The sequence below is a fragment of the Haemorhous mexicanus genome, chromosome 5 (genome assembly GCF_027477595.1).
Source record: "Haemorhous mexicanus isolate bHaeMex1 chromosome 5, bHaeMex1.pri, whole genome shotgun sequence".
In the NCBI taxonomy this organism is placed as follows: Eukaryota; Metazoa; Chordata; class Aves; order Passeriformes; family Fringillidae; genus Haemorhous; species Haemorhous mexicanus.
In genome coordinates, this window is record NC_082345.1 from 15,280,883 (window position 1) to 15,395,953 (window position 115,071).

Genomic DNA, 115,071 nt, shown 5'->3' on the forward strand with positions numbered 1-115,071 from the left:
CCGGGCACGGCTCGGGGGGCTCCCCTCAAGCGAGGCTGCAGCGCCTGAGCCTGCGGCGGCGGCGGCTCCCGCTGTCGGGCTCCGGGGGCTCCACTGAGGCGAGGCTGCAGCGCCTGAGCCTGCGGAGGCGGCTCCCGGTGCCGGGCACGGCTCCGGGGGCTCCACTCAGGCGAGGCTGCAGCGCCGCCGCCTCCCGAGGCTGCCGGGCCGGGGCCGGAGCCGGAGCGGCGGGGGCGGCTGCGGCTTTAAGAGCTCCCACAATGCCGTGCTGGCGCCCCAGTTCCGTTACATGTCTCCCCTGGTGAAGGGGAGCGAGGCAGCGGCAGGAAGGAGGCGGAGGCCCCCCCGTCCCTCCCCGCACTGCCGCCCGCCCAGCCCCGCGGCGGGGAGGAGCGGGGCAGCAGCGGGGCAGGGCCGCGCCGAGCCCCGGGCGCTGCTCCGGCCGCGCCGCCCCCCGCGGGCAGCGAGGCGGGGCCGGCGGCCGCTGGCGCTGCCCCGGAGCCGCCGCGGGACGGGCGCCCGGAGCCGCTGCCGGCGCGGCGAGCGAGGGGACGGGCGGTAAGTCCTGCTCCCCTGCCTCGCTCGCTCTCCCGGCTCCGCGTCCCCTCTCCGGCAGCTCCCGGCTCGTCCCCGCTGGGGGTTTGTGACCCTTCCCTGCCTCGTCCTCTCTCGCCAACTTTCCCGTCCCTCTCGCCCGTTTCCCATCTCCCCTCGGATTTTCTTGGTGTTTTTTTGTTGTTGTTGTTGTTTTTGGTTTTTTGGGTTTTTTTGTTTCTTTTCCTGTTGTTTCTGGGTTTTTTTTTTGGCGTTTTGGGCTCTGCCGTTCCCCCTCTCGCCTCTTCCAAGCCCTCTCGCACTCGCTTCTGTCCTTTGGCTTCTTCCTTCGCGACTTCCCCGGCTTCCTCCGGCTTTTCCTCTCTCCTGGCATCCGTTGGGCATCGCGTGGAAAAGTAAGGGATATTTTTCGGTGTCCTTGAGGAAGGGAATTCAAAACCTACTTTTCTTACACAGGGAAATCTTTGTAGTAGTTTTCTTTCTCCTTCTCTTCCTGGCACCGGAAAGAAAATTAAACCTATTTTTCTCCTTTTCATTTTCCCCCCTCTTTTGCTACGTGGACTGTTTTGGATTTTTTTTTTTTTTTTCTTCTCCCCCTTCATCGGGCAGTGCCGGTTTATTTCACGATTAATCTCTTTTATTCCTGCCCCAACCCCTCCCTCTCTTTTTCTTCCCCTGTAAGAAGAAAGATTAGAAGAAAATGTGTTTTGCCGCCAGAGAATGCATGAGACTTTTGGTTTGGTTTTTTTTCTCGTGGGGTAGTATTGATGAGAAAAGCTTAAGCAAATACAGTGCGGTAGGACAGTACAGAGGCATGAACTTTAAAGGGTAAGGATTCTGCTGCTTGCTTTCTCCAGCTCTGAAGTAGTGTTGGGGAGGTCTGCTCCAGGGTCCGGTTTGGGGCTGTGCTAGTTCGGTGTGTGCCAGCCTGTTTTCTGTCCAGCAGAATGGTGATTTGAACGCAGTCCTAATCTGCATTTCAGTGTTGCTTGTGAGTTTCGTCAGTGTGGGAAATCAGGAGGCGGGGGAAGGTTACAGATTCCGGTGACCCCTTTGGAATTACACCTGTCACGCCCCCCATCCCCAGGCTGCAGGTGTGTCGGAGGTTGACACATTTAACAGAACCGCTGGAAACTGCTCGCATCCGTGGCAAAAAAGTGCTGTCGGCGGTTTAGGAAGTCTGGTTCGGACCTGTGAGTTTGTGCCTCAGCTCTGGTCAGTATCACACGTTGAAATTGAGAATTTGCCGGGCTGTGGAGAGCGAGCAAATCAATTGCCTAATGATTTCTGCAAGACACCTGTTTAAGGGCTTTCAGGCTCCCTGCTAATTGTGTGGGCGCGGTGCGGTTGTGTTAAGTGCTGTGAAAGTAAAGGGCTCTGTCTTTTTCAGTAGAGAATATGTAGCTTGTGAATGAACTGTCGACTCTTTTGATTGGGGGTGGTTCTTCCTTTTGTTACATTGCCTCTTCTGATAGATACTGTTCCAAAAGTCCAAAACACCACGTGGCTGAACTGCAAATAAAATCAGCCTTACTTTTCCCCCGCTTTTTTTAAAGAAGAGAGAAAATTTAATTTCGGATTAACTTTTTGTTTGATGATATCTCATTGGAAAGTAGGCTTGACGTGAAATTGGAAGTACTTCTCTGAGTCTCAGAGCAAAAAAATTTTTTGATACGGAATGAATTGCTGAGGGAACTGAAATGACTGCTTGGGATTCATTGTACTTAGTTGTGTGCCCTTTACGACAACTGAGAGATAAAGGTGATTCACTTCTTACTGTTAAGTAATCTCTCCATCCTTTCCACTTTTGGGAGTCCAGTAGAATTTGATCCATTGTTTGAATTGATCTTGTTTTTAATCTTTCCTGGAGATGGAAAAAGTTTGGCATAGTGAGAAAGAGGAGGAGAAAAATACCAAGTCATATTTAGCAAGAAGTTTAAGTCTTTCAAAACTACTTCGAACCATTACTGGAAACACCAGCAATAATTCTGAAGAGCCAAATTAACTTGATTGATATAACTTCTTACAATTGTTTGAGGGAAACTCTGAAAAGGAATGAAGAAGACTGAGTTGCTGAAAGTGCGGAGCTGAGCACCGAGGCTGGTGGGTTCTGTTCCTGCTTCTGCCATCGCAGGGCAGTGTGACCTCCTGCCTAAGCTGCCTTCCTGCCTGCACCTCCCAGGATACTGAGATTGCCACCATTCTCTTAAGTGCTTTTTCATATGATTTGTGAGGATAATTGCATGTAAATGGTCAGTTGTTGTTCTGATTGCTGATCAGGTGGTAGTTTGTCTCGTGCTGATACTCATTCTTGGAAAGTTGTAGGGATCTTGAGCACTTTTTTGGAGCAACACTGGATTTTTACATTGGTGCAAAGGTTTTGAGACTGGGGCTTTTTTTATCCTCTGAATATCTGACAGTATCAGTGCGTGCTTTTTCTATGGTCCCTGAAGTCTGCCTCAAGCTGACTATGAAGGACAGCATTGACCTCTCCAGAAAGAAACTGTTAAAGTGAATTACAGGGTGGAAAACTCTGCTGTGGGGACTCAGCTGAGGACCCCCCTCGGTGTGATGCTTATTGTTCCTGGTAATTTTATTTTGCGAGGCCTGTAATTATGAACTTAGCTTAGTCCACCAGTGTGTTTGTTTTCTAATTTTAGGTTTTTTGCTTGGGTTTTTAAGTCTTTAAGACTTCTATCTTGACACTAAACGTAAATGTTTTTGGGTTTTCTGGGGCTTTTTTGAAATCCTCTGTTTTCCTGTAATTTTTTTCATGGTGGGGTTGGGACTTTAGAGTGTGATGAGATTTGTCATAATCTCAATGCCTGCCTTCCTGTAATATTTGAGACTGGGATACTTTGTAAATGTGACGCTCTGACCTGTTGCTTTTCTCCCGTGGAAATGATTCTCGGTTCTGTAGAAAGTTGTTATTGGGCAAGTATAGGTGTGTTTGTGTGTATGTACGTGTTGTTTGTTTATAACTTGCTGTCCTCTCGCACGTGCACATAGCCAGCTCTGTGCTGCTGAGTCTGGACAGCAAATCTAGTCCCAAATTCAGTTTCATAAATAACTAATTCTTGCTACCCTTCCCATTCCCCTTCAAAGCATGTGGTGATCTCATGCCTTTGACAGGAGTGGTTTTCCTGGCTGATAAGGGGATGGTCATGGTGTTTTCTTGCTTGGCTCTTCTGAGGGCTGTATGTTATCTCTCTCTATGCTGATAAAGTGTGGGGAGGGGGTTGAGTGGTCTGTGTGTGCTGAGCGGTGCCATCCTGCTCAGTCTCTCTCCAGTTTGTCACCTGTGACGTTGAGATCGCAGAACTTATCCTGCTTGGGAAAGGATGGTGGGTTCGAGCTGTAGATACAGGGGTTTGTCCCATCTGCCAGGGGAACTGCAGACCCCTCTGGGTTGTTACTTCTCTTGTATCTCTGCAAGCATCTGGTCATCTTTGTGATGACATAAATATGGGGAATGTTAATGTATCTGAGAGGACTCTAGGAGACAGGCACTGTGAGCTTTCAGCTGGCAAGCGCTTGAGAAATCTGTGTAATTCACCTTTCTGCTTTTGAGTCACTCCTTAAGGAGGGAGGAATCTGTTTATTTTCTTTTTGTGCTTGGAAGACAGGCTCACCCACACCAAAAGACCCTGTAATGCTTGCTGTAGTGCAGGATTATTGCACAAAAGCATCTTGCTGTGCAGTGCAGTGGCTGTGCTCAGTGTTGTATGATAACACATGTTTCTCAGCTGTTGTTGATTCCTCAGTGGCACAGACTTCAAAGGAATGCACTGAAAGAGAGCGGCAGCCAGGAAAAAATGGGGTTTGTTCCAGTGGCCTGTACCATCCATCTGTTTAAATACTCTGCTGAACTGTTCCAGAGTGGTCAGGCATCCAGTTAGGACTGATGAGCAATTACAGCTGGGAGTAGAGCCTGCTGCAGGAGACCACCCTAGGGGAGGCTTAAGTGCTACCTCCCTTCTGTGGGTCAGAGCCCCCCTGCCCTCCCAGCCAGCCAGGAGAGATAAGGCTCCTCATCTGGGGTATCTTTCAACATGACATTGTCTAATTCCTAATGCTGTTGAGGATTTATTTATTTTTACTCTCCATGCTATCTTTAGCACAAGAAGGGAGGAATGGTAATGAGGACAGACGGTCGTCTCTGTAGTCTCCTCTGTGTGAGTAGCAAGATAGATCTGTAATTTAAATGAGTAAATATTTATAAAAATATTTTTTTTTCCTATGTGTATGGGATAGTTCACAGAGAGTGATCTGTTGATCACTTGTGTCTCCAAAGGTGGTGATATACATTACTGGATTCATTTCAGCTCCAACACATGAGCAGTAAAGTTACATTGTAGCCAATTACGTTGTGCTCTTTCAAATTAAGTTTGGGGAAACACTTCACAACTTCATCCACAGTAACTGAAAAAACTCCAGTGTGCTGCATTATATTACAGGAGGATGCTGCCAATTCCAAGTATTATAAGTTACGTTTTTACTTAAATTCCAGTATTGGAGTCTGCTTTGCAAGACATGTCTACACTGGTCATTGCCAACTGAATCTTCAAATCATGTGGATGAAGATGTGTGTTCTATGTAGTTCCAGATAGTGGAACTCAGAGAAAATATTTGCAGAGAGGCTACAAGTAATCCATGGATAACCTGTGAAGATCCCTGAAGTTTCTCTGTCTGACATTAATTTTGAGGATTGGAATGAGCAAGTAGATAGAGCAATGTGTGTTTCAGCTAAGAGGGTTTAACCTTCTTTGTCAATGGAAAATGCTCATGCAGATGCACTAAGAGGATATTTGAGCTTGGAAAAGTTGTGAGGCATTCCAGGATTTGTTTTTGACCTGCAAGCAAGCAGCACAGCTTTAAAGGTGAGCTTGAATGTTGTCGTCTGCTGTGGTATTGCTCCCTCCTTAGTAGTGTGATGTGACATCTCTGCCTTTGAAAGGAGAGGTTTTTTCCCCCATGCTGGCAGTTGTGATGGTTTCATGGTATTTTGAGATGTCAGGTTTTAATGCCTTATTACCCCTTTGAGCAGAAAGGGGAGGGAAACTTCTAGAAATGTGTAATGCAGCTGACTTCCAGCTTCTGCCCTTGCTCCAGGCTTGACATTCTAGTTTGAATTTATTTACCTGCTTTGAAAGCTGTGCTCGGTGTAACCTTGAGTTTTACCTCCCTTCCTGCAACAGTACCTGACGTGTTTCCAGCCTGTACCTTGCTGTGCCTCTGCATGGTCCAGTTTTAAACTGGCCAGGCTCTCAGTGCTTTCTCTGTATTGTGTTCTCCCCAGGAATCTTCAGAGCTGGAACTTCCTTTTTCTTCAAGTGAACTGGAAGTATTTTGCTAAAATATTTTTGGACTCATGAAGTGTTTGTCAATGTTTCCAAGCTGTTGTTCAAAAGGAGTTTGGAGTTTCCAGAAGAACCTTTGGAAACTTAAGGTTTTACTCTCAGTCAGCAGTTTTGTGAGCATGGATAAAGAGAGGCTGTAATTCCACTGGGCAGCCAGATGTTTTATGTCTGTGCTGAACTGGGGAGACAGTGTGGCTTTAGGGGTTGAAGGGTGTGCTGTTCTTGTCACAGGGCTGTTTGGAGATCTTCAACAGATCTGATCTGCATTCTCTCCTTTCCCTTCCACTCCCTCCTGCCATGCCTGCGCTGATGGTGATTACCTCCTTCAGTGTAAAATGGGATTATTAAGAGCAGAGCGTAATTTCTTGCTTTCTAAAAGGTAGGTATTTGCTTGTCAGTCTGTGTTTCTTAAATACTAAGCTTGAAGCCATATAAAAGCTGCATGTATCTTGACAATTAGTGAATTAATAGCAATTCTCCAGTAGATTGACACTAACATTCATTCTGACTAGTGTGGCATTAAGTGAAATTTATAAAGAAATCAGTTTTCCTTGCAAACAGAGAAGAAGAGAGCACTCATTGATGCAAATCTCCCAGGTCCATATTAAATTGCACCATTTTTAGGCACTTAAACACTTGTAAAATCTGTGTCTGTCCTTGTCTTTCTTCTCCCTCTTCCATGTGACACATGAGGGAAAGTTAAAAGGAACTCATCAGTGGCTGCACGTGTCAGAGTCTTCCTGGAGAAGAAAGTAGGAAGATACCACAGTTGATAATATTTAGAAGTTGATATTGGGAATCAAGAGAGCAAATTTTTAAATGTGCCATTGCAGCTGTGTAGCTGGCAATATTAACTAGCAGTTGTATCTGGAATAATAATTCCTATCCGGAGAGAAACATACGGCAGTGGTTGAATGTCCTTGTCCTTGCCCACCAGGAAGTGATTGTGGTGGTTTTTCAGGTTTTTTTGTGTTTTTTTTTTTTTTTTTGTTTTTTTTTTTTTTTTAAGCAAGTTTGGCCTGAGCTTCATCCCTGCCTCTAAGTCAATCCAAGCATTTGCACTGTTTTCACAGGGGGCAAGGAGAGAAACTTCGAATAAGCTGAGTTGGAGACTCTGTATTTTGAGTAGTGGAAGTGGCACAGAGGAGCATGGGACTAACAAAGAACAGTCACACTGAATACAATGCAGTGTTTTCATGCAGCTAATGGGATTGGAATTGGTAACCTGATACTCCAAAGAGATAAGAAAGGTTATTTAGCATACAAGGGAACATAGTTTGGTTTTTTTTTTTTTCAAGGAGTTAGTAGAGTGTAGCAGAATCTTTTGTCAGAACTCATTCTAGTGAACAAGTTCTGGCAGAAAATGACAAAATACATAAGAGTTTATGAAATACTCTGAATAGAAATTGAATTTTCTTTTTTACTACCCATGTTCTTTCACTGCAGTTCATGCATTTGCTTAGCAGTTTACCTGCTTCCCTCATGTCCTGTGAACTTAGTCTTTGTTTCAAACTGAAATATACCATAAATTAAAAGTCATTAGGCTTTTCTTCCAAGAATGGAATGGGGAGCAAAACAAAATGAAATGTACAAAGTTGTTGTAAAAAATTGGATACCCTGCTGTTCCCTTATTTCCCAGAAACAGACCAGAAAGCAACCAGCTTGATACAGCCCACAGCAGTGCTACTTGGGGTTAAGCTGTCCTGTGTGAGACCACAGAGAACTGTCTTTATATGGCTTTTGATGTAGTGAGGATGGACATCTGTGATGGTGATCAGCTGTTAGACAACCCAGTCCAATCTCTTAACTCAAGAATTAAGATAATGTTCTACTTTAGGCCTGCTGCTTGCCTCCCTTGTGGTTTTGGTGAATCAAAGGAACTTGTGGTCCATGCGGGCAAGGCTGGACGGTAAGAGGCACCTACCTTTAGGAGGTGGTGTGTGCTACAGGAGGAGAGCTGGGTGTGAGTTTGCTGTTGGCAAGTTCTGTGTGGCATGGGTTGGTCACTTTTCTGAGGCAGAAATTAGGGGAAGAGGCTCACCTTCCTTAGGTAGGGTGCGAGAGAGCTGGGCTCCTGACAGCAGGCAGAAATTACAATTTAAAATGTTCTCTGGTGGGGAGTTTGGTTTTACTTAAACTCTTGGCAAGACAGAAGGGAGGCTGGGTGGTCTGTTAGGAGTTGCTGGTCTCCTGTTTGTAACTCATTGCAAAGCCTTGATCAGCAACCTGGACTGGTGGCAGGGGGTTGGAATGAGATGGTCTTCAGGCCCCTTCCAACCCAGAGCATTCTGTGATTCTGTGCTGGATTCCCAGTGTGCCTTTTGAAACTCGGGGCTTGTTCCCAACCCTTGCTGCTTTCCTGCTGCCATTCTTTTAGCACTTCCCATTAGTGACTTGTTCCTGTGCTCCCTGTGTGTGCCTGATGGCACTGCCACCCTTTTCTGCCCTGCCACCAGGCTTCCTAAACACTCCCTCATGACTTTATGGCTTTCCAGGTACCCCTCTCAGTTGCAGCCCAGCTTTTGGTTTTGGATGGGAGGGGAAGACACCGGCACTTTCCCTTCAGATCCCCCAGACACAGAGCATTCCTCCAATTCCTCTGCTGCTGAGCTATTTGGAGCAGAGCAGAGGGAGCACTTACTTTGCTGTTTTGTTGTCCAGGAGTTGGGTTTAACTTGCACCTGTCCTGTTGTGATCCTGACATCCTGTCAGTGCTTGTTTCCCCTGCTCCTTGAGAGACAGTGTTTTTGTTGCTGGCAGCTCTCTGCCTTAGCCTTCTAGGGAAGCCCAACCAGAAATATTCTAGAATTCTTCCACTCTCTCCCTCCCCTTGTCCTTCACTGACCTCTAACCACATTTTTATCTTTCTTGACAAGATGCTTAGTTTCATTTATCAGCTGCTTTTCCCTTCATTCTTCAGCTTTGATTATTTTTCCAGGAGCTGCTTAGAAACATTAACCACTACAGATGTGCAGAACAGTCAAATACAGTCACATTCCATAGTGGTTTGGTTTTTTATTGTACTCTAATACTAAAGTGCCTGTGGCAGGTAAATATTTTTTATGTACACTACTTGTCATGACAAAAATATCCATTCTTAGCACAGGGTAAGGAAATGCAGTTAGCTGTATTTTCATATTAGTATATACCAGTATTATCAGCTGCAAGAGCTCTTGTTTCCCTCCCTGAGCATAAACTAGTGTAGTAAATTCTGACCTTTTTTTTAAAGTCATTAACATCTTTTGAATTTGTATTTACACGCTATAAGATAAAAATGTGACATAAATAGAAAGAAATGGCAAATACACTTTCTTGTCTTAGTCTTTTGGCTTCCTAAGTGCTTGACAAATGCTGTGCCATTTCTAAAAAATATTATTTTGTTCTAAAAAGCTTAAATATTACCTCAACTTTTGTAAAAGTATGTTTGCTTTAACTGTGGATAGCAGATTTATTTAAATATATGCTGCAAGGCTATTTCTTTCCTATTTTACAGTGCCCTTCATGCTTGTCATTGTAAGTGTATATGCAAAAGCCTAAATAATTGGAAATCTATATGCTTCCTGAGTATGGTTTACTTTAATAGTCCACAATGATCTCTGGACAAACTATATTTTATTTCAAAAGATCTCCATTATTCTCAGCTTGACCAGTATGCATGAGAATAGGATTCAATGTATACGCCATTTTTAAGAATACCCTTCTTTTTCTTGCTGACATGGACATAAAGCATGTGGTAGGGTGAAGACAGTTCTATAATGGAGTAGAGAATTAAACAAGAGAGAAGAAGAGGGTATGGCTTCAAGTTTATAGAGAGGAAGTTTAGATTGGATATTAGGAAGAAATTCTTTCCTGTGAGGGTGGTGAGGCACTGGAAGAGGTTGCCCAGAGAAGCTCTGGATGCCCCATCCCTGTAAGTGTTCAAGGATCTTATATTAAAAAAAAAATTTAAATCCCATGTGGTGATGTCACAATTTGTAGCTGTAATTTTGAGCCTCTTCATGGCTGGGATTTCAAGTACAAGGCAGATGGGAATATCTGATCTGATTTTTAATATTGGCAGGGGGAGCCATCTGAGTTGCTTCATTCAGAGTTCAGACCTTAGTTTGAACCAGATTACAGGGTGAACTTCCTTTGGACATTCGACCACTACTTATCAGTGGCTTTTTTCCTGTAAAAATAAAAGTTATGGCTACTAGATGAATAATTGGACCTTAAATCAGCAGTTGGTAGGTGCATGTCCCATCCTCAGTGGGTGAGCCTGTTGGCCTTCCCAGGATAATGTCCCTGTAATGAAGTCCAGCTCTGGAACAAGTTCTTAATTAAGTTGTGTAGCAACTTGACAGCCTCTGTTGCACCCTGAAAGGCTCCTCAGCCAGGCTGGAGTGGCAAAGGCACAGATGTAGAGTGATGATGGCCAGGCAGTGCCACCTGTGAGCCACTCTGAGTCACTGAGGCCATGAGTGATGTGGCTGTCACATCACCGAGGGGAAATGCCTGGGAATGATGTTAAGCTGATTTACCTGGCACCCTGAGTGGGATAACAGGAGGCACGTAGCTGAGGTACAGCTGCTCTGCTAGCAAAAGCTCACGCAAAAGGAAATGGTAAACTGGGTGGGTTCCTTTGGAATACTGAACATTTTAAGGGACAAGTATCAAGGAAAGGCTCGTCTTTTTATGAGAAAAGCTGACTGGAAGAGTCAGATTTGTTACAAGGTAATTTGAGGCAGCCATGAATTGTTACTGTACCTTGTCAATTCTAGGAGCTGGGAAGGGTGTAAAGTGTAATCCAGCAGTTGCTACCCTGATACTGTGGGGCAAAGAAACCACTGGCTGTTCTTATATCTTCTCTTGCAACTTCTACTTCAGTTTTCTTGCAGGATAGTAGCTCTAGTGCCGGTCCTGTGTGAGCATACAGAGCTTTTGGGGAGGGTTTGTGTGTTCTTCTGATGGAAGTTCAAAATAATCCTGCTGTACAGACACTGTTTTCATTTTGCTCTGTGTTGTGTTCTTCTTCTCCCTGTCTTCCTGACTCCTGCAATGTTTTAATAAAGTCAGTCCTGTGCTTGTTGAACTAGGAAAAGGGAAATAACTATAATGCTCCAACATGGGTCCTTTCTACTACACCTGACATTCAAGTAAGGCATTAAAGCCAAGACAAATCTTGATTAGTTTGACTTTGTTAATTTTCATAGTCCTTTTCCAAAATATGTGTTTTTGTCATATGATTTCCTGCAGTGGATTTATTCCTGATGTTGAGAATTAATACAGCCCTTCAAAAGAGATCACAAAATAAAGAGTCAGTATTAGTTTAGAAGCTTTTACTGGTTTGTTTTTGTTCTTAATTAATACATCAGCAAATTGGTGTGAGTATCCTTTGAGAAATTCTTTATCATCAGTTCTATTAAAAAGAGTTCCAGGTTCTATTTTGCTGTGCTGAGCCCATCATCAGAGTTTCTGGTTACCTTGTATTCTTAACACTCTTGAGGTCAAATGGTGTCTGATCTGTTCTTCTGAACCCTGTGGATTTGTTGAGAGATGTTCTTTCTGTGCTTTGTTCATGTCACTTAATTTTATTAAAACAAAGGCCAAGCATGTCCTGAAATTTGTAACAATATTGTTTGCTCTCCTAGTACCTATTTGCTCATTGTCACCAATTTGACAATGTGTGAACCTGAGGCAGAGCTTGACTATGTGGGAATTGGTGATTTGTGCCTGCATTTGCCTCTTCTTAGAGAAATTTCAGGTTGGTTTTTTTTTTTTTCCATTAACATTTACCAGACCTGGGTTTTATTTGAAAAGGAAGAGGAAAAAAAACTTAAAGTATGGATTTATGTAGGCCTATAAAAATGTGTTGCTTTGTTAGGTTATATTAAAAATATACCATATATAGGATATAATCTGTTGGTCTTAATGTAAGATGATTTTACATTCATTTGATAAATGCCAAAGCTTATTTGAAGCATTGGAAATGTGTGTAGAGGGTGAGGTAAAGAGTGATCGGGCACAAGTCAATTTGAGCCAACATCTCCAAACTTGTGACACAAGTCACTTAAGTGTTTGCTTTCATGTGTTTGCTTGTTTGGATTTGTCTCTGGGAACTGATTTATTTGTGCTGTGTCTTGGATTGAGGGGACAGCAAAGCAGTTGTGATGGCTGGTATTAAAAACTAGTGTGCAAACTTACCTACATAAGTTATTTCTACAAAATTCAAATTGATTTATTCCACCTTGTCCCAGGCTGGGAGAAAACCAGCTGGTTTTCTTTCTGGTTTTTACTTGGAGTGTCAGCTCTCAGAACAATCAGTGTTCACTCCAGCTCTGCCTGCATTGATTTGTGAGCACAACTTGCTTAAAAATGTTTTCAGCATCACTAATAGGGGATAGTTTTTGCACTGTATTAAAAATTCTCAGATTGTGTTGGGAAACTGGAGTAATTCAGTGGCTCTGAACTTCATTGAGTGTACAGGTATTTAAAGCAAGTGATCTAAGATTTGTCACTGGCTTGGGGCTGCTGGGAGGTCTGTGATCTATGTCATTATTAATGACCATATGTAAAGAAGTCTTTAATTTTCTAGGGAAGAACCTTCATCCTTTGCGTCAGTGTTCAGACCCAGCTGGTGAAGGCAACCTGGTCTGAATGGAGCACTGGCCTTGCTTTGTGCAGGAGGCTGGGCTCCAGCAGCTCCTTCCAGCCTGAAGGGTTCTGGCTTTTGGTTTATTTTCTTTTTCTTTAAGAGGTGTTTGTACCACACAGCCACCATCAGCTGTAGTGGGATTGCCTTGCTGATACTGCCAGCAGTTAAGCCAGAGGGGTAAATAAATCCTTGCTTGTAAGTAATTTTAAGAAAAAACCTCTTTCTTTTTTTTGCTTATCTTTACAGTACTTCAGTTGGATAAATGCAGAACATGTAGGATTTTCTTTGCATCTTGTTTTCTGGCTGCTGCAGAATCTTGGTTTAAAGAGGTAGAGTAGGGCAAGTTATTATGACATTCCTCTAACTGAAGAGTAAGTTCTCAGCTTTCCAGGAGCTGGGTTTTTCTATGGAATCTAATGATTCTGTACTTGAATGCAGCAGACCAACTGTGTTCTAGGGAAACTTGTCACAAATGTATAATATATTGAAATTAGCAATGAATTGAGTTGGAAAAAGCTATAAACATAACAAATATTAGAGGTGGTAAAGAAGAGAAGGAAAAACTTTTATCCAAAGTACTTCTAACAGAATGCAGTGTATGCATTTATGTGGAAGACTTGTAACAAGGAGTTAAAAACGCAGATTTTTCTATTGGAATGTTCATGCACATACTTGAGTAAGGTGATATGGGAAAAATACATGCCTGGTAATGAATCCAGGATTTCAGAGCTGCTTGTTCATACACCAGTTTGCTTTGTGCAAGGGATAGCAGAGTGGGCATTCCTTTATGTGTCTGGACTTGTCACAGAGGAGCCTGTCACTTCCTGGTGATAACTGAGATTTAGAGAGTCATCCCACTCTAGACCCAACAGGACAAATCAGGCTTTCAGCTGGAAGCTTTGAAGTGGAAGCAGAAGAAGAAATTTTTAATGAAGTTGAAGGGGAATAAGTGATTAATATCATGTGCTTCACTAGGTGCTACATCACTGGAATTTTTTTCAGGAAATTAAATCCTTGATCAAACCATTCTGCTGTCTCTTTATTTGTTGAGTGAAAAGGTTCCCCTTTGGTTCAAGTCCTGTCATATAATTTTTATGTAGTTGATGTTGAGTAGGTGGCTTGATATACCTTTTTCATGGAAATCTGATTTTCTTCCTTTCAGTTGATTGATTTTTTTTTTTTTCCTTTTCTGGTAAAGCTATGTTTGAACATACTATGAAAAGGGGACAAATTAATTAATTCTTTACTATTTTTTACTTCTAGGTGAAGTAATCTTGATAAAGGCAATGATAGATGGAATAGAGATAAATCAAACTTTGCAGGTTAAGGACACAAAGGAAACTCACTGAGTGGTTACCTGTGCAAAATCAGTCAGCAACTTGCAGCATCAGTTCTTAGAAATTTTGGCAAATACCTGAATGTCACAACATGTGTTTAGTTATTTATGTAAAGGCACCTGAATTGCAAAATCATGAGTTTCTTAATTTAAAACCCAGTAAATTGAAAGTTCATTTGCTAGAACTTACACCATGAGTCAGGGGAGGTTAAAAGGGAAATGTCAGGACAGTGGTGTATTCTGGCATCATCTGCTGATTTTTTTTGATCATGTGCATCAATAGTAAGCTACCCTAATGATAACTTTGGTTTTCTAAATCAAGATTAGATAGAAATTTGGAGTCACTGCAGTATCTCAGGTGGTTTCCTGAGAATTATTTTGGTATCTCCTCCTTCCTGGTTTTGGTAAAATATAAGACTTGATTTAACTGCTGGCTTGTGTTGGAAGCTTATGGTTTAGCTCCTTAGTTTATTTACTAAAAAGTGATGATCTGCTGGAATTTGAGCATGGGGCTCTGAATATGCACATATTGCACTGATTCTGCAGCCAGTGGCCCTGTGCCAGCTGGGGTGGGCAGAGCTGGAACTGAGCCACTGCTAAACACCTCTGCAGTCACAATCATCTGTGCCATGGGAAGCTGCTGTGCAGTGAGCACAGAGGGTTGTCTGCAGGAGTAACACATAATTTGGATTGGATTTAAAATTTTTTTTGGAGAAGATAGATGGGAATAGGAGGATTATTTGCAGTAGAGGCTGGGTCTGTTGGGATGTGGAGCTGCAATACTTTAAGCTGAAATAAACCCTGTAGTGTTTGGGTGCTTCCAGCCTTACACCAAGGTGCGGGCTCACAGCCAGAGCTGTTGTAAAAGCAGTTGTAGCAGCTCTTGTAAGCAGGTCCTGGAGGTCACTGAAGTGGCAGTCTGGGACCTGTAAGCCCTAATTACTGACCATGTGTGAGAGTAGGACCTGCTGGATCATGGAGAGCCTCCTGCAGTGGATCAGATGCAAACCATGGTATTGATGATACTGCGTGGAAGTGCACTGGTATTACTGGAAGTTTTTTTTTAATATATAGATGGTGTTTGAAGATCTGGGAACTCTGAGCTTGTCATGTGTTTCTTTAGCATGCTTTTGCCAACTTTCAGCCACTTGTGTTGGTAGCCTGCTGAAATAAATGGTTTTTTGATGATGTGATTCTCTTAAAGGGATCAATTGATTAAAGTGTTTGTTTGTTAAAAGTTCACTGGTCAAGCAACACTTAAAAATCTGGTCTTCGTTTGATGGGACTTTAAATAGCAGAGCAACTGTGTACTTGCATCTATCATTTTGAAAGGGGAAAAAGAAGCTTCCCTATTTTCCCAGCAATACTTTAAAAATGCCTATTGTTGCCTAAGGAGCTTTTTCTAACTGTATATTTTCATGTGAGAATTTTGCATTTCCTTTGCAGTGACAATTTACAGTGGAACAGCATGTTTATTTTTGGCAATCTTCTCAAAAGAACCCAGATTAAGATCTTTGACCTACAGCTGTTGTAAATGCAAGTCTCTTTGTTCTAAAGCCTTGCAGAGTTGTTTCCTTTTTGTGTTAATTGATTAAAATGTGTGCTGGGTTGGCCCTAGTTCCTCTTGGTAATTAGGTAAAATGAAGCCCCAGAATAGATAGAAAAATCAACACTACAGCTTCCATTTGGGGAAAGTTGGTTATTATTTTGATGGGCTCTTTTTGCCTGCTGTGGGCATATATATATATATGTATGTAGGTATGTATGTATTTGTGTGTTTTAGCCCTGAAACCCCTTAGACTGACACTGCACTTCACCAGGTCTCTCTGTGTTACAGAACAGATGGTTAATTCAAAACCAAGAGTATTAAAGCTGAGTAGCTAAATCTGATCTCTTAAAAACGAGGTTGCCAAAACAAGCTGCTGTATTTGATGTAGCTGCTGAATTGGTCTTTTATTTCTACAAAGGCAAACTGAGTCAAATGCCTAAATGCAAAGAAGAAGTTGGTCATTTCCAAATTTTTTCAGCTTTCAGTTTCTCTCTAAGCCTGTAACTTGAAGTAGGAAGTTGCTTACGTATTATAGGGGTTCTGGAAGAGAAAAAGGCTCAAATCCATTGTTTTTTCTGGGCTTATCACCGCGGTCCTGGGTTTTTGAAGTAACAAAGACAAATTGCAGCAGTAGAATGAGGCTGATGCCTGTTTTTCACATGCTGTGATTTGCTTTTTTCTCCTATTTAGGCAGTCAGTGAAATTAGAAGAAAAGGGCAAATTGTTAGAAGAAAGAATTTGCCTGTAAACACAGTAATGCTTTCTCTGGTTGTCAGCAAAGAGGATAGATAATTTGAGACAGGTGTTGTGCTAGAAGAACCCTTTAGATGTTGAATCCAACCTGCACACCACAGATCCTGGTTATCTCTGGACAGGCCTAATAAATATGTACTGATACAAAAGAGATTAAGGCATTTATTTTCTGTATTTACCCCGTTGGAATAATATATTTTCAAATGAAACATGAGCAGGCTGATGCTCTTTATCTCAGTTCTTGTGGGTTTAAATACTTACAATTCTTATGTGAGCTGCTGACAGTCATAGTCACTTTTCAGGAATTTCTGACCTTGCAATCCATTTTCCTGTGGTAGATTCATTTTAAAAAGAATGCTATATGTGACTTTTGGGGGGTTATTTTTCACTTATATGATGCTGTGAGATGAGCTCTTACATTTTTAGGACTACTTTATCTTGAGTGATAAGGCATGGCATCAAGGTAGTGTGATCATTGTATAAAAGTTGGAGACAGCAGCCAAGTTACTTGTGTATGCTTCTGCCTTGATAAATGCCCTAAAGTTAAAAAAAAAAAAATCAGGCTTCCCAATCCCCAATCTTTATTTGCTTTTGCTGCTTCTTTTGATGTTTAACTCTAGGAAAGGTGTCAGGCAAATGGGTACAAACGAAATCCTTCCTTCTCTTTGATTTACACCACAAGTTTTGTGGGTAGAATTGCACTTGCTGCATAAGCATCTGAAATCTTGTATTTTTTTGGGGTAGGCCACTCTTTGCCATAGAGAGGATATTGCTTTACTTGCATATTTAAATGCTAGGGAAAATCTTGATTTCTATAGGACTTCTGGGCTTTTATTAAAATAATGAATTTGTTTAGGTCCTTTTAAAATTCTGCTTCTTCTCATTGGCCTGGACCCTTTTATTTCAGGTATTTTGATGCCATCTGCCACATCCTCCGGCTTCTGGAGGTGATGGTCTTAAGAGGAGGAGTTAATTTGAAATCTGTTTGCTGATCTGTGGGTTTGGGCATGGGATAGGTGTTCACATCTCAACTTAAAATGTCCTCTTCAAACATGGTAGAAGTGGTGCAGGAAGCAGAGAAGCCTTGGCAAAGCTTGGAGAAAGTACCACATTAGGGAAGAAGTTGGCAGAGGCACTGAAGTGTCTGAGAGCAGATGGAGTGTTGTCATCAGCTGCAAAATCAATGTAAATACTTCCAGAAAATTACTCTTCCTCTGCTCTTGCCAAACAGAAGGAACAGGAGCCATAAAAACCATTGGCAAATTGTTTTAGCTGCCAGTGAGCATGCTTGCAGTTGGAATTCTCCCTTGCAGCCCTAGGCAGCCACTGCTGCAGGAGTGTTGCATTAGTGGTGATGAAATACCCTTTTTTCTTTTTCTTTTTTTTTTGTTATTCTTGCCTGAAGATTTACAGTTGGAAAATCCCACAGTTCTGTGCAGTTCTGTTGGGTCACATCAAGACTAAAAATGAGAATTTTGTTACTGATTGTGCTGTATGGCACAACTTCCCTGTTCTGGGTGGTTCAGTGAGGGGCTGTAAAGCAGCTCTTTCATGCGTATTAGCATCACGTAACTGGGAGCCCAGTCCTCCCAGATGGACAGTTTTGGTATACTGTTGTGTTTATAAATGTGTCTGGCTGGCTGCTGCTGAATTGATGGCTCTGGTGCCTGGTTTAGAAGGGGCTGGCAACCTCTAAATGAAAATGGGGAACCACAAGGCAGGGTGAGTTACTGGATCACAAATGTGTGTGGCATTTGTGCCTCTCTCGACCCCTTATTACCCAGGAAAATGAATGCTGGAATAGAGTGTGGAAGATGGAGAGCACTGGGTTTTAAATTCTGAAATCCCTGTTTGTACCAATCCAAATTCCATTTCCATGGAAACTGGAAGTTCAGTACTCTCACTTGTCAGCTTCCGCTTCTGGCTGGCTTTGGGGAGACTAAAATTGTTCACTTACACTAAACCTTCCAGAACTGAGAGTCATGTCAGGATATTAGCGCCACGTATGTTGTGGAGACTGAGAAACTATCACTGTAATTACTTCATGCAATTATTTTCTGAGAGATGCTTAACTTAAGCTGCTTACAGATAAGAAATCTGAATGTTCAGAACCTGTGCCATGTTATCTAATAGTGGAATTGTCACATGCATAATGTCTAAGATCATAGTTTCTAGTGGGAATGGTTTCTTCATTGCTGGTGTGGTTTTGCAGGCCCTGAAGCAAGCCCAATTTATTTAATTAGCTGACTGCAGTAGTGCAGGTGTCCTCCCTTGCCGTGCACACACCATCTGCAGCAACAACTTTACCCTTAAAGACATCATCAATCCACACATCCCTGGGGCTCATCATGAAGAGTTTCTGAGTTCTGGTGCTGCCCTTGCTAGCAGAGCAGAGCTGCCAGGTCAGATCTGCCTGGAGTGTGTGCTGTCAGAAGGGCTGTGCCAGGCCTGGGTGGGAAGCAGTGCAAGGCTGAACTTTCGGGGAGAAGCCCTGAAGGAGCTGATGGCTCTTCCTGCCTCTGAGTGGAATGGAATTGGTGAAATTGTGGAGACTCTAAAGAATGTACCTCTATGATGTGGAGCTGAGAGCAGGAACCTGCAGTCCTTTGGTCAGTCAGTAAGTGTGGGAAGGTAACTTTTCTTCTCTTGGAGCTTGGCTGGTGAAGTGAAACACTTGCTAATGATTTAGACATACTTTTATCAGTGTTCTGCTTTCACTTAGAGCTGCTTTGGGAGCATTATAATCACTGCAACTGCTGTTTGAAAGCAAGTATTCTTTATGGATTGGCATTTCTGTGTTTCTGTAACTTTAATGTGCAAGAACATGCCACAGTAACAGTATATTGAGTGTGAGGGGAAGCAGTGTTATGTTAGAGACTTGCAACCTGAAATTTTTTCACTTTTTTCTTGGTGTAGGATAGTAGTGTAAAAGTAGTTTAGTAGTACCTTTGTGGGCTATTAATTCTGTATGTTTGGGTGCCAATCCTGCATGTAGCTTCACCAGAAACACTGATGCCAGCTTTCAACAGGTGCATTAAACTTCAAATTCTCTTCTCTGAGTCTTTAAATATTCAGCTGTCAGTCAGGGCAGGTGACCTTCCCCATGGGTGCTGTACTCTGTGAGCACAACTGGCCGTCCTGGATGTGTTTGAACGAAAACATTGGAGAAGAGAGCTCCTCTCACTTCTTTTGTGCCGTAGTAAGGCAGTTTGAAAGAAGATAATATCTTTTTGGTAGGTAAGTAGGGCCACTTTTAAAACAAAATTAAAAAAAAAAACCCTAAACTTTCAGCTTTGTAAATAAGTTACAGCAAGATGCCATTTTGATTTTGAAAAATGAGTAAGGTTCTGGAGCAGTGCCTGAGATCTTGGAAGAGATATCTTCCAAACACTTAAGGAAAAAACTGTTTACAATTGAGAACTTAGATGCAATTTTGTGCATTTTAGGGTTTCTTTTATCTGGCAGAATATTAAAAGAAAGGATCATTTGATTTTCACATACTCTGTCATGAGCTGGAATTTGCTGGAGATCCATCTTCCTGCCTGGATTTCTTAATTTCCAGGTGCTTTTTTAGGTGCAGTATTGCCCCCCTTGTTTAAGGAGAGGAACACATAGCATCACTGCTCTGATGGCCTTGTCTGTCTTCAGGTAGAAAGTTCCAGGTTCTTTCTAAAATGTGGGCAAATCTTCCCTGCTGTGATGGCTGGAATTTGATTGGAATTGGCCAGTATAAACCAGGAGCTGGGAAAAAGAGACTTTGATTTTTTTCTTACAGCAGGTACAGGGTTATGAGAGAAACAGCCAGAAATTAGCACAATCAAATCATTCTGATGCTACCTGTAAAGCCAAGAAATCTTATTTGTTTGTATTAGAAAATTTGCCTAATGTTTGAAAGGTGTTGCCATAATGATAATTTGGCAAAGGCTTCTGTTCTCTGTTCCAGCAATCAGTAAGTCTAAAAGCTAAAGACAAGTTCTAAAAAGGTACATGTGCAAGGTAATAAACCTTTACTTAGGGAGAACATTCCCAAACTACCTGCAGCTAAATGCAGGAGCATAGAGTAATCCAATGGAGCTTCTAATCTTCTTTGAAATGTTACTTGAGGAGGTGCTTTAACATGCAAAAATTCTTTTGTTGTGCTGGTGTTTCTGGTCTTGTACATGAATTTAAATAGAGAAATATGAAAATCTGAATGAAGCTTCAGCACAGATTCTCTTCCTGTGTCATGGGTGTTATTTAAAGGATCAACACTGGATATCTGTATGCCCAGCTGGGCAATTATTCAGCTGCTTGTTTTGTGCCTGGTGCTCAGTTCAACTCTGATTACTTGAGTTCTCACCACTCATACAGGTCACAGATTTAAAGAAAAAAAAATTTAAAATCAGTAATAATGGAAAAGATGAGTATTAGTGCATGAAAGCCTTGTGAAGCATGAAAGGAAGTGTGTCATTACTGACTAGCTCAAAATCCTGTGAGATTTCATTCTTTTCACAAGTGAGAGTTATCTTATCTTGTTCTCATTGAAAATGGTTTTCTGTCCATGCTGTTTAAGGCAGTTAAAGCATAAGAGGTTATGTTTACTAGGGATTTTGTTACCTAGGCTCTGTTCAGTGTAAGTAGAAAGCCAAGATGCAGGTAAATTACTTTAGAAATACAGAAAGGCTGAACTCTTGTCCACCTTCACATAATTTGTGTGAATAATAGACATAAAAATAATCACATATAAACAAATAAATAACCAAGTCTGTTTTCTGGTGGTGGTAGTCCATTGCTGATGGCTGCAAGAAGCTCCTTGTCCCACCCAGAATCTTAGAGCTGAGATTCTCATTCACGTCATTCTTGGACGCAGTTGGCTCACCAATGGTCACTCTCCTTCCATTATGCTTCTTATTTTTAGAAGGCTCAAGGAGTTATGTTGTAATTGAATTACTGTGAAGAGTGTTCTGATCCATTATCTAGCACACACTCAGTCCTGGTCAAGTGGCTTTTAATGGCATTAAGAAATAACCTCATTAGTACTCAGAATATACGTGTTTTCTCCAGAATCATTGTTTTAGGATGGAAAAAAACCCAGCAGCATGTCATAGTCTTGTGTTGTAACACAGCTGAGTGAAAAGGGAAGCACTCAGGATGTTCTGGGTCACAGACATTTGGCCATTCTATCCATAAAACAAGTATGGGCTTGTACTTGAGTGTAAGTACTGATTTTACTTTGTGTAAGGGTTTCATGTACCGTGCTGTGAGCGGCAGACAAAGCCACCTCTCTCGTGCCTCTCAAACCCACGGGGATGTTGGTGGGGGCAGATCTGTAGTTAGATTTGCTTCCAGAAGAAGATATGGTGACTTCTTGACTCTTGACTTGGAGGAGACGAGGAGCTCCCCTTGCTGATGACAGCAACACCTTGGATTAAAAAACTGGTTTTGCCTTGTGACTTAGCTCTAAATCTTACCTTTCTAGGGTTTATGTAGACCGTAAATCATGCTATAAAAATAGCTTTTGGCCTTTCAACTAATATGCATAAGAAGTCAATTCTGAAGTCCTTATAATAGTAATTATGCTTGGGTTATGGGCATATGTCTTAAACTGATGGTTTTTCCCTGCACCCCTTTATGACAGTGTACACTGTGCATAGTTCCAGGTTAATTTTAGGCAGTGTGTATTTAATTAATATGTCTGGCTGAACAGAATCAGCCTCTATGCTCCAAATGATAATTCCTTTCAGAGTCTAAACAGCTATTTGAGACATTGTGTCCTGCTTTGATTTTAATGTGAAACATTCTTAGAGCCTAACCCTGATGTCAAGCCATTGCTTAGTCTGTTGTTTTCCTTCATATGGTGTGTAAAAATGGGATTTTTCTCCTTCTGTAAGTGCATTGTAACTTGCCTTTTGGGGTGCTTGGTATCCGTTTTCGCATGGTGCAGCAGTGCTGGTTCTGTACTTGGATATGCATCTGTTGTAGCACTGAGCTGGATTGCATGTTATTTCTTTCTACTGCAAATAGAGATGAAAGATTTGATCTTCCCCTTCCTGCAGCAATAACAGCTAAAATAGTCTGAATGATAGTGAACAGATTTTAGGCAGAAATTGTTCCCTGTGAGGGGGCTGAGGCCCTGTCACAGACTGCCCAGAGAAGCTGTGGCTGCCCCATCCCTGGAAGTGTCCAAGGACAGGTTAGACAGGGCTTGGAGCAACCTGGGGAGTGGAATGGGTTGGAACAAGATGATTTTTGGGGTCTTTTCCAAGCCAAACCACTGTAATTACATGATGCAGTGTACCACAGGCTCTCCACTCATGTTTTTCAGGTTTTCAGGTTGGTTTTGGGTGAGGTTTTTTGTAGCTGTGCCTTATTGCTGTGACTTTAGAGCACCACCTGTTCTGCTTTATACTTATGAGGAACTTTCTGAACTCTCCATTTAGTCTAATTTTTGCTTCTTTTTGGATTAAAAAATGCACAAGAGGTTTATTTACCAAATACACAGCTTTGTTTTGATGAATGAACTTCCAGTTCAAAATGGTGCAGTGAAAGCCGTTATTTGTGTAGGGAAATCATGGTCTTGGTGTGTTTCACCCTTCAGGTTTCCCTGTGGGGCTTCCATCTACACCTCAGACTTCATCTATGGCAAAGCTGCTGCTTTGGGCAAGGGCTTTTCTAGGACATAGGGTGCTACAATGTTAAATATTATTAGATTAAAATTATGTTTTTGTGTCAGCTATGCAATAATATCCAATGTATGAGGCACTCTTACAGACAAGCGACAGGAGTCTTGCCTGTACTGCATTAGTCAAGTAATGTAAACCAATTTCACCTCATGTTGGGTAGGAAACAAGCTTGAAATAGAATAGCTTTTTAGTTGAATTGATACCAGCTTGCTACACTGGCAGAAATGAAATTATTTGTCTGTTAGTGGCAAACTGTCAAGAAAATGCTGATTCTGATTTTAATGTGTTTCCAAAACTTATTAAGAATTGCATAACAGCATTCTGGGATATTAACGTTGCAGCTTTGGTGGCTTTGGAGGCTTCACTCTAAAAACTGATTTTTAATTTTTTTTTAGATTGTGTTTCCAAGAATGAAACATAAAGAATATGGGGTTTGTGTTATATGGTGGGGTTTTTTAATTGTGGCTATGATAGCTTGGTGAAATGTCTTATCTGTATGCACTCTTTTATTATAATGAGTTCTTTTGGAGGTGACTGGACTCGTGTTTTTTGTCCTATCTTATATCCATCTTAAAAATATTTTGTATAGCAAAGAAATAATTTCATGATGCCAGGCCACTTTTAGTAAAATCTAGTAATTATTCTCAAATGGGGTATTATGTCCTATGCAAAGTATGTGCTTTTCTACATTAAATGAATCTCAAGGGCAAGAAGGACAAAAATGACTGGAATTAATAGTAGAGAAATATGATTTCTATTTTCAAATAATAATAAAAAAGTCTTTTCTAAAATGTAACTGAGAAAAATGAACAACAAGATTGTCTGGTTGTATTAATGTTGGTGGAGTTTGATAATTTTGTTCCTCAGCTACACATCAAATATAGATAGCTCTTGTTACTCCTAATCCTCATCACTGTTGGACATGGCTTTAAAAAATTTAGCTTCTTCCTCTGAAGATCTGGGCTAATTAAACTTTCATTCATCTTCTGAAACAAAAAAAGTAGTGTTTCACTCTGCTCTTGCCTTCTGCAGAGAAGGTACCATGAGCATTGGTGCACCCAGTGCCTGGCAATGTGGCACTCCTGGGCTGTTTTGCTGAACATCTGGATTTCCATAGCCTCTCTCCATCACTTGCAAAGTTGTACCAGATTGTATAATGCTTTTTTGTCCTGCTGAACTTCTGCTCTGGCCATCAGTGGCTCTCCCATTTTCCTTGTGAATGAATGCCTGAAGAACAGAGTTTTCTACCACCAGCACAGTGGAGTGTGGAGATCTTAATTCCTTAAGCAGCACGTTCTCCTCATGCTGTGTCAAATCTTCTTAAGGTTTGGTTCATGGTGTGGCTGTTTTGGATTTGTTTTTTGTGTATGTGGGTCAGCTATTAGATTTTTCTATCAGTTCTAGCAGGCTGTTACTTGTGGTCAGGGAAGGCTTGCTCCTGAAAATGCAGATAAGAGGCTGAGATAAGCAGTGAGTGAGTCCCATTTGATTCCTGTGTAGCACAGTGGTGGAAGTCTTAGATTGTTTTGTTTCATGTTGGTTTTTCCCCTTGAGTCTGGGTGCCTCCCATGGATGTTGGAAAAATCTAAAACCTGATGGAATGCTTTGCCAGCCACACTGTTGTAGTCCTTTTGCCAGAATTAGTAACTTTCCTCTGATATTCATGTACATACAGAATTATTTTAAAACTGCTTACCTGGCCTCTACATCTCTTCTTTTCCTTGGTGCCTCGCAGACCTGAACTAACCCAAAGAACAAGGAGCTACAGTGTTCCTGAAGGAAATTTTGGCAAAGCAAAGTAGTACTAACCCAAAACTGGTAGATTTTGGGAGCAAAAGAGATCTTTTTGGTGACAAGCTAAAAGTGCCTTTGCCTGGCACTGTCACCCCATTTCTCTGTGTTTTCTTTAGCACAGAGCATCCACGTGGCAAGTCAAGGATAGGCCCTCATAACCAATTTGTAGAATGTTGTTTTGTTTATAGGACTCCAGAAGTTACCTAAGCAGCAGTTTCAGTTGGAAACTCTGATATTAGAAATATGGAAGAGAAGTCTCAACACAGGGAGTTGGTGCTGTGACAGAGAACCAGTCTACAGTATAGAATGATTTAGCTGTAATCCATCAGGTGAAAAATGAATTATTTTTTGAGCTTCTGTCAGCAAACAGGATTCTCAATCACTGCAGCTGAATTTAATATTGTGAGCAACTGATGTTATAAAGAGTGCTGTAGGTTGATGCTTTCTATGAAGCTGAATAAAATTTTCATTGCTATAGATGTCTCTTCTAGCTGAAGAGATTGCCTGAACTCAGTTGCTGTCCAGTGATTATAAACAGCAGTGTCTAGTAAAAATGTTTGAATGTGGCTTTTAACTCAAAAAGTTAAGATGTTGATAATGTACTGAGAAGTGGCCCATTTTCTCACCATGAAGTGGGATTTGCACTTAGTGTTTGGCTAATCTTAGAAACTATGTAAACGTCCTTTAAAGCTTTTGATGGCTTTGATGCATAACTGTGCTAAGTCAACTGAGTTGGTGTGTTCTTAACATAATACTTGAGGATTATTATTAATAACTGAGTGTTCTTTGTGTTTTTTTCCACAAAGCATTAACTTAAAGAGTAAGCTGTGCAGATTGCACTTGATGGTGCAACGAGAAAGCACACAACAGAAGGAAAACAAATGCAGACTCTGGTGATATTTGTTTCTGCCCAGTGGAATTTTAGATGCTTGCATTGCATTCTATGAGGAAATATTTACCTGCTTAAGGGCATCATTGAGGCACATTGAGGTAATTACTGGTTTGTGCTGCTTTCTTTGGAGGTGGAATTGTCTTGTGTCATTGTAGGAATTAGCAAAGGGAGGAACGAGCCAAGCAAATTCCTGGTCTGTATGTGTCTCAGAAAACTTAGTGAGGATTTTCTTGTTCAGCTCCCAGCTATCCTGTCATGGGATAAGTACTCCCAAGATCTGAGCTGTTTGTTCAGGTGATCTCATCACTTGGTATCTTTTGAGCCTTTCACTAAGTGGTATGAAACATAAAGGAGAAAAACAGATGTTTTCCTGAAATAATTTCCAGAGAGGTAGTGCTGTCCTGTGCGTTTGTGATGGAATTTGGTCACTATGCAAGTTTTGTGTTTTCAGTTTGGTTGTTTCTGTGTCTCAGCTCTCTAGTGTTGTTGTGTCCCTACCTGCTGTTTGGATGTAGTAGCAAGAGAGTATTTTAAATGAGTCAGCATTAGACTTTTTATAGAAACAAGCTGTGCATCTCTTAGCCTCCAATAGCCTTTTAACATTGTTAGTCTTTGTCATTTTCAAAGAAGGTCAAAACATTCTATTCAGCCTCTTTGTTACATTTGCAGTTTCAGAAGCTGTTTCATCGATTGTGTTCGTTTCAGGCAATATTTACACTTCGCTGTTGACTGTTTTCTAAGTTTTGTGTGTAGGTGGATTCCACTTGCCCCCAGGGAAGAAGCTATCCTAACTAAGGCTTTAATTCGCTGTTTCTTGGTTTTCATTGAAATTCTGGAAATTGAAAGTGTGAGAGCTCATCAGAATTGGTGCAATTTGGATGGGATCTGAGTCAGTGTTAACTAAAATCATCTCCAGATCTCAGCACAGGAAGGACAGGGAGCTGCTGGAGAGAGTGCAGAGGAGAGGCACCAAGGGGATCAGAGGGATGGAGCAGCTCTGCTGGAAGGAAAGGCTGAGGGAATTGGGATTGTTCAGCCTGGAGAGGAGAAGGCTTTGGGGTAGCTTTATTGTGGCCTTGCAGTGCCTGCAGGGAGCCCACAGGAAAGATGGAGAGAGACTCTTGACAAGGGCCTGGAGTGACAGGACAGGGGACAATGGCTTCACACTGACAGAGAGTGGGTTTAGATTGGGTATGAGGACAGAATTGTTCCCTCTGAGGGTGGTGAGGCCCTGGCACAGGTTGCCCATAGTAGCTGTGGCTGCCCCATTCCTGGAAGTGTCCAAGGCCAGGATGGATGGGGCTCTGAGCCACCTGGGATAGTGGGAGGTGTCCCTGCCCATGGCAGGGGCCTGGGACAGGATGAGCCTTAGAGTCCTTTCTATTCCAGGCCATTCTGTGGTACTGTGAATTAGATTTGTAATGCCTTCAACAAAATGTTTGCAGTTTTGCAAACAACTATTTTTGGGGAGGAGGGGAACATATAAAATTATGTCTAGATGTGATTGAAAGAAGAACTTTGATAAAAACACAGAAAAAATGGCAAAATCATCAAAAGAACCAGACTTCGGCTGTCCTGTTCTGCTGATATATAACACTTTTTTTGGCCACTTGGCTTCAGGTCTGCCTTGACTGAGCAGGACTCTGAAAGGTATCAGTACATCTTTACAGTGTGTTGGTCTCATGTGTTTGCGGCTCTCTGGCTTTGAACTGCAGTTGGACCTCCCACGTGTTCTTACAGTGCTTGGGACCTTTTCCAAGGGAATTTGGGGGGTTTGCTGGCCACTGCTCTAAATCAGGAGAGACAGTTCCACAGAAGTCTGAAAACAGAGTAGCAGGCACAATGGGCTTTATTGCTGCTTTTCTCTATCTTGATTGTTTTCCTGTTTTTCCTGCTAATGGCAGCAGGATCGCAGTCCTGCTTTTGAACTCTGAAGAAGTCTTTCCATTTTATCTGGCTTGTGTTTAACACTTAATTTTAGGTAATGAGTCTGACAGTCCCCTACCAAAATCAAGCAAACAAAAAAGTAAATAAATAATTGGCTGTTAAACTGTAAGGAAGGGTCTTTGAATAAAAGTGTTGACTTCTGTCTTGGTCTTACTCTGGGGTTAATGTGAGGACTTGATTAGGAAAATTTAAAAAAGAAAGGATTCCCTGCTTTGAAGATCTTGTGAAGAAAAAGCTTTGTTGTGTATATGAAGATTTCTCTCATTTCACCTTTCCAGTGCTTGGAGAGTCTAGTTATCTAGACTCACAGACTGGTTTAGGTTGGAAGGGAGCTTAAAGATCATCTTGGTCTAAATCCCTGCCACAGGCAGGGATGCCACTAAGCTTTATACATTTCTTTTTACTTGGCTATACAAAGTATTTTTTAACCAGTTCATTATCTTCTTTGTTGTTAAAAACCTTTTTGTGGTTGGTTTCCTTTTTTTTATTTGAGCTAGTAGATTTGACCAGTCATCTATTACAGTAGCTTTTCCTTGTCTGCCATGCCATGCCTTGCATGTCACCCCCAAAAATACACCTTTTTCAGAGAATTCAAGTACTGACTGTTAGGAGTCATGTTTATATAAGAGAACTTGGTTTTAATGCTTACATTAAAATTAATTATTTACGTTTCCATTGGTTTAAGATGGGAGGAGGTGGATTTAACACTGACAGACCAGTCTTTGCCATAAGCTGAATAGCAGAACTGGACAGTAAAGTGTTGCTTTCTTCTTGATTATTAGTGACCTTTGAAGTGTTGAGTTGTGTTGCCAAAGACAAAGATTAAGTTTTGTAGTATATGAAGCAAGAACCTTTATATATACCTTTATACTATCAAAGAAATAAATAAATTTCAAAGACTTTAATGGCATTAATTGTATTTCCTGGTAGCTGATGATGAGTTGGCCCTTGTGTCTCCCAGCTAATTAACTACCAGACAGTGTCCAGCCAGAGATTGTAATTAGTTCTGAAACTGCTGTGCCTTGATCACTTTCTGCATGGTTTCTCCTAAGTTTAAGTCTCAAGAGAGACAAGTGCTGTGGCTTTACTTCCTGCTGTTTGGGAAGGAGGCAGTGGATTGCAATAGAGAAATTAACTTTTCTCTCTCTCACATTTGCCTTACACTTGCACCTGTGCAAGGTCCAAGAGTACCTGGAATCTGCTGCACAGAGGGTTGATTAAATTTCCTTGGACAGAATGTGGTAAATCCAGCAAAAATCAGCTCCGTGTTTGTCTTCCATTGACTCATGGGTAATGGCAAGGAAAGAAAAAGGAAGTTTGGCATCCCTTGACTACATAATGAAGTGAGAGATTAAAGCTCCGCATGAAAAGAAATCTGTGACTATGTAATAGCAGTAGCTGCTGTAAACTGTATTTCTTTTGTTAGTAACCAAGAAATGGGGTATTATAATCCAGATATGATTTCCTCACACACTCTGGGAGGGGAACAGGATGGCACAGGACAGGGACATTGGATGAAGGACTGATGGAGGGTACTCGTCTGCCCCAAGGACAAATGCTTGTGCAGCAAGCTGGAAATCTGCAAGCTTTCAGGCCTGGCTTTGCTCTCTGCAGGTGCCATCTGTGACTGTTTTTTACAGCCATGAAACATGTAACAGCTGCACACTGTAGTATTTTACCTCTTATTAGCCACTGTGTGCTTCCAGTTAAAGACATTTGAAGTTCATTAGAGGGGAGCAATCTGCAGACACAAGTTACCTGAAAGAAATTATTGCTTAACAAACTTACTGCTTTATTCTTATACTGAAATTGAGTTACTTTGAGGGTGTTTCAGCATAAACAAGAAAGCTACATGTTGTTGTCCATTTTTCCATATTTCACATACATCAATGAAGTTGTTTTCAAGACATAATCTCAAAAAAAGATCTCTTTAACATATTGATGATAATATGTCTGTTTGGCCTTTGAGCACTTTGCCTTGTGTACAAAGGCAGAACCAAGAGGTGGGCTTTTGATGGCTCTCATGAATGAAAATTGTTTGTCTTGGTGATGTCCTTTCCTTGTGGATGAGCATTGGCATGGCCAGGGAGGAATTCACAGGCTCCTTTTATCCTCTCAGCAGTGTACTTTTATTGGCTCATGCATATTGCTGGACTCTTTGTGAGCTTCTGGCTCTTACAAATATGGATTTGATTGCTGACCCAGTTCACTCAGAACTGAGGGGTGCCACATGGGCCAGACAGAAATGGAGCAGGCAGGGAGAATGGTACAGTTCAGAATTCTGCTTTCAAGTGTCAGTGGAGCTGTGTGCTTTGGAAACAGGGAAAAGATGAGTTTGTGGAATCAGATGGAAGGCTGCAGCAGTGCACTGCCTGCAAGGTGTCAGTCACAAAAGAGAGCACTGCAGGCCTTTGGGACAGGGACTGGCTTTCTCTGTCACCTGCCAGGTTTTGCTGCTGCTGAGAGCACTGTCTTAAATGCTTTGCTTTGTCCTGTGCAATTCTAAGAAGTCTGGAATTGGGGTTATTAGCAGTGGCTTGTGACTCTTTGCCAAGAAAAGGGTAATTGAAGTTAACCTTTAGACCTTCTGGAAAATCACTGTTTTGGGTGAGAGCTGTCTCGTATTGAAAGGGTTATTTGGAAATGCACAGTGATGTTGAATGTTCTGCTGATGTTACAGACAAAATTGACTTGACACTGGATGTTTTTGCTGGCTTGGGTTAACCCTAAACTGAACCAGTTTGAATTTACAAACAGTGACTGTTTAATCCTGATATCTTAATTATTTTATGCTACTGATGTGGGCTCTGCAAACTAAGCTACCTCGGTGCTCATACAAAACCAGGCTAAATCATCACACAAAGGGATGCTGTGTAAACAACCCAGAGAAGCAGAAAGGAGGGCTTGTACTTGCAAAGATAGCAGCAGTCTTTCATTATTTTCAAAAATAGAACAGACTCTCAAGAATTGCCTATAAATTGATATGATGTGGAAATGGAAATTGTCTGACAGTGCCTAGAAAGTGGAGCATTGTTTACTCAAGAATTGTGGTATTGACTCTGAACAAACTGGAGGGGCTGTTGGGTTCTGGCTGTACTGCAGATACAGGCTGCGTGGTGAGCCACTGCTTTGCCACCTGTGCAGTCATTGTGCTGGCAGGGACACCTGCTCAGTGGTAAAGGAATCATAAACTCTTTCAATAGCTTGGGTTGGAAGGGACTTTAAAGCCCATCCTGTTCCAATCCCCCTGCTGTGGTCAGGGGCACCTTCCACTATCCCAGGTTTTTCAGAGCCTGAAAAACCATCCAGCCTGGCCTTGGATAATTCCAGGGATGGGGCAGCCACAGCTCCTGAAAAAGGGAGATTTGGGTTTGTTTTTCATTAGTTCTATGTGGTTTTAACTACACAAATGGAAATAAACCAGAATCTTATTCCATTATTTTTTTCAGTTACTGTCAAATATCCTCAAGGAAAGAAGTGAAAACAAATGCCACGTCATTATACTTCTATTTTTGTGTGCTACCCCTTCTGTGTTGCCTAAATACCTGGATGACTTGCCCAACTGCACTTTTTCAGAGATGTGCATGATAATGAAATACATGTTTGAACTTGAATCACTCCTTTAAAATGCCTTCCTGTAGTTCTAACCACTAGGATTAATAACAAGAGCTAACCTCCAACCCAAACAGGTCAGTGGGTATGTGAGTACCCAGGTCTAAATCCGATTTCTGCTAAATGCTGCTTGACTGAATTACTCAGTCTCTTGCTCTTTTTCTTTAAATATGCTTTCTCATACATGCTTTTCTGAGAACCAGTTCAAAACACTTAGTCATAGGTAGGTATGGCGAGAGTTTGCTGTGTTTGAAGAATTAGTAGTCAAGTGTGAAATTGTGCAGGTAAGGCAGGAATGTGAAATGAGGGAGCTGCATTCTAAATCAAAGGGTGGACTTGGGTTTGACTGTGAGTGAAAAAGAAGCTTTCAACAACAAAGCAAATTATTGCCATGACTTTCTCTGTTGTTCTGTTGAACAATTACCTTGTGAAGTAAGCCTGGCTCTGTGGAACCACAGCGGTGTGGCCAGGGCAGTGTTTTGGGAGGGAATCCTCTGGTCAGCAGCTTGTTGGAAGCATCCTGCTTCCAGGGCTGCTGAAGGTAGCAGAGGAAAGCATTCCTTCTGCCAGTGAGTGTGACACCTCAGTGCCTCCTGTGTTGAAAAAAACAAAGTGGTCTTGCTGACAAGATGAGAAGCTCCTGGTTTTTGTTCAATTCCCTCGGTGTTTTCCAGGCACAGCTGCGGGGATGAGGGAGTAGAGTGGGACGTGCAGGTGAGTCTGTGGGTGAGCTCTGATGGTTCTCTGCTGTATCAGCACTCCCTTTTCATCCTGGAATAATGGTTCCATGGGCTTTTATCACAGGGGTTGCAAAATAAAGTGTACATTTGGAGGAAGAGAAAGCAACGTGCTCTACCTGTGGGTATTCTGCTCTGATGTCCTCTGAGCTCATGTGCCAGGGCTCTCTTGGCTGTGTTGTTTAAACAAAAAGAAAATAAATCACTTCAAATGATTTTTCTTCTCTTTTCTCAAAAACTGTAACTCTAAAGGCTTAGAAATGTATTAAATGAATTCAAACCTCTTGTTTCTGGAAAGCAGATGCCCTTCACATACTTGAAAGGAGACGAATGACAGGCAGAATTCCGGAGATCTCAGTCAAGACTTTTCTTTTACATCAAGCTGCTCTATAGTTTTAATTTCACTCTTCTTGGTTTATGTGTCACCATGTTTTTTTGTAGCCCTTGTTTTTGAACACCACAGTAGAGCTTAAAGAACTAGGATGCCGTGTTGTGGGCAAATGAGTAGTTTAGAGCTGAATTTGAAGATAGGCAGTTCTTTTCTCTTCCTGAGAAGAGCTAAACAGCAATAACAAAGAAGCACCTTCTATTCTGGGATGTAAATGGGGTTGCTTCTGCTAAGCCGTACAGGGTATGGGACTTAATGGTGCAGTAAAGTCTGGGCTGGACAAATCCTTTCTCAATTCTATTTGAGGTGTTAATTTGGGAGCACATGTTGTTTATCAATAGGGTCAGAAAGGGCAGAAGAGTGAGCTGGCAGGAAAGAGAACTGCCTTTTCCTCCCCACTGGTGTGCCCCTAAATTTTCTTGTCAGCATTACCTGTATTCTGTTTTCACACCTGATGTGAAGACACGGTCTTGCACCTGCAGAGCTTCATACCCCAGGCTTGTAAATGAGACTCCAAGACAGGATGCTGCCTGCACTGACTGACTTGTGACAGGCATGCTCTCTTCTTGCTGGAAGCCAAACATCAATCTCAGGTTTATTTTTACATAGGTTATTATATAGCTGGTGAAGGATGACTTCTGATTAGCAGTGATGAGAAGATAATTGGGACCATCTGCCCCAGATGTGGTAAAAGGCCTCCCTAGCTGGCGGCACCTGATCCTCCTTACCACCCTGTCCAAAACAAACACACCTTTCATCACAACCTCAAGGCATCCACAAATCCATCTGTACTTTGGTTATGATGTTGTATCTTTCTAGGCTGTGGCCTCAAGGCTAATAATTCATAGTGGTGTAGGCTCCAAGTGATATCTACAGTCTTTCAGAGTTGTCATTGCCTTGGTAGGAACAGAAGCTAACATCTTGTATCTCCCATCACCCACAAGAACTGACTGAAATGTTCTGACCTTGTTAACATTACAGATGTGTCTCCTTGGAGATAATGATTCAAACTTTCTAAGCTCTGTAATTTTTTTCTTCTTTGTGGCTAATTGTTACTTAATTTAACAAAGACAGAAAGGGATGTAATTTCAAATATTTCCTGCTTTTAATCAAGAATGCTCCTTTCCTGTATTTAAAAAAAAAAAGTAAACACCACCCTCCCCTGCCTCCCCCCTCCCAAAAAAAAAAAAAAAAAAACAAAAAAACAAAACCACCCGGCTCCAAGTTTCACACCTTTTTAAATGCTCTTTCTCTGTAAGGTCTTTGTCAGTGTCATAAGCTGCTTTGTGTTTCCTGAACTTCGTACAAACAGAGGGTTGCTTTTGCTCCCTCTGTTTAAATGAAGTTGTGGAACAGTTTTGGTCATCCAGTAAGCTGTAGACCAGCTGTGAAGAAAATAAAACATGATTTAAGGTAAAAAGATTTGTTACCATGCCAATCTTGTTTTCCTTCTATGTCAGTGGAAGGGTCACAGTTGCTCTCGAAATGTGTGACTGCAAGAGACCACCTGAGTTGGAGAGTAATTTCTTGTTCTTTCCAGTCCTCCTGCACTGAAGACTATTGACTAATAAAAGTTCAGTCAAAGAAATTTTGGGAAAAGCCTGCATGGGAACAGATCATCAAAACAGGAAGTTTGCATTTCCAGCAGTCCCTCAGGTGTATGTTTAGTTTGGTGAAAGAATGAGCCTGGTTAGGTTTGGGTTTAGTGTTCTTCTCCTTTCTTTCAGAGGAGTGGGAGATCTTTCCACCTGCAGGAAAGGGAGTTTCCCACCTACAAGAGGTAAAAATCTTGCTACTCTGTTTCCTCCCTCCCACTGAGATCCCTGAATGTGGGAAGTCCTTTTTTGTGGCATCTCTTAAGAGAAGCTCTTCCTTTGAGCTACTTGTGGCATTTGCATGTGTGCATCTCCTCAGAGCCATGTGGGAACAGACTTTTAATGCCTCTCTTATTTTACCTGCTTCAGTTAATTATATTTTCTTTGTAATTTTTGTTTTTTTGAGACAGTATGCCAGCAAACCTAGGTAGCAATTTATGCTGTATCCCTGCTAAGATTCAACTAGGCTGGACTCCTTTCTTGTTGGTTTGACTGACTTCTCTCTATGCCTGTATCTCTTTGCATTTTATGTGAGGATCTCCTTCTACAAATACGAACTGCAACTGGAGCTGCAGTGTTAAACAAAGACCACTTTAGTATTTTCCTTGGGACTTTCATAAAATAAAATACATAAAACATCTCCATGAAAATGTCTGGATTGATGAAGGGAAGAGGGGGGGAAAAAAGCCTTTTCCTCCAGAAGTGGCTTGATTAATGGATTTATTGTTTGTACAGATTCTGTCAGGAAGCCATATGGCTTGAGGAAAACAAAGAGGAAGTGGCTGATGTTGGGAATCTGATTTAATAGGGGTCCCTAAGGACAGAATGTGGCTCTTATCCTTACTCCTTCCCACTCAGTTTGCAGACTGGTCTGAGAGGAGCTTTAGGGTTTCAATAGAGCTGCAGATAATGCAGCTCTGTTGCAGTGGAAGTGTCAGTCCCTGCTGCTGGATAAGCATCATGGCCACTCCACTCTCAGGTTCAGAATACACTCTTCTTCTCTGTAAAAAGTGTCCTGGGGTAATTAACAAACAGCGGTAATTGCAGGAGATGGAGACAACTTTTAGCATCTCAAAGCTGAGTTTTCATAGTTTAGGGTGAGGTGATTATTTCTCTCTTGTCTCTCCCTCCCTCAGCAAAATTCAAGCATCTGTCCCTCTGGATTAACTAATTCACCATCTGTATCCTAAGACCAGATTTATTTTCTAATCTAACATGTGTAAGGGGGGATTGGTAAGTAACTGGGGCTCAAGCACCGGTGATTTAACCTGATGTGTTATGTTAGATAAATGTTCTGCATTTCCTATGACTGATTGACTCTACTTAGGACTATGTGGTGAATAAACCTGAGTAGAGAACTTAAAGGAGTGTTCTCTAATGGAACTGCAATCAAGTACATTAAGGAGACTTAATAAGCATATCTTCCTTCTGTTAAATTACAGCTTCTCAGCTGAGAGACATAAACTCACCAAAAATAATTCTGTTCATTTCAGAGCTAGAGTAAAAGGTTTGTGTGAACTGTTAGTAAATGTTAGTGGGTTTGCAGAGTGGAAAGCACAAAACATCACAAAAACATACTGTGGCAACCCAGAAATTTAATTAATATCAGTTTGTGAATCAAAACTGCATATTCAGTCAGTTATGGTGAAAATCATATGTGCCTGAGACTTTTGGAGCTCCTGAGTGTCCTGTTGTGGAGTTTTGGGCTATAATGAGAGATGCAATTACTTCTATAGAGCTTGGATGCATGGTGTACATGGTTTAGTATTTTAGAGACCTCCCTTCTTTCCAGATCTTTAAGAGGTTTTTGTTGTTTTCTGAACTCTTATAATGTTCTTATGCTGGAGTTGGTACTTACCACATCTTTCCATCAGATAGATATTAGGAGACAAAGATTCTATCTGGACAAAATTCAGTGTCTGACAATGGTGGTAAAGGAGATGCTGAAATACCAGTGGAAAGTTTTCCTGATTTAGAGCTGTTTTTCCATGCTGCACTCTATAAAGTTCTCATGTAGAGTTACACATAATAGATATGTTCCTTTCAAACATAACTCAGAAAATCTTTGGTTGTGAAAGCTTAAAAATAACCACATCTCACATGTTCTCCTTAGCTGTGCCGTAATATTAGGCAACATCTGTCACAATGATGCTGTTAAACATTGTTGTAGTAAGCATCCCTTCCAAGCTGATTATTAGTCTTAATCAGCAGTTTGGGATTTGTTACCTTTTGCCCAGTTTGTTTGGCTGTTTGTGCATGCATTGCTCGTGATTCACTGCTATGAGGGAGTCAGGGTGTGCAGCTCCAGAGCACTTGGAGGGTTATACACTGGAAGTGCTCCAGTCTGAGGATTATTTTCCTTAAAAAGAAAATTGGGAAAGAAGATTATTTCACAATCTCCTATATTTACAATTTACCAGTGGTAGATGCTCGTGACTACCTAATACAGTGCTTAGGGGGTTTTTTTGGGGTTTTTTTTCCCCCTAATGTTCTGGAAAGCTGTTGAAATGTTGTTTACCACACTTAGTTATTTATAGCAGGAACACGTCACACCAGGTATAAGAAGCAGCAAATAAAGAGCAGTATTCCAAGTTTCTTTAGAATTAACTTTTCAAAAATAAAATACTGCTTGTAGGTACCAGGCTGTTGTAGATCTATAGGTCCCAGGTGAACATGGTCTTTTTCCAAAACATTAAAGGAAAAAGGGGGAATAGAACTTCATCCTCAAGAAGTTTGTTTCACTAATGTATAACACTATTTCTTTTTTTCTTTCTAGGAACTGCTCTAGTCAGCAGAGTGAACACTGATGCCTGTAGTAGCAGATTGTGCATAAGCAGACATCTCTGTCTTTATCTGCAGGTAAGAAGTTAGCGCCAAAACCCTCCAAGAAAGAGTTTCCCTGCGCTCTTCTGAAAGTACTTGGACATAAAGCATTCCAAAAACTCAAAAACTTGGAGTCGCAGAATGACCTGGGTTGGAAGGGACCTTAAAGATCATCTTCTGTGAGCAAGGACACCTTCTACTAGACCAGGTTTCTTAGAGCCCCATCCAGCCTGGCCCTGAACACTTCCAGGGATGGGGCAGCTTCATAAGTTCATCACTCCCCCTTTTTTCCTGAGATGAGTAATTTGAGCAAGATCCCAGTTCCCCTGCTCTGTACAATGTTTTCTCTAACCAGTTGTGTTCTGGGCAGACTTGCTGTGTTTCTCTCTCCTGTGGTGGTATGATCTCCATGGATATGCACCTTCCTGCTGTATAAGAGGGAGGCCCACAGCTAACCTGTCACTGGGGAGTGTGGAATGAGAGGAGGCTTTTGTCCTTGGCTCCTCTGCTTGTCTGATGATCCTGGGCACCAGATCTTCACTTGAGAAAGAATTTCTTTACTGAAAGGCTTGTTAAGCATTGGAATGGGCTGCCCAGGGAGGAAGAGTCACCATCCTTGGAGGTGTTCAAGAAACAGCTGGTGTTTCTTCTTTGGTTTGGGTGACAAGGTGCTGTTTGGTCAAAGATTGGACTCCATGATATTGGAGGTCTTTTCCAGCCTTAATGATTCTGTGACTCACTGTAAGGAGTTGTCCCCAGCTTGACCACTCAGACATTGCCAAAAATCAAACAAAGTTGTGAGGAAAAGTAAACAGTAGCAGGTGATGTTTTTCCTGACAACATGATGAATCCTTGATACAGGAAAAATATCAGAACTTAGACTAAAATACATACTTTCAGATTATACATTGGTTTATTTTTCATGTTAGTTTGGTTTTTTTTTTTAGTCCCCTGTTTAATGATGTACATGAGGCTGGTGAAGAAAGTGAGAAAAACTGAGAATGCAGCTTCTTCTCTGGCTTGTCACCACTTACAGGCCTTGTTTAAAGCTGATTTGCCTTTTGTGCACACATCAGCTTCTCAGTGATAGACTTTCATAGCAGTCACACCACCTCTTCATTTCTGTGTGTATATTGCCATTTTACCACTCCCATTGCAAATACAGTATTTATAGCAGTATTTTGTTAATAACTGAAGCAGCTGAGGGACCAATAGAATGAAATAAATTAAAATGCCTTATTTGCTGCAATGACAGCTTGTCCCATGCTCTGTGTATCAGAGGTACAGATAAGGATAAAGGTACAACACCTTTATCTTACTACAGGAAAAGCTGAAGCAAAGCAGCATTGGATGGCTACTTTCATTATCCTTAATACAGGGTAGAACTAGTAGCAATATCAATGCACATATAGAAACTGCACTCTGTATGGTGAAGAGGAGCTTTGCTGAAGGGTGGTACAGGTATGTGGATGCATCTGTCCGTATGTACAGCACCCAAAATGCTCTGTGGGCTAGAGTCTGCCTTCAGACTTGTCTTAAGTTGCCTTATTTGAGAGGTGGTTTGGGTTATTCATTAAAGCACTTTCAGCCCTACATTCTAGGCATGCTACGTGTCTCTTTAACGCACATCAATGGATTGTTTCTAAAGCAAACATTTCCAGAGCATTAATTGCTGCCTTCAGCCAACAACATCTTCTTTCTAAAGGGGTGTGATGGTTTGTGTGGGGGTGGTACCAGCTGTGAGGACAGTCCTGCTGGCTCAACCAGCACACAGAATTAGACAGACACTGGTCTCTTATTTTTCTCAGGTGACACTTAGCCAGAGCACATACACATATGTATGTTAACCTGGAGCTCCAGGAAGCTTGGAATGTAGTGGTGTTGAGCCAGGTTTTCTTCTGCCAAGTTGAAATATTTAAGAATTTGTTGTTGACTCTATTTTGAATAAATTCCTTTCAGTGGAGTGAGTTTGTGGCTGGCTGCCAGGTGACTGCAGTGTCACTCCTTTATTTGTCACTTTGAAACAAGTCATGTGAGTTACTGTCTCTGAATGATTTTATTGTATGAGAGCAGAAGGTATTTGCCTGCTGGAAATATTTACCTTTGCTTGTTTTGAATAAACCAGTTTGGGCTTTTTGCCTTAAGCATCACTAATGTATTTTGTTACATGACTTTATTTTGCTGTCTGTTTTGGGGCACATGACAGAGTCAGCTTGTAGTATGTGTTTTAATAAAACTTTTTTTTTCCCAGCTGAAATCATGGAGTAATAATAGATTTTTGTACTTTTAAGAAAAAAAAAATTGATCCACTTTAATTCAGTGTTAATCAATAAATAAATAATGAAGAAAAGGAATAGAACTTACTCACTCTGGCAGCACAAGTGGACACCAAATCAGAGGAGTTAACTTTGGGAAATATTTTTCTTTCAATATTTAAACTTTAAATATGAAAAGTAGACATAAATAGATACAACTTTTTCTTTGAAGTTCCGAGTAGGTCTAATGATGCTTTAAAGTGAATTAACTCACACTAAGTCTTAAATACAGTTGACAAAAAAGTTGTTTTAAGACTCACTTCAGAAACTTTCACTTGCAGAATGCTGCTTCCTGTTTTTCTGCATAGTGATATTCCATTTTCTGGTATGTTTGATGAACAACAAAACCAGACTTTGTTGGTTTGTGAGCACTGACACAATTTGTATCCTCCAGCTGTGTTGTGGCCTGTGTTTGTCATGATTTAGATATCTTTGACCTACCTAAGCTGGGCAGATAGTTCTGCTGGCTGGGCTAAAAAACCTGTGTGCTCCTTTCCAGAACCATGGACGCAGAGTGGAATTCCTTTTTCATCCGAGTGCCCCAGGTCGTGAATCAGAAAATACTCCATTCATTAAGCACATGATTTTCTGCCCTTCACCTGTGATTGGTATCTGACAGGCATTAATAGGTGGGAGAAGTACCTGGGTGCTCTCTGAGAGGATCTCTGGCTCAGGGAGAGTTTTGCTCTGACGTGCTGGTGAGTTCTGGTTGAGGTGAGGAATGCTCTTAAGGGAAAAGTGCTACCTCTCAGGTTCTCATTGCTTCTCCTGCTTGTCTCAGCTTTGCTGGATGCACACCTTTCTCTGGCTGCCTGGGCACTGAGTCACTACAGGAAAAAAGTTTTCTTTGACAGTGGTATTGCTGGGATCCTTGAGTTTTGCTGCATTCTTTGCATTACAAGAGATACTTTTCATCTCTTCCCCACTCCAGAGCCTCACACTGCACAAAGTGTCTCTTGTTTCCTTGCTGTCTGTGTTGCACTTGTTCACACTGGTGGGGTGGCAGACCTGAAATTGAAGATACCATGGCATGTGCATCCATTTCTTTCCTCTTCCTCACTTGGTCACATTTTTATTACGTGCAGTTTCTTGCATTCTCATTTCAGGCTTCTTTTCCTTTACAGTCCTGTGTAAATCTGTTCTTACATAAAACTTGGATCTTATATCCACATCTGAATGGTTTCTTTGCATTTGAAACAGCAGTACTTCAAGCATTTGAAATGCATTTCAAGTTGAATACTTTAAAAGTGTTTCTGAAGAAATACAGTGGTCTGATAGTTGGAAAAAAATTTTTTTTCCAGTGGTTTTTCAGAGTTGGGATTCATCTTGTGCTTGCCAGCTGAGGGCAAACTGAAAATGGAATGTAAATGGAGACAGGATGTCTGGAAAGGACAGAAGTATTGATAATAAATGGTGGGGGGTGGTGTGTGGAAATGCCTCTTACATGAAGAGACAGTAGTCCCTAGCTTGTCTGCTTCAAAAATATTTGCTTCTTGAGATGTGAGTTGCTGCATCCAGGCCCTGGGTGTTGCAGGCAAACCATTTCCTCCCTTTTTTTTCATTAATTTATCAAGCTTTGGCAAGGTTTGCATCCTCTCACTTGCTGTAGAACAGTGGGAAAAACAGAATTATGCAATTCCTGTGGACTCTAAAGTTAAAATAGCTTTGTTTGGGTTTTATTTATCGATCACTAGGGAATTCTGCAATATTCTAATCTTCGTAATAGCAAAATGGGGAAGACCTCACCTCATGGGTGTTTAATGATTCACTGTCATTAAACATTTCAGAGGAAAAATGTGCTTATTACCCAACTCAAAAGTTTTTCCACTTTATTTACTGCAGTGTAAACATCAAACTGTAGTTTTTCCCAGTTTGCAACTGCAAAGATAGTACTGTTTTTTGCACTAACTACAATGCACATTAGTCATTTCTCTCTCTGGCAGGAAAGAAACTCAGATTTTGAAGGCATGTCATTCTGATACAATCTCTTCTCTTTGTTCCATGTAGATATGGCAGTTCTGCAGACTGCTTCCTGTAAAGGGTAGTTGCACAATGTTTAAAAATGAGAATTTCTGGGCTTTAAAGAAATAAAGGTTTATGTTTTGAATTGTAGTTGTTAGGGAAACAGGCTTTAGTATTTGATACCTTGGAGTGAGGAAGAAAACATAGTGGCTAAACGAAGTCAAATGCATCTCATTCGTCAAATTGCAAAAATCTTACAAATACCTGCAAGTTAATATTCAGGTCATTCATAACTAAATAGAAAGAGGAGTGTGAATGCCTGGCTTACCTCACTTGGTAAGCCTGACTTTGTACTTTTATAAATAAGAATTTTATGAAGAATAATATAAGATTTCTTTAATATAACCTTTCCTAGGTCTGAGTAAAGTCATGTAGTTGGAGTTTAATTTAAATGTTATGTTTTGGATGATTTTATGATTTAAAGCTTTAAATCTTGCACAGTTTTAGGTGTTTATTTGCTTATTATCTTATGATTAGCAGAAACTTTCTGTGGGCACTTCCCATTGAGTTCTTTCCAGGATTTAGATTGTTTGCTAGGTAATTTTGGTTAATAAGCCATTCTGGCCTCCTGATGTTACCTGGTATTGTACAGTCCCATAGCTGCATATCAATAAAGATTAGAAATCCCATCAGCCACGTCTTATTTAAAAGAAAACTGGCCAGGCTCTTTTTGTTGAGCTCCCTCACACAGTTCTAAATCCTTAACCCTGTCAATTATTCAGTGATGACAGTGGCTCTCCAGACTGCACAGCCTCTCTGTTTCTGTGGAGAAACAGAATCCACAGATACTGCAGTGCTTTTAAGTTAGAAAGACCAGGGGAAACTAAAAATGTCCTAATCAGATCTCTTGGTTTTGGTTTGGTTTTTTTTCTGCTTCCAACAGAAGAGAAATGCAAGTTGGACTTCATCCTTCATAAGCAGTGTGATGATAACCCAGAGAATTCATCACAGCAATTCATGCAGCAGTGCTGAGATGTTGTTTTATTTAACTTGGATTCTGTGTCAGGAAGGCTTCAGGAAGAATTTCTTCATTGAAAGGGTGGTCAGGCATTGGAGGGGGCTGCCCAGGGAGGTGGCAGAGTCACCATCTCTGGAGATCTTTAAGAAAAGACTGGATGTGGCACCTAGTTGACAAGGTGGTGTTCAGTCAGAGGTTGGACTCGATCTTGGAGATCTTTTCTAATGTTAATAATTCTGTGTTCTTCAGTACCAGTGTCTGGCATCCCAGGCATCTTGTAAGCTCAGAAAAAATGGTGAAGATCCCCTGTGATAGGCGGAATGATGATACAATTCCTTCGGAGAGATGAGCATACTTCCAGAAGGTCTTGATTAGTTGCCCATCATCTGGGTGCTTTGCAGGAACTTTTTAAAGCAGAACTGTGCTTGTCTTGGCCTCTCTGAAAGGCAGCAGAACCCGAAAGACAAGGTGTACCCTTGCCCAGGGTGTGGAGGTAAACAGAGTAAGCACAATCAGCCCAAAAAGCAGGAGGGTCTCACCTTCTGATCCATTGTGTTTTGGTAGGTGCTCTGCAGAAATGGGTTAAGGGACAGCATGAAGGAGGATTAAGAGATTTACCCAGTAACTTGGTGGAGTTGCACTTCCACATGTGTGTCTGAGGTCACTCTGGTGAGTGAGCCATAAAGAGCTCCTGGGTAAACTGAGCAAGAAGTGAATAAGAAGGGCAGAGATCAGTGTGAAAGGACTTCCTGAGGGAAAATAAGTTGATCAAGTGAAGAAAGGGGAAGGCTGCTTTGCCCTGCCTGCATTTGGCAAGTCTGCTGACTCCAGAAATCTGTCCTGACATCCTCGTGCTGGGCAAATGGACACGTTGGGGTTGCTGAGGGTGCAGTGAGGAGGAGGAGGATGTAGCCATTAGGAGCTGAGATGAAAGCCTGTGACTGCATGGCTAGCAGTGAAAGGCTCCATCTTAGAAAGTGCAAAATGAAGATGCTGTCTCAAAACACAGAGGGAAATCAAGACATGGGAAGTTGTGCTGCATTAAAAATTGTTGCCATGGTGAAAGAAGGCAGGAGCAGGAAAAAGAAAATTTATTTCCCCCTTGTCATATTGAATTTGACCTAACATCTATTTTCCATTGGCATTACTGGCTGACTTCTGTTAATTGCTGTCAGCTTTTTGGCAGAGAATCATGTTTTTCCTAAAGAGCTCTTTGCTGGGTCTTTCTATGAATGTGATAAGTGACCATTATTGGACTTCCAAGGGGAAGTGTACTTATTATGATGTTCATATCTGCACTTCTCGCTCTTTCCAGTGAGTTTTGGAGTGTAGGTGAGTTTCACCAACATTTATAGAGAATTAGTGGTTTAGAAAGTTCAAAGTTTGTAACAGTTTCCCTAAAATTATCAGCTGAATAGAGAACCTAAGCATCCTCATCTCCTGAAGTGGAATTTGGTTCTGAGTCCATTCTGTGCAGTGTGGCCCGTTGGCCAAAGTGTTGAAGGCTTCTCTTGGAGCTTCCTGTGGCAATGCCACAGAACTGTGGAAATTCAGACTGAAAACTTGGGGATTTCAAACTGAAAGAGGGGAAAATTAGGTGAGATACATAGAAGAAATTGTTCCTGGTGAGGCCCTGGCACAGGTTGCCCAGAGAAGCTGTGGTTGCCCCATCCCTGGAAGTGTCCAAGGCCAGGCTGGATGGGGCTTGGAGCAAGCTGGGATAGTAGAAGGTGTCCCTACTCATGGGAGGGGAATGGAAATGAGGTGGACTTTTTCCACCCTAACATGTTCCATGATTCCATGAATTAAGTAATATGCTTTGAGTATTTCAGCCCATAAGCTATTGCTATGTGTTATGATTACCTCAGATTTTGCTCTCATAAAATTAGCCAAGCTCACAATTGTCAAGAGAGGGGAAATACTTAAGTGATCCAGCTGAGTCCTATAAATAGAGAATAGAAGAAGCAAAGTTCTTTTGTGCCTGGGGAAATATGGAAGTAAGCACAGCCAAGAGTAAATTTTAGAAAGTGATGGGTTCCCCCCACTCATTTATCTTGCTTAACTGTTTAAAGACTTCTCATAGTAATAAGTTCTATTCTGTCTTGCAGACTTTTTTAGGTTGCCAGGAGAGCAACTTGAAATTTCTTAGGTAATGTTTAATGAATAATGTAGCTGCTCACTGAATAAAGCTTTGAGATTATAATTTCTTGGAACAGTTATGTTGCTTAAGTTGAAAGTGCCTCACCTTGTTTCTGTTTCAGAAATTGCATTTTGTTACAGGGAGATTTCGGTACTTGTGTCATACCATGGCTTTAAACCATGTGCTTAACTGAATTTTAAGACTTCTCTTAATTCAAATTTAAGTAGATTTCAGTTGCAGGATGTATTTTATTTCCTTCATCCTTCAGTGCAAACTTGGAAGGGGAGGCATGGGCTCATTTGTATGCAAGGTTCACCACAATATAGAGGAAGAAGGTGTTGTGTTTTGGCCCCATATCCCATATGTGGGAAGTGTAACAAGTTTCTTGTTTTTTTTTTTTTTTTTTCTGGAATTTGCCCTCAGCTCACATTTGAGGTACAGGGAACACCTCTCTGACAGCTGAGACTCAGGGTGGCTGTAGTCAAATGACAAAGCAAATGCTGGCTTTGAGTGAAATGTAAAGAACAGATTCAGCCCTACAAAACCAAGGGCTAATGCAGGTTTTGCCAAAAGGGAGCAGATGAGCTCATTGCCTCATTAGTGTAAATATTGGCAATTACACACAAATGTCTTCAGTCCCTCAGCTGGGTGTGAGTGTTTGTGGACAAGCTGTGAAGGGAAAGGGGAAAAGTTGAACGGGTGGAGCTGGGTCTTCCTCTGAACCAGTTTGGAGAATGACCTATTTTGTCTCCTTTGAAGCCAGGGCATCTTGAGGTCTAAGGCAACTTTGAAGTAAGGTGTGTTTATTGTAGTTTTTGTATAAATATTTCCCCTGCAATGAACCAGCTTGCTTATTTCTCTGCTCTTTGTTTTCTTTCACTCCCACACGCTATTTAGACCGTATTAGAGAGGTACAGATGTGACTTCCACCCAATACAGCTGTTTATTAATAGAGTGGTGTGTAATAAATTTGGTTTCTCAAATGCACTATATATTTGCTACTAATGAGGAACAAATACTTACACAGCTTTGGAAGACATTACAGTGCAGTAAATGTCTGCCTGTTAACTGAGATGATGAATCAGGAGATGTTTATTTAATGCACATGTCGTTTTTGAGCTGTTTGTCACAGCATTTATATGCAGTGCAGGCTCCTTGGCTAACATATCTGGAAAAAGATATTCCTCTGCCACAGAATAAATCCATCCCAGCTGCTGTCTGAACCTCTGCTGTGCTGCCACCAGCTATCCTGCTGGAGCCAGGCCAGAGCAGGGACACCAAGGGGATCAGAGGGATGGAGTAGCTCTGCTGGGAGGAAAGGCTGAGGGAATTGGGATTGAAGCCTGGAGAAGAGAAGGCTTTGGGGTGACCTCATTGTGGCCTTGCAGTGCCTGAAGGGAACCTACAGAAGGATGAGGATCCCCTTTACAAGGGCCTGGAGTGACAGGACAAGGGGGAAAGGCTTCACACTGACAGAGAGCAAGTTTAGATTGGATATGAGGAATAAATTCTTCCCTGTGAGCCCTGGTTGCCCAGAGAAGCTGTGGCTGCCCCATGCCTGGTCCAAGGCCAGACTGGATGGGGTTCAGAGCACCTGGGATAGTGGAAGTTGTCCCTGCCCATGGCAGAGGTTGGAATTGGATGGGCTTTAAGGTCCCTTTGAACTCAGACCATTGTGTAATTCTATGATCCTGCCCTTCCTAGAACAGTGGTTGCCAGTGAGGCTTTCTAGGATGAATCCACTCAGTCCTGCCTCTCTAGGATTGTGATGTTTCATACTGGCAATTTTGTTGGTTAGTAGCTAAACTAGAGAATGAGGAAAAGGAGTGCTGTGTGTAAAATGAAGGTGATACTTCAGATTCAGGGTTGGTATTTAGTGAGTAAGCCTGCTTGAATTGAATTCATGCTTGTACCACAGTAAATAATGTCTCAAGAGCTGAAAGAAGTGCTGCATCAGATATTGTTTTGATTTGCTGGTACTTTCTCTAAATATAATGTTCCTAAGTTTTAAATGTTTAAATTTCTGCTTTAGAAACTCTCTGACTGGAATCTAGTAGAAGCAAGGATCCTTGAAACTCTGACTTGAGTGCTGTCACCATTTCCAAAGCACCCTTGGGTTTTTATGCCACAGTCCATGTGGAGTTCAGATGCTTTTTATATCTATTCTTAGGGAAAGGAGAGTATTAATTTCAGAGTTGTTGTTCCCGTTGAATTAATTAAAGTGCAATAGTGTGAAGCTTACTGTTAAAAATGCAAGGTTGTGCTCTCAGCAGTGACCAAATACAAAGGAACTTTAGTAAGCCATCTGTTTCCTTGGCTTACCTGCTGGCTTGTTTCCTTTCCAATATTTTGTGGGGATTTGAAAATATTTTGCAGCACAGTTGGGTCAAGCCTGATAGCTCCAAAGATACAAAGTGTTACAGACTGTGATGGGAGTACTATCACTCCAGCAATCAATCTGTGTTTGTGACAGCTGGTTGAAACTTACTTTTCTATGGAGGCCATGAGAATTTTAGACACAGTTAATAATGATGAAGGTTTGTAGCTATGTCATCACCTGTATCCCAGGTTGGATGAATGTTTTGTGCTGCGTTGCAGTTAAATCTTTACTAAGCCGTGTCTCTAGTTTCTTCAAATTGTCACATGTAATTTAGATTAAAACACTGTGCAGAAACATGTCCTGAGGGCTTAACACACTTGCTGAAGTCAGAGATCAGTCTTAGAATTAAAATACTGAAGCCAAAAATAAAATTTTCAAGGTGGAAGAATTATTTCAGGTAATAACTGAATAGTTGCTATTAACAAAGTGTATCTTTGTAAGAGAGCTGACAAGAAGTATGGATGAATGCTTTACCTCCTCCTCTCACTTCTCCACCCCCAAAAGAAAACAAGTTAATTCCTTCTAGCTAATTCTCACCATTACAAAGAGAAGAGACAATTTGTTTTTTCTGTGCTGTAAAGATTGCAGCTCAAGGAGAGATTGTAGCTCAGGGAGAGGTCAGAAATGTTCTGTAATTAGGCAAAATACCAGTTGCAGCTTTCTGTGCTTCAGAACAATGTTTCTTTCCCTCATTTTTTCCCACCAAATTGTTAGCTGTATTGCAGCAGGAGAAATTGCAGTGCAAGCAGCAGTTCATGTTCTAGGCAGTGGAGGGTTCCTGGATGGAAGTCAGCTGGTAATTTGTCTGGGAAGCTGCGACTTGGGGAATTTTGGGTTATCCAGAGGCACGATTTCATGCAGCCTTTGTTGCCAGAAACACACAACCAAACTGGCTGCACGTCAGTGCTTGTACAAACTCCTGTGTTGGTGCTGTGCTGTCTTCCTACAGGTGAGGGTGTGTGTGTGTGTGTTGTGTGTGTTTAGATATCACTTGTGGCATCAGGATTTTGGCCTGTTTGACACAGATGTCAGAACATCTTTTGGCCAGTCTCATGGAGGAAAATTCCTTGATCCTAAACTCTCTCTCAAACTTGTTCTCAACACTGTCATCATCATGGTTGTGGGACCTCTGGTTTATTTGTTTCAAGCAGTGCTTATTATCTCAGATCATTCTTCTGGACTAGCAAAAGAATAACTTCCACGAGGGTTAGTCTCACAGATAAAGCTCTGTGTAAACACTTCTTTCAGAGAAAGTCATGGGCTGATTTCAACCCCACAACCTGTTCCTTTCAGTAAAAGTTTTGCCTGCAGAAGAGTTTCACTGGATTTTTTTTTTTTAACTCAAACCTGATATGAAATATTTTTGCCCATTTACTGATGGGAGGCTGCATATTTTGTAGGATATTTCTTCTTCATCAGTTTAGAGGAGGCTTTTAGGTAAATACTAGGGAGCATATTTCCAGTAGCCAATTCTGTATTTGCAGTTAACTTCATCTGGAAAATGTTCCTTGGCTCCATACCTGGATTCTTCTGGTTGGGAAGACCTTCCAAATGCATCCCTGTTCATGCTCTTCTGGATGGCTTATAAACTTTCTGGGTAGCTGGTCTGGCTTCTTTGTGCTCATTTGTTTGATATTTTCCAATCAAGCCTTACTAGCACTGAGTAATTATTCGTATTAATGGCTCACAGCATGGGTGGAACAAGCTGCTTGTTTGTCCAGGCCCCTACCTGGTGTCATAGTAGGGAAAAACAAAGAGCACAACTTGGCCACAGTGCACAGGGAATGGAAAATAAAGGGTAAATGCCAAACTCCAAATGCTGTTTGCTTATTGCTAATTACAAATGAAAGCACCCTGACTTTCAAGTGTACTAAACAACATGCTGGTGACTTGCTGGGGCTACAGAAAGTCACTGAACTGGTTGGTCAAAATTCTGCTGCAGCAAGATTTTAGTCCTGATTTGAGGTGCATGATGCTTTCAGGCAGTGTGAACCTTATAAAAAGTAGAAATGAGGTGAAATCAGCATCTTGATTTTAGCTCTCCGGTTTCCTTGTGACTTAACGCTTATGGCAAGATGTCTTGCAAGCATCTGCTTGGAATATTATTTCTTCTTAAATGCTAGAAAAGTCCTTTGCACTTAGTCTGATCTGCTTGTCTTTTGTGAAACTTCAGCCTTTTCTATATTTTGTAAACAAGTTGTGGAGAGGTAGCTAAATAGTAGCCTATATATGCTATATATATATTTGTGTGTGTGTATATGTATATATATGCTGGATTTTCTTCACACTTAAAAACTGAACAAATACCTGAAAGAGTAAGATACCATCAGCCAATTAGGATAAAAGGGGAATTGAGGGAAAATGCTTAATACATGGTAAACAAGGTAATTGAGAAAGCTTCAGGCAAGGTAATGAAGAAGTGGGGGAAGGAAGTAGCTGTGGAATGCCAGATTTCCAGTGCTTGGTTCCAAGCACAACTGTGTGTGGCTGTGGAGCTGATGGCTGACAAACTGGGAAAAGCTGTGATCACAGGCGTGCTTTGGCTTGCATGCCTCTCAGTAAATTAGTTTTGCATTCCTATTCGCAGTCATTTCTGAAATTAATATGCATAAGGTGAACTGGTTTTGAACTTATGGGATTGAGAAACCTGAAGTGAGATTTTTTTTTTCCCCCCATCCCTTTCACCGGTTTCAGAAAGAAATTTGCACAGTGTTAGAGGTAAGGCTTATTTTGCCTCCTCTAAGACAAAAGCACAATGTACGTTATGGGCACAGATTTCAGGTTGAAAAATATATTTGGAGCTGTCAGGTGACCATCAGTGGGGAGGCAAATCAGTTTTTACTGGTATGAAAGTTACCTAACAGCAGATAAAGAACAGAATACCTATGAAGGAAAACCAAAGACTAATAAAGCAGTGCTACAGACTTATATTTGGGAAGCAGAGAGAAGCATGTGGCCAGAAAATTTTCTGGTTTTCAGACTTCTCTGTGAACTTTTACTGCACAATCCTAGAAACCAAACCAGTCCTAGATCTGTTTTTTTTAACTTAGTACAGATGAGCTTTGCTTAGACACTCTAATGAGATGCAGTGATTTCAGCACAGAGATGTTACACTCACATCAGAAATCTATGTTCCTAGTGACAGGTCCTCAAAGGGGAATCCTGTGAGCTCTTGTGGGGCACGTGGAATCCCAGAGTCCACGGAGGAAAAGATCTCTGAGATCGAGTCCCACCTGTGATTGATCCCCACCTTGTCAACTAAACCAGAGCACTGAGTGCCACATCCAGTTGTTCCATGAACACCTCCAGGGATGGGGACTCCACCTGGGCAGCCCTTTTATTAACACACATCTTTAATTCAGCCCTGCCTGTTGGTCTGTGGGATGCACATACCACAAATTCTTAATCTTATTTGGTCTGTTAAAACTATTTGTCCTGTAAGAAATGAATGGGAATATTTCCCCTGAGCTTGAACTGATTCAAAGGCACTTTGTTCAGATCATTTGCAGCTTTGGTGAATGCTTTCTTCAAACTTGGAAGTGTCAGCAAATATTTCCTTATTATATGATGCTTCTCTTTAGTCTTTGCTTTTTTTAAAGATGGACTGTAGGAAAACAAATGACCAAACCTGATCTGCACTGAGCGCAAGACTGTACATTGTGTGCTGACTGGGGAAAAAATGCATTTGCTGGCTTGCTAAATTGAGATAATACTTTGGATGTTGACAGACAGAAAAACAATTAGAGCTGTCGGATGCTTTGCTGACATGTGCGTTGTCACATGGAGAGATGGCTTGGTCGGTGCCAGGAAATCTGAACTGTTCAACCCTCAGCAAGTTATTAAGTTTATTAATTAAGTTCCTTACAGCTGGGCTTGGAATGTGAGGTCTGTTTATTTGTGAAGACAACTGGTCCAAGAATAAATAGCAGAGGTCACTGATGAGGCCTGTGAGGTGTTTTCTCAGTCACTACTATGTTACAGGCTGGTAAAAGATTTTCTTCTGCTTAGTTTATTGGTACATTAAAATGGTGTTAACCTGAGTGAAGTGTTTCTGTGTTTGTACATGGTTAATGCTTGTGTGGATAGACATTCTTTGAATTACCTAGCTTTGTGTGGGAGAATGTTTATCAAAACCTCTTTGGGTTTTCAGGTTCTTGTTCATGTCTCAAAAGACTATTTCTGTATACATCAATATTAAAAGTGATCCCTTTTCTATTGAGTGTGGAACTCTATTTGAGATCTGGTTTTACTTACAAATTTTACATATACTTCTAAACAGGTAGGTTTGGGCAGGATTTTGGGGGTGTTTGCTGGCCTGGCTTTACTGCTTAGTGCTTTTCTGCTAAAGCTCATACTGTTGGTGTGGTGGGGCTCTAGCAGGCTCTGAGGTTGTTGCTACCCCAGCTTGTCAGGTGAGGATCTTCCAGGTGTCCTCTGCATCATGTGTCAGTATTTGTCATCTGCTGGGTAAACTGTTTGGTTGAAGATGGGAAGTCATTTTTTACCTTTAGCTTGGGGGCTGCAGTGGTGCATCTTTTACATGAAGGAAGAGATGTACACATCCCCAGGAGAAAGCAGCTCTGGTTACACTGTAAATGTGAACACACTAGGTATTTGTGCAGTGTTCTCTGCACCATTTCTGCCTCCATGTGGTGCAGTTCTGTTCAATCCATCAGCATCATCAGATTCCATGTTTCTTGCGTAACCCCACCCTGCCTGTCTTCACTAATATCCCCTAATTTTCAGATTTCTTTTACTCAATCTCTGTGTAAACCATTTTCTTGGTACTTAATTCTTCAAAAATATTGTCTTTAGTTTTATCACTTTATCCATATGGGATTACCTGAGTACATGAGCTTCTTTTATTTTGTTATCACTATTTATTTTCCCTCTATCTGCTTAAGCAGCCCAGCTGTCTCATTAGGTTTTCTTTATTTGATTTTGGTTTTTTGTTGTTGGTTGGTTTGTAGGTGGTTTTTGGGTGTTTGCTTTCTTGTTAGTTTCTGGGTTTTTTAAAGATTTAATCATCATTATTGGTGGCTTGGTTTTTGTTTCATTTTTGAGGGAGTGTTCTATCTTTTGAAGAGAACAATTTTTAGTGGGTTTACTACAAAATTCTTTTGCATAGTATCATTGCAGAGCCTATGGAAAAACCTAGGAAAAGACATTAGACAACATCTGGTTCCTCACAAGAACCAGCACAGTGCTGGCAGGGGTTAAACCACCCCTAGAACACTTTTCCCTGATGCATCTTTTTGTTTTAGAGGAGAGAGAAGTAATCTGTCTGCTCGCTTTGCTCTCTGGGTTCTGGTACAAAATGCATGGATTTTTTGAGAGTAGGAACCTTCAACTGCTTCTGCAGGGAGACGAAAGTTGGGCTTTCATGGATGGCTGCAATTAAAAATGTTTTTCTGCAGCTCCACCTGCTAGAAATTATTGAACAAACACTGAAACCTACCTACTAGTCCCTGGAAACTTTCAGGCAGCATATAAAGGAGTAGGGGCACCTGTTACTGGAAACTTATGAGTTTATTCTGGAGTTATTTAGTGCTTTTTCTCTGGGTGCTCTTTTTGTAACAACTCATAAAATTTCTGGAAATAAACTGTAATGAAGCTTTGGGTAAGTCTGCAGAAGAGGTAGACATCGTTAAAGCATGGGATCCTAGAATCACCTATAGAATTATTGAGGTTGGAAGAGAACACCAAGTCCAACCTGTGCCTGATCCCCACCTTGTCACCCAGCCCAGAGCACTGACTGCCACATCCAGTCCTTTCTTGGACACCTCCAGTGGCAGGGACTATCAACCTCCCTGGGCAGTCCCTTCCAGTGCTTGACAAACCATTCATTATTAAATTCCTCTGGATATGCAACTTGAGCCTCCTCTGGCACAACTTGAGGCTGTTCCATGGGAGCAGAGCCCAACCAGCCCCTGGCTCTCCCCTCCTGTCAGGGAGTTGTGGAGAGCCAGAAGGTTTTCCCTGAGCCTCCTTTTCTCCATGCTGAGCCCCTTTCCCAGCTCCTTCAGCTGCTCCTCATCGGACTTGTTCTCCAGCCCCTTCCCCAGCTCTGTTCCCTTCCCTGGACATGCTCCAGCCCCTCCATGTCCTTTCTGAACTGAGAAGCCCAGAACTGGACACAGATTTGAGGTGTGGCCTCACCAGTGCCCACAACAGGGGGACAGTCACTGCCCTGGCTCTGCTGGCCACACCATTGCTGACCCAGCCCAGGTGCCAGTGACCTTCTTGCCCACCTGGGCACAGCTGGCTCATATTCAGCTGCTGTTGACCAGCACCTGCTGTCCTTTTTCTGCTGGGCACTTTCCAGCCACTCTGCCCCCAAAATGCACAAATGTGTGGTTCCTGTTGTTGTTTTCAAAGAAAGGAGGTTGTGTTGGCTCTCCTACCTGGTAGATGTCAAGATGACGTTGTTAACTTTTCAAATTGGCAGTTCTTTGCTCTAAACACCAGGATTTTGCTCTCTTCCAGCTGCTGCAGGAAGTCAGCTGCATGTCTTTGGTGCAGCTGCAAGAATGACTTGACTGATTTGCATTCATGGCTCTTGGATGATCTGGTGAACCATGGAGCTCAAAGTATGGGTGGATGGAGTGCAGAGAATCGTGTGTGGGGTCACCGAAGTCACAACATGCCAGGAAGTTGTAATAGCCCTTGCTCAGGCTATTGGTGAGTATTGCCAGATGGGAAGTGGGGTGAAGCTTTTTTTGTGAAGCTAAACCCAGGGGAGGTGGAGGAGCAGTGGGTACCAGCAGAGCAGAAGATGCAGTGCACAGTGGGATAATCTTGCAGTATAAACTTGTAGCCTTGGATTTTTCACCTGCCAGAGAGAGACTGAAAAGAGAGAAAAGAAACATTTTGAAATCCATAACCTTCCCTTCAGTAAAAATTTATTCTCAATATAATAATAATTATGCTGTCATTGGTTGTTGTAAATAAAGCCTAGACTAAGGAAGGTGCTAAACTGTCAATATTCTGAGTACCAAAGGAAATATAAAAGCAGTGCAATATAATTGGTTGGCTAATGATGTTCATTGAAATTATACCCACTGTAAGTATCTTTAGCTATATTGGGAGTAGTATAGATCAATGAAATAGATCCTTCAGGGTCTCCTCTGACTCCTGCATGCCACATAACTCACTGCTCATGAAAGGGTAACTTGGAAGTCTTTACACTGTTATCCCTTTGCTGAACAGTTTAAAAGAGGAAAATAAAATCTTTCAAGCTCCACCACAGGAAAGTCTTGTTAGATGTTTCTCAGTGATTAAGGGCATCCTGAATAAGCCTCAGCCTTATCCCATTAGTATTTCCTATGCTGATACCTATTCTTCACTAAAATGTTATAATTTGCTTTACATACTATTTAAATTTAGGCACTAAAACCTATGTTTTACCTAAAATTAATAGTTTAAAGGTGAGCCTCTGCATTTTTCAGTATACCAGCAATTTTGCAAGATTGTATTAGCAGTCTGACTCAATTTGAAAATAATGATTTTCTAATAGAAAGTTAGATCTGTGAATGTCAGGAAGGTATTTTCCCTGTAAGCACAAAGTCAATTTCTCTGTTGTTTATTTATTTAAATGTTAAACTTCTAAACATAATTTCCATCTCCTTACATCTGATGCAGTGGAAAACTGGCGTTTATTTTCTATTTTAAGAGGATTAAACAAAATGCTAGCATGTGCTTATCTATATGCACCAAATAGCTTTTAAAGCTTCGTTTAAAAATTGTAGAAAGTCAGTTTGTCTCTCAAATCTTGTAGTGGATGTTAAACTGCTAAATGTTTCTTTACTGGTTTAGTTGCAGCTTTTTGTTTAATGGTAATTGGTTCATCAGTTGCTTCCATATCTCATTTTCTGCCTGCAGAGAAACATTCTCAAAATTTTTGAGAAACAATTCTACTAGCATGATCATTTTCTAGTCATGATTAAGTGATATGTGTTTAGAAATAATGAAGTGGTTGTGATACTTTTGTTCTTCACTTTGTTTTCAATATCCCTCTCATTCTGTTTCCTTTGCCTTCTCCACAGAAATGTCAGACTCCCGGTTCTAGACAGTAATTTAATGTTCTCCTGTGTAATTTCTCCTTGGGTTTTCTTCTGTATCCCCAGTTATTAGCCTGAACTCTGTAAAGACTCCCTCAGCCTTGGAAACACACACAGGTTTTGTCAGTGCTGCAGACTTCCTTTTCTGTAACACGTCACCAGTTTGTCTGGGACAGGCAATGCTGCTTCCATGCTGAGATAAATTTCAGCTGCAACCAGTGCCAAATCAAGATAATCCTTTGGAAATTGCTTCCCAAGGCAAATAGCCTCTCTAGAAAACCCCCAGAACAATTCCCCTCTTGCTGGGACAGCTAGGACAGTATCAAGCACCATATAAATTACACCTGTGTGTCTCTGGCAGGGAGGGCTTTCCCAGCCCTCCTGTCAGGCCATTCATCAGGACAGAACCATCTGGCTGCCCCCATGATTTGGCTGTAGGTCCCAGCTCACCAGGAGTAATTGTCACTTGAATTTGAATGGGAATCTTTGAAAATGGATCCCTCTAACTCTCACCTGACATTTGGTGGTGGAAAATAGCCAGTCGTAGTTGGCTTCCTCCTTGCTTGGCTCTGATGGGATTTTCCACTTTGCAGTCTGGCTCCTTCAGCAGTCACATAACTTGTCTGCACTCAGGATTATTTTGTCTGTCTAAAGTTTGTGAGATACTCCTTTTGTTTTGTTGTGCCTTCCAGTTTATTACTAGATCTTCGACTTAAAGCACACAACACACAAAACACAGTCTTCTTCACTGAGTCTGAAATGTGAATTGTAAGAAATATATTATTTTCTTGAAGTGCAGTGTCTGGAATATCTGAAAACTGGCTTATTTTACAGCCATGTCCACTGAGGAAAGCACAAGCCAAAGATACTTGGATTAAGACATCCATAGTTAAGAAGTTTCTCATGGACAAATGAAGCTGCCTCTATTCTAGACATGTGAAAAATAAAGCTTTGTCCAGTATTTCAAAAAGAGGAAAGTCAAAATTAGCGTAGAGCTGTGGTTAGAAGGCACCTTTGGACAGTATCCAACTCTGCTGCTCAGAGTAGGGCCAGGCACAGTAGGTTGCTCAGGACTAGGAGCAGCTGGGTTCTGAATGTGCACAAGTGTGGAGAGAGACCTGACTGTAGCAGTGTTCACTCACCCTGGCAGTTGGAGTGTGTTGTCCTTAAACGGAATTTCTTGTATTTTAAAAAGTGTTTTTTGCTGTCACTTGATCAAATGCAGAGTCCTGTCTCCTGATCTCCTGCTGCAATAAAAGCAACAAAAAGATTTCCATCTATGCACTTTCTAACTCTTCCCCCATATCATGAAAATTCAATAACAACTTCAGGATACAAAAGTTTCTTGGGGTTTTTTGTTTTCTTTTTTTTTATTCTGGGGCTATTTTAGCATTAAAAATCAAGTTGTACTGGGCTATGAGCCTTTGTAAGAGGTTCTGTTCCATAGCCAGTGTCTAATCCTTTGGCCATGGCATTCTGTCACTAAAACTTGCCTGGCTAATGCTCATTGATTCCTTAGAAATTGGAGCTCTTCCAGTAAAAAGTCTCTCTCTGGGGCTGTACTCCTGATAAATAACATTTGTGTTACCTGTTCTTGCACTGTGAGCTCCTTCCCTTTCCCCTGCTGCCCATCTCTTGATCACTACAGAACAGGAAATGACTACCCAAAGTAAGAATTTTAGGGTTTTTTGGTTGGTTGTGGTTTTGGGGTTTTTTTTTAATTTCTGTTTAGATTGAAGTTAAATCTCAGTCTCAAATGCCCCCTCATTCTTTAAAACAAAAGGAAAAAAAAAAGGGGAGAGTTATCTCATTTGGTGCCCCAACAAAGCTTATTTTCAAAAATGTGTATGTAATTTATTGAATGCAAGAGAGAATAATATCAGTTGGATATAAGTTTGGATATAAAATTGTCTGTATCTGTAACTTAGAAGGAGTTGGAATTGCCTTAGCTGGAGGGCGGGTCGCTGGAATTCTGTTCAAGACAGACATAAAACTATTCAGTTACAAGTTTCCAGAGAGTGAAATCATCTCTCACTGGGCTCTTAAAGAACACTTGATAATACCTTTTATGAGTTTTACCTAGGTCTGCTTTATTTTCTTTTAAACTCAAACTGTTTGCAAGTGACAAAGATTTGGCTTTTTAATACAAATAAGAGATTGTTCAATCATGAGAAACAAAGCCCTCACCAAAACAAAAATACACCTCAGCAAACAGTTTAAATAGAGAACCATAAGTCTTGTTTTAAAAATATTTTTGCCAGGAGAAATGAGCTTTTCCAAGGTTCATCCTTGTCTCTTTTAAAAATGTGCATATGACAGCCCATCCTCCACTAAGTTTTCTGTGCATTCTGTGAAAACCAGAATGGCTTCATATAAACATTGCTTGGTCATTTTGATTCCTGTTCATAATTTGGACAACTGAAAAAAAGTAAAAAGAGAGTTGTTGCTACTATTAAACTTTGTGTGTGATGAGATGATTGATTAATCCAGCCAAAGGTCTGTTTTGAGTGTGTGTGAGCATAGTGGCTCCTCTCAAAAAGTCATTGTAATAGTGAGGGGAAAAGCAGGTGTATCCTAAAAAGTGAGTCTATCATTTTAGCTGATGGTTAGGCAAATGGAGTTTAACTATAGATTTTTTTTTTTAATTGGCTTTTACTGGTTGTTTTCCATTCAAACACAAAAAAAAATAAATCTTCCAAAGGAATGTGGTGACAAATAGTGCAGTCACAAATACACTTGCCCTGTTCCTTCAGAAATGCTGCTCTCCCACTTCCAGCCCCAGCCCCCATGAGGATTTTTATTGCATTTGTTGTGGGTTTTTTTTTTTTTTTACCCCTGGAGCCTAGAATGCATCTCCTCGGTTCAGTGTTTGTTTCCTGCAGATATTTCAGTCTAGAGACATGAAACTTGAATTTCTTAGCAAAAGAAACCTTCTGCCCTCCTCCCTGTAATTTTCTGTGGCAAATAATTAAATTGGCAGACTTGCTTTAAATAATGCTGTGGATTTTGGTGCTTCTGGCTGGAGAATCATGAGCAGCACTTTACTAAACAAGAAGTACAGCTGTCTCTTTTTAAAATTAAACAAATCCAGCCATCAGGGTTCTTTTTTTTTTTTCCCTTTCCAGTTGAGTATTTTTCCTCAAAGACAAATGGAGTGTATTTATTAAAATGTCAGTGCTGTCTCAAACATGTGTTAGAACATTGTAGGGCTCAGCCAGAGTTGTATCTGGAAAGATCAAGTCACTTGCTTTATAAAACCATATAGTGACAGGACAAGGGGCAATGGCTTCACACTGACAGAGCACATTTAGATTGCATATGAGGAAGAAAATCTTCCCTCTGGCATAGGTTGCCCAGAGAAGCTGTGGCTGCTCCATCCCTGGAACTGTTCAAGGCCAGGTTGGATGGAGCTCTGAACAACTTGGGATAGTCGCAGGTGTCCCTGCTAAGGATCTGCTTAAAATTTGTGTTTTTTCAACCCCAAGATTTCATTCTATGCCACTTCAAATTGTGACATTAAGAGGGATAATAAGTACAAGAAATTTTGTGGTGATTGCATGGTGTGATCATACAAACTTTCTGGTTCAGAAATCTGGTTACACTAACCTCACTGAGAGGGACATGGGCTGCTCTATGTGCTTTGCCACGTGTTGCTGTGTGACCTCAGCCAAACTTCCCCATTGTTTCACCTATTTAGGACACAGCTCTAAAACAGGTGTGGTACCTCAGGGTGCTTGGAAAAAGGCAGCTGAAAGTATGAAGTGATGACTGAGAGCTTTGTTCTGTCAGGTTGTGATAAACTTCTGCATACCCCTTTTTTTGAGAGCAAGGATAATAGTAATGAACTAAGACTTCAGCCCTGGTAAAGACATGGAGAGATGGCTGTGCCTGGAGAACTCAGCAGACCTTCTGTGGAGCCTGTATAGCTCTGCAGATATTTCTTCCTTGGACTGGACTCCTCTCACTCTTTATTTTCTATTGTATTTCATACCTGTGGTTGCATAGCATGAGTTAAGAAATCAGAGTAATGCAAACTCTAACCTCTGTTTTAAAGGGGGTTTTCTTTCCTCTTAATCTTAGGTATTTAATGAGTTTCAGGTAGCCAGAATAGTATTTTTTAAAAAAATTGCTGTGGATGTTAACTTAAGTATCACATAATGAATGACATGTCAGCTTCATATTTCAAAGATACTGAGTTCAAATCATCCTGGATTGATTAAAATTGCCAGCAATTACTTTTCTGTCAGTGCTGTTAAAGACTCAGGAGTTAATGCTATTGTCCCTTTGGTAAGGCAGAGCATTTTCACCCACATGTTCCACATATTAAGAGTTCTTAGAAGATTTTACCCACATGCAATTACTTTTTCTTTGCATTGCCTTGTTAAGGAAGACAGCATAGGGCTGGAAGGCTGTCTCTGGAAAACCAAGCAGGTCAGAAAGCTGTATCCATGTGCATTTCTCAGTGCTCTGGGCAGTCTGGATTTGGCTTGAGCCAAGTGTTGGCAGGTCTGGCTTTACCTCCATGGAGACCTGTGTGCAGGCAGGTGACAGTGTCTTTATTCTTATTATGCACTGTGATAAGTCTGGGGTGCTCATTCAGATTCAGCTCAAGACTGAGACTAGTGCAACTTCTCTTTTAGTGTGGCTGTCTTAAAACTTTTATCTTAGGTGACCATTTTCTTTTTTCCTTTTTTTTTTTTTTCCCCAAGACTGCCTAGAGTGCTACTTTGCAGGGCAGACTCTTGGCGCAGCTGCTGTGCAGCAGAGGTGACAGGACCTCTGGGGAAAATGGGAGCTAGGAATGTGTCCACTAGGGATCTTCCCTTTCACTGAGTGTATCCTCGTGGTCTCAGGGACAGAGGAGAAACTGGGAGCAAGACTGCATTGAAGGGTTTGGAAGCAAGTCCTGTGAGGAGCAGCTGAAGGAGCTATGAGGGCTCAGCCTGGAGAGGAGGTGGTTCAGGGGGACCTTCTGCCTTTGCACAGGTCCCTGACAGGATGGGGCAGCCAGGGGAAGTTGGGCTCTGCTCCTAGGGAACAAGGGAGAGGACAAGAGGGAAAGGCCTCAAGCTGTGCCAGGGAAGGTTCAGCTTGGACATCAGCAGGAATTTCTTCATGGAAAAGGTTGTTAAGCATTGGAAGGAGCTGCTCAGGGAGGTTTGGTGTCCCCATCCCTGGAGGTATCCAGGGAATAACTGGATGTGCCACTCAGTACTCTGGGCCGGGTGGCAAGGTGGGCATTGGGCACAGCTTGGGCCCAATGATCTTGGCAGTCTTTTCCAGCCTAAATGATTCTATGACCTCTGTTGACAAAGACCTGCTCCTGCCCACCCCAACCCCTTTTCTAGGGAAGGAGAGGTACCCTCATGTTTAACTGCTCATCCCACTACTTTTCTCAGAAATGATGTGAGACCAGGGCAATAAGTCACCTGCTTGCACTGACTCACTGCTGTAGGTCCTGGCTCTGAAGCATGGGAGACACTTAATGGAAAGATGGATCTTGATTGGTGCTTGGCATAAACATTTGTAGCCTGATGGGAAAGATAAGGCACAGATAGTTTTTTTTTTTTTTCATGGTATATAATACTACCTGCATACCTGCATAGCAAAATAAATGTAGTGCCTGAAACACTTTGCTTGTAGAGGATGATGGACTTTCGGGTGGGAGTAATGGGATGAATCATTTCTGTCCTGAAAAAGGGAATTGATGACCTCTCAGGTTACAGTCCTGCCAAGAGTGTTGCTACTGCTGCTTTCCTTTGGAGTTTCATTTTCACTTTTGGCAGCAGAAATGGTTGCTCTGTCTACTGTGTCAGCTGCAAATATTAAAGCATATAGAGGAGCTTGAAGTGAGTAATGTCGTCCTACTATCCTTATGAAGTATAATTTAAAAATCTGCCTCTTGAGAGTCTAAAAAATGTTCATTACCTCGTACTTATATTTCACTAGTTTAATCACTGTTCATTGTGATGGAATCTGTGTTTAAATTAGCAAGTTACATCAATTATATCAATCCCAAGCTAAGACTACAGTGGCTGGGCACATGGCATGGGCACTTGGGTCCAGAGCTTGTGTTTAGCTGTGCAGCAGAGCCAGATCTAGGACACTGAGTACAGTTTGCCATTTAATGACACAAGAAATCCAGGTTCAAACCACTCATGACAGCTATTTGCAGGGTGTCAGAACATCACCATTCTGGAGTCTATATATTTCCTTTCCTGATGTCTTTCTCAATTTTGAAATAAATTACTCTTTTGAAGGTGTGCCTGTATTAATAGAACCTGTGATAAGTTTGTGTGCTTAGGGAGCTGTAGGTAGAAACTTAACCTATTGACACTGCCCTTTGTGCAGATGCAGTGTGCTTTAGGGATGTAAATATGTATCTGCTTCTGTTATTGCTTGTCATTTGCTGTCTGCAAAACAGGTACAAGTTCTTGGTGATTGTTTTAATCTGGCAATATCATATGGTACATGTAGGGTCCCCATTCCGGGGACTATGTAGTAATCACAGAATGGCCTGGGTTGGAAGGGACCCTAAAAATCATTCCATCCCAGCCCCCTGCCCTGGGCAGGGACACGTTGCATTATCTTAACTTGCTCAGAGCCCTGTCTGGACCTGGACACTGCCAGGGATCCATGGACAGCCACAGCTTCTCTGGGTATCCTGTGCCAGAGCCTCAGCACCCTTACAGGGAAAAATTTCTTCCATATACCCAATCTAAACCCACTCTCTGTCAGTGGAAAGCCATTGCCCCCTGTCCTGTCACTCCAGGCCCTTGTCAAGAGTCTCTCTCCATTTTTTCCTGTGGGCTCCCTGCAGGCACTGCAAGGGCACAATGAGGTCACCCCAAAGCCTTCTCTTCTCCAGGCTGAACAATCCCAATTCCCTCAGCCTTTCCTTCCAGCAGAGCTGCTCCATCCCTCTGATCCCCTTGGTCCCTGCTCTGGCCTGGCTCCAGCAGTTCCCTGTCCTTCCTGTGCTGGGATCCCAGAGCTGGATGCAGCCCAGCAGGGGGGGCTCAGCAAAGTGGAGCAGAACCACCTTTCCCCTGCTGCCCATGAAGTAGGTGCAGAGGTTCTGTGCTTTTTCCAGCCCTTGAATTCCTGTTTTCTGAAGAGGAAACTATAGAACACGGCACTACTTGTGCTTTTTTGGGCCTGTCTGGATGATTTTCTCTACCATTCCCATCAATACAATGCTTTGATAGAAGTATTTAAAAAAAAAAAAGTCTAATATGTTCCAGTTGCAGTTAAAGCAAAATTTTATTTCAGAAGCTTTAGGGGGATTCACTGCTGAACTGGTCATTGAACCTTCCGTGGAGATATTGCAAAATTCTGGGTGGGATTCAATATAATATTCAGCTGGAGAAATACACTGTAATTTGAGGAATGCTGTGCATTGCTGATACATGGCCATTACCTGAATGCAACTGTAACTTAATTCTTAAAATAATAAGGTTGCATGAATGAGGTTGGAATGAGTTCTGCCAGGTGCTTTTTGTGTCCAGAAGTTTGTGGACAAACACACAGGGCAAGAAGCAGCATGCAGGTGCCAAACTATTCCTCATCAACAACCCGGGCAAGCTGCTTTCTCCTTGTCAGTGGTGGCTGCACATCAAAACCAGCAGTTTGCTACGGGGACGCCTGCGTTCTGAAATACTCTGTCATTAGTTCTGAATTAACTCATTCACCCTTTCATTTGTGAATTAATCCCCTCTAATGCAGGCAAACATCACAGTTGTGGTTGTCTGGGTATTGTTAATCTGCGTCATGCACAGGCTGAGCACCAGACCTGGGTAATGATCTCAGAAGAGAACAGCTTTGTTTTAGAGCAGTCCTGAGCTCCAGGTGTGGTTGTTGAACTGTGCAAGTATTACTTCTACAAAACACTTTCTTTTATGTGGATCTTGAGTGCCAAGTTCATTATTTAGGGCTGTGTGTTGATGTGGAACCCTAAGCTAAGATGGAAATAGTTCTTGGCAAGTCTATGCTTAATTATTTAATTCACTTTTGGTCAAGGTTGTTAGAGTTTTATTCTCCTCCCCCCCTTCTTTCTTTTCACCTTTTTTTTTTCTCCTGTTACATTTCTTTTAAGTAATGAGTTAAATAGCGGAGTGAATAGAAACTGCACTCTGCTGACTTCCCTAGTGGTACCTACTCTAGTTTGCTATTTCAGGACTTCTTTGAACCTGACTGTTTCTGACAGAACATGAACATTAGTAGCACAACTATGATTACAAGCTGGAAACTTCTAAGATGAACAAAACAGAGCAGTGAAGTGCAGCCTTTGTCCGGGGGTATGTTTTCACTAAATTTTTCTTCTCCAGGATCTACTGTCTGTATGCTATGGCCAACAGTAGTAGGTTTATTTTTCCTGTAACAAACAACACCATTGCCTACTACAAACTATAAGTCTTCATGGATCAATTATCAATATTGTGAGTTAGCAAAAATCTCTCACTTTACACCATATACCTTTATAAACTTGATTTTGAAGAACTTTATTCTAATAAGCCTTAAATCTCTTTCTGAGAGTGTTAGCCAAGCATATTAGTATGTTGATAGGTTTGGGGCTTTTCCCCACTTTTTTTTTTTCCCAGTCCCTACCCAGAGTCATTTATTTCTATGGCATTTGGGGTGGTGGATTCCTCTTCTCATGCTGTCTGCATTGTTTTGGTGACTTCCATCAGCCAAATCTTTCAGCCCTCACTCCTATCTTGGAAGTGAACATGGACATTTTGGTTTCTGACTGGGCCAGCCAATCCCCCTGGGATGAGCCATGAGCCAAAACTACCAGTTCTTCAGGTGGTGCTTCTGCAGACAGTTTTTGTTCTTATTCTTTGCTTTGGGAGCTAATTGTGAGAAAGTGAGAGCAGAGGAGCATTTCTAATGCAGTAGTTTTAGCTTGGGAAACTCTTTAGAAGGCAGTGTTTGATTTTAGAGAGGTGCACAGTGTGTTAATCACCAGAGTGCAGTTTGTTTCCTACAAATCTGAAGAGAGGAGTCCATGTGAGTGTTGTGACTGGAGGTCAGGGGTAGATCTCCAGCCTGAAATTAGGATATTTTTGTCATTTTGAGAAAAGTGTGATGATTGGGCAGGTAGTATAAGGTAAGAGAACACATCAAATGTATTACCACTGATAACTGCATTTCTTATGACTCCTCCCCTCTGTAGTTGCATATATGACAGCTATTTCAGGCTTTTATGTGCTGAAATAAATCATTTGAATGATCATTTCTCATGAAAATGAATGTAGGTAATGCATTAAAGTAGCTAATGATGTTTTTAAGGTTAATGGCAATTGTAGAGCTGTTCAGAAATTCATTAGCATCAAATGCTTTAAAAGCAGTTGATCTTTCCCATCTTTTTGTAAATAATGTTGTGGCTTTTAAGTGAGGTTACTTTGACAGGGGAAACTCTTCTGGAGAGGGAGAATGCTGTATTTCAGAGTTGTGAGAGTGCTTAGAAAAATATAGGAAGACTGCTAATCTGAATTGAAGAGTGTTTGAGAAGAACCCAAATGAAGCCATGAACATAAGTTGTATTGTCAGTGGAGCAATTAGAAAAACCTAGCACTTACAGAAAGACTCGAGTTTCTTCCTGAAGGCTGGGATCCCAGTGAGGATGTGGGAGCCGCTGGTACAGATGATGACATTGTGCAGGGGGGGCCGTTCATTGTGCAGGGATTGCTTGTTCACAGTTCAGGCAGCCTCTGCTGCTCTTGTCGCTGTGCTCTCCTCAGTGGAGGTTTGTCACATCAGCAGCACTGCCATGGGTATCACAAGCTGTGGCCCAGGCTGGATCAGTGTCTGAACGAACTGGAGGGCATGAACAGGGGAGCTGAGGCTCTGTCACTCATTAACAGCTGCCTCTGATTGATGAAAGTTTAACAGCAAGCACACTACCTCCACATTTGATATTTCTGGCTGCATGAAAGATCTGGGACTCCTGTTCTTGTTTTCTTGGCCTAGAGGTTCTCATTGGGTGTATTTACGTGGTGGTTATCGACACTGCTGGGTCACTTGCTTTATTCTTCCCTGTGAGGGTGAGGCCCTGGCACATGTTGCCCAGAGAAGCTGTGGCTGCCCCTGGGTCCCTGGCAGTGTCCAAGGCCAGGCTGGATGTGGCTCTGAGCAACCTGGGATAGTGGAAGGTGTCCCTGCCATGGCAGGGGGATGGAACTGGCTGATCTTTAGGTCCATTCCACCCCAAACCATTGTGCGATTCCATGAACCACAGTCCGTCCCAGCCAGCCGGCAGCCCCGGGGTGCCGCAGTTCCGCGGTTCTCACGGGATCAATCCTTCTTCGCTGCTGCCGCTCCCGCCCTGCGCGGGGAGGGTTTAGAGGTGAACTCGGTGATGTGCGGGCAGCGTGTGCTGCGGCAGGGGCAGGTGCGCTGAGACAGCCTGTGGGGTCGGGAGCGTCCTGTGCTGCAGCGTCCCCCTGTCCCGGTGCTGTCCCAGCGCGTCCCGGGGCCGTCCCTCACGGGCGGAGCGGTGGCGCCCCCCCGCGGCCGCGCTGACGCTGTGCTCCCTTGCAGGGCGCACCGGGCGCTACACGCTGATCGAGAAGTGGCGGGACACGGAGCGGCACCTGGCGCCGCACGAGAACCCCATCGTGTCCCTCAACAAGTGGGGACAGTACGCCAGCGACGTGCAGCTGATCCTGCGGCGCACCGGGCCCTCCCTGAGCGAGCGGCCCACGTCGGACAGCGTGGCGCGCATCCCCGAGAGGACTCTGTATCGGCAGAGCTTGCCGCCCCTGGCCAAGCTGAGGCAGCCCGGGGACAAGGCCATGAAGAGAAGGGAGCCGAAAAGGAAATCCCTCACCTTCACCGGCGGCGCCAAGGGGCTAATGGACATCTTCGGGAAGAGCAAGGAATCCGAGTTCAAGCAAAAGGTGCTCAACAACTGCAAAACAACAGCAGATGAGTTGAAGAAACTGATCCACCTCCAGACGGAGAAGCTTCAGTGCATCGAGAAGCAGCTGGAGTCCAACGAGGCCGAGATCCGCTACTGGGAGCAAAAGTACAATGCCAGCCTGGAAGAAGAAATCCTCAAACTGGAGCAGAAGATCAAACGGAACGAAGTGGAGATTGAGGAGGAAGAGTTCTGGGAAAATGAACTGCAGATCGAACAAGAGAATGAAAAGCAGCTGATGGAGCAGCTGCAGGAGATGAGGCAGAGGATCCTGGAGTGTGAGAGTAAGCTCAAGGACTATGTGTCTCAGATCCACAACATGGAGAGTGGCCTTGAAGCAGAGAAGCTGCAGCAAGAAGTCCAAGAGTCCCAGGTGAATGAAGAAGAAGTCAAGGAAAAGATCGAGAAGGTGAAGGGAGAAATTGATATTCAGGGCCAGCAGAGTCTGAGATTGGAAAATGGCATTAAAGCGGTAGAAAGGTCTTTGGGCCAAGCTACCAAGCGATTACAGGTAAGACTGTCATTTTATCCATAGCTAGAGAAAGTCAAAGACTGTGACTAATTTTTCTTACACAAATCTGAAGCCTATGAAAGACAACACAAAAAAGTGTCCAAAGTGAATCAGGGTAAAAGGCAGAATGTGTTGCTTTCATTTTCAAATCACATTTCAGCTTGTGGGGTTTTTTTTTTTTTGGAGAGCAGATAGTTTTTATTTCACCTGTATTTAACTTGCTCATTCAAACTGTCTGAGAAGAAAAGCAGTAATTTGCACCATCATAGCCTTTTCTGAGGATAAACTTCTGATCTTTGCTAGGTTTGTCTGCCACCAAAAGAGATTAATTAGAAAGAACAGTCCAAAAGCAGCACCTGGAAAGGTACAGAGCTAAAGTAAAGTACCTGCAACCTCTCAGGGCTTTGGTTTTAAAGAACAGCATCTGTCTTTTCCTGGCTGACTGGCTGGTGTTCAGGATTTTATTTTCTCTACACCTCAGACATTTGTGGCACATGTCAAAAGAGAATCCAGTCCCCGTTTCCTTGATAAAGTTAATGATATCACCTGGAACATGATAGAGCATGAAAGAATAAAGGAACTCCACTGCTAGCTGGATGAGGTGGAGGGAAGATTGGAGCTCCTGGGATTTTTATGTGCCGTGTAAGGTAGTCCTAAGGCACCACACATCAGTTGGAGTTGTGGTCCTTGCTGATTCCCAGAATTCACTGTTAGTATGTGCTTCAGTGGTAATAAGGTGATTCCACTGTGAATATGTAAAGGGATTTCGTATCCTTACTCCTGCCTTAGAACCATGTCAGTATGAGCTGGTTTTCCTAGACAAGGAGGGGGTGGGGGGGGAAGTAATTTTTTTCATCCAAAGGAAAATGGATGAAAACTGTTAGCAGTTTTGGCCATGATTATCTATGCTAAGTTTTCAGAACAGCTGCACTTAAGGATTTGCACTGATGGAAAGCTTCAGGTCCTCTTTATATGTTTTATCTATCCTCATTCACATTCACCGAGGCTATGATGGAGTTCAAAATATTTCTGGCTTGGTTCTTTTCATAGTCTGTTGTCTTGGCAAAGTTCCCATTCAATTCAGATCTTCCAGTTGTCTTCTAAACCTAAAGGTGCACAAATCTGGAAGTCCACAAGAAAATAAGCTGAGGCCTGGATTATGGAGCTTTGAGGGGGAGGAAATAGACAAATATTTTATTGCATACTTGAAGTTAAAGATTTAAGCAGCTCAGCCTCTGTGTGGGGAAATAATAATAGTCCAAGACTGTTATAATCTATATAGAGCTGTAAGTTTTGCATATCATTACAGAAGTAGAGAAAAAAATCCTAAATGATCATCTGTGCTTTGAAGGGGTGGGGAACCAAAGTCAGGCTTTGGCTTCATTGCACAAACCAGTTGCAGAGTGAGAAGGTTCTGGCCAAAAAAGTTTAAATAGAAAATGCAAAGAATAAGGAGAGAAAAGAATTTTACTCCATTTAAGATCAGAAGAATTGAATGAGCTGTCCAAGCCATGCAGGACACTTCAGGAAAAAGTAAGACTTGGTGCCAGACTGCTGCTCAGTTGATAATTTTTTCAGCATTCACACTATTACCTTTGTTTGCTGACATGCCCATGTTTTTCTCAGGTGGTATGAGAAACAGCTGCTAGTCATCCAAGAAGCAATATAAAAATAAAATACATAAAGAAAAACCTAATTAGGGTCATGGATTGGACTCAATGATCTTAGAGATCTTTTTCAATCTAATTGATTCTGTGGTTCTGTAAGTGCTGGCGAGTGTTGACTGGCTTTTTAAATTACAAGATTAAAATATCTTTCAACTCATCAATTTGCATTTGAGCTTTAAAAATTGGAGGCTTTCTCATCAAGAGGAGAAGCAATAGTTGCCCAGCTGTAACTATGGTCATGAAATGCTGCTTTATTGCTCAGCAGATGTTTTTTGTTTCCTGGCAGGACAGGGAACAAGAACTGGAGCAACTGACCAAGGAGCTGCGCCAGGTGAACCTGCAGCAGTTCATCCAGCAAACGGGAACCAAGGTGACGGTGCTGCCGGCAGACCCCGTGGAGGTGGAGGCCCCACATGTGGAGCTCGAGAGAGGTGCAGCCCTCGGAATTCTTCGGGAGGGAGGGAAGGAGGGAGAAGGGGCAGGCGGTGCTTTTACTGCCGCCTTTACTTTAGTGCTGGCGCTCCTACATGAAGTGGATGCTCCCTTAGTGAAGACATTAGCAAAACACTACGAGAGTGAGAGCACATTGTCGAGTGCTGCTTTTCGTTCCAAGGGTTTAGCAGGCTCTAAATAAAGAGCAGTATGTGGAGAGCTTCTCTCCCACTGTGCCCGGGCATGCGTTTGTCCCATCAGCAACGCATTAAGCCTGCAGCTTTCAAGAGGGGCCGCCGTGGCTGGCTGCCAGCACAGAACGTGATCGTACATCTGACGTTGCTGTTCGTCTGGGTTCTTCCTCTTCTGGTGGGGGTGTTGTCAAGCAGAAAAAGGAATGTGTCTGGATCCCAAGAAACCCCAGACAGCAGCTGCATGGGAATAGGAGCTGATCCAGCTGGGCTGCCAGCCATGCAGAAGTCCTGCACAGATGGCTGTTACTGCGGGTGCGAATTGCCTTTGCCCCCAGTGAGATCAGCAAGCCTGCACGTGCCCACATCTGGATTGAGAATTTCCTGGGCAGAACCACAGGAGCGTTTTGAATGCGTGTCAGAGCTGTGGCACCAGCACAGCCGTGTGCTTTTTCCAGCCCTCTGCTTCCACGGGGCTCTTTGTCTCAGCATTCTCCTGTGCTGGGACTGTCCCTCTGCTCAAAAAAATTTATAACCAAAAGGCACTGGGTAGGCAAGGGGTGGGGAGAGAAGAAAAGACAACCAGACCTTCAAAGGCAGCACATGTAGGAACTTTTAAATGGGAAGGAAGCTGAAGTTTTGGTCATGTTACACGTTCAAGCGTTCTCAAATGCACGTCACCATTTAAGTGTGTCTGTGTGTGTGTGTGTGTGTGCATGTTTCTCGTGGGAGGGTAATTCTTTTGTATGGGTTTCATTCTGTTATGAAGTGACTAGGAAGTGGGCACCTTAGATCTCCTCACTTCCTAGCCAGGCACTTCAGTAGTTTGTTTCGTGTGGAATTAGTTGTTCTGTATTGCATTAAGCAGGAGGAGGCGGAGAGGTGCTCCCCTGCTGATGACTTTTCTAATTGCATTTTTTCTCATGCAGAGCCAGCCTTTCAATCTGGGTCACTGAAGCGCCCTGGCTCATCGAGGCAACTTCCCAGTAACCTTCGGATCCTACAGAACCCCCTGTCATCTGGTTTTAACCCAGAGGGCATTTATGTATGACAGTATGTACCTCTTCTAGAGAGGACCTAGCAAGGTACCCTGGACAAGATACACTTTATTTTATTCAGCCAATGATGAATGGAAGAAGTTTGTCTTGTTTTTTTTGTTTGGTTGTTTTTTTTTTTTTTTTTGTTACACCACCGTGTTATTTCTTCTTCTTCTTCCTCCAACACCACTTGGAGCCATACCTGTGCACTGATGCTAAAGAGACAGGAACTGTCTCGATTCATAATTGGCAAGGATGACCTTGCTGTCAACACAGCTTGAGTGCAAAAACCTTCATTGTTTTTGCCACTTCAGAAGTGTTTGGGAAAGTATTGTTCCTTGTATAGTCATAAATGCAAGACTGAGGGTGAAGGAAACCGTGTATGCAACTTATCTGAGGTTTAATTTATTCCCTTTAATCAATGGACCTGTGAATGTTGACCTTTTATATTTTTATTTTCAACTTGTGAATTATCAAGTATGGCTGTGTGTCAGTCTGACGAGGTGACTTTAATTTGTGTGTACCAACATCCCCCATCTGATCAAGTACAGCAACCTGCAATGCAGAGTTCTGAGGGGTGCTGAACCACTGCAGTGGTTTCTCACCACTAACTTTGTTCATTTCTGTCATGGGTCATCATCTGTCATGTTCCATCCATTGCTACCTTTTAAGGCTTGAAAAGTGAGCTTGTGGGATTTACTTGCTGTTGTATCTGCCTTGAATGAAGCACCTAGTGTTCAAAAGATTTATGGATTTTAAACCTTGGCTTGGTAAAAATATTTCCAGCATATGATTGAGGATGCACTAGTTAGATGATATTTTATTATATAGAATGTATATTTGAAATATTTTGCCACGTTGTATATGCCTTTTGAGAAAAGAACAATGTAAGAAGTTGTCTTCATATATCTTACCAAAAGAGAGTAGGAGGCTTTCACTATGTGTGATTTTGTACTCCATTTTTTCCACTAGCCATTACAGTGTTCTTGTTTTGTTACAAATCTTGCTGTTGGAGGGGAAGAAAGACAGATACAACATGAGTATCCACTTCCAACCTTCCAGAATCCACTCAAGTTTTGTGAAGGGAATAAACCTGGCAGAGTCCCAAGAAGTCAATAGCAGAGTTCTTATTGACAGGAGAGGCCAGGATTTCATTCAGCTCTCTGGTGGAGATATTTGGTCCCTCTGAAAGACAGTCACTTAGAGAATGTAAAGCTTCCAAGCAGAAAATTCACACATTTGGTGGTCATTTTTCACAAAACATATGAAAAGAGAACATTATCACATCTTGATATTGCTCTAATGCAATCAAAGCTAAGAAATAATTAGACAAAAAAGGTTTCCTGCAGAAAGTAGCTGCTTCCAAATGGTTCATTTGTTGCAGGCCTTGAAGTGAGACTGTTGCAGGGGGCACCAGGTTTGAGGAGAAAGGGACTGGCATCAGTGGGACACACTGTAAATGTTGGGGGCTGGCCTCATGGATGAGTTAGGGAAGGGATGGGCCTTCCCTGGTTTGGATTTCTGGTTCTAACAGCAACTCACAGCATCATCCCCACCTTGGAGATCCCCTGGGCACAAGGGGGGACACTGTGCCCTCACTGCAGTGCTGACGACTTGGGCTCCTGATGCCCTCCTTGGCAGGGTCAGGATTTTACCACTGCTAGGAAACTCCAAGCTTTTAGCCATAGAAAAATACTTAACTCCTAGCATCCTCTTGTGTTGATTCACTGATGTGCAGATAAATGTTAATTTAAGTCTCCTTTTCTAAAAAAGGAGCTTCCTGACAAATGGAAGTTTTAAAAGATATAGCAGAAGATGAAGGATTCTTGAGTGTTTAATGCATTTTTTTTCCACTTATTAATGGCATCATATATTCTAAAAATGCTGCTGTATTTAGACTTACAGCAACAGATGAGGTTGTGAATATATAAAGGACCTTTCCAAATGGACTCTGAATTTTTACTGTTTGACTTATCAGGTCTTTTTTTTTTTTTCCATCTTCCCTTGTGAGCAAACTGGAAAACGGGATATTCCTTCTTGAGGAAGCTTTGCAGTGCTCACCCATTTTACTGTTAGTTTAAAACAATTCTGTGCTCATGTTTACTGTGCCCATAAATTTGTATTAAAAAAAAAGAATGTGTGTGTATATATATATATATATGTATATATATATATATATATAGAGTGTAAAATATACATAGTTTGGGGACAATATCTGTCCAAGGTACTTGAGCATATATGCCTTACATTCTGGGTTCAATTTACAGAAATGAAATGGCCCTCTCCAGTGGATATCTTGCATCTTCAGCACCTCTTGATGTTAGAGAACTGAGGCACTCAGCACCTTGCAAAGTCTTGCCCAAATTATGCTGCATGGGGGTGGGGGGAAAGAGTCTTGTACTGAGATGAAGTATTTTTAAGGCAGATCAACATAATGATCAATAATAATCAACAAACAGCTAATGATTTTGTCATATTCTGTGACTGGTCCATCTTCCACAGATGTCAGTTTGAGCTGAATTGGGCTCTTGCATCATAAAACCTACTCTTTTTCTCTGCCAGGTTATTCTGTAAGACAGAGGGAGGAGGAAATGGATTAAAAAGAAGAGTAAGAGCAGCTTTGGAGGGCTTGAATTACAGCTTTGTCATAGACTCAAGGGAGGAATTTGCCATTTGAGTTAAAAAGTAGCACCTGCTGACTGCAGCAGCTGTTGGACACAGGAGCCAGCCTGGAGCTGGCTCAGGAGTGACCACTTCAGCACCCCTGAGTGGCCCTTCCTTGCCAGGGCTTTGGCACATGTCAAGGAGATCTGAAAAACATTTGCAGCTTCAGCCCTCCTGTGGCCAAGGAGAGGCTTTGGTATCCAGACCTGCCAGTTGTGAGACACTGACAAATTCTCCTGCCCCCACCATACTCCTCTTGCTTACTGAATTTCACCCAGGCTGAAGTTCCATAGCATTTTCACCCTCTCTGTAAATAAACCAAAAAGAAATGGCATGCCCTTGCATTAAATGTGAACTGACCCATGTGTAACAGTTAGAAAATCCCTCACACTATGGCGTTTAGAGTTTTGCTTCGGATCAACTGCGGAAACTCACTCTTTCTTTACAACTGTACAAAAAGTCCATTTTCAGAAGTGTTCCAAACCTCCTAGGGCATTAGCAGAAAGGAAGCTACACATACTAATTTTAACAAGTGCCATATTATTTACTGGGCAGCATGATAAAAATGGGGTTTTTTGCTTGCGTTAAATAGCTGAATACACAAGCACTATTTTCCAGTGCACAGGGAATTTATATGGAGAACTCCTGTAATTTATTACTAATGGAAATTACCTGTGTTACCTCTCTCATCCATAAGGATGGAGATGCTATGTTGTTAGGGGAAAAGAGGTGGGTGAGCATCTGAAAAGCCAGTAGGTTAAGGCTAAGGTGAACAGTCTGAATGCCTGAGCAACGGAGAAACCAGGTCCCTCTCTAAAAAGTTCCCTCTCAGTATCTTTTAGTGGGACTTAGGTTCCCAAGTGCCTGAATTGCTTCTGGAAGTGGTATGTTAGCTTTGAGATTGCTTGCTTTTCTAAACCCTGGCAAGTTCGGAGGAAGTTCTTGAAGAAGAGAACGACCACTACTAGCATTAACAATATGCAAACATATGAGGTAAGAGGAAAAAGATACTTTAGTGAAATAAACATCTCTTCTTGGGGCAGCAATTGCCTTGTTTTTAGTGTGGAAAGTATTGCATTATTTTAGTGAACTGGGATCATATGAGTATGATCAAAGAAACATGGATCTTGTAATTTTTAGTGAGTTACCTTGAAGCATATAAATTCCTGATGTGCATTAACTTGAGTGAATTTGGCCTTAATGATACATGTAAATAACAAAACTGTATTCAGATATTTTTTCCAGAAAATAGTCTCTAATGGTCTGTACTGTATCAAAAAAAGTGTCAAAGTGTTACTTTTGTATTACACCTCCTTTTTTGTTTGTTTGTTTGTTTGGGGTTTTTTTTAGAACATTGAAATGTGCATGTTTATTCTATTTGCTACAGTATTTTAATGTTTTGGATGAAGGCCATCATGTATGGAGATGACAAAACAATCATTCTGTCTATTTATTCAGTATTGCTGCTTAAAGTTTTCAAAAATAAAGCTTTCAATGCCAATATAGTGACTGATTGAAAGCTGTTCTAGCTCTCTTCAGGTGTTTTTTTCCTATGTTTGTAGAAAAGTAAATAAGTGAAACTTGGTGTATGAGCTGTTATACCAGCAAAGAATTATTGCAATAATATTGGGGGCTGGGTGTAATTGTGTCTAGTAAATACCAATGTATGCATGCAGTGAATGCCTTTAGGTCTCTAAGTGGAGTGCTGAAGAATGTTAAATCCTTTGTGGTCTTGCAAGCACCTTACACATGTGACCAAGTACTGATTAGAGCTTTGTGCTCATGTGTGGTGCGTGTGAGGGCAGAACAAAGGATCAACTTGGAGCCCTTTAAACCAGATTGGATTTAAGAACATTTCTGAGTGTTCCACAGTTGTGTGTCTGACTGGGGCCTAAAAACCATGTTCTGATACAAAACCCTTTCAGTTGCAGCAAGGATGCTTCAAGTGTAGCTGGTCCCTCTGAAAATTTTAGTAGTTCTGAAAGGGATCAAGTTTGTCTGCTGTACTTGTGAAGTGTGTCAGAATGCTGAGAGCATTCACCCTCACCATCATCCCATGAAACTGCTAACTAGGGGTTCTGACTGGAACATTTGAGTTGCTGATGCTTTAACTTAGAGAAGCAACACAAACTGTGAAAACATGAGTGAGCATTTTATTACTGCTCCACTTCAATGCAATATGAAAATCTGTATTAAATGTAACTATATTTTTTGTCATTTAAGAAGCTTCTATTTTTTATTATTCTCATGAATGGTTGACAAAAAGTATTGGATATGCTCCCATACAATAAATTCCCCTCTGAAACTTTGGGTCTTTACAGTTCATGGTTTGCTGGGATTGCATTGTTCATGTTGCACACATCCACGACAGAGCTGCCCGGACTCTGTCAGAAAGCACCAGGCCTGTAGGCATGGCCAAGGCTCATTTACTGTAAGTGTGCTGAAATCTCAATCAGATAAAGCCCAGGCACTGCAAGAGGGAAGAGGAGCTTGTTTTCAGCTGAGGAACTGTTACTAAAATTAACCATAACCCTGAAATGACAGAATTGGTCACTGACTCGGGGGAGGTGTAACTTGACTTAAAGCAAAGAGGCAGAGGCTCACTTGGAGATGAACTGAATGTACAGATTCTTCCCACAACAAATGCAGGGTGCCCTGATGCTTCAGGGAGCAGGAAGAAATTAATCTTTGAACAAGGAGCAGAAGGCCTTTTAGGCCAGATTCAGGTGTAGTTACTGTGCTGAGACCAGAGAGGATGTGAAGCTTGCTTGAGATCATTTGAGCTAATCAAGGCTGGGAACTTGATGCAGCTGGAGACTTGTGATTTAAGCCATCCAAATGCTGTCCTTAGTCTAATATCCCAACAAATGGATTTTCCTAAGCTAACTGGAGCCTAATCTCATTAGATGTGAGGAGAAGTGAGCTAACAGTAGTGGCACTGTTGACTGGCAATAGGACAATGCCACGAACTCCACTGAAGCCCTAGCACGTGGCACTGTTGTTGTCAGGGCTGTGGAAGCTGTGGAGGCCCTGTGCCCTGAAAGGTGCCCTTTCCTGTTCCTGTGCCAGTCAGCTGGCTGGCTTGTGTAGTAACTAAGGTTTCCCAGCGTGCTCAGCAGAGCCAGGGCTACAGCTGATGTTTCTCATCTTTTGCTTTGCCTTTAAAGAACAAAGTGGTGTATTTGTATGTGGCTGCTGCAGCACTAACTAGCTCAGTGTAACTGGACCACTAATGAGTTGCAAAACCAGGCCAGATCAATGATCCCTTTTGTTCAGAAGCCATACTCAATTCTTCTGCCTGTTATGTCTGTGTCAGCTAGGTATTATTCCTTTATAACCCGAATTTTAATGATTGTTTCTACTAAGATGTCTGGTGTCTGAAGTAGGGCACAATGAGCAATGGTGCCCATTATTGCCTTACTTGAAAATGATATATTTGCTACCTTTGATATTGTAGCTAGTGTTAATGAGTATTTTCTGGGTCAGCCACTGCTTCATCATTAACTTTCTCCAGAAATACTGGATGGAGACAATCTCAGTTGGTCTATTTTGTTCCCTTTTTCCAGGTGGGAATGCTTTTGGGTGTACTTTTTTTCCCCATCCTTTGCATTAAGTTCTGTGTACTGTCCAGGGCTGACTGAAAAGGAGCCTCTTCAGCAACAAGGAACTGATGCAATCAGAGCTGATAAACTTCCCTGAACAACCTCACCACTTGTCTGAGCAACTCAGGCACTGCCAGTGTCCTCATGCCACTTCTGGTGGCTCTGTGTGTGCCTCCTTCCTTGTTGCCACACAGGCAGCCCTGGAGCTTCTCCCCCATGCCATCTGAAGTTTGATTTCTAGAGGCTTTTTGGATCTGAATCCATGGCTGTGGAAAGGCTACAGGGATCTCTGGAAGAGTGAGAGACTGTCATCACACTTCTGTTCAGACATCTGGAAGGTGATGGAAGTGAAATACCACTACACCAGACTGTGCTTATTGTTTCAGCTACATGTTTTGTCTTGTTCCACCCCTCTGCAAAAGGACGACGATAGTTGGTAATTGGAAAACTTTGTAGGAAAATGAAGCATAAAATATGTAATATTCAATCCTGGGTCAAGTTATAGGGAAGAAAAGTTTTCTATGATTTATTTTTAATGAGCAAAAGTTTGAAGAAAAGGTATTCAGAAGAGCTCCAGCTAGGCTTATGGAAAGTGTGCTTAAAAAACCCACCTAATCCAATGCAACACAAATAAGTGCCAACAATTACCTGCCTAGGTATTTCTAAAATGAGGGCTTCTGGTTAAATCAAAAGCAAAAAACAACAAAAAAAATAGGGAGGTTGATGGAAGGAAGGGAGTGAGATGTAGACCAAGTAAAACATCTTTAATCTGTTTTGTATTTGCCCTGAAGTCTCTTCCAGTGCTAGTGTGATGGAAAGTGAATCATGCAGCTTTGGAGCCAGTGACATGGTATCACAGAAGTACCATCAGGAGCTATTGCTAGAATGAAATTCAGGTCAGCCTTTAAGTGTGAAATAAGTGGAATTTCTTTGTGGTTGCCTGTGGAGCTTCTCCTAATTTACTACCTGCTACAACTTTTATTGTGTGTATCAAACTGCTGTTCATGAAATGTTATATGCCCAGAAAAGATGATTTGGCTTTAGCAGTCCCAATCAGCCTGAGGTGAACTTTGATCAATGAGGTGGAACTGGCCCTCCTGGCACACTGAAGGGAAACCCCAGAGTGCCAGCTGACCTTTGACAACATTTTCTTGCTACAACGTTGTCTTAAGCGTTTCCTTGACCTGGCAGATCTGCAGCGTGGCTGCCAAAACTATGACCTGGATTCTGCACTGTCATGTTGCTTGTGTCATGCACAAAACAAGCGTGAAGGAGACAGTGACAGAGCAAATGAGAAAGGCAGCAATGTCCATTAGATGTAGGGCTGGGGTGAAAGGTTATGCCAGAAGCAGGCACCACACAGTCGGGTCTCCTCGACTGTGCCAACACTGCAGTTCCCAGCAGGCTCACACAAGAGGGCAGCAGTACACGCAGCAGCCACACACTGTGATGGGAAGCAGGTTTTCCAGGAATACACAGCACGTGGTAGGGAATTGGGTAAGGCACCCAACGTTGCAATTTTAAAGGTGTTCTTTCAGAAAGAATGTAGTAATACTTACAAAGAGACGTCTTATTCACAGTGTCAGTATAACTGGTGCACAAATGATGCCATTCCTGCAGTTTCTGAGCAGGCCTGGAAGCTTTCTGAAACCTGTACAGATGTGGGTTGAAGCATTCCATTTTAGATACTGTCCTGTGACTGGTGTATTTGCCCGTGCCTGGGAAGCTCTTGTTTCATTTCTCAGTTCTGCCACAGATTTCCTGTGTGTGACTTTGGGCAAGCTACAATAATCCCTGTGGACTGGAGTCCCCCAGCTGTAAGCCTGAGATAATACTGCCTCATCCCCTTTGACTTAGTCTCTATATACGGTAGCCCCCGTGGGGAACAGTGTCTCAATTCCTATTTGTTTGGCAAATAGTACTGAGCACAACGTGGTCCTGAACTTGGTTGTGCCATCCAGATACTGCAGCATGAAGTGTATTTTTATATCCTACTCAGAGGGTGACAAGCAGTCCCTCAGAGTTAGCTTTACCTTGCAGTGAGAGCAAGATGCAGGTGTGCTGAGAGAAGCTGGGGGTTTCTGAAGGTGAATTCTTGTTTAGCTTTAAGTAGATTTCTTTTTCTGAAGGGGTAAAAAGGAAAAGCAAGTAAAGGAATAAAACTTCATTTCAACTTTTGCTCAATACTCTTCTTGCAAAGTGCTGCTATTACCAAAGGCAGCCTAAATATTTTTGCAAGTGCTACTTGAGAATGTGTTGTACCTAATCAATAGAAACAATTGACTGAACAGGCTGAGATTTGCTTGGTGATCCTAAATGTTCCAGTGTTTCTGCAAGTCTTAGGACGGTCTAGCAATGTTCATGCAACCAGTGATGCACCGTGACAGGCTGCCAACTCACAATTTTCCATTGATACCCAAGTGCCCTTTGGTATTTGTGGCTGAAGAGATAAAGCACACAAGAGTTAGAATTGTTGGAAAGTGCCTTTTTTCGTAGTTTGCCAATTCCAAAGTGTTTTTTACATGCTCCAAATAAATTAATTAACTAACAAACACCTCAGCTGCTCTTACACTGGAGTCTTGCCGAGAATGAGCACCCCTCAGCATGTCTGAGCACAGAGTCCCTGCTGCTCAGTTCTGAGGGCAAAGATCATTTAAAGATGTTGGCCATCTGAATGCATTTCAGTAACATTTAGTGCAGCTGCTGGCATCTGACAGGACAACAAATAATCAGTGCTGCAGTACCTTATCTCATGTTCTGCTCAATGAAGTTCTTGCTGCTACCTTTGTACATTATCCAAGGAACTTTACAGCAAGAGGCACCTACTTCTAGGAACATCTTCCTCCTTTGGTAGGAAGAATGGACTGCCCCCAGGGTGCAGTCACACGAGACAAGCATGTAATTGAGGTGTTGTGAGCAACTTCAAAAGCAGGAACCTGGGCAGTGTGAGTACCTTAACATCTTTGTTCAGTGGCAGAACACAGCCTAAAATCCCCAAGGAAAACCTATTTTCTTATGTTATTATGACTATAACAATGATCCAAATCAAATAATTTATGTGCATGCACACACATATATGTGTATATAGGCAGCTTATTAGATGTTATTATCCCTTTTGTCAGCTTGGGAAACTAAAGCCCAAGGAAATGCAGGGCTATGCCAGAAGAAGTACAAGCCCTTCTTCTCCATTTACTGCTTTTTGCACATGAGTCATTTGCTGAAAAGTCTGTTCTGAGTCACACAGAGTTGTCCTGCAATGGTTCAGTCAGGCTGGAGGCCACCTGGCCTAACATTCTGCCTCAAGCTCTGTAGAAAGAGCTGACTGGGCACATGCAGCTCAGCAGTAAACTACCCTTGGTGCGGTGTTGCCAAAATAACCTACTTGCAGAGGAAGCTTTCCCTAACCCTTCAGTCAGAGGTTAAACCTCTTCCTGATAGCAGAGGATTTATATCCCTTCTAAATGGAATAACGCGAGCACTTCAAAGGAGGTGAGACTTATTCTTTCCTTTAGCAAGTGTTGTGACAGGTACAACCAATAAAGATTTTACATTTGAGATCTAATTGATTCATCTGTTACAAACTTAAAACTTTGCAAAATCAGTATCTTAATTTACTGTTGATTTTAGCATGCTGGTTTCAGCATGTGTGGGAGTTCAGCTCCTTGCATGACTTGAGTCTATTCTGATTTCCTCTTCAGGTAACTCTGCCTAGTTATTATATTATTGCTTCTCTTGTCAGCCAGAAACTCACAAGATTCCTGCACTGTGGAGGTGCCCTCAGTCGAGGAATCAGGCTTGCATCCCAAAGGCACTGCTGTGTGGGTGCATCAGGAACATCCGGGGAAAGGAGGAGATTCCTCTTCACAGACTTGTACAAATAAAGACGGTTTGATCTCATTGTGCCCTTTCAGTGCAAAAAGGGAGCCTACAGGAAAGATGGAGAGAAACTCTTTAACAAGGGCCTGGAGTGACAGGACAATGGCCAATGGCTTCACACTGACAGAGAGCAGGTTTAGATTGGATATTGGGAAAAAATTCTTCCCTGTGAGAGTGGTGAGGCCCTGGCACAGGGTACCCAGAGAAGCTGTGGCTGCCCCTGGATCCCTGGAAGTGTGCAAGTCCAGGCTGGATAGGGCTCTGAGCAAGCTGGGATAGTGGAAGGTGTCCCTGCTCATGGCAGAGGTGGAACTGGATGCTTACCGTCCTTTTTATTCCAGGCCATTCTGTCATTCTGCTCTATGACGTGACTGTACACACTAGGGAAAGTGTTAGGTTAGCCCTAAACTACCCCTGTGCTCCCCCAGCTCAGGCAGCTTTGTTCCTGAAGGTACAGGTAGTGATCTCTGTGGAAAACAAAAGTCAGGGACATGCAGTATCTTCCCACTGGCTCTGCCAGGCAGCTGAATTGCCCTCTACTCCTTGGAATGCACTGCCCTAGGGTTACTAAACTCAAGCAAGCCCGTGACATTACTGTGTATTTTAAAAGCAGGTATTGCAGACTGTGCATGTTCAGCAATCATAGCAAACAGCTGGAGTCCTGGAAATGCCTTCTGGGCCTGGCGGGACACTGATGGGAGTGTGCTTCCCACGGCTGGCTCCTGGGGTATGGCACACAGATTGCTCTCAAAGGTCATCTAAAATAACTGTTCTTACCTCTTCATTTACAACACCAGAATTAGCCCCGTGACCAGTTAGGTGTTTTTCAAAACCACTTCACATTTTGCAGATGTGGATGTATCTTTATATTCTTGTTTCTGCACTCTGCAGAGCAAACTGCACTCCAAACACAACTTCTCTGCTGTGCCAGGGAGCAGGAACAGGTTCACACAAACACATTTGTCTTTGCAGATGGACTAGGAGTGCCAAGGAGCATTATCTGATGATGGCAGCTTGGTATGCAAAGGTAGCTCCTTCTCTCTCAGAGAACAGATGTCAAAGGGAAAACAGCCTTAACTCTGACCTTTGTCCACACACATTCCCATATCCTTCAATTACCTTTGTAGCAGCTATTAAGGAATTCTTGCTTATTCTACAGGCTTTTCTAATGTTTAAGCATTTTTTCCTAGTCGTGTTGGTCCATTTGTCTCTACACGTTTCATTTCTGACTTTACTCTGGAAAATGAAGTGCTGATGGCAGTGCATTCTGCATGACGGACCCTGTGTCCAAACCAGAGTATCTGTAAGAGTCTGCAGCACTGGAGTAAACAAATCTACCTCACATTCATTGTTTCAATTCCCTAACTCCCAGCAGCTTCTCCCTGGAACAACAGAGGGCACCACTCCTCACACAAAACGCTGGAAGAGGAGCAGCCCTGCCTTTGAGTCATAGTTCAGGACCTAGAGTATTTATCTCTCAGTAGGCGATTGGGATTGAATATTCTTTCCCCCAGGAAATTCACCTCTGCCTCTCCTGCTCCCTGTGACAAAAGCTGCTCTCAGAGACGTGTGCACTGTTCCTCCGATGAATCTTGCCCTACTTTGCACAGAATGATTAAGCAGTTACTTACTGAGAAGTAGCTTTAGCCTATTTGATTAGGATCAGCACTTGGGGAAAAGGAAACCACCGTGCCAGCTCCTACCCCTGCTCCTGTGAAGATCTGTTGTGAGTTTACAACATAAAGTGCATAAACACACAGCATACCAGGGCTGGAGCCTCAGTTTCTCCTCTCAGGTGGCTGTGTTAACTTTTGATCTTGCTGTTCTGTCCAACAGGTGCCACCATGTCAGTGCTGCCACCACCAACTGTTTTGAAGCAAAGGGACCTACAAGAGGCTACAGGAAAGATGGAGGGAGACCATTTACAGGGCCTGGAGTGACAGGACAAGGGGAAATGGCTTCACACTGACAGAGAGGAGGTTTAGATTGGATATTGTGAAGAAATTCTTCCCTGCAAGGGTGGTGAGGCTCTGGCACAGGGTGCCCAGAGAAGCTGTGGCTGCCCATGGATCCGTGGAAGTGTCTAAGGCCAGGCTGGACAGGGCTCTGAGCAAGCTGGGATGGTGGAAGGCGTCCCTGCCCATGGCAAAGGAGTGTAACTGGATGGTGTTTAAAGTCCCTTCCAACCCAAGCCATTCTATCATTCCATATCACAGTAACAATGTTGTTATTTTAGACGAATCTAAGTTTAAAAATGGCCTCTACTAAGGTTTCCTCTGATTTATTAACCCTCCAGCTGATGCCCTCAAGGGCTCTAATTATTAATTTCTGTACAGAATTGGCCCATATGTTCATAATGTTGCATTCTGTTTGTTTAATGTGCATTAAGCAAAACTCTTGAATGCTGGGACTGAACCCCTTACAGCCCCTTCTGAGAAAACAGGGGAGGTTTAGGTTGGATATTACAGAACCACAGAATGAGCCGTGTTGGAAGGGACCCACAAGGATCATCAAGTCCAACTCCTGGCCCTGCACACACACTTCCCAAGAGTCACATCATGTGCCCAAGAGTTGTCCAAAAGCTCCTGAAGCTGTCAGGCTTGGGACTGACCATCCCTGGGGAGCCTGTTCAGTGCCTCTGGGGGAAGAACCTTTTCCAAATATCCACCCTAACCCTCCCCTGACACAACTCCAGCCACTCCCTTGCATCCTGTCCCTGGTCACCACAGAGCAGAGATCAGGGCCTCTGCTTCGTGAGCAAGCTGCAGAACTGCTGTGAGCTCTGACCTCACTCTGCTCTTCTCCAGCTGAACAGACCAAGTGCCCTCAGCTGCTCCTTGTGTGGCTTCATCTCGAGGTCCCTCACCATCTCCACGCCCCTCCTCTGGAGGCTCTCTTGCAGCTTAATATCTTTCCTACGTTGCAGTGGCCAGAATTACACACAATCATCAAGGTGAGACCGCAACAAGGCCGAGTAGGAAGAATCTGTTCACAGAAAGGGCGATCATACATCGGAATGGGCTGCTCCCATCGGGAGGCAGTGAAATCAGCGTCCCTGGAGGTGTTTTAGAAAAGGCTGGACGTGGCACTGGGTACCATGGTCCGGCTCACGCGGTGGTATTCGGTCACATGCTCGACTCGACGATCAGAGGACTCCTGCAGCCTGACTGACCCCGTGATGCTGCCGGAGCACGCCCCACCCCGCCCGCCCCAGGGGCGGCCATTCGTGGCGGGAGGCGGGGCCGCGTGAGGGGAGGAGGAGCGCGAGCCGCGCGCCGGCCAAAGGCAGCTGCCGCCGCCGCTGGCCCCGCCCACTCACCCTCCCCGCAGCGGGCGCGGCCCCGCGCGCACGTGCCGGGCAGCGTGCGCCGCGGTCACGCGGGCACGCGCGTGACGGCGGCGGCCTGAGGGGCGGGCGCGCACTTCGGCCCGGGGCGGGAGCCGGACAGCGCCGGGCGGGGCCGGGGGAAGGACAGCGGCACGGAGCAGGGCGGGATCGCCAGGGAACCGGCCGGACTGCTGGGGACTCTCTGGCACAATCACCGCGAAGCGGCCCCATGGCCCCCTGCGGCGCCTCCCAGGAGTGCTGGCCGCGCTGACGCGCCCGGCGCGTGCGCAGGTACTGCCTGAGCGCTCCTGCCCTCCGGACAGCCCCAGCGTGGGACAGACCTTCTCTTTTCACAGCATCACAGAAGCGTTTAGGCTGCAAAAGTCCTCTGAGATCGTCGAGTCCAACCTATGACCGAAGACCACCGTGTCATGCAGACCATGGCACTGAGTGCCACATCCAGTCCTTCCTTAAAAACCTATAGGGACAGTGACTCCATCTCCCTGGGCCGGCAGTTCCAATGTCTGATCACCTGTTCAGCGAAAAAATTTTCCCTCATGTCCAACCTAATCCTCCCCCTGTGCACCTTAAGACTGATGCCCTCTCGTTTCAAGCAAAGCATAAAAAGATTTTCCAGCTTTAGTTCTTTTCCAGCCTCTCAGTCCAGTGCAGAAGAAGAGTTCAACTTACATGTTAAAAGAAGACACTCAGTTTCTCCTACTGGTAGTCCTGCAAACACTTCTGGAAATTTTGCTGCCAAGAGATGATGTGGAATCTCCCTCACTGAAGAGATTCCAGAACCATCTGGATGCAATCCTGTGCCATATGCTTTGGGATGGTCCTGCCTGAGGAGGAGGTGGGGCGAGATAACCCACTGTGGCCCCTTCCAGCCTGACCCATTCTGGTATTCTGCGAAGAGAAGCTTTTTTTCCCACATTTCAGGCTGCCTTATTGCTACATAGTCTGCTCTTGGTGGCTTATGACTGTTTTTGATACTCATATTCCAGGTCTTGCAGCTGGAACCTAGGGCCCAGCCTCACGAGCTTTGCTGGAAGCTGCAGTATCCGTACCACAGAAATGCTGATCAGGGTCGCTGCTCACAGGCTCCAAACCTGAAGCCAATGAAGTGCATTCCAACCACATCTATAAGTATTAGGACATGCAGAGGGGCTGCTGCTCCCACCTGGATGGGCTCTTTTGCAAACAACATCATATGTAAGGAAGGCTGTGGGCCTGCCTGCCACTCACAGCGGGGCTGGAGCCTTGGCAACCTTCTACAGTGAGAATAGAATCCACTTCAGCGTATGTTGGCTCATCTGGCTCTGTGTTGCAGGTATCAATCCAAACACTCTTGGAGAGACAATTTTCTGCTGAGGAAGAAGGTGCCATACGTACATGGCTCTTTTCCTGAGGTTATTCCCTAGAAATGACATAATTGTGAGAGTGCCTTGGTCTCATGCTTATAAAACACCTAGCAAAAAGCAAAGTAAAAAACCCAAACGAACAACCAACAAGGCTTTATGGAGGCAGGAGAAACAACTCTCCTTGGTCCCCGTGACCCAGTAGAGCTGCCTGGAATCAAAGTCCCTGCTTGCTGAAACATAAGGGAATCTCTTCTCGCCTGCCCCAGGCATCGCCTGCATCCTCTGGGGTGCTGGAGGGCCACGCAGGGCGGGGAATGTTTGCAGCGGTGGCAGCAGCAGGTGCGCTGCCCCTGGGTGCCCCGTGAGCTCAGCGAGGCAGAACAGCCTGGCCCAGGCAGGGCAGCTCCTGCAGCCCACGGCAGCACCGGCATCGAGGCTGCCTTGAATTTAGTGCTTGTGACAGATTGACAGCCCTGCAGGCTGAAATGCTCGAGCCACGGGAAGGATGCAGGGAGCGGAGCAGCTCGGCCCTGCTCACATCCAGCCCACACGTGTCCGGGGCTCACGCAGCTCCTGCTGGCGGCAGGTGAGCCACCGGCTTCTCTCTGCTGCTTCCCAGCGAGCTGCTCTGAGCCTGCAGGAGAACCAGAAAGTCAACAGAGATTCAGACTTTCCTGAGTGAAACTGGCTTTAAAAAATCCAAGGCTTTTTTCTCAGAGAAAGTTCGGCATTATTTGTTACTTTCTTTCTCGGAGGTTGTACTTTCAAGTTCATTTCTACAACTAGAAGGCAGGAAACTTCTCAGAGGAGGTTGGGATCACATGATTCCAGGAACCGAAGTTCGAAGGGAAAAGGAAATCCGTTGCAAGACCCAGGTTACAGGGCAGGCCAGGAACTCAGAGGTGCTATAACACACCTTGCACAAAGTCCCCAGGCTTGCTGGATGTCAGACATTCAGTCTGCCCCCACTAAAGTGAAAATTAAACAAAGACCCAAAACACAAACTCAGGACCTACTCCAAGGCCCATTGTGCTCCAGAAGAGGACTCACATGGCTTAAATGGTAGGTCAGGCCTTTCTCAAACAGGGCTGATAGTCAAGATCTGTAACTGTAACACTTCCAAATATAAAAATTCCTCGTCCTTCAGTTGGAGGTACATTATATTGCCTTCCATTGGCTTAACAATCTCAACCATCTTGATTTAACACATTCTAATGGAGTCTGTCATGCCGCTACGATATACTGGATTATAAAATCTGTTTTCAACATTTATTGCTTAAGAAATCAAGCTTGCATCACTTATTTTGTGGTTTGTGGGACAACAGAATATGGATTCAAGTGTAAACAGTAAATGTAGCACCCAGTCCTGCACTCTCAGTGCTTCCATAAGAGAATGTGTATTTAAAGATGGGAAGCTCTTGTCCAGTGTTTCTGTGATTGTTTTTAAACTCAAGAAAATTCAAGACATACAAATTGATTTAGACTCCAAAGGGATCTGAGGAAGCCTGGAATTTAATAATTAAGGCTGACACTAGGGTCCCTCCTGTCATTTGCCTTTTGCCTCCAGCAGCAGTGGGTTATCCGCCTCAATTACAAACCTTTTTGCCCCGTGTTTGCTTTTGTTAGGCATTGGGATTATCAGAGAACACATAATTTGTTTTTATGTTTTATGTCTTAAAATGTAATAGATTTCACTGATGCTGCAACGTGGTGTGAAGTCATTTGGCACATTTGATTCAAGGGCTAATAAAAACAAGCCTTCCTGTTACTGTACATGGTAAATACTGAAATTAATAAAGCCCTCTAAGGATCTGCATTTATAGCCCAGTGGAACCTAAATGGATTCATATTCCCAAAGGAAGAAAATTTGAAGGAGACCTAAAGCCTTGCTGATGCTCAGGTTTTAAGCTGCGCTCTTCACGAGGGGCACAGGTTTTTATGAAGTGCTTGTGGCTCCACCCTTTGTGTTGGGGCAGTCATCTGGCTAGAAGGGCTTTGCACTCAGTCAGGCTGATTGCCCAGCTGGCAGGAAGACTCATGAGCACCTTCATCCCAGCCTAAATGCTGGCCTAACAAGTGTTAAGCTGTTCAAGTATGCAGGTCAAAGTTACTGAGGGGAAGGGGTGAGCCCAGCTCACTTTCATTCCTGTGAAAACACAGGGAGCAGAACCAGATCCAAAGACAGATGGAGGCAGACACAGATTTTTTTCCCATTTCCCTACCTAATAATTTACTTTGGCAAGAAGAGTGGTGCATTGTGGCAGCCTTTGGTCCATTATTTATGGAAAAAACCTGTCTATGTGTCCACTGGTATTTGTAGATAGCCCACCTGTATCTCTAACTGGAATTAAATTTACTACAGCTTCCGTGTGAAGACGTCTATTTCTTAGCAATCCTAATCGAGTAATTTAAAAGAAGTGCTTACTTTTCATCCAATTTATAATTCGTCTTGTGTTTTAAGGGATTGGTGGAATTAACACGAGTCTTAGGAACTTTTAATTCAATTCCAACTTCATTCCTTGTCACTGTAGTCATCGGTACTGGAGAACCAGCAGAGGGAGCACGGAACGTTCCCTTCATCTCTCTCTTACATAAACACTGGCTACTGTTTGAGGCGTTCCTTTAATTTTATTTCCCTGCAAGAATTTTTGGAAGGAAAGGTGATCTACAGCTCTGCTATTCAATCTGTTGAAGCTTTTAGGGTGCTGCATTTCCATTCTAGGAATTTGCCTGCTTCCACCACTCTATTCCTCCTCTTCCTCTCCCTCTCCCTCTCCCCATCAGCACAAAATATTTGGTTTTTGTAGAGTATTTCCAAGCTGGGACACCCATCATTCATTCCTGCAGAGATTGTGATACGTCATTAGATTGTCAGGCAAATCATAAAGTTTGTTCTTTGTGAGCAAAGAGAGCTCCCATGCAGCACCAGGGGTGACAAGTGTTAATTTCAAAGATTAGTATTTTACAAAAAGAAGAGGAAAAAAAGTAGATGTCAGGAAGAAACCTGTGTGTTCCACACTCTGCTTTGTGAAATGTGCACATATTAAACCAGAGTTTGCCAGAGAGAGTTAAAGGAAACCCAGCAAATTCAAACCCAGATTAAAAATATGAATTAAATCGTCATCAGACACACAATCATACAGTTTGAAGCTCAATGCACCAATTATTATGTATTATCATTGCATCTTTAATTAGTAGACAGCCCCATTTTGTGTATTAAAGTTTTTATTCCTTATTAAGAATTTTTAAATCACAAAATAGTGTGGAAATATTTAGATAATAGAATTCATGGAGTGCTGGAAAATACTGAATATAAAGATTGATTTCTAATATATCACATACTAAACTGTTCTAAAACAGCTGGTTTCTTGCAGACAGGATTTATTTTTTTTTAATAATTTAAGACAGCATAAGCTTGTATCAAGCATAAGCGTTGTAACAAAAGTGCAACTTTTTCAGCAAATCCTCCCAAAAGATATTTAACTCAAAATATCATTAACACATATTTTTCTCCCTACAAAAATAGCATGTCAGACGTCATTAATTGGATGTATTAACAACTATTTACATACAGCCACTCTGTAGGCTAGTAAGATTTTTTTTTTTTTTTGTAACGTTGTTTAAACACAGCGTTTGAGGCAAACAGTAGCAACAGCAGCAGCAGATGCACCAAACGGACTGACGGACCCCGGACACACACACACTCCTCGCCAGGCTGTGGTGTCTCACCTCTTACATAACATTCAAGTGAGATTTCTCACAGTGCTACCTTGGCAACAAACTAAAAATATCTAGGCAAGGTCTTGGTTTAAGCCTTATTATAAAAGCTTTATCTGTGTGATTATCTGGTGTCTGGTTTGTCTCCAGAAAGGGAAAACGCAGTATTTGAGCATGGGATGAGGGAAAAACCCATATGGGAAACTTACCCCAACTGGGTTAATCGTATCTGGTTGCACAGCGAGGTGTTTACCTATGGCCTCCAGTTTGTGTCACTCAGAATTTAGGATAAAATGAGTTCAGGCTGACAAGCTGCTCTGTGTTTTCTTGGGGGAAGAGAAGGGGGTTTCTTTATGTAGTTCAGTGCAGTAACATTCATTTTATACAGCAAGGTTTGGGGGGAAAAAAAATCTCTTGGGAACATACTGAATTAAATAAAGATGGGGTGAGAACAAATGCACTTGCCACCCCTGTATACCTTAGCCAAAAAAAAAAAAATGAAATAAACACAAGGTTATGTAATGGGTCTGACCCTCCTTTCCTTGCACACCCAAAACTTGCTGGAGCCAGCGGCATCCCCGGGTGCTCAAGGCACTGCAGGTTTGGGCTCAGGGCGCATCCTCCACACTCCGGTTCTCCATAAAGTGCTAGCACAGGTGCTGGGCTCTGCCCTTCCTCCCTCGCCTCGTTCCCCGCCCTCACCCTGAACCCATCCAGGTCTCCCGGACAACAAGTGCTAGTTCCCAAGTGGGACTTAGGGACACAATGTAAAAACCCATTCCAAATAAGGTGCCACATTTAATTACTCCATATATAGAGAAAAAAAAAAAAGTATCCTTACTATGTTTTCTTCCTTCTTCTTCTTTTTTTGTTTTGTTTTCCTTATTTATGCATTTATAAAGCCAAACATTAAAAAAATACTGAGTAGCAAATTTTATCCTCGACGGTCCTCTGCGGGGGCCGCTCCGGGACCTGCCGCCCCGGCAGCGGGACTCGCCCGGGCCGGGCCCGGCACCCCGCGGCCGCCAGCTCCCGGCGATCACCGGCCCCGGCGACCCCTGCCCTCCGTAGGAACCCGGGGGAGCAAGTGCGGGCCCGACGGCCCCTCAGTCCGAGGGGAGGGCAGCGGCGGCGGGGAGCCCCCGGGGCGTCTCACGGGCCCTCGGCGACGGGCTCCTCGGCGGCTGCGGGCTCGGGCTCCTCGCCGGGCTCGGCGGCGGCAGCGAAGGGGTGCGGGAGGTGGGGCGTCGAGGGCAGCCCGGTGGCGGCCGCCGCCGCCTTCTCGGGGCCGAGCACGGAGGAGAGGCAGGGAAAGGAGGCGGCGGCGGCTGCCGCGGCGGCGGCCGCCTGGGCCGGGATGCCCGGGTAGAGGAGCGGGATGGGGGCGGCGGGGTAGAGATACTTCTCCAGGCTGCTTTTATCCAGGAAGGGCTGCATGTAGGCGGCGGCGGCCGAGGGGGAGATGAAGTAGAAGGGCAGGCAGAAAGGGGCCGCCGCCGCCTGTCCGAAGGGGGCCCCGCCGCCGCCCGCCCCCAGGGCCATCAGCGAGCCCAGCAGGGCGGCGTCGGGTCTGACCAGCGCCGCCGCCGCTGCCGCCGCCGCCGCCTCGGCTCCTCGCGCCGCCAGCCCCGGCGGGCCGGGCATGGGGCTCCCGCCGCGGTCCAGCTTCAGCCGCTTGGGCGCGGGGGGCACCTCGTCCCCCGACGGCTCCTGCTTGATGGCCAGGGCGGGCAGCGCTCCGCCGGCCGCCGCCGCGGGGCCGCGCTCGGGGCGCGCCTCGCCCTCCCCGCCGTAGCCGCTGTCCGTGTCCGTGTCGGTCTCGGCGCTGAGCTCGGCGGCGTGAGTCCGCTGGATGACGGGCACGCAGTTAGCCAGGCCCTCCGGCTTGTGGCCCGGCGCGCAGGGGGGGGCGGGCGGGGAGGAAGAGGAGGAGGATCCCTTGCTGAGGGGGCCCGGCGGCGGGGAGAGGAGCTGAGGGCCGGGGAGGAACTGCGACGAGATGGAGTGCAGGTGGCCGAGGAGCTGCGCACATCGCTGCTCGCGGGGGGTCCAGCTCTCGAAGCGGGAGAGGTACTGCAGCACTTCCTTCGCGCACGTCTGAAAGCCCGAGTGGAAGGCGTCCAGGTCGGCCTGCACCGGAGACTTCATGGACCTCTCCCCTGCGGGGGAGACCGAGCGGGGACAGCGTTTACCCGCAGCTCCGGCATGGAGTGCCCGGCTCCGCGCCTCCCCCTGCCCGCCCCCGGTGCGCCCCAGCGACACTGCTCCCCGGACCCCGCTTACCATTCTGCAAAGCAATTATCTTCTGGTGCTGCTGCTCTGTTAAGGCTGTTAGTGCTTTCAAGTGCTTCAAAGTCAGTTCCAGCACCACCGCTTTTTCCAGGTGTCCCAGCGTCTGCAAAGGCAAGGGTAGGGGGCGGCTTGGCTACCTCCCGGCACGTTTTGGCTACCGCCAAATGAGGCCTCCGTTAACTTCGGTGAGACCGGCCCCCGAGGCATTAGGGTCAGGACGGCGGGCGGGTAGCAGTCAGACAGCCCGGCATCCCGGGGATGCGCAGCGGGCAGGCTGCCGGCGCCTGCATCCGCACGGGTATATAAGCTCCTGGGCACCTTACCGTTAGTTTCAGATGCTCGGGCAGTAAATCCTTCAGCTGGGCAATGCATTCGTTAATCCTGTCTCTCCTCTTCTTTTCTATCAGTCTATGTGGCAGTTTGTACGTTTCCTAATTAGCAAAACCCGGATAAGCCAAGTGTTAGGCAGAGTCCCTCGGAACGCCGATCAAAACAAAAACAAATGTCATGCGGACCACATGCCGCGCAAATTATCGTGAAGGCACTGCTCTCCCCGCCGTGCCAACTCGCTCGTAAACCCACTTGTGATTCGGGGGGCAAGTTGTATGCGCAGCCCCCCGGGGATGCTCTTGGGAGCGAAGCTACGCTGCAAAATCCAGCGAGCTCAAATTAAGTGGTTAAGCGAGAAGAGAGCCCCAGAAACTTATCCTTACCTTGCTCTCGTCCCTCTTCACGCCTCTTTTGGGTTTGCACATATACAGGGCAGGGTAGTCCAGCCTGGAGAAAAACACAAAGATCCAGCATCGGCAAGTGCAGCGATAGCTTGCCTAGCACCTCCTCGAGTGGGCACACGGGCGCCGAGCGCTCTGCCCGAAGGGCCGGGCAAAGGCTCGCCCGGGTCCGCCAGCGGAGGGAGGCGGCGAGCCCCGCGCCCCGCCGGGGAGCCGGCGCCGCTCCCAGCGCTTCGCAGCACTTTCTCAAGAAGACGAGACGCCGTAGAGATACGAGACGGAGATAGTGCCCCGGCGCCTTACCCTATAAAATCCCTATGCTCCAGTAGCTGCCTCTCCGGCAAGCGGGAGATTCCTTCATCCATGTCTGGCAGCGGATGATGTTTCGTCGCTGCTTTTGACTGAGCCTGCGGGATGCTGAGATCAGTCTCGGGAGATCCGCGAGCGACGCTGCGCACATGCAGCCTCCGTCCCCCCTCTCCCGTGCAGTGGCCAAAAGTGTGCGGCGGTTCGTCCCCCCCCTCCAAGTGCCTCCGCCGCCGCTGCCGTTCCCCCCCTGCCCGCCTTCGCTGCGCTCCCCGCGCACACGCCCGCAGCTCCCGCCGCCGCCGCCGCCGCCGCCGCCGCGCCTGCCCGCGGGGCACGCGCGCCGCCAGCCAGCCCCGCACCCGGCTCACGTGCGGCGCGGGCGGGGGCGGGACCGGGGAGGGGACGGGGGGGGTCCCGCCGCCCGCCCGGGGCCGCCCTGCGAGACAGCGGCTTCCCCCCGTGTTACTGCTGCTGCCGCTGTCATCGTCAGCGTTACCGCCGTGGTGATTGCCACTCTCACTGTGTTTTAATTATTTTTATGATTTTTCTAATTTGAATACTTATGAAATAATTTTACTTTTATTATTGTATTTTTATATATACTTTTTTTTAATTTGCATCCGGGGAGGAGACCCGCCAGTGGAAAACGTGCCCACGGGATGAAGGGGGTAATAATCGAGCCCCTCTCTTGGGGGTGCGGTTAGGGGGTCACGTTCGCCATACGTTTTCTATAGATTTCTATAGGATGCGTGGGCACGAACAGGCGCACGCACACGCGTGTTACTGCGCGAAGAGCTCCCTGGCCCGGCGCCGCCGTGCCGCAGCTCTCGTCCCCCCGTGCTCCCTCCCGGCCGCCGCTGCTCCCGGCAGCTCTCCCGCCCGACCTTTGGACGGGAGCCGGATCTGCCTGCAACGCCAGACCGCGGCAGAAGCGCTCCTTCTATACAGACGGACTCACGTATAGAGGCACATACATATAAAAACACGTCTGTCTCTAATGTAAACACATCTGCTGTTGACGCTGACCTCGGGCAGCCCGCATCACTGCGGGGCGCAGGGGGTGACATTGGCAAAGGATTTGCACCAGTGCAGCGTGACCGGCCGCAGCAGCCCCGGGATGGGGCGGGGCGGGAACCCCCCCGCCCCCCCGCCCGCGTCCCTGCGCGCCGGGCGCGCCCGCGCAGCCCCCGCTCCCCGCCGGCGGCGGCGGCACCGACAGCCGCCTCCCTAATCCCGTCTCACACTGGTACGAGCACAGGGCCGGCAACGTGACCCGACCTGCTGCCACATCACTGCCGCCGGGCTGCACCGGGCGGCTCTGCCCCGTCGCCCCCCGCTAGCAGGCGGCGGCACCGGGCACCCCCGCACGGGCTACCGCGGGCCGTGCTCCTCCAGCCCCGGGCAGCCCCCCGCCCCTCGCCGGGCAGACCCCCAGGACCCTCCTGCCAGCGGAAGGACGGGGTGCCCGTGGGAAAGGGATGCTCTTCTTTCCCGTGCCCCGGCAAAGGCTCTGTCAGTGCGTGCGTGTGTGCCCCCGCGTGTGCGTGTCCCGGCCTGCGTGTCCCCGCGTGTCCCCGCGTGTGCGCCGTGCCTGCACGCCGGCGCGGCATGTGTGGCCCTGCAACGTGCGGGGTGTGCAGCGTGTGCGGGGAGCGCAGCGGCCCCGGCCCCACGTGCGGGGCGGGGGGAGCGGACACCCCCGACACCACCATCCCCTCTCAGCGCCGGGCTGGCGGGTTTTTCTCCGGTACTCCCAGCGGGAACCGCAGGGGAGAAGTGTCAGCTGAGGCGATCCATAGCGATGTGTTTATCCCCGCCGCCAGCGCTGACCGCTTGCTTTTCACTTGGTTTAGTTTTGCTCTCTGCCTTCCGCGGTCTCCGGCTTCTGGAGGTGCGTGACCTCCAAACCCGGGCTCCCACAGAATCCGGGCTGCTGGGGGAGGCTGGGGAATTACCCCAATAAATACCAAACACGCCCCCGCCTGCCAAAATAGAGACGGGAACCTTACATCATTCCTTTCTAACGACCGTGCTTTACAGGTATTCTGGCCAGAAGGGTAACTCCTGATTTTGAGGGGCGGGGGGGGGGGGAGGGGGGGGGCTGCCGAACCGCACTGCCCGTCTGTAAAGTGCGAATGAGGTTTTAGGAGCAGCGAAGGCTCTGATGAGGTGTTTGAGGCTCCTGCTTGGCAAGCAGCAAGCGGCACTGCGGGCTTGTACAGCTCTCTCCCTGTTAACTTGATGTCATTTCCACACTGTCCGAAGCTAAACCGGGGACAAAAAAAATAACATACATTTGTGCCATGTGCGTATGGGTTATAGGAGTGGGGGGTCAGAGGGAGAGGCTTGTGGACTGCTACAGAGGAGGGTGGGAGAATCTGCTGCTGTTGCAGAAAGCAAATGTTATACATGTTCACAGAGTCATAGAATATTCTGAGTTGGAAGGGACCCACAAGGATCCTGGAGTCCAGCTCCAGACTCTGCACAGGACAATCCTACCAAGTGCCTGAAAGCAATGTCCAAATGCTTCTTGAGCTCTGTGAGTCTTGAAGCTGTGGTCTCTTCCTGGAGAGCCTGTTCCAGTGCTCAACCACCATCTGGGGGAAGAACTTTTTCCTAATATCCAACCTAAATCTCCCCTGGGACATTACCTTGAGTAAGCCTGGACTACAGAGCAGTTCCCTCGGGAAGGAGGACCACGGACTACAAGGGAAACTTGCTCATCGAGGACATACTGGTTGCCCCATGTCAGTCATCCATGCTGGACATCTAAGGAAGAGCAGTGGGCTCTCTTGTTAGTCAGTGGAGAGAAACAGGCAGCTTCAGCGTGAAATATCCCTCCTCTTCACTGGACTGGTCCTTGGAAAAGTATCGAGAAAACAGCCCAAGTAAAAGGAGCTTAACCCTGAACTAAAGAACCCTGAACTGGAGACCTTTTGGGGGAGTGCTGACTAAAAAGGAGCTTGAACTCTGAAAGAAAAGACAGTTCCCTGCAGGTGATTCCTCCCATGGGCAGGAAAGCAGGGCTTTGCATGGTTTCTGTAACTAACAGACAGGGTGGGGAGCGGGGAGGGGGGCGTGGGGGTGGTGGGCATTTCTGGAGCAACCTCCTTGTGGAACACCCGGAACATTTCTGGAGCATTTCTTTGCCAGCTTCATCCTCTCTGGAACAACCTGCAGATCTTCAAATTATGGAAAGAATGTCGAGGGTGAGACTCAGCTACTAGGAGAAATCCTAATTCTGGGATTCCTCTGGAACCAAGTGGGAACGGAAATTGAAAATTACCAAAGACTTAAAACATGAGCCGAGACAGCTGGAGACTTTGCAAAAGGAGTTCAAGCAACATCTGGAAACTTCTAAGAGTTTTATAAGAGGTCACCTGGAGACAAGGATAAAAGACTTCAGTGTCCAGAGAGAGTACAAAATTCTTCTGGAAGATTCCCAGTTTAAAAAGGCAGGATGGATCAAAGAGGTGATCAGAAGTGTTAGTATGATGCAAAATAATGTTTTCCAGAAAATAAGAGGCACAACAAAAGCTTTGGCCAATTTATAAACCAAGACGAACTACAGGAAAGAGTTAAGACATTGAGAAAATTTGTGAGAAAAGGATATAAAAGGCTTCCAGGTTGCTTCAGGAAAAAACAGCCTCCTGCTTCAGACAAGCTGGCCACCACACAGCCTACCACCATCATCCACCAGCTTTCCAGTCTCCAGGAGAAAAGAATCAGACTATTTGTCCCAACTGAATCAGTGAAAAAGCCACAGTGCTTGAGGGAAATGCACCTGGAAGAGTAAAATGCACCTTGTTTAGCTCCATCCATAACCATGGCATGAGGGAATGGCTCTGAAATGGGAGGCCTAGGAGCCAATTTGATGGGGTCAGCTCTTATGTCAGTGAGCACTTGCCTTCAGGAAAAGAGATTAAATTATCTAGTCTGGCTGTATGACTAGAATCAACCATCAAATTTGACAAAGCTCGTCAGCTGTGTGCCACAAAGTGGGGGACAAAGAGAATTCAGCTGAATGATTATTTTGGTTGAATAACATGGTATTCAGCCAGGGGAAATTGGATATTGACCTAATAATAGATTTTTCAGTAAGGGGATGACCAGATTGAGATCAGGGAAAAAGGGAAAGGTAAGCACATACAAATCTGAGCTGGGTCAGACAAAAGGTCTGGGAGTCCTGGAGTCCAGGAGGAGATACTTTGGGAGGAGCAGACAAACCGCATGGACACAATGCAAGCTCCCTGCGCCGGTCTCCCAGGTCCTGGTGGCCTGCAGGGCAGATATTTCCTGAGCTAGGAATGATACCTCTGTGTTTAATGGGAAGCCAAAGATGCCCTAAGAGGCTGAGGAATGTGCAAGTTTTTAAATAATGGGCTTCAGCAGAGCATTGGGCCAGTTAGCAGGCAGTGGTGAGAAGGTGGTCAGTCCTGTCAGCACAGCGCTGTGGCTCACATGGGGACAAGAAAAGAGAACTTGCACCTCAAAGAGTACCACACACACCCAGCATATGTAAAGCAAGAGAGACAGGGGCCATGCAAAAACAGAGCTGAGCTCAGAAGCAGAAATAAAATAACCTGAGTGTGGGAAGGTGGTGGGCCCAAGACAAGACACAACGTGCAGTCAGCCCTTTGCAGAGCTGCAAAATGAGGAAATGGAGGGAGATCCAGTTGGGGGACAGAGTCAGGACCACGTTTTTGTGGAGGACTGGTGCAAAAACCTTACCAGGAGGACACTGGTCACAGTCTGGAATACTTTGGCCCATCTTAGGCCATGTGAAATGGGTGATGCCAGAGATGGGCCAGTCTCCCAAACCAGCCCGTGGGCTAACGGTGACCAAGTTAATCAGCTTGTAGTGGATAGTGGTGACTTTTAGTGGAGAATGTAGACACTTCCCAAACCTGGGGAAGTCCGAAACAAGGCACTGGAGCAATAAGTAAGGCATGGTGATGTCCTGATAAACTCCAGGAACTGTGCCTTATCCCATCAGTTTGGAAATTCTCTTTAAAGGTGTGTTTCCTGTGAAGCTCCTTGTTTGCAGGTAGCTGAGAACCTGTCCTGCCTTCGGGGACAGTAAAAAATAAAGGTGGCTCCACTCTGAGGTCACTGCCAGCCCTGACTGAAGGGAGAGTCTGAAGCCTGTCTGGAGTCCTGGGACCTTCAGAGACTCTTCCCCAACAGCTCAGTCAGACCTTGAGTATGTGTTACAGAAAGGACCTCCATCTGTCTGCTGGATTCCTTCCAGGAGCAACAACCAGGAACAAATAAAACAACCTTCCCCCTAAGTTCCCCTGCTGAAGTCCCTGGAAAGAAGCTCTGTCTGAGCATGAAGGCCCCTTGGATGATGGGTTCAGTTTGGTCAGTCACAAGAGATCTGAAATGTGTATATCAGCAGGCAGAAAAGACCAAGAAAAAGAAAGAAGAGAAAATTGCTTTCTCAGCAAAGCCCAGCCTGGCAGTTTAGTGATGGCTGGGGGCTTATGTAAAGCCCCAGCCACGCTAGAGAGTCTGGTGGGGAAGGCAGGGCACACCATGCCAACAGGAGGCCTTGGATGGCCTCAACCTTCCAAGAGGTCTGTTGTGCTTAGGCTATTTATGGGTACATGCTGAGACCTTTGAACAAGTGGTAGGTGCATGGACAACGTGGCCTGTGATAAGTTCAAGGCTGACAAACTCTAACTGGTCCCAAAGGAAAGGGAGTTTTTCCAAGAGCAGGTGACTTCAGCCTGCTGCACCAATGGTGATGGGGAATTTCCACTGAAAAAAGCAAAAGTGAGACTGCCCGGAGCTGGCCCGCTCCCCGGAGCTGCAGGTCCACAGGACTCTGCTCCTGTTACAGAAGGAGCTGTGCTGTTTGTGGATGTGCTAACATTGCAAAACCTTGCTTGGGCACAGTGACAGAGGGAGAGCATTTCAGTGGCCAGCAGAATGAGATTTAGCAGTCTCCACCTGTGCAATTCTTGCCAGTGGTTAAATTTACTGATGAGCTCTGCTGGTATTTGCACAGGAGGAACAGTGTAATCAGTGTTCTGATTTGTCCAGGGGTATAGGCGATAAATCCCTGCACTAGCTCATTCTGTGGGATTCCTAAATGTAATTTTCCCAAGTCTTTAGGAAAATGGCAATTTTGCAACTGCACAATTTACTACACCTCTGGTTGTAAGTGGAGTAGCAGGGATGGGGAATCCAGGCAGAACCTTTGGGATGCAGTGCAACAGTGTCACAAAGAGTTGATTCTTCAGAGGGATGAATGCAGAGAGGGAAATGCTTGTCTCCCCTCTAACCACTTGTGGATGTGCAAATACTTCCAATTCACTCAGGAGAACCAAGGCAGGGAAGTTCCAGAGGAGAACTGTGGGCTCCTGAAGGTTCAGCACAGAAAGAATCCCAGTAGGATACAACTAGAAAGTGAGCTGGGAAACTCCACTGTCCTAGAGCACAGTTAGATACATTTGGAGCACAATGGAGTGATGGATACCAAGTGAAAAGCATTCTGGTCATGGTGGAAAAGTCTGGAGTTAAAGGTCAAATAAGGCATAAAAGTTCTAGTGCATGAAAACAGCCTGTAGAGCACATTGTTAGGTGGTGTCTGGAGCAGGAAGTTCTGAGATTAATAATTTAAAAGCTGGAAAATCTTTTAAGCCACACTGTGTTTCTGTGCATTTCCAACAAGCCTTAGCTAAACTAAAGGAAAAAGTCCTACATTGGTTAAGAATCAGGAAGGATGTAGAAAATGCATGAAGGAGATGAATGCCCCTATTGCAAATAACAGTCCCACAGAAACACAGAGACACCCCATGAAACAGTATCTGACAGACTCATTCCATTAATGGGCTGCATTGCCTGGTGTCCTTGGGTTTCTGTATGGAGCAGATTCTAAAGGCTGCAGACTATTTCACAAAATGCCCTGGAGCTTGTCTGCTAGGACACCAGTGCCAGATGTCCGAGTGAAAGACGTCCTCTCCCTCCAAGTCCTAGGAGGTACGGGAGGATTGCACAAAGCTCGAGGGAGAAACTCTGAAGCCAGAACTTTTCAGCAGATCTGTGGGATGGTTGGGATCCCTAAAACAGTTCCATGTGACCACAGCCTAAAGGGTTGGTGTGATTTTTTTTTTTTTTTTTTTTTTTTTGCAGACTCTTCCAGTCAAGTGGCTTGCTCCTCAGAACTGCCTGAAGTAACACCCTGCATATTCCAGTCCTTTGGGAGGCTCCAGGAGAAGCAAAGCACTTCCTCACCATTTTGACGAAAACCTAAGGCCTTCTGCATGCCTTTTTATGGACTTCTGGGAGAAGAAGAAAGAGTTTTGGGTCATGCATAGAAGCACGTGTTCCTTTTTTTTTTTTTTTTTTTTTTTTGCAATCAAGTGGAAATCTGGGATATTTTATCATCTTAGTGTGAAAGTCTTTAAAAGGATAAACCTAGAGCAACACTATTGAACTTGCTGTATAAGGCCATATGGTACTGACTTGGATATTTATGGTGGTTACACACTACAGTGGAGTCCCAGGCTGTCACAAGGCCCATTAGAAAATGTAGGAGGAAAACAACAAACTTCAGGATTTCACTCTTCCTCTGTCCTTCCTTCACTGCAAATGTAGCTGTGGAAAGCTGAGGCTGGAGAAGTTGAAGCACAGATCCCCTTCCTCCCTGCTAGCTCCAAAGGGGCAGAGATTTGCAGGAACACTGCTGGCACCTGGAAGTAGCTGCCTAGAAGGAAATGAAGGAGCAGAAAACTGAGAAAGGGGAGTATAAAAGTTTTGGATTAGCGATAGGAAAATACCTTCCTGAAGCACGCTGTGTAATTACAGTAAATAAGAATGTGTCATTCATCACTTCTTAAATTATTTTCCCTCTTTCACAGGATGGTGGGTTTATTAGAGCCTTGTCATTTTGAGCTCCTTCAGAATAAAGGAGGAGGCTGAGAAGTCAGATGTGGCAGAGAAGCCAAGTTCTTCTAAATCCAAGTGCGCAAGACAGGTGGGACAGTCTCCCTCCTCTTTGAAACAGAAACCACCCCATTCCAGACACTTGGCTGCAGATAGGTGAGCGCTAAGAAGATGTGAGAGAAGTCAGAGGAGAAGCCCAGCGTGTGTTTTTGGGTACAGATGCTTTTTGAAGCAGGATGGCTCGGAGCAAAGAGCCCAACTACTGTTGGATGTATCCTCCTGGGTTCTACTTGGAAAGGGCTGAGCGTTTTAGCTAGAAGGACAGGAGAAATCAGGGGATCTGTTGGTGCCTGTCTGCTTCAGCCACCACCCCAGACGTACCTGGAATGTGCAAGAAAGGAGAAGTCCTCTGCATTGTATAAACAGCACTGGACTGGAAAGCCAAAGTATTCCATAGGCATAGGCAGCAACTGCAGTCCAGCCCCAGACCACAAGCAGGACAGCACAGAGCTCAGCACACACTCAGGAGAAGGGACAGGCATGTGTGATGATCACTAAAACCCACTGTCCCAGTGGGAAGGATAAGTCAGTTCTTAGACTCATCCTAGCTTGTCAGGACGTATCTAGGATACCTCTGGACCTTGTACCAGCTGGGAAATACCCCCTCAGCCACTGTGCCTGAATTCCTTGCTCTCTCCAGCGTGCCCTTTGCTCCCAGACCAGATGGCAGCATGGTCCCCTGTGCTGGCAGTGCTCCCTGGGGTGTGCAGTGCCACAGGGAGCTACCCCATGATACCTGGGGCTCTAAAGCCTTCGGAAATCCTGTTTGCAGGGTCCCTTTTCCGCGGTGTTATTCACTTCCCCGGTGTTTCACCAGGCTGCTGCAGCCGGGGCAGGAGCACCGCCTCCGTGCGAGCAGCCGTGGTGGCACGCCTGGCAAGCCTCCCTTCTTCACAGGGAGACGCTCCTCCCCGCGACGAGCAGGTTTCCAGACAGCTGCCTTTTATGAGGGCAGATTTCAGGAAGGCTCTAAAACCCAGCCTCGTTTAGCTCGTCTCCCAGTCCTGTTCTCTGTATCCTGCTGGGGAGGCATTGCATGACCCCTTCCAGCTGCCGGCAGCCAGCCTTTCAACGTGGCAAGGGGCCGGGCTGTGTCTGGGCAAATGTTTTCTTTGTGCGGTCAGAAAGCTGGGCTGGGCAGAGGCGCCTGCCCGAGGCACATCCTGACAATGAGCCCCTGCCCACCCAGGCCACGCTGGGTCCCGATCTCCCACGTTGATTGCAGGGACAGCGAGGGTGGCAGTCACCCTGGGTCTTCCCCAGGCGTAGTGCTTTTATCTCAGGAGCGGTAGGGACACTCACCCTGGTGGGGAGGGATGCAGGGTGCTGGAAAAAGAGCCCGGGGGCGCACCACAGGATGGGGACAGTGCCACCCACATGGTCCACCTGGGGGATGTGCTGGCACCTGCTGCCTCTATGGCTTGGCTTTAGTGTTGGCTCCTGGGCAGATGGTGGTGTGCAGCCTGTGCCCCCTTGCAGGACCACCAGGGACCCCTTTCCACAGCCAGGCATTGCTGAGGTTGCTGTTCCACACACAAACACCCCACAGCTGTGGGGGTCCAGATCACCTTTGCATAAAAATGCTTTGCATCCCAGACCCCAAGTACAAACCTGCCCTGCCTGCTGGTGGCCTTGGCAAAGAGAAATGCATTAAATCACCAAACCCAAGGCTTCAGCATGTGCCCATTACAGCTCATGAATTTATGTCAAAGTTAGAAAAGGTCTATGTTGTGCAAAGGTCAGTGTTCTGTTTTACTGCCCTTTGCTTCCTTTGCTGTCCTTCCAAGGTGTGAGGAGGAAGCCATAGGCTGGAGGGGTGTGGGACTCATGGAAGTGAGCGGCTGAGGTGTGACATCCGAGCCAGGCAAAGCACTGGGTGATGCTCACCCCACCCTCCCACTCAGAGCAGGGCAGGCAGCAGGTCCCCACAAATCTGCTCTGCTGCTAGGAGAAGGAGCCATGCAGCCATTTCAATATTTTCTTTGAACTTTACTCTGTGACTTTTCTAAAACAGCTGTGGCCAAAATTCAGCCCACGGATCTTGGCACAGTGTCCAGGCCTTTGCAAGAGGTCTCACTTGTGGGATTTCCTGTATGGTATAATCCACTCTTTAAAACCCCCAGTATGTGAAGTCTTTAGCAAGGCAATAAGACCTTGACCATAACAGTTTTTTCCTGAAGATCAGAGGCACAGTGAGGTACAAACACCTGCACATGCCCTTGGAGCTGAGCTGAGGTGTGGGAGCTCAGCTGGGCAGAGTCAAGCAAGCAGGACCACTACCACATCCCTATTCATATTCCCTATACCCATCCATAGCAAGGAGATTGCAAGTAGATCATTTTTAAGGTCCCTTCCAACCCAGGCCGTTCTATGGTTCTGTGATTCCTCAGCCCCACAAACCTGAGGGAGACAAGAAAGCTTAGAGTTTTTTATTACCTTCCCGTTTTGCAGATTAGCGTTATCATTCCTATTATATTTTTCATTTTAAACACCTGTTTTTGGTGTAGCCAAAACCATTTAGAGGAGTTTCTTGAAGCTGTGCAAAAGGGGGACAGCAGCAGGGTGCTGGCAAGTGCCTGCAGCAGGACAGTGTGTCTCCTTTATGTCTCCATCTTCTGTGAGGCCAGTCCCTCATTCCCAAAAGCACTACTCTCAACAGCAGGGTTTTTCTAGCCTCCTTTCTGGGGTTGACCACTGCAAGAGTCCCCTCAAAGCACTTGTATGCAGCTCAGTGTGCCAAAGTCCACGCTGGCAGTTCCAGATCCCCACTGGCACCAGCAACGAATGCCAGAATCAGGCAAATTTCAGATCTGCATCTTCATGCCTGGAGAATTCAGGCCAGATGAGACAAGAAGCAGAGACTTTCTCTGCAGAGGAAGGAAAAAGACCCCAAGATGCCACACCCTGATATCGATCACCCTGCTTTTGCCACTGTCTGGCAGCTGGAACCCTGGCAATAGGAGAGCTGGAGGCAGTTTCCAGCCTGGCCTGTGTGCAACATGGTACCTAAGGGACCTTTAATCAAAGTTCTGATTATTAGTGTAACATGGGTCATAAAAAGGAAATAGAATGAAATAAAATGAAAGTGCAGCTATCAGCTTCCCTCGAGTTTAGCTTGATCTATTTTAATTTAAATGGAAAATGCCACATAACTTATCTATAACACTCTAAAGCCCTAGTAAGGAACATATTGCCAGTGCTAGATAGTGGCATGTTTTAGCAGCAATATGATGGACATAAAGCTCTTTAATACACACAGAAAACCAGACCTCAAATGCTCTGTGAGGAAAATAATTTGGGCCTTGTCAAGAAAATAGGGAGCTTGGGGCAGGAAGAAATGCACAGTAGCTGGCACAGAGTCCCATCGTGTACCTTGGCACCTTTTTATCTGTTTCTGGAAGTTCTGAATGGCAAGAATAGAAAATATCCATAGCAAAGGTGCTGTGGCGCAATTCTGTGCACGTGAAGTGTTTTGAAAGCCCTGGGAGCCTTGCCCAGCTGTCATAGAGTGACCTTGGGCAGGGAGTCATTGCCATGAGCTCCCAATGTCCCTTCAGCAAAATGGCTGGAGGAGCTTTGCTCCAGCGCAATTTGCACTGCAGGTCCTGAGGGCAAAATCTCTTGGTTTGATAGGCTTCTCCAAGATTATGTTCATGACAAATCGCAAGTGGAATAAAATTCCTCTTCCCCTCAAAAAAGGCTTTGGAGAGGTGTGCAAGGCTTGTCTTCTGGAAATGCCCCCTCATGTGGAGCTGGCATCCAGCTGGCAGGGACCATCCCCGTGTCCTTGTGCCATGGCCCTGGGAAGGCAAACGTCTTCTAGCTCCCACCAGTGCACTCAAGTTCCCACTCGATGGGGAAAGCACCAGGATGGTGTGGAGAGTGCTGCTCCTGTGCCTGGCACCGATATCAAAGGCAGGTACATGGCCTTATTTGCCACTCGAGGCAGCTGCAGGACGGCGCCGCTTCCCTCTGCAGGGGGAAGCTCGTGCACAGGGCCGGAAGCCATCATGGAACAGCCAGCTCAGGAAAGGGCCAGGGCCAAGATTTTGTTTTTAACCTGTTTCTTGTTTATTTAAGCCTTTGAGGAAGACGAATAAAAGCAGCCAGTGAGCGAAGTGGGCAGTGTTGCAATCGGAGCTGCATGTGCTGGCTGGGTCGTGGCGAAGGCAGCTGTGGGACAGTGGACACCGCCTGTCCGGCCACTCCTGGGCCCCACAGACCCAGCAGTGGCTTGCACAGCAGCCAGGCTGCTCAGAGAAGGTGTCCTGAGCACATCCAGCAGCAGCTGGTGCTTTGGCTGGCTGCAGGAGAGCTCTGCTGCCTGCTAGCCAGCACCGCAGGATCAGGGCGCTGGAGCTGCCACTGCTGAAGGAGGAATTAGAGGCACAGACGTTTTGGTTACTTTGTGCAGAACAAGTTAAAGTAACTCACTCCCTTTTGCAGAGGCATCAGTCCCAGATGCCTGGTCCCAGCTAGTGCTGCCTGTGCCACATGACTCGCTGCCTCCTGCCCTGAGCAGAGACAGGCCAGTCCTACAGAGCTTCTGTCCCTCTGTGCAGCACCAAGAGATGTAGCACTGCCACATAGTTGATGCTGCAATGGAACAGCACCAGATTTGCCATGATCAGCCAATTTTTGTTGCAGTTCACATCTCCCTTGCCTCATTCATGCTCCCTGGTTCAGGCTCTAGGTTTTGCTAAGGTCAAATTCATGTTCCATCAGAGCAATGCTTACCAGTGAGAGCAGTGGTCCAGGTATGGGCTGTGGGGGAATGTCTGCTCCTCTCTCCCATCTGCACCAGCTGCTGCTTCCCCTGTCTGCAATCTCACAGTGCTCTGGTTTGGGAGAACACTGCTTTGGGAACCCCCAACTATTCCCATCAGGTCTCAGCAATGTGGAGCTGGCAGCTGGGACTGGGATCACTGGGGTGGAATTTGAACCAGAATTTGACTGTAGAGCTGGGAGATAAACCCACAGTTTCCTATTGCAAAAAATGTAAACTCAGGTAGAGGTATCTTCTTGTTTTTAACAGGCAGAGGATTAGTGCCTGTTTGAAGTCATCCTGTTTTTTAAAAAGGCAAATAAGATGTAAAAACTGGATTAGGTGAGAATGTCACCATGGGGAGGGGCTTGGGGTCAAAGTACAATGTGTGGAATAAAGTGAGAGCATTATGGGTTTGGATCCTCTGACTTTCATCAGTAGGAGTTACCTTCTTATGTTATTTCAGAAGGACCCATCAAGGGCATTGGTTTAACCCATTTCAAAAAGCGCTAAGCCAGTGGTAGGATGCTTTTCTGAAATGCTCCGTTCCCCTAAGACAGTGCATAGACATGTCATAATCTATTTGTAATTCTCCTTCCAAGTTTGCTTAAAAAGTAAATGCAGCCATTTCAGAAATTCAGCTGACCAAAAAAACCCAGCTCTGGCCAGTGATTCCAGGCTAAGCTAATGCAATTATCATTCTTATCCACACTGTCATGCAGTTAGTCCCGCTGAGCCTAGCACTCAACTGTCCTGATTTTTCATCATAAATTCTCTTTGTTCCTCTTCAAGTATTACTCCTGATTAAGGTCTGTGATTTGAAAACCTTAATGTCAGATTTTAAAGTGACAGCTGATTTTTCTTTGAACAAGTTTGTTTTGTATGGATAAGCTTTTACACAGCATTGACATATTTTTGACTCCTCTTTACCATTCAGTTTCCTTTGTAGATACTCTACTTATTGTCTCTGAAAAGATTGTTGAGCTTGTGCTCTCAAAGATGGTAGCAAACCCTCTTGCAGGTGTTGTTGTGCAGCGGGGGGCAGACATGAAATGGAAGCAGGCACCAGGAATGCAAATTCCCGCTGCAATTTGGGTCACATGTCCAAAGGGAATTATAATTCCTCACATGCTTTCTCACGTAGCAGGACACAGGACCAGAGGGACTGCTGCCTTGGACTGGGCTCCCAGCTCATCTACTCTGCTCTCTTCTCTCTGATGGTGCCCAGTTGCAAAGTCCTGTAAACCCAGAGCGAGAAACACCAGCATGGCCGATCCTAACTAGCTTATAGGAAAATATTTCCTAACCCTAGGCATATATCACTTGGCATGCCCCCTGAAGAGCTCTGGTTTATATCCCTTCTGCTTGATTATCTCCAATGAGGTAACCCTGGAGATATCCACCACCTTTATAAATGCCCATGCATTTTTTTCAGACCCCCTGACTCAGCGTCTCGGCAATTTCCGGTGGCAGTGAATCCCAATCTTGCAATGCTCTGCTGAGCACATCCTCATTCCTCCTGCCATTCACTGCTCATTTTTAAAATCAAATCAAGCATTCCCATTCCCTGGACTTTCTTGCCCCAGCCTCCCTCGGGCTTTGCTCTCTGCTCTCTGTATCCATCAGTCAGTACCACCTTTATTAATATTCCCTTCCACCCCATGATCCACCTTTGCACAAAAGCTTTCCAGTCCTCTTGAGCAGGAATTTCGTTGGCCCTCAAGGCACAGAATTACCTGCCCTCCAGTGTATCCCTCTCCCTCCTTTACTGCTCCTCACCAGGACTACAGATGTGGTATGGATTATTTTGAGGTCTGGGCATATGGACTCAGGACTCACACACTATAGATAAAACTGTGATGAAATCAGGAGCTGTCTCAGCCAAGGTACTAAAAGGATTTGCTTTTTTTACCCTGCTCTGGGCCAATACCTACAGCAGGGACATCAGCCAGGACCTGGCAACTCTTTCCTGCAAGTATAATTTCACCCTGGCAAGCCAGACTCCCACCTTCACCTTCCCAGCGTCACTGAGGCCATTGACCTGCCCATGCCAGGACTCCTTACAGCTGCACGAGGCCTCACTTGCACCAGACACTTAATTTCGTGTAGAAAAATGTATGTCCATAAACTCTGGTTGGGATCCACAGTGCTGGCAGTGGGCAGTGTGCTCTCAGCCATGCTGGTGGATGAAACAGGTGTAAAAAAATTAGGAGAGGGATTATAAGAGCTATTACAGCCACCAGAGAGACAAAAAAATTAATCCAGCACAGACAAGGTACTCACATGGCACGTGGAGAGCCATTGGAGTGAGGGTTTGATTGGCAGCATCCCTTTGATAGTGCCTGTGAGAGCAAAACAGATCCTTCAAGTGTTCCCAATTCAGCTGTGGCTGCCCAGAGGAGAGCTGGGCTCTGGAGAGCAGGCAAAGCCAGCAGGGAGCTGCCAGAAAACACTGCTGTCACTGCAGAGGAGGCCCTCTTGTTTCCTGTTTAAGCTGCTCATGGATGCCTGAGACAAAAGGCTGGTTTTGCTTTTGCCTTGTAGCTTGAGCTCAAGGTTGGACACTCCTGGAGCAGGGGATGTCCAAAGGCACGACTGCCTCCCCGTCACTGTGCCCATATAAAGTGGCCTGTGCTGGCAGGAGGAAGATGACAGCACAGATACCACTGACATAATTTTAATGCTGGGTGAGCACACTGCAGCTGGAAAAACACACACACAAAAAAAGGCATGTACACACCTTGTACAGGCAACTGCACTATAGGCAGCTCTGGTCAGGATGTTTGCTTTTCAAGTTACTCAAGACATCCCATTATACAACCCCCTTTTCAGTCCACTAAAGCTTTGCCAAGCATTTTGAGGTGATATTTTCCATGCTGTATGGCTGGCTCTGACATCTTTGAGGGAAAAATCCAGTCAAATGGGCTGGGCCAACACCTGGCATCAAGCACAAATGGAGAGGGCAGAAGAAACTGTTTTGCACCACATGAAGTGCTTCTGGTGACCTTTTTGCTGAATGGTTTGAGCATAGCCTTGCTTCAGAGCAGGGGTTTGAAATTTGGCAGGAGGGCTCAGTGTCATGTCAGGGGTTTGCCATGGGTCTTTCCACTGCCTCCCACCCTGCACCACCTCCCTGCTGCTGCCAGTCCCTGGATTGTCTGAAGTGTCTCACCTGGTACCTCCTGGCTTTACAGCCCTGCTAATGAGCCATGGGACTGCCAGAGTGGCATGAGACCATGGGATTTCTGTCCTTTTGTGATTTGCAAAGCTACATTCAGAAAGTTGTGTTATAAATTATTACAGCTGAGCAGTGAATTATTGAGAGGTTTAGAAGTGCCAAGATTGAACTAACCTGTGCAAATTCAATTCATTGTCCAAAGCTGGTTTGAAAGAGATATCTGTTGCTGCTTTCTTCATCCCATACAGCTGGCCTTTCCATCTGAAGTTTCCTGTAGTTTTAGTTACAACGTATTAATAGCCCCCAACCTTTTGGTGCTTTTTGAACATAGCTCGAACTGGAAGTTCCATATTTGAAACCAGTTGAGATTTCATGAATGTTGCTGTGCATCTTAAAATGAATACTCTTCCTTGCCTCTTGTGCAGCAATGACATGGAAGAGATGTTTAGGAGAAGGCCCCACACTTTGTCATCAACCCACCAATTTTTGTCTGGATACCTGAGTGACCCCAGGCTAGCACTGATGGGGCACAGCTCTGTGAATGATGGTCCTGAATCACAGGATGGTCAGTGGGTTTTCAGCCACATGGACAGCCCACTGCAATTGTCTCTCTCTGTTGTCTCATTGCTGTGTGTGAACTGATTTTTCTAAATGTCACCGTAACAGTGCCACAGGAGCAGGCAACTGAAGTTGAAATTTCCCTGGGCATAGGGTTTCTAATATACAGCTAATAACTCTGCAGCAGAGGAATTAAAGGCATGAGTGACCTTGTTGTAAAGGCACTTGCCTGGGCTCAGATGGCAGGAGGACAGCTCTCATCCGTGCCACAGGCTGCCTGTCTGACCTCAGACAGGCCTCACCAGGCACAATTAGGGATGCACATCCCATTGGCATGACCTGGAGGCAGCCTGAGCACCCTGTGGACCTGCTACAATGAGGATCCTCAAGAGAGCCTTTCTCCCATCATGTGGGCAGCCTCTGTCCCTTCCTACATTGCCAGTTCCCTGCACACCTTGCCAGGCTGGGCACTGAGGTGTGCTGCTTTGCTCTTCTCACACTGTGAGACTTCCCAAAGACAGAGAAAGGGCCTGGAGAGAAGGATGAGTCCACAACTGCAGAAGGAGATTTTCTGGAATTGAGGACCATTACCTAATATTGAGGAAGCCCATGGGTGCAGTGAGCTGGGATGAGCTAGAATGAGGCAAAGGAGATCCCTGCTTCAACAGGGTTCCTAAGGAATGGATAAGAAGAGATTAATCTAAGAAATACAGAGGATCTCTCTCAGGAGGGAGCGACACAACAAGACAATCACAATGGCGTCTTTGGCTCTACTGTGCTTGTTAGAAGACTGTGCCCTCAGCATTGCTCCATTATCACAGTTTCCCTTGCAGTTAGTGCACAGCTCCATGGATCTCAGTTTTAACCTGTGGATTCCTGAGGGATTGGTGCAGGTGAGGAGCTTAACTGTCTCAGGTGTAGCCAATTTTGTGGGTAATACTGATGCTGAGTGAGCTGCATTCTCAGCTAATTAAAAGTGCTACACTTTAAAATAATTTCTGCTAATTACAAAATCCTTAGCAGGACTATTTTAACTACATTTTCCATGTTCCATGGGGATTTGAACTCTGTTAATTTTTCACTTACTCTCTTGGCACCACTTAGCATATCAAAATGGCCACAAAATTAAAAAACCTTCCTTAGCCATTTTTACTTCTCTAGGAAGTAATGCTAGCAGGAGCAGGAAAGAGTTTTGCTGCAGGAAAAATGTGACTAAATTCAAGTTCTTTCTGCCTTTTTCCCCACAAAAGGGCATTATAATATAGTGCTGACTGACCCAGAGGAGTGCAGGAGCTGCTCTGGGCACAAGCTGTGATTGCCGTGCCAGGAGGAGGATGCACAGGGCCACAATTCCTTGTCCCATAAAGCTGGACAGTGAGCTAGTGCTAAATGACATTCTCTTGGCCCCAAAATGAGTCAGTACCTGTCAAAATCAGTTCCCTGGTGTTTTAACTCCCACTCTGGGCACTGGCCACTGAGATGCAGCAATGTCAAACACCAAACCAGCATCAGAATGAGCACTGGGCCTAAGTGTGTCGTTCCCAGGTTCCCGTTCTGCCTCACAAACTACTCTGCTTGCCCCTGTAAGACAGAAATGTCCTTTAAAAAGGGTGAAAAAGAGAGGGGGAATGTGAGACTTCTCTTGAGAACCAGGCAGAGTGCATTTGCAGTGTCCTGACATGGCCACAGCAACACAAACACCCAAACAACATCACTCTGTGAATTTGCAAGAAAAATGGCTCCATTATTTAGAAATGGAATCTCCAAATCAGACTCTGACAGTCACTCTGAAAAACGACATAAACATTCAATACAAGAACCATCAAAAATACATCAGATGTTATTTTTTTAACTGAGAGGGAAGACTCACATCATTCCACTGAATGCATGTCTACACAGATCAATGTCAGCTCTTATTCATCAGCTACTTCTAACTGTGTGCATTTATTCCTGTTCCTTGGGCCTTGGTCACTTAGCCACTGTGATGATTTTGTTCTGCATTCTCCGATGAAAATGAATTCTGGGTCTTTCTCTGGAGCACATAGCACACAATTTCCTTGTCCTATATCATCCACACAGCACCCTGTGGGTGGCCCTGCACACAGCCCTCGCTGGCAGCTCTTTGTCTTCTCCCTGTTTGGAACAAGGGGGTATCCAGGAGAGTTACCAGCCTGCCTCCTCCACTGGATTCTTGTGGATCCTGTGCACATTATGGAACCTTTCCTTGCCTTTTTGAGCCACAAAGCTGCATCAGTCCTGGTGGGATGAGCCTGGCAGCAAGGATTTGTTCTATGTTTGCTTTCCCCACTTGTAAACTGAGCATCATATTACTTGCCTAGATCAAAGGGGGTACGGGGAGAATTAAATAATTAATGTATGTAAAGCACTTTGAAAGATGAAAGATGCTATATAAGTACAAAGTATTAACTACAAAAAAAAAAAAAAAAAAAAAAAGAAGAAACTGAACTGGTTACTGATATAAGCCTCCAGTTTATCCTGTAAGAAATGCACGAAATAAAAATAATTGCCACTAACAAATTAGGAGTTTGATTATGCTAAGCCCTAAGACAGCTAGTCAGGGGACTGGCAGCCTTGCTTTCTGTGGCTGAGTTAGGACACCCATATGAGTTAGAAGGCTCCAAACGTGTACCCATAAATGGGGGATTGGAAGGGAAGGCACTTCCTGCATCACTGAATCATCTCAAGCCCCATGTCAAACGGTACAGTTCAAAAATTGATGCTGCGGTGCCTTACAACAAGCTGCTCCTCGCTGTTCCTCCCCTTCACTGCTCCAATGGCCAGAATGGTTCCCAGGCTCAATGCACTCATGGCCGTTTGTATCCATTTGTCCTTGTGCCAACATTGTTTTCAGTTTAGCACAGGATATTTATAGATCAGTTGTGTCCTCTCTAAGCGCTAATGTTGGTGGGCAGAACCAGGCAATCCCTTTGTGTAACCATAGTGTCACACAGGGTCTGCAGCCCCCACCCAGCACCTCAGTTACACTTGGTCCTGTCACAGTTCATCTTTCTCTAATAGAGATGAATACAGCTGAGTGCAGCCTCCTCACAGGGCCCACCAGTACTTGTTCTCCATCACCAATACTTTTCAGCCCCCTGTGGGAAATACTTGATTCATCCTCTCTCACATTTACCTTTCTTTATGGCTGTACTGTGTTGCCATTTCAAGGCAATCCTATGACCAGCCAAGGCGCCTGAGACGTTTTATTTTCCCAGAGAAACTCTGGCCCTTCAGCCTTACGTGCCAAACCTTACATTTGGCACAACTAAATTTCATCCCATTCCCATTGTTCTCACCCTCGAGGTCACACAGTTCTTCCTGTTTGATAGGCTGGGGCCTCTCTGCATTGACAAGGGCTCGCATGTCTGTGTCATCAGGAAATATCACCACGCACTCCTCCCTCTTTTGTGTGACAGAAAAATATGGACTAAAAGCAGTCCCCAGGCAGCCCTCAGACAAATCCACTAGCAACTACCTTCCAGATCTGCTTTCAGCTCATCTTGCTTTCACCTCCTACCCCACTATGCCTCACATATCTTGCAGAGATGGTTTAGGCTCTTCTGGAGGGAAGATGGTGCAAGTCCGTAGGGCTTGCCGGACCCAACCAATGCTTTGGAAGTGGTTGTGTTCCTTTGGGGACATTGCAAAAGAGAGTCAGACAAGTTGCGAAGCTCTGTCATTTCATAACAATGTCAAGCCAGGGAAATATAATACCCAGGGTAACTTGGGATGGAAGGGAAAATTCTTCAACATCTGGTGGAGCACATGCAGTAATTCTGGCAGCACAGAGAGCTCTGTGTCCTCAAGAACCCTCTTACATTACAACATGTTGGTATTGCTGCTCAGAGGGAAACTGAGCCCAGGTGGAGGGCAGAGACAAGGGCCAGGGGGCTGTTCCAGGGAAGAGATGGGCAGAGGTTGAGGGTGCCAAATCTGTCACACAGTTCTAGCCTTAGACCCCAGGCCTCTGTTTCACCTCAGATGAAGACCAGAGAGCTTTGGTCATTTGTGGAGATGACTTATAGATGGTTTACATTGATGCAGCAATGCAGGAAGTAAAGGGATGCTGATTTTTGTGAGTAACCAGAAGATTATGGCCCGGCATCTACTGGGCCCTGTAGCTCCTCCTAAGGCAAGCTCAGGAGGAGACTGGAAAAGATGAACCCCAGTATACTCTGGTCTTCTGTCTCCAGGGAAGATCATGGGGTCCACCTTTGAACCAGCCAAGAGGTAAAGGCAAATCTTGGCCATACCAAGGTCAGCAACCAGCTTCAACTGGGCTGAAGAAATCAGCTCCGGTGCTCAGGCGCTTCAGGGCTCCAAAGACGACTTTGAGAAAAGTCACCACTTATGATGGACCTGGTCAGAGGAAAATCACAACCACTCGCTTTCGAAAGACTGAATTCTCAGAAAATTCCAGGTGGTGCCTTCCAGAATGCCCAAAACTGTATTTCAGGCAACTGCAGTGCCTGTGAGTACATCAGGCCTGGAAGTACTGCTGGAGCAGCGAGAACACAGCGAGACTGCCCAAGTGAGAGAGCTTGAGCCAGCTGCAGAAACAAAGCCCTGAGTGTCTTTGCGTTCCAAAAAGTGCAAGAAATGAGATATGTGTGAATATGCTCCACAAAGTTTGTCCTGGATCTTTGGAGAGAACACCTTATTAGAGCTGCTGGTAGCATTACACTGGCTCAGAAACAGGTTTTTTCATGTGTCTCTTGAAAATAAGGCCTTTCTAATTTTATTACAAGACTTGCATGGGACAAGCTGAGCACATTTGGCACCCACTGCTATGAAGCTCCTTCATTTTATCCCTCTAATTAATGAAAAGTGAGAGCAGGAGCCCTTGTCCTTCCCTCTGCTGCCCACAATGTCCTGATGTAAAGCCACAGGCAGATTTCCTGGAACTTCTGTATATGGTTTAAGACAGCATCCTGAGCCCTGCATGTGCATGGGGGGGGTGTGAATGCATTCTTGTGAGCACAGAGATAGAAAAGACCTAATTGTTATCCTCAGCAAGAAGATGGGGCTGAGAGGATTTGCCTCTGTTTAACCAGGTAGTGATTAACACCTGGTGAGAAGATCTAACAGCCATAATATCTCATTAATGTACTTTGACGGACAATAACGTCTTCAAATATGGGAGAGAGAGAGGACTGGCTTTGGAAAGGGTACAGAGCATTGTAAACTGGTCATCCCTGGTTTTCACACTCCTTAACCCTGCTCAGGGAGATGCAAAGGTCTCTGGGCTGGTATAAAATTCTCACCAGAGCGTGGTGATGTGTAGAGCAAGCTGCAGCACTTAGCTTTGCTTTTGTGCAGCATCTCAGCTTCTCGCTTCTTACTTCTCTGGCCCAGTTTTGAGAGACTATCAGTTGTAGCCCCTAAGGACCCTCTCCAGGCCTCATGCAGAAATGTGATAATATGTGCCTTCCACCCCATAGAACCTGCCATAAGAGTAGAAGATGAGACAGAAATAGTTGGGTTATTATGGACAGCTTAAGCACTGTTAAGACCCTCAAAAATGCCTGGGCCACTGGATTCAGGGAACCACAGCTGGAGGTGAGGAGCCCCAGGCATGAGGCACTTAAGGGAGCTTTAGCAAAAGCAAAGGTCCAGGAATTTGAACTGGTGTAGGACAATCATTTTGGAGACTGCAAGGCACCATTCCTTTCCAAGCTGATTCTTTTTATATGCACAAATTTACTTCATGGTCAGAGGCAACGGAGGGAGTAAGGTACATTTTTAAATAAGTGGCCTCCGGGCGTGGAGTACCCTGACATAAAACAACTCCTGTTCTCTACTTCTTTCCACATCTGACACCCCAGACAGATAAACTGAAATGCTCTGTACCTTGGTCTTACCCCTAGGGATGCCAAAAGGGCACATGGAGCACATGCAAAGAGTGCTGTGGGATGGATGGTTGCTCTGGAGGTCACCTGGCACAACCCAGCTCTCTCAGCAGAGCCTACAGACACTCAAAACAGCATGAACTGGCCTCAGAAGAGCCTGGTGAAAACAAGCCTCACCTCTAGATGACCTGAACTTTAAAAGTGGCAGTGGCAGAAACCAGCATGGATTGCATGTGTTGGACCCATTTCTAATTGGCCTTGTCTTTCATGCAAATGTGCTTTCAAGAGCTACATGTTATTATCTGCTGTCGATGGGCATGAGGTTTTGGAAATCACAGCTTGACTTTAAACATTTTTTCAGGGAGAAACTTTCATCATTTGCTTCAAGGGGGAACCCCCCCTCCCAGTTTGGCCCAGCTGAGCTTTGGCTACTCGGCAGTGCTTGGCACAGCTCTGTAGTCCATGTCTTGCTGCAGGGTGAGGGGATCAAGGGAACAAGAAGCAAGGGTTAGGCAGGGCCTTAGCTTCTCCTTAGCCCAGACTGGCTTGGAGAGTGGTGATTCTTTGGCTGGCTGTGGCACATTTGGCTCCCTCCCAACTCCAGCTCTCACACTGGGGGTGGCATCTCCAAGGGGACCCCTGGGTCAGCAGCTCTTTGTGTGGAGTTGCTCCTTGGGCAAAGGGAGCCAAATGCCCCACAGTACTTGGGGCAATGAGGACAGCCCTGTTCAAGCCTTTGTTCCTTAACAATTCTGCTGCTCTGGATTTGTGTGCTGCAACCCTGCCTCTGGCACTTGGCCGGGGCGCTGATGCCTGGGAGAAATATCAGTGCAAATGTGATTATGTGGGAGTGAGCGCCTGGGTGTCTCTGGCAGCCCAACCACGCCAACCCCTCTCTATTTCCAGGGAAAAGATGGCAGTGGGGAAAAAAATCCCAGCTTTCTGGAGTCCCATGCAGTGCTGTGTGTCCCCAGCCCTAGGAAAAGCAGTAGGAAAGACTGTGTCACCACCAAGCTGCAGCCCAGACCTCGCCTTTTCCACGCCTGGCGTTGTGTGTGCTCTTTGACTTGTTGTCACCATCACCCGGGCTGCGCTGCTTTCTGGCAAGGAGAGGAACAAGAGCAGGCAATGTTTGACAGAGGACGGTGTCTGGCCGTCATGGAAAAGCTGTGCAACATGACTCATTTTGTGTAAAGGACATGAAATTACAACTGCGTGCCACATGAGAGATGCTAGCTGGGCTCAAATCAAAAAACATTCTCATCCAGGAAGGGTATTCAAGCATGTGCTTAATTTAAGAACATACTTAATCAGGGCCTTTGGGCATAAAAGGGTAATGATTATTCTTGTGTTGCTGGGAAAATCCAAGTGACATCCGGAAGATGTATTACTCGAGAAAATTTAGTGTTATTTCAGTGTCCTCATTTAATCTTTCAATTTCCAAAAATGTAATTCTTTTAATTTGTCATTGCTATGAGTTCCTTCACAGCTGTTTTACACTCGATTGTTAACGCCAAGTGGAATCAGCAAACACAATCTGGTTCAGATAATAAGTATGGAAGATCAATCCTGCATCTGTCTCTTTTCTCCATC

The 115,071-nt window shown here is 44.6% G+C and overlaps 2 protein-coding genes across 4 annotated transcripts; one reads left to right on the top strand and one right to left on the bottom strand.

Moving 5' to 3' along the window:
• Positions 1-470: 470 nt before the first annotated feature.
• RASSF8 (Ras association domain family member 8) lies at positions 471-73,436 on the top strand. 3 transcript variants are annotated; one of them, XM_059846036.1, is made up of 6 exons: positions 471-558; positions 36,591-36,673; positions 52,939-53,133; positions 65,055-65,944; positions 67,898-68,042; positions 69,164-73,436. In XM_059846036.1, exons 3-6 carry the CDS (start codon positions 53,031-53,033, stop codon positions 69,283-69,285), a joined length of 1,260 nt encoding a protein of 419 aa, XP_059702019.1. In that variant the 5' UTR covers positions 471-558; positions 36,591-36,673; positions 52,939-53,030; the 3' UTR covers positions 69,286-73,436. The 3 variants fall into 3 exon arrangements, with proteins under 3 accessions (XP_059702019.1, XP_059702022.1, XP_059702021.1); XM_059846039.1 differs by lacking the exon at positions 471-558 and adding an exon at positions 1,638-1,770; XM_059846038.1 differs by lacking the exon at positions 471-558 and adding an exon at positions 6,161-6,294.
• Positions 73,437-87,312: 13,876 nt separating this feature from the next.
• On the bottom strand, positions 87,313-91,397 carry BHLHE41 (basic helix-loop-helix family member e41). The gene is made up of 5 exons (XM_059846040.1): positions 91,149-91,397; positions 90,828-90,891; positions 90,438-90,545; positions 90,106-90,217; positions 87,313-89,981 (listed from the first exon to the last, which is right to left on the bottom strand). Exons 1-5 carry the CDS (start codon positions 91,208-91,210, stop codon positions 88,975-88,977), a joined length of 1,353 nt encoding a protein of 450 aa, XP_059702023.1. The 5' UTR covers positions 91,211-91,397; the 3' UTR covers positions 87,313-88,974.
• Between the last annotated feature and the right edge of the window lie 23,674 nt (positions 91,398-115,071).

Bases quoted from the DNA above. Each gene is read 5' to 3' on its own strand.
- RASSF8 (XM_059846036.1), top strand. From the start codon at position 53,031: ATGGAGCTCAAAGTATGGGTGGATGGAGTGCAGAGAATCGTGTGTGGG. The intron at 53,134-65,054 runs GTGAGTATTGCC...GCTCCCTTGCAG, and splicing joins AGCCCTTGCTCAGGCTATTG to GGCGCACCGGGCGCTACACG. The intron at 68,043-69,163 runs GTGCAGCCCTCG...TTTCTCATGCAG, and splicing joins ACATGTGGAGCTCGAGAGAG to AGCCAGCCTTTCAATCTGGG.
- BHLHE41 (XM_059846040.1), bottom strand. From the start codon at position 91,210: ATGGATGAAGGAATCTCCCGCTTGCCGGAGAGGCAGCTACTGGAGCAT. The intron at 90,546-90,827 runs GTAAGGATAAGT...TTTGCTAATTAG, and splicing joins TGAAGAGGGACGAGAGCAAG to GAAACGTACAAACTGCCACA. The intron at 89,982-90,105 runs GTAAGCGGGGTC...TCTCCCCCGCAG, and splicing joins GATAATTGCTTTGCAGAATG to GGGAGAGGTCCATGAAGTCT.